This window comes from Emydura macquarii, unplaced genomic scaffold (assembly GCF_026122565.2).
Source record: "Emydura macquarii macquarii isolate MOO-44397 ecotype Brisbane River unplaced genomic scaffold, CSIRO-AGI_Emac_v2 contig_2437, whole genome shotgun sequence".
NCBI lineage: Eukaryota > Metazoa > Chordata > Testudines > Chelidae > Emydura > Emydura macquarii.
In genome coordinates, this window is record NW_027132574.1 from 1,862,388 (window position 1) to 2,006,566 (window position 144,179).

The window sequence follows — 144,179 nt, forward strand, 5'->3', positions numbered from 1 at the left end:
CCCTTAGGCAGGGTCAGCAAAGGAGGCAATGGCTTCAGGCGGGGTCAGGAGAGCAATTCTCCTGGGGTGGCTAGGGAAAAGGGGAAGGGGAGGGGGACGCAGGCCCACCCATCTCCACTGCGTCCCAGCCCAGGGCCCTAGCAGTGGCAGAAGCGGCTACCACTGTGCCAGCGGGGCTCCCGCCGCAACACACCGGCTATAAGGCGGCTTCAGCCACAGGCCGTGGCTGTCCCTGGGCTACTTCCTCCCCACTGACCCTAGTACCTGATTCCTCTGTGGCACGGGGATAGTCCACCTGGTGTAGCGCCATCAGTCCTTCCTCATCAATGGGGGGTAAGGCAGGAAGCTCCTCTTCAGGGGGCAGCTCCTCCAGGTCATTGTAGGTGGGGAGTGGCTCGGCCTCGGGCAGCTCCTCCAAGTCCTGTCCCGCTGCAGGGAGGGGCTCAGCGGCCGCAGTTCCTCCAAATCTGGCCCGGCCTCCGGGAGTGCCCGCCACTCGGGCTGCTCTGGGGTCTCGGCCCAGCCAGGCGGTTCCAGAGCACGGCCCCGGGATCGGGGTCGGGGTAACTCGGCCCAGTCGTCCTGGCCGGGTTGCCTTGTCCAGCTCCTCGAGGGCCCTATCCAATCCCCGGGCCCAGGTGGCCAGGCTTTTGTACTTCCCCTTCCTGTTGGGGCTCCGCCCCGCGGCTGCCAATTGGCCTGGCCGGGTGGCCCTATCACGACCCGGGTCCCTTGTTGCCGGGCAGACTCTGGGGCTGGGTGTGAGTTGGGCCAATCAGAGCACTCGTGTCCTTCCTCAGGCTCTGGCTCCGTGGGAGGCCACAGCGGCTTCCTACACCCATTCTTCACCTTCCACAAAATCTCTTTCAAATCCAGTCCATCAGGAAACCAGACACACTATGGAATGAGTACCTGCATTGAATACCTGCCTCAAGAAAGTTCCAGCAATTAGCTTGGCTGCCTCCACCCACCCCAAGCCAGGTTCCCAGACAGTTAATTCTAGCCCAGATCAACAAAAGGACATAAGGATTGTAAAACTGAACATTGCAATATTTAACTTTTAGATGCCTAGAAAATCACTAGAACAACAATTGACTCCACAAAGCCTGATATAGGTGCTCAGTTCCCTATACAATGAATGGAGAGATCTAGGTGGCAAGGAGCGGGATCCATAAAAGCCAGCATGCTAGATGGAAAGCTCCCTATGATAGTGAATGGGAGCTACTGACAAAAAGAATATGTCCTAAGGGCCTACTCAGAGTTAGGTACGTAACTGATGGCTGCACAGGGTGACATCTATCTCTACTGATCCATAGCCAGGAACCTCTCTTCTGGAGTAAGACAGTTGAAGCTTTCTTGCAAGAAACACTGGAGGGGGTGAAGGTGGTAGCTCCTTATAACTTCTAATCCAGTGGCTAGAGCACTCCCTGGGGATGTTGGAAACTCAATTTCAATTACCCCCTCTGACCAATTTGAGCAGGGGTCTCTCACCTTTTAGGAATGCACTGGACTATGGGATATTCTGATGTGGTGTTCACTTAATCTCTACTGGTGAAGTCGTTGAAGGGTGGATGAATAATTTAGTAGTCACTGAACCTGGTGGTTAGGGCCCACTGATGGGAGGTGGAAGACCAAAGGTCCAGTCCCCTTGTAATCTGGGCACACCTGGCTGCTTGAGAATTTCCCTGGCAGAGCAGAACGTCCATCATGAACAGTGCTTGAGGATCCATACCTGCACTAGCTTTGAGTGAACTAGTGAGCTGTGGTGGTGCGAGTGGCTGCATGGGTGAGCCACTCAAACTATGGCAGTAGTTATGTACTCAGGCAGCTAGCCCCTCTCACCACTGGTTCAGCTACATTTTTATTTTAGGGAGCTAACCTGATCAGAACCAGCATGTGTATGTTTCCTTGAGCTGGAAATTATACTTCCATCTTGAAGTGTAAACATACCCTAACTCATACCATATAATGAAGACACTTTAAATGGGACTTAGAGTCCTAAGCCACTTAGTCACTTTTGAAAATTTTACCTAAAGGGATAAACCTAACTCTAACCAGCATCTATCCATTTTAACTTTCCTACACATCATAATCCTGAAATACCCAGTGATCTCTCAAGGCGCTGCAAACATTCATTTACTAAGAACACCATCATCACTAATGCTTGTTGGCATCATTCTACATACCACAAATGTTAGGTATGTATATTTTGGACCTATAAGGATGAGAAATGTTTGTAGTTAATGGGCTGGAAAACGAGCTATATTCAATTTTTAAAAAAGAAGAAAAAAAGGACCTTGTCACAATTCCTCTGTTTGCTGGGAGATATCACATAATGAAGACACTTTAAAGATAGGAGGTGAATGAAAGGGAATCTACAAACTGTAAAACAAATACACAATCCCACACAACTAGAGATGATATACATCACTACAAAGAGCTATCACCCTAATTATAAAAGAATGAGATCAAAGTCAGACCTTGGGCAGATGTGTGAAACTATGGACTTCAGTGGAGCTAACCTTGATTTGTCTGAAGTCTGAATCTGGTCCATGGTCTCTATGCTTGGCAGATATTGAATCAGTTGAATGAGAGATATATAGACTTACATGGGTGTATGAGTAACTAGCTGAAAATATGAAGACTATTCCTGAATCACAGTGACATATTGTAATCTGGGGTTCTCTCAACCCAAAGCTTGGGGTAACTGTGATTTTTGCAAGGCGGTTTCAGGAACAAATCAAAGAGGGAGACATCCCATCCATCTGATTAAAGACTGGCACAAACACAAAGTGCTTTCATCCAAATTACTATTTTATTAGATTTCAAGCACACACAGATATGCAAAAGGTTAGAGTGCCCCCAAACAATAGTTACACAATATCTGAAGGGGTCTCAAGTGATCAAACAACAAGGTTCAAGTGGCCTGTCACTGGGGATTCCACGAGATGTAAAGAAGGTCAAATCCAAAATCCTCAGACCTGTCTACCCCTTTTATGTTAGTAACTGCTACAATTATATCAACAACATGTCAATCAAAGAAAAACCATTAAGTAAGCACATTTAAGCCGATAGTCCTGCAGCTGTATTTCCACACAAGAATCCAAAGAAATAGCTAGACTTCCTGGTTTTATTAAAGATGTTGACTTCAGCAATTTCAAAAGAGAGCTTAACAAGGAGGGCAGCAGTGTCATGCTCACTTCTCATGGACACCCCACTCCTCTCCTGGTCTGCCTAGTTATGCTAAAGCTGCTATAGGGACTGTAGCTGCTTTTGGCAATACATATGCTAATTGGTATTAATATGGCACTGGGCTGGGCATTTTGCTGTGCTGCCAATGTCTTCCCTGCAGGCTGAAAAATACTGCAGGCTGAAAAAGGACCTACATATGTTCAAATAAAGGGCCAGCTTGTGGCTGGCCCAACATGAGTGTGCAAACATAGCAAATGACACCACTGAGTAGAAGATAGTTTCAATCTCAATTTATTAATTTTCTATGTGCAAAGATTACTTCAGACTAGCACCACCGGCCACCTGAAAGGGAACAGAATATGGACTGAGACTGATGTTGGAGGAAGAAACAGAGTGGCAGAGGTGCTCTTCCATCTTGTGCTGCCTCAGAGCCAGAATTACTCCAGGGCCTCCTCTGACACCAAGGTACTATGTAAGGTAGGCTATGAAACCACAACATAGCGCATAATCTTCACATTTCTATCCCACTTCTTCTAGTTTTCCCTATGGTTTCTGCTTTTAATATTTTATTTATATTATACACAGACATATATGAGGATAAACTCTTATGTGTGGAAGTGTTAACTACTGTGTAGTACCTACCACCATTTTTTTCTGTGTGGAAAATAGACTTGGCTACTGTAAAAATAGGCAGTTAATTATTTTCAGACTTTATGCTGTGCAAGTCACACTTGATGGCCAGTGAAGATAATATCTACATTAGACACAAAAGCAAAGTGATATGAAACATATGTTTGGCCTGGAAGATCCATATATTGCATGACAATGGACCTAAAATAATCAATTAAATTCATTTACAGATACTTGTTTCAACAGGTTAGACATTTTCCTGGTAAAGTAATATACATGATTGAGGCACATAGACCTAAAATGGAAAATTAGTTAGGAATATAGTATTCTATAGTAATCCATCCATTATACCATACATGCTCCTGGACTCTGATCCTGAAAATACCTAGCACAGGAAGACCATGCACATAGCCCATTAAGAGAAGTAAGATCTGGACTCTGGAGCTTTAAAATCTCTTCTCTCCTCCTTCAAGAGATTTCCAGCCTTGCATGGTGATTGTCACTTAGCCATATTGAGTTCTTGTAAAACAGACACATAACAAAACACTAAGGCTCTAAGACTGCACAAAGGTGTCTAGGCCGGAATTATGAGTATTTTGTGTCAGCTTGTTCTAATATCAAATAGCCTGACAATATATTATGTTCAGGAACACCAGAAATATTGATGTTTTTGACAATACAGCTGGGGATTAGCCAATATGCTTTACACGGAAGGAGCTGGAGCAATATTTCTGAGTTAACGATACAGCAACTAATAAATAAATTCCCATTCTACTGAATGCAATGGTAGAAACATAGTTTACTATGCATATCAACTATCTCCCAGAAGCCAACAGTTGAAATGTTAGCATATAGGGCAAGTTTTGTAGGACTGCTTATCATCAGAACAACTTGCTATAGCAAAAAGGTTCTGATCCCATAGGAGAATCAATGTGAACAAAAATCTATTTCTTCCCATGTAACAACATTTAATCAATCAATCGATCAATCAGGACATTGTCAGTTTGGGTATGGATTGAATGATGCCTAAAGAATAGATTATTATGCAGAATAAAAGTATACATAAGAGGCTTCTGATTAGAGCAGACTTCCCATCTAAAAATGGTGTTGAAATTGCAGTGGCTATGGAAACTGTGACTTAAGATGCAGTAGAATTTATTCAGGGCCAAGACAAAGGGCAATGCCCATAAAATATGTACCATATCAAAAGCCGAACAGCAAATTGGAAACAGCAAACAGCTAAGGAGTCTGACATTTGCTACTGCTATGGAAGAAGGTCAGACATCCATTCCAATACTGTAGAAACTGTAATAGAAAAGGATGCATTTGAACTGTATGGTTCCCAGCAAAGAGCAAGGGAAAGAATAAAAATGTTCTTCCTATTGATATTGGGATAACATTATGCTAGCTAGGAGGGAGATAACTCAAAATATTTCAATGGAAAGAAAAATGTCAAAAATAATATTTTTCTAACATGCTAAGGACAGAAGTAAGGTCCTGGTGTTGGTCTAAGAGAAATGATCAAATTTGCTAAAGAGAATAAATGAATACCAGCTCTGCAATGTGAATCACATTCTTGCTCCGCAATCTGAATATCATAAACACCAAGGGCCTGATTATCTGCTGCCTTCCAGCTTTATATGAATTTACACTAGTTCAACTGAACCAGAATGCTAATGTATCATGTCACTTTGCACACGTGTGAATGACTACACAAGGGCAAGAAAATGTTGAATCATGTCCCCAGATTCTCATGTGAGTATGGGAGAGGTGTGAGCAGGTTTATACTAGAGGGAGATACTTACTTCCTGTCGTCATTCTGGTTTGCAGTCCAGACCAGTGAGTGTCACAGCCTATCCTGTAACCCTGGGTGCCTCAGGTGCCCTGCTGCTGTGGCTTACAACCTGGCTTCAAGCAGCCAGCAGACAAACAGATCACATCCTGAGTGTCTGTGTGCTATACATTCCATGATCAGCACAACAACCACAGCCTGTCTTCCACCAGCCTTGGATACTATTTGCAGGGTAATCCCAACACACCCCCAGTACTAAATTTTCCAAAAAACTGTGCACTTCAGTATCCAGCCCTCTCCTGGACTACTCAGAAAAATAATTAGATTTGTTTGCACCTTTAAAGAGGCAAAAGCACATTACAGCTTATTAACCTCACTGGAATAAATATGCTCTTCCTATCAGACACAGCGCTGAATTGGTTTATAATAAAAATAAAGCAAATGTATTAACAATAGGACATAGGTTAAGTGATGCCAAGTAAAAGGAATAAAGTCAGAAAGGGTAACAAGCAAATAGAAGTGAAAAACATGCATCTAAAAGTCTAAAACGTAATCTAGCCAGCTATGGACTTTGTTCAAGATAGTGTTTCTCATCAATCATTCTTATTCTCAGCCATGACTCACTTTCCTTCAGTCAGGACCTTCCACAGAAATACAAGGTACTGCCTTCTCTTATCTTCCTAGATGAAAGATCTTTGCCTAAGTTGGTTTCTCATCTCTATCCAGTTCCCAGAGTCTTCATCTGTGCCACTCATCTTTCTCATCTTGCAAGAGCTCTGGACCCGTGTGTCTGTTTAGCAATGGATGCAAAAAAGCTTTCTTTCTCTCTGCTTATATCTATCAAAGTTTCAAGAGGAAGGATGACTTTCATGCTGTCCTTCCCTTCCTGTGGTCTTCCCATCCCTTGCTGATTTGAATGTAAATGGGGCTCCCATTGTTTTTGGTCATATCTTGATTATTTTCACTGGAGACAGGCAGATAGTTGTGATATTCTTTCCTGTCTGAGAGAGATCTGTTTCTCCCTTTGTTTGGTCACAGATGGTAAAGCATAATATTAATGAGAATCTATAATTCATTATGTAATGGTTATACATACATTTCATAATGATATTAATCACCAATGTGTCATAGGCTTTAATAAAACAGATAGGAGAGAGAGAGCTCCTTATTAGTAGTGATTACTTTAAAAAGACTTTTGGCTGGATGCACAAAAGGAGCAAGTAGCCTAAGTCCCTCTTTCTGGCATCAAAATCCCAGTTCTGAGCTCCACTTCAATGCACAAATTTCCCACCAAACCCTGGGAGGTTGTCTAACCACACTTGGCACCTACATTTTTGTAGTAAAAGTTCCCTAGGTGCTTATGTTTCTTGCCTGTGCATGCACACTGCTGCCTCCCTCTAGGCACCCGGATGCCCAAATGACTCTTGAAGGTTATGTATACTATTAAAATGCCACAGAGGCACAGCTACCACTGAGCACTTCAGTTTAGACACTTACTACAGAGATGGGAGGGTTCTCCTGTTAATGTAGTAAAGCCACCTCCCCCAAGAGATGGTTGCTAGATCAATAGAAGAGCTCTTCCATTTACCTAGTGCTGTCTACACAGGGACTTAGGCTGGATTAACTATGTTGCTCAGGGGTGTGTATTTTTCATAACCCTAAGTGACATAACTAGGTCAATCTAATTTTCTAGTATAGACAAGTCCTAAGGAAGAGAGTGAGAGACAAAAAAGCACAAGCTTGAGAATGATTCTGTAGCTTGGTGTTTAGAGCACGCACCAGGATGCGGGAGACCAAAGAGCGCCTCTCTTTTCTCTATTGACTTTTCACAGTGCAACAGCTTCAATAAAAGAGAAAGAGGGAGCACCTACATCAGCCTATCCCTATCTAGCCCAAGAGTTAGCATACTCATCGGAGAAGTAACATCACTGTTCAAATCCCTTCTCAGGTGGAGGGGGGACTTGAAACAGGGGGCTTTCATAGCCCTGATGAGTACCCTAAACACTGTGATAAAAGTTAGAAGGGAAGTTCCCCTTCCTCCTGGCTTCTCGCAGAAATGTCTTAGGCACTTATCTCCAAGAGTGGGCTGGATCTTGCCATCCAGTCCCTGTCAGCATCTCCTATTGGCTATCGTAGGCGGCTCCTTGCCTCACATACTGTCTTTTGTTAATCTCCTAAGATGCCTAACTCTCCCCATTTGTTATATAGAAAGCCTGAGCACCTAACTCATTCTTTGGGACATACAGGGATTTTCTGGGTGTTTAAAAGTTTGGCGCTGTGATGCTCACACAGTGAGGCCAAACTTCTTTTGTACATTCTTTGAGACAGCAGTATTACCGACCCTGAATGTTTAAAAATCATTAATTAGGCCCCTAAAATCATAAGATTGATCATAAGATACAAATCATAAGATTTAAAAATAATAAATTGGGGGCTTTTTTTATCTTCCTTATATGTCACAACCTTTCGGGGTTGTTCTCAAGATTTCCTTCTCTATAGTGAGAGCTGGAAACTGACTTTAAAAAAAATGAAGCTGAGATTCTCATGTAATCAGAGGACTCCAGGGTGTCAGAACAAACCCAGAATTATGACACATGATAAAATTGTGAGGAGTTGGCAAAACTGAGAGATCTGTCTGGAGAGGGGCTGAGCTCCCTTTAAAAGTCAGAGATTAAAACTTGCAATAGGAGGTTTCCTCTCCTTTATAGGAATCAATTTGCATTCCAGAAATAAACTTCACAGTCTTGGATTTTTGTGTGCTTTGGCCTGTGACAACAACCCATATCATCCATAGAAAAAGATGTATCTGGGATTTTGTGTAGTGTGAAGTTGGTTTATTTTAGTGGATTGTGGAAATATAAATCAATTAGTAATCCAAGTAGGAAATGTGATTGTGACAGGGTACAAGGACATGCCCTAGCCCAGACTTTATAGGGTTAATGCAAAAGCCAATTAACCTAAATCCTATTAGAAGAGTGGGGGAAATATACAAGTCTGCCAGAAAGGTAGAAGCTTGGTCAAAAGTTCTCTATAGGGTGACTGTTGGTTGCAACTGCTCTCTTTATTTTGCTACTTCTGGTTTTGTTCTGGTTGGACTCTTTACATGAGTCTCATAATGGTGGCTCTGGGAATAAGGGACCACATTTGACTGAAAACTGTTTTATTTTGTGGACTGGGAAATCTGTGCACCGGCCTATGTGTGGTGGAGAAAGAGGGTATGTGATCTGAGAATGAGACTTAGACCCAGCTCTGCCTGAATGGAAAAGGGATTCCTTTTGAAATTGTTTGTGGAGCAGTAGCAGCAGCAATCTGAATTATGGCATTTTATGGAGATGCAATTGTGGTTCCTTCTTTATGTAGTGCACCAGTCTTTCCCGCTGACTCTTTTAAAAAATGGAGTAGCATTTCTGGTGATCCTGAGTGAGAGAAAGGTGCTGTCTAAGCTGGGAACAGAAAGATGATATGGAGGTATGCTTGGAGACATTTGAGCAGCTGGCCCTGGTGCACTCAGGGTCCTGAGATTAGTGGGTGCTCTGTCTGGTTCCGTGTTTGATCAGGGAGTCTCAAGGAGCACATAAGCGGTTAGACTACACCTTGACTGGGAATTATGGAGCCCTACATGCAGCGATATTTGACTGGCTGGGAGGTATAGAAGAAGGTTAATGATGATCCCAGGCTGAAACACCAGGCTCTTGCCCCTGGGCACAGGTGTAATGTCTCTGAGGCTTTTGCTGCTAGTGATTGAAGCTAGATCCCAAACTTCAGGAGAAATCATTGAGCTGGTGGTACTTGAACAGTTCTGTCAGATCTTGCAACCGGGACCCTGGGAGTGAGTTTATTGCCACCTGGTTACCAACCTTAAGACCACTGTGTTTGGTTAAGAACTTCTTAGAGCACTCTTCTGACTTGAAGTGAGTCAGGAGACAGGACAAGTGGGTCTACTGGCCCCCCACAAAAGGTGTTGGATTTATGGAAGAAGGGGTAACCTGGGGAGTTAAGAGGACCATGGGAAAGCCACTTTGTGGACTTTGGCAGCCTTCCACCTGAACCATACCCCTTCTCTAGGGTGATGGGTTCCCAAGGGGTGAAGTTGAATGGATAGTTAAGGGGCCTATGAGAGAAAATGAGCAGGTCAGAAATGCAGAAACCCTTCCCCTACTGAAAAGCAGTGGTGAGTAGGCATGGATTAGTACAGTCCTTGAGGCAGAAAGGAGCCTGATCTGTTTCACCTGTGAGCAGGGCCATAGTCACTACTCCTGCCCTAGTGTGGAATTCATGCTGTAGCCTCCTTGTCCATGGATTCAGCACTTGTTGGAGAGACTGGTGCTCGGGTTGTCCCATTATGGTCAATGGGGTAGAGTACAGGAGCTTGTCGACACTGACTATGGCAGGTGGCAAGCGGCTATTGGGCCTTTCTAAGGATTGAAGGAAGGAATATTGCTTATAGGATATTTCCATGGTGATTTCTGACCCTATCCCACTACCAAGCTTAAGTTGTCTGTAAATGGGTGGGCCATGGAGTTGGTGGTGGCTGTAGCAAAATAATTGTAATACTCTTTAGTGCTGATCCTGGATTGGGGCCAGGTAATTGGCTTACTACAAGAGGCAAACCACTTGTGTCTGGATCCTAGTCCATGTGAAGGGGGGTTTATGTACCAAGTGAGTAGATCTTCCACTTTACTGACCCTGAGTTCATTGACCCTAGTAACCTGACTAGAAAACACATAAAGGGTTTTGCTGTGCCTGGAAAGGAGTTCTATTGACATGTCAGAGGCTGGGGAGACAGACACACAGATCTTCTGCCATCTAGACATACCCCATAGGGATCAATCTCACAGGCACCACTAGCTGCAGACACTTGGAGCATCACCTTCATATCAAAGTTACTGCAAGAAGTTTGCACCCTACTTGACAGTCTGAAAAATCTTGATCTACAACCCCAAAATGATGGGATAGTGGATCATTTTATTAGGACCCAAAAGGAAAGGCTGTGCAAGTTCATTAAAGTTGCAACTGGGACAAACTGCTGCTGTATCTACTGTTTGGGGTCAGGAAGTTGCCCCTCTTTTCCAGTGTTCTCTGCTTTTGGGTTGTACTGTAGGTGGCCCTGTGGAATTCTGGACTTAGTGCAGGAAACTTGGTGGAACAAAGGCTGAGAATGGTGTACACTATGTCCTTAAATCTGCAGGAATGGCTGGACTTGATAGGGCCTTCACCAAACAGAATGTACAGGTAGCACAACACTCACACTTTGTCTCACATTCCTATTATAATATAGCTCCTGTACTAGTCCTGTTATTGCTACCTTGCTCCACGAGCAAACTGCTAGCAGAGCCCATTTGAGATAGTGTGCTGCATGGTGAAGGTAGATTATGAGATTTGTTTAGTCAGGAAACGACAGGACACTCAGGTCTACTATGTGAATGTATTAAAGCCCTGAATGAGGCACAGGGCCATGTTTATCCACGCAGTCCAGCAAGGTTTAAACTTATACCCTCAGGTATAGGATGCAGGGGTCTGTCCCTCTAACTCTGGAGGATGACCTCACTGTCTCACACTGGCCTGAAAGCTAGTTCATAACTTTATTGACATCTTCACCACCAAGACTTGGAGGACTTCCCTCACTGAGCATTGCAAATTATCCTGAGTAGCAGTGTACAAAAGGAAAGTTTCTACTTCCCTTAACAAATAAGAATGCTGGGTCAGACCAATGGTCCATCTAGCCCAGGATACTGTCTCAGACAGTGGCCAAAGCCAAGTGCTTCAGAGGGAATGAACAGAAGACACAATCATCTAGGGTAGTGATCTATTCCCTGTTGTCCACTCCCAGCTTCTGGCAGTCAGAGGCTAGGGACACCCAGAACATGGGATTGCATTTCTGACCATCCTGGATAATAGCCATTGATGGCTCTATCCGCCATTATCTTATCTAGTTCTTTTTTTTAATCCTGTTATAGTTTTGATCTTCACAACTTCCCCTGGCAATAAGTTCCACAGGTTGACTATGCGTATGTAGTAGAAAGTAAGAGCCTGAGACATGAGGCCTAGTATAACAGGCCAGATATGAGGTCTGAGGCCTACCATAGCAGGCCAGAATATGAAGCTTGAGCTAAAATAATGGTCAAGTCTGTTATAAAGCAAAGTTAGCAGAAGTCATGCTGTGAATGCTGGCAGGCTCACAGTAATTAGCAAGTATAACAAACACACATTCCAAACAAGTGCTAGGCACAAGCACATTCCAGAAAGGTATCAGGACATCCTAATACCCCAAAGATAATGAGGGCTCAATGACGTCTCCAAATGACACTATAATGGATAGAAATGTTTTGACCAAACCATCCAGTACAAGGTAATGGGTGATGTCTTACCATATCAAAGGGTGGCACCTTGCCATGTCAAGGGGTGGCAACTACACATGTCAGAAGGGAATATGCAACTTGTTTGCATCAATGTATAAAAGAAGGTCTCAGACCCTCATTGTTTACCCCCTTTTCCAGATCATTTATGAATACGTTAAGCAGTAATGGACACAATATTATGGGCCTATATGCTTCTGTATACTGCCAATCTCAAAAATATTTATATTCTAGCACATGGGAATGGCACCTCCAAGGGATGCAGGCCTAATGGCTATCTCTGCAAAGTGCAAGGTCATGTAGAACGTATGGGCATAGTCATGTAGACATCAAGTATACATTTTATTTGTATGTTTTTTAATACGTTTAAGTTAATGGATTTAAAACGTTGCTTTGAAACAGCTTCACTTTGCAACTTGATAGAGTGAAGTAACTTTTCACCTAGTTCCCCTGATGTGTTGACAGTTTCTCAAATTCTTACTTTATTAATGAGGTCTTTATGTATTGACAAAGTATAATCATGAGATGTCTTACTGGGTAAGTGTATCAGTCTATAGTATTATGCTCACCACTTTTACAAGGCCATGATATATTTGGTACAAAGTATGCCTTATGAGATATCATTTGAAAACTCATAATCTGCTGATCATTATTGTCCTTGTAAAATGTGTATCAACGTTGTATGTAAAGTTAAAAACTTTTACTGTATAACATTGCTGTAACATGTTCCAGAGTTAAAAATGCAGTTCTAAAGCAGTTTTTAGAGACAAAGACACACTGGTACCCCCAGACAGGTATCAACAATATCAAGTGGGCTATCACAGCCATTCTCCAACAACAGGAAGGTGTAAACAAGAGATTTACATTTCATTACAGTGACAGTTTAACTCTCATGTCCACAAGGGATTCCTTGTCACCTGCACTTCAGTTGGGGGTTATCCTCAAAGACAGAATAAAAGTATAATAGAGAGAGAGACAGTGGCCTCCATTTCACCTCCCATCTCTCTGTTCATGACATCAACAACTTAAAAAAAAGTGAACTAAGTGGGGAGCAGTTCGAGGCTGAAAGGAGACACAGCCTGTGAAATTTACTGCAGCGTATGATGAAGAAAACCTTTTCCTTTTAAGTTCACTTAAAAGTTAGGTATCAGCTTGCATGTAAAATTCCTGACTTTTATGCATCAATACTTGTAATCACTTCAAATCTATTTTTCCAAAGTTAATAAACTTAACTAATTGTTTTATATTAACCAGTGCATTTGGATTAAAGTGTGTGGGAAAACTCCATTTGGGATAAACAAGGCTGGTTCATATATAATTTTCCTTTGATGAAATGATGCTTGCATTGTTCAGTAGTGTACTGGACAGTATAAGATGCACATGGGGCAACAAGGCTGGGACTAAACATTTGCAGGTGTCACCTTGTATGTAATTCATGTGTAACTGATCAGAGTGCTCATGTATTTAGCTGTATTTAGCTTTAATTTACATGCTAAAGGCTGTGTGAACAGGCCAGTAGTGGATGTTCTGACAGCAAAGCAATGTAAATGGCACCCCAAGCTAGAGAATTAAGGGGACATAGCTGTTCAAGAGTCCAGTTTGTATTCTGGGGAATGCCACAGTAAGGAATAACTTTTGTATTTTGTACTTTTGTAAATTAAAGGACAATGGGTCATAAGTTATGACCAGGAAGACAATAGGTCCCACTAGTCAAGAGTGTCACGATCCTGGGTGAAGGTAGACAGGATGAGTGGCAGGAATTTGGGATTTTGGAATGGAAGCCAAGGGTCAGAACCAGTATCAATTTAAAGTATCAAGCTGAGGATGGAGCTGGAGTCAGAATCAGGAGTTAAACCAAGGGTCAGAGCTAGAGTCAAGTATCAGGGTGAGGTCAATACCAGATATAGGGGTCCATGTTGGAGTTTTTGGGGGTCAATCAGAATCCAAGTCAAACCTAAGGTCAATACTAGGAGTGCAGAATAGAGAGGCAGGGTAACCATGGCAGCTAGCTAAGGATCCACATTGCTGCCTGAACACTTCCTGGTTTGCCCTATATCCTTAAATAGGGACTGGAAGCCAATCAGTGATCCCTGAGACCACTGTCAGTCAGACCGCTTGAGACCAAGAACCTTTGTGGCAGTGAACCTTTGTGGGTCACAGGGAGTGGTTAGGTTACAACTGTTGCTAGGTGGAAGCGTGGGAATGCTGGTTTTCTGGTAGGCCTGGGTTCAAGGTCTGCCAATCTTTCTAAAGAGACCATTGAAAAATCTCAGCTGTTCACCTAAACAAGATTTGAGATCACCTTGATAGAGTCATCAACTGGTGTTATTCCCTCAATATTTCTTATTTGGGATTGTATAGCCGGGAGGGGTGGTCCCGCCCAGAGAAGGACCCAGAGGGGGAGCCAGACCCACCCTGGCTGGTAGACCCCCAAAGGAAAACCCCTGACCGGAAGCAGGTGGGCAGGTCCAGGCCTTTAGAAACCCCAGGGACACCACCTGACCGGAAGCAGGGGGCGGAGCCAGGCCTTTAAAACCCCGGCCTGCGAGCCCAGTCAGGAGAAGACGGCCGAGGGAGAAGGACGCCTCTCCCCCGAGGCTCCCAGCTAAGACCAGGCCAGAGACCCACGCTGACAGGGAGCGGCCAGTCTTACCCCCAGCCTGGGAGCCGGCGGAGGCCCCGCCGGAGTCACCCGCTGCCTGGGAGCCGGCGGAGGGCCCACCTGAGCCGTACAGAGCCTGGGACCCAGAGAACCTAACAGCCCTTCCCTCAGCCTGGGGGCCGGAGGACCTGGAAGAGCTGCCCTCCATGGAGAAACCCATGGAGTTGCCAGAGCTGCCACCCGTTGATGAGGAGGGCCTCGTAGGACTACCACTTCCCAGCAACCCGAGGAAAGCAGGTATTGGGGGTTTTGGGGAGGAAGAAGCCCAGGGACAGCCATAAGACCATGGCTGAGTCGGGGGCAACCCAGGTGGCGTGTTGCGGCAGGAGCCCCTCCGACCCCATGGCAAATGCCTTTTGCCACTGCGAGGGCCCTGGGCTGCATCCCCCTCCCCTCTTCCTTAGCAGCCCCGAGAGAGCCTCACCCTCCATACCGCTCCAGAGAGCGGGCCTGCTTATTGGCCAGCCCTGCCTGAGGGCCCAGCGCTAGACTGCTTATTGGCCAGCCCTGCCTGAGGGCCTGGCGCTAGACTGCTTGCCCGGAAAAAGGGCTTGAGACTGCTCCCAGCAGGAAATAGCTGGGAGGGGTGGTCCCCCTCTGAGAAGGACCCAGAGGGAGAACACCGGACGCTGCCCCCCTTTCATAGGGGCCCATCCACAGGGACTAACACAAACTTTTCAATAAGTTTAATGAACAGTATATAATGAACGGTAGAGAAGAAACCCCAAAAGTGGGCCAAGAGTCAGAATGGAATATCCAGTTGGGATTGGAAAATGCAATTGAGTTGTGTGACATATGATTCCCTGAGTAGATCAGAAGATCACAGGTGAGGTTCTGTGGGACAATACCACCCTGAGTTTCACCCATAAAAGACCAGATGAAAAAGGAAGAAGGGTGCTCCTCTCTAAGCCACCACAACGGTAACTTGAAGGCTGCTATTCCTATGTCCTCTTCCAAGGAAAGTAGAGACAAAGGCATCATGGACAAGCCAGCTGATTCAAGAACTGTACCTGCTAGTGTGACCTGAGCCAGAAGACATTGCCTGGTTACCCCAAGTGCAGTTCTGACTGACTCTGAAGTCCACAAGACAAGCATGCTCGAAAGCAGATACTTTTTCAGAGTAACTGTATCCTTTTTGTCTCAACAGGCCATTTGAACACCTGTGTAGGGACACCTGCTAGGAAAGGTGTGTGTGTGAGAGAGAGAGCGAGAGAGAGAGAGTCTGTTAATAGTAATTGCACATTTATATGAACCCATAGTGTAAGTTATCATTGGGTAGTAATTAACCTAGGTTATAATAAGATTTTATCATAGATATATAAAGATTTAAATCTTTCCACAAAGGAAAGTATAAGATGCTCAGTAAACTACAAAAGAATAGAAATATTAAGTCATTTGATCATTGGTGTTATGTTAACTTTGTGATTTCATTACTTATTATGCTTATGCAGTAACTTGACCTACTGCTGGTCTTACGTTGTTCTCCTTGCAGTTATCCAATTTTACATTGTATTGTTAACTTCTTGATTTGATTAATTCAGTTTATATTGTAATATCAATGTCAATTATATTTTAATACACAAGAGAAGTGTAAGAAACTATATAACTTTGAAATTAGTATTCCTAAATAAAATTGTAATTACACATCATTTATTTTCTCCCATCAACTGGCAATGAAGTAAAAACAATACCATATAAAAGGGACTTTAATTAAATTTCTTTGTGATGCTATCCACTGTAATACTTAGGATATACCCTGGTGAATGGGCAAATACAATCATTAGCCAGAAAAGTGGAAGGCCAACTAGAGTTTCTAATCCCTACCACTAAAAGGCAGGTAACATCATTCCTGGGGTTTGCAGCATAGAGGTGCGTAGTCATAAGGTCTTCCATTGTAATAGTCCACCCCACACTGGGCCTCCTGAAGAACAAGGCTCCTCTTGCACTGATGCATTTGGCACAGCTAAACATATCTTCTGATGAGCCCAAATTTCACAAAAGAATTCATATTACAAACTGATGCCTCTAAGTGGAGGTTGAGTTATTCTATCTCAGGTGGTGGAGGATGGGGAATACCCCATACTATATCTCAGTAGAAGCTTCCCCCATGGAGAAAAAGAACTCTTCTGTGATAGAAAAGAAATGTCTCACAGTTAAGTGGGCAGTGGAGTCCTTACAATACTACCTCCTGGGATCGCCCTTCATCTTGGTCATGGACCATAACACTGTTAAATGGCTGCAAACTATGAAAGAGGACAGCTGCAGACTCGTATGCTGGTATCTAGCCCTGAAGCCATTTTCTACTGTGGTGTGCTTCCCCAGGTCTCTGGGGCACATGATAATCTGTTTTTCCCCCCTGGGAAGGGGTGAGTGTAGATTCCACAGTGTGGAATTTATGGCAAATACTGGATTTATGGCTTACTACAACAATTTATAACCCACTAACCGCCTGCCCCTCCTATGACCACTTCACTTTGAATGGTCCTTTACACTATGTGCTAACTTGTTATGCTAAACTCTCTTTTCGATCATGTATTTAGCTGTGATACTATGGGTACCTTTCCCAGACCTGAGGAGGTGCTCTGTGTAGTTCAAAAGTGCAAAAAAGAATCAATAGAAGTTGGTCCAATAAAAGATATTACCGCAACCTTGTCTCTCTAGTCCCTTCTTCGGGACTGACAAAGCTACAAGAACACCACATACATCATATGAATTATGACAGTTTTAACTAGATGATCACTACAAGAGGTTGAGGTGTTTTTTGTCTTTTTTCTCGGGTGTGGGGAGGATTGTGCAGAATCTCTGCCTTATTCTGGATGGAATTCATCCCTGTATGAAGGACTGGCTCAAGTGAAATTTAATTGGTGCACACTGCTTTTTCTGGCTGTCTGCACAGAGAGAAATTTCAACCTCCTTGTGCTAGCTGGACAGAAGATCTGTAGTGAAAGAGGCAGTGGAACTGAGTAATAAGCAATTGGAAAAAAACCTATGGAATGGAAAATCTTAAGCAATGTTAATTTTAATAGTTGCCACTCTGCTCTCTAATTAAATTAATGAAACATTGCAATTGATGAGTAACCCTTGTGATTAAGGTTGCAAAAAATTACTGTTGTAAAGTTTTATTTTCAAACAGACATAGCTTTGCAAAACATTCATCTTTCGAGATGAAAATGTTCATTCTTGGTCTCAGAGTGTGTTATTTCCACCCTTGAGCAGATGTACCAAATACTCTTGCTTATCCAGAAAAAGGGACATACCAACTTTTTTTTTTTAATTTTCAGATGAAAGCATTCAGTCTGGTGATGAAGATCGTATAAAGAATCTTAAACTATTTTTTCTCTCTTCCCCCTGAAGGAAGAGACTGACCTTAGAATAACCTGGTTCCAGATTGAAGCTAAAGGAAAATACAATCTTTGCTGGCTTTTTTGTGTACTCCTCTGAAGTTTACACTGTTCAATTGGGCCTTTTAACTTAACTCTTTAACATGGGACATCAGTCATTATTTAAGACTCGCGTACCAAGAATCCTTGAGTAGAAGTCTCACCTTACCATCAAACTGTACCACAGAATCCGTATGAATAGAAATTCCACGCTTGAACAAAGTTAAGGACATACAAAGTAACAACTTTTTTTTAAAGTACATCAGAAGTAGATGAGCCAAACTGTCAGTGGGGCCACTTGATTGAGGTGCTAAAAGGAGCAGTGAAGGAATACCAGGCCATTGTGGAGAAGCTCAATAAATTTTTTGCATCACCCTTCACTTCAGAGGATGTAAGGTAGATGCCCACCCTGATCCATTCTTTGTAGGGGATAAATCTGAGGAACTGTCCCAGATTGAGGTATCAATAGGGGAAGTTTGGGAACAAATTGATAAATTAAACAGTAGAAAGTCACCAGGACCAGATGGCATTCCCCCAAGTGTTTGAACTCAGATATGAAAGTGCAGAACTACTAACTGTGGTATGTTACCTATTGCTTAAATTAGCTTCTGTATGAGATGACTGGAGGATAACTAATGTAACACCGATTTTTTAATAAGGCCCTAGAGGCAATCTTGGCAGTTATAGGCTGGTAAGCCTAGTACCAGGCAAATTAGTAGTAGTAAAGAACAGAATTATCAGACATATAGATTAACATGATTTGTTGGAGAAGACTCAACATGGCTTTTGTAAAGGGAAATCATGCCTCACCAATCTATTAGAATCCTTTGAAGGAGTCAACAAGCATACGGATCTGGTGGATACAGTGTACTTGGACTGTCGGAAAGCCTTTGACAAAGTCCCATTCCAAAGGTTCTTCAGCACACTAAGCAGTCATGGGATAAGAAGGAAGATGGTCTCATCAATCACGAACTGGTTAAAAGACAGTAAACAAAAGGTAGGAATAAATGGTCAGTTTTCACAATGGAGAGAGGCAAATAGTGGGATCTGTGATACTGGCAGAACAGGTACCAGCTCATGCCAAGGTTTCCATGCCTCAATTAAATACTGACTAATACATAATTGGAATCAGTCTGGCTCACCTGTGTTAGTATCGTTTTAAAAGAAGCATTAGAATTTAAGAATGTGTTTAGTATTTAGACTTTATTGAATGTTCGTGAGTTGCTGCATGCATTAATCTCACTTATATCTGTATCCTGTACTGTAAGGTAATATTTGACCATTTGTCTTGTAAGCCTTTGTGACTGTGAAAACCAACATAGAGGAGACAGACATTAACTATCATAAAGTACTGGGCTCCAACAGAAGCTGTGGAGTACTGGCTAATTGGGAAGTCCCATTGACACCAGATGAGCTATTGTGGAAGATTAAAGAGGAAAAAAAGACTTTACTCTGCTCTTCTCCCCCAGGACAATGAAACATGCAAGTGAATTATTCTCATCAGCTGAATTCAGAGCTCAGAGCACAGGGAGGGGGGAAAAAAACCCTAAGAAGAAGGAACTGTATCTCTATGATGCTTGGATTCTGGGGGGACAAAGTTTTCTAAGCATAAACAAGGGATTCTCAGCTGCTTATCTTTGGTTAGCCATAAGGGACATATAAAGCTTGCTTATTACAGAAGCTTCTATTCTCTTTTGAAACTTAACATTGTAACTCATTTGTGTATATGTTTACCTGCTTTAACCTTGTAAATAACTCTCTTATTTCCTTTTCCTACATAATAAATCTTTAGATAATTATGGGATTGGCTACAAGTGTTGTCTTTGGTGTGAGATCTAAGGTGTAATTGACCTGGGGTCGGTGACTGACCCTCTGGGACTGGGTATATCCTGAGTATTCTGTGATTTTTGGTGTAAAGGCTCATCTATCACATAGGTAGGTCCCACCTGGGTGGCAACAAAGATTAAATTCCCAGGGAGACTGTCTGTGACTCCAAGTTAAGGCTGTTCTAGTGCCTGAGGATTTTACACAGTAATTGGTTGGTGAAATCCAAGTACAGAACTCACAGTCCATTTGGGGTTTGTGTCCTGGTTCTTAACACTGCAGGACAGCTTGACAGGGTCCTTCAATAATTTGTACTGGGACCTCAGTTGTTCAACATATTCATAAATGATGTGGAAAAAGAAGTGAACAGTGAGATGGCAAAATTGTCACACAATACAGAATTACTCAAGATTAATTACTCAAGATATTAAATCCAAAAATGACTGTGAGGAGTTACAAAGGGATCTCACAAAACTGGGTGAGAAAATGGCAGATGAAATCAATGCTGATAAATTCAAAATAATGCACACTGGAAAAAAATAATCTCGACTATACATACATACAAAATGATGGGATCTAAATTAGCTGTCACCTCTCAAGAAAGACATCTTATACTCATTGTGGAGAGTTCCCTGAAAATATCCACTCAATATGCAGCAGCAGTCAAAAAAAGCTAACAGAATGTTAGGCGCCATTAGAAAAGTGATGCATAATAAAACAAAAGACATCATAATGCCACTATATAAATCTATGGTACAACCGCACCTTGAATATTATGTGCAGTTCTGGTCACCTCATCTCATCTCAGAAAAGATGGAATTGGAAAAGGTACAGAGAAGCACAACTAAAATTATTTGGGGTGTGGAACAGCTTCCATACAAGGAGAAATTAAAAGACTGGAACTGTTCAGTTTAGAAAGGAGATGACTAAGGGGGAAGGGGAATAAGATAGCAGTCTATAACAACATAAATGGTATGGAGAGAGTGAATAGGGAAATATATTGCATTCCTTCATATAGCACAAGAACTAGGGGTCACCATATGAAGTTAATACACAACAGTTTTAAAACAAATAGAAGAAAGTACTTCACATAATTCACAGTCGACCTATGGAACTCATTACCGTGGGATGTTTTGAAGGCCAAAATTATAATTATAACTGGGTTCAAAAAATAATTAGATAAATTCATGGAGGAGAGGTCCATAAATGACTATTAGACAAGATAGCCCGGAATACAACCACATGATGTGGATGTCCATAAACCAGGATGTCCATAAACTGCCAGAAGCTGGAACAGGACGACAAAGGAGGGTCACTTGGTAATTGCCCTGTTCTGTTTATTCCCTCTGAAACATGTGGTACTGGACATTATCAGAAACAGAACACTGGGCTAGATGGACCTTTGGTCTGACCAGGTATGTCCATTTTAATCTTAATCCGTCATCAAAGCCCCAATGTTCCCGGAAATTGTATTTGTCTCATGTTTTAAAAAAGTACATAATAGAAGTATCATCTCATGCGGTAGGTAGTAGGCACATGTTATTTACAAAATAGTTATATTTATCTATATTAATGTTGTTCCCTCTGGAGACTATTAAAAAGTGTTATATTACTGGAGATCTAGTCTCTCATTGTATTTGATTTAAAATCAATTTTATGCACACATGCCTGCATCTTAAAATAAAAAGGACTGCATTAATATGGAAGCCTTTCTATTACATATTTCAATATCTCTTTTCAAAAAAGAGGTACAACATTAATGAAAATTCAGTCAATTGGACAGAACAGTGTTTTCCAGTTTGTGTTTTCGAATTTGAAAAATAAAAAGCATGTGTTTAGACAAAGTAAAACAGATTTTGGTCAATAGTTAATCTTGCATAGCTTTGCATTGACTTCAGTACTGCTATCTTTACAATGGTGAAAATTATTAAAGTTTGTATGTTTCAAAATCAGTTATATTTTAGATTCAGATTCAATTTATAGATTATTTATAAAGGGGTTAATAAATTATTAATGAGTGTAATGAACATGCAATAGAAATGAGTACTGTGTTATATATAGATAGTTATAAGCACATCAGGAGAAGGTCTTATAAATAGTTATAAGCAACCTGTTTATCTGGTGGACTCTATAAAGAGTTAATTAATGATTAATAGATGTTTTATTAAATGGTAAATTAATTATAATAACTTGTTATATAGCTTCTGCCTATGGCATCAGCAGCATCAAGAGCCGGGTCCTTCTTTTTAGGAGATTCTTGAACCCACAGTATATCTATTCTGGGCACCATTGATAAGCAATTCTGTACTCATCTGCAAACAGGTTTAAACAAAAAAACCCTTTACCTGGGAAAGGAAAGGGACAAGACAGGGTGAACTTGAACAAACTTTGCAATTTGCCACTGTATACCACTTACTATCTCAGGGTGCATGAGTCACAGTCCCAAACAACTGGACACCCAGGGTATGTTTATGCAGCAATTCAACACCTGGGTTGACTGGCCTGGGTCAGCTGACATGGGTGTGCAGAGCAGTAAAATTGCAATATAGCTATTTGGGCTGGGGACTTCTCACTTAGAGGGAACCCAGAGCTCAGGCTTCAGCCCAAACCCAAACATCTACACAGCAATTTTACAGCCTGAACCCAAGTCTGCTTTAAGTGTTTAATTGCTGCATAACGATTATGTAAGAAACTGGGACTAGGGGGGTTCTGAGCCATTGACACTTCTGCATTGCCACTAGAAGCTTAGGCTAGGACCCTGTGAAGACAGGCTCAGCAGGAAGTACCACCCATTAACTAGTACTGTCCAGTATAACTGAGTGGCATCCTGCACAGCCCACTGATAAACTGAGGCTAGTATTTAAACCGGGACCCCATTATAGGGAGTTGCCTGAGCAGCAATGCAGACTGCTTGCCTCTGCTCCAGACCCTAGATGATGGCTTCTGACCCCAGTTTGTCCTTGACTTTGCTATCTGATTGCTATCTATTACCTGGTGTCTGACCCTGAGTTCCTGATATTCTGACCCAGCTTAACTCTGACACTGCTATCTGCCTATCACCTGCAATTTGGTGCCTGACCCTGGCTTCTGAGCTGACTCACTCCTGAACCCACTACTTGTCTCCTGACTGCAATTTAGCAGTGGACTTGTGCACATGGGCTGCCCATGGGCTGGCCCTGACACATCATCTGCATCAGCCTCTTAGGGTTTCTGCCTCCCAAACCCCCACCGTCAGTTTGTGCGTCTCCAACTTCCCCACTCTGTTTGTGGTTCCAGGAGACCCAAGAAAACCAGGGGCCCTGTTTCTTAGGCAACTCAGAAGCTCTGCCACCTTTCCAGCTAGAATACTTTAAGCATCTAGGACAGGGTGGCCTTAGAGTCTTTATGCTGGTGTAAACTGATTCTGCAAATGCCTCTGCTCCCTTCATAGTCCACACAGCTGGTTTCCTTCTGGAGGCTGTGGGTGGGTTCAGCTACTGGTTTTCCACTGCTCATTGGGGCCTACCTTCTCTCGTAGGCTTCTGGCCACAGGGCTTACATAAACTACATATCAATGGAACCTTAATATAAAATGTTACCATTTTCACAATTCCTTGATAGTTTGAATTATACATTCCCCTATGATTTCCAGAAATACCATCTTTCACTCTTCATGTTCTGTTTCATCTACACTGAAGTTCATTTCAACTGCTCAGCAGCATTGCCCGGTAAGCTAAGTGATCATTGTCAAGCACCATCATGGTTGGTAACCCCATAGCTGTTCAGTTCCTTAATAGGACTCAGTTCTCATCTAACAAGCAACCTGTAGCCCAATAGCTAATGCAGACCACTCCATGTTACCGGCAGTTGCATTATAGTGAATTCAGCAGCGCAGTTACTGACAATCAATGAACAAGGAAAAATATTAATGCTTTAGGAGCAGATTTTCTAAGGCACAAAGGGCAGTGATGTGGCCAACACTCACAGCAAGTTACTGGGAGTTAGGTACCCACCTCATATACATCCCTAAGAAAATTTCACCTTTAATGACTCCTCAAGAACCCAATGTCCTGCAGTAGCCCAAATTGTAGGAGCAAAGCAAAAATGCAAAACAAGGCCAAACTTTAAAAAAAGCTGAACTAAAACTAGATTAATAGCAAGACACAGTACTGTGATTTACCCAAAAAAGAAACTACCAAAATTAAATATAAGCATTTATTAGTACAGTGTGGTCTTATATCCAGATAGTCAGTATGCCAAATGTGTATTAAGATTGTCTCAGGCTTTGCAAGCCTAACCCATGTCCAACATGAATGAAAATGTCCAGTATGAATGAAAGTTTAATCGTATTATGCCTTTTTAAGTCACAAGCAACTGCTCAATGAAGCTCTCTGTAAAGAGATATAGCTTTCTTGAGCTGCAAATGACTGTAAATTTCAGTAACATTAACATTAAAACATTGACATTGCTGCTAATAACTTTATATAAAATGACTGTACAAAGACTGAATAATTTACTCAGCTAAGTCTGAAGAAGTGGCATTGAACAAACCATACAAACATATGAAGGCCAGACTGATATCAGGAGAAAATTATAAAGCTTAAATTTCACGTAGCCAAAGAATGAATGACTAGACAAAAAAAATGAGATTTTAGTAGTGAAATCAAATAAGTCTGTCATGCATTATAGACACTGGACTATATTGGCAATGGTGCAGTGCATCACTGCTCCAGAGATAGTTGAAAAGCAGGGGTAGCACTAGGAGAAATTGTGCGCTTCAGGGAAACACTATGCTCCTTTTGTGCTTCTAAACAGCTTGGGGTTTACAGAGAGTATAAAAAATTCTTGTGACTTCCCCTCCCCTCTTACACTCATACAGCAGCCTAATATAATTGAGTCTATAGGAAAAATACTATACAACTGTCTTGTAAATAGCGATTGATTTCAATGGAACTGCTTGTGAAATAAGATTTACCTCAATATCACAGTGAAAAAATTGTGCCTCAAGTAAGCTACCCAAAGATGGGGAGGTGAACAGGATGGCTCTTATTTCAAAATACTTTTCTATAACATCTTGGCTGCATCCTACAGTGAACCAGTGAAGCAGCAAATTCTAATCAACACAGCCAGTCTGTGTCTGAGGAAAACATGAACATATTTAAAATTAACTTCCTTCTCCCACCATGCAGGTAAGTAGCACATTTGCCTACTTGAACACAACCTACTTGCCACTGGTGGGATGGGTAAGCAGGAATATGAGTCCTGCGTTCCTGAATGTAGTTCTTGTAAAACTTAGAGTGAAATAAATAGAATTAGTCAATTTGATGACAGTTGCCTAAAGAGCTCGAGGGAGAGAAAGAGATCTTTACTCAGCACATTATTGGTGATTAGGGACTATACAAATCCTCATCCTCAATCACCCATTTCAATATTATACCCAAGGCAAAGTATCCCAAAAGCTGGCATGCAAATGTCTCATTACAGGGCCATTTACAAATGAGTTTTCCAGCAGACCTAAAATTATGTTTAGTTAAACAAGCTGCAGGATTGCAGTGGGTGTTTTAAATATGAAAGTTATTCAAGAGTAACAGTATGAACATATGCAATAATTCTAGAGAGGAAAGATATGTGATTTATTAATTCAGTTTCCATTACACAAACTACTAATGTGAATTAGTGACTGATTTCAACAAACAAAGGGGCTTGCCTTGTCTGTGTTTGGTCATTTCTTGTCTAATGAGAGGAAAATAATACACTATGCACTGTATAATTTGATCTTTATTCTAAACCACCAGAAGGCAGCTAAGCTGTTGGTTCAATTAGAAGCCCATTATGGCAGAAGTAGGCAAACCTACATAGTAACTCACACAGACCTTTCCAGAACCACAGACACTTAATCTTATATCAATTTAAGTTAGTTTTATTTTATTACTAGAACATTATCTGATATACAATAGAAATATTTGCCTTTTCTTTGTCAGATGTATAGTAGCTGGACCATCTGATTTAAAAATTGAAATCCGTTTGGTTCTCTTTAGAGTTGTTCATGAGTCCTTGTTACCCAAGGTCTATCAACCTAAAGCTCTTGTTAAGATTACTCTATATGAGATGGTGTTCGGAAATAAATCAAACGGAGACACAGCCATCAAGCCAATAGAAGCACTGATTGAAACAGTATAATATAAGAGAGCTCTCACTTAAAAGCTATACTTAGTCTTTAGCACTTACACATGTCTGCAACAGGTTAGTAAAACACACCAATGCTCAATAATTGCTGAAGTTTGGTGTGGCTCTCGAGCAGTACAATAGCAGCTTTCAGATTGGTCAGTCTTCTAGGTGCCATTGGGGGACCCCAAAACTGTGTCCAAGAAGAGATCCCTGAAGAGTCCAAACCTCTTCCCCCCATTCATCCTTATTAGTAGACAACAACATGCCAAGAAAAAAACTTGTTGGGCAAAGTTTCAAAAGCTAATTAAGATGTTTTTTCAGATCACTTATTAGTCAGATGTATTTGTGTAGAAGCCACTTGTCTTGAGGCCCTGACAAACATCTCCCAGAAGGCATGCAAAGATAAGCTTCTTGCTTTTCTCCTGAAACATATATCCCAGCATATTCACCAGAGACTTCATCAGGGAGGGTGGGAGGCTGCAGAGTAACATAAAGTTGAGAAAAAGGCTTAGTCATGGTAAGGCTGCACAGGCCTGTAGAAAGGCCTACTGATTTTGGTTGCTGTCAGCAACAAGTATGATAATCAATATTATATTATCAAGTGGTCCCTGACCCTTTTACTGGTATATCAAAATCTCCCCATACATCCTCACATTCACATTAATCCTTTGGAGTATGCACCTGTAGTATATATGTAAAGGGGCTGGTTAGTTAAATGATAGTATGCAAAAAAAGCAGATTAATAGCCAACTCAACTGTTAAAACAAAATTTAGCAAACAAATTCCAAATTCCAAATCTGTAGTCTAATTTTGCAACAGACTCTTCATAACAGTATTTTCAATAGCTCTGCATATTCTTTTTTTACATATTTGCTTTCTATGAGAGAGGATGGGTACTCATTTCTGGGTAATACATTCATTGTATATATCATTACTGTTGATATTTGGGTAGATAAAACCTTATAGAACTGAAGTATCTTATATATCCATCAAAGATACAAACTTGCCTCCACCTTTTTCTAGGACTAGCTTGAGACTGCCCCAAGATTAGCTAATGGTTGCAGTTTGTGAGAATGAATTTTTGGCATGTAGATACATGTCCACTAGAAATTGAGCCTAGACCATTGAAATAGTGCACCAGATGGGCATTAGTAAATTATTTTTTACTCATTTTATCCTCATTTTTCTCTCTTTGAAATCAATGGAAATTTTGCCTTTAACTCCTTTGGGAGCAGGTTCAGTACATTTTTTTTCTTCAAATCATCATCTTCATCATCTTTACTCTTATATATAATTTTTCATCCATAGAGCACTTTACAAAGGATATTGAAGTATCATTACCCACTTCATATGTGTATATTTGTTTGCAGGATCAGGGCCTTTGAAATGTATGTTCACCAAAATACAATTATTTATTTCAATCTTTCCATCACTGGCACAATACAAGTTATTTTTCTATATTAATAGCAAACAATATTCCAAGCACAGTTCTTTTTTGATAGACTCTGAGAGTCTGGGTAAGGATAGATGAAGACTTGTTTGTAGTGTATGTGGGGTCACTGTTTAGACATGTATGCCCAATACTGGATCACTTTCAGGTATGATGATCATAACATATTATTTAAATGACTCAGTTATTTTGCATATATATTATACAGGTTGGTGATATATTTCTATATAATATTTTCTGTAAGTTTATATGCATTTATGAATCACAGATAGCTGGCATTTCTAATGTTATTCTTCCTTTATCACAGGATGCTGTTCTGGGAAGAAGGACTAAGATGGGGTCCACCTTTTGAAGAAGGGGAAGAGCATCTTTGGATATAGACTGGCTAACTTAGTGAGGAAGGTTTTAAACTAGGTTTGATGGGGGCAGGAGACAAAAGCCCACAGGTAAGGCAAAAATATGGAGACATGGGACAAGGTTAAGAACCTGGGGGAGCATGGACCATTATAGCAGAGATAAGAGAGAGACTAGAGGGAACATAAAGGGGAAAGTAAATCGGTATCATAGATGTCTGTATACTAATGTGAGAAGTATGGCGTCTAAGCAGAAAGAACTAGAAATGTTAGTGAATAAACACAACTATGACATAGTTGGCATAACAGAGACTTGGTAAAATAATACACATGACTGGAATATTGGTATAGAAAATTACAGCATGCTGAGAAAGGACAGACAGGGGAAAAAAGGACAAAGTGTTGCCTTATATATCAAAGATATATATACACTTGGACTAAAGTTGAGATGGAAATAGAAGACAGACTATCTGAACATCTCTGTGTAAGGATAATAGGGATTAAAAAACAAGGGTGATATGATTGTGACTACAGACCATCTAACCAGGAAGAAGAGGTGTCTGCTGCTTTTTTTTTAAAACAACTAACAAAATCATCAAAAGCACAGGACTTGGTGGTGATGGAGGACTTCCACTACACAGACATCTGTTGGAAAAATAACACAGCAGGGCACAGTTTATTCAACAAATTCTTGGAATATATTGGAGACAATTTTTTATTTCAGAAGGTGAAGAAAGTTACTGGAAAGAGGCTGTTTGATTTTAACAAATAGGGAGGAGCTGGTTGAGAATTTGAAAGTGGAAGGCAGCTTGGATGAAAGTGATCATGAAATTCATGGTTCTAAGGAATGGTAGAAATAAAAATAATACAATAAAGATAATGGATTTCAAGCAGACAGACTTGAGCAAACTCAGGAAGAAAGTCTAAGGGTTAAAGCAGTTCAAGAGAGTTGGCAATTTTCAAGGAGACATTATTAAGGGCACAAGAGAAAACTATCTCACTGTGTAGGAAAGATAGGAAGCATGGTAAGAAGCCACCCTGCTTATCCAGGAGATCTTCAATAATCTGAAACTCAAAAAAGAGTCCTACAAAAAGTGGAGACTAGCTCAAATTACAAAGGATAAACATAAACAAACAACACACACATGTAGGGATAAAATTAAAAAGGCCAGGGCACAAATGAGTTTAAACTAGCTAGAGACATAAATGGTAACAAGGAAACATTATACAAATTCATTAGAAGCAAAAGGAAGACCAAGGACAGAGTAGGCCTGTTACTCAGTGAGGGGGGTAAAACAATAACAAAAAAATATGGAAATTGCAGAAGTGCCAAATTACTTTTTTGTTTCAGTTTTCATCAAAAAGTTTTGTAGCGATTGGACATCTATCATAGCGAACACCAGTGAAAATGAGGTAGGATCTCAGGCTAAAATAGGGAAAGAACAAGTTTAAAATTACTTAGACAAGTCAGATGTCTTCATGTCACCAGGGCCTGATGAAATACATCCTAGAATACTCAAGGAACTGTCTGAGGACATATCTGATGATCCTTTAGCAATTATCTTAAAAAGTCATGGAAGATGGGAAAGATTCCAGAGCACTAGAAAAGGGCAAATATAGTGCCAATCTATAAAAAGGGGGAAAAGGATAACCCGGGGAATTAAAGACCAGTCATCTTAACTTCAGTACCCCAAAAGATAATGGATCAAATAATCAAGTAATCAATTTGCAAACACCTAGAAGATAATAAGGTGATAAATAATAGTCTGCATAGATTTGTCAGAAACAAATCATGTCAAACCAACCTAATAGCTTTCTTTGAGTGAGTAACAAGCCTAGTGGATAGGAGGGAAGCAGTAGATGTCAGATATCTTGACTTTAGCAGGGCGTTTGATACTGTGTTGGGTGACGTTCTCATAAACTAGGGCAATATAACTTAGATGGAGCTACTATAAGGTGGGTGCATAACTGATTGGAAAACCATTCCCAGAGAGTAGTTATCAGTGGTTCTCAGCTAAACTGGAAGGGTATATCAAGTAGGATCCCACGGCGATCAGTTCTAAGTCTGGTTCTGTTCAATATCTTCATCAATTATTTAGATAATGGCACAGAGAGTACACTTACAAAGTTTGTGGATGATACCAAGATGGGAGGGGTTGCAAGGACTTTGGAGGAAGGATTAAAATTCAAAATGATCTGGACAAACTGGAGAAATGATCTGAAGCAAATAGGATGAAATACAATATAGACAAATGCAAAGTACTCCACTTAGGAAGGAACAGTCATTTGCACACATACAAAATGGGAAATGACTGCCTAGGAAGGAATACTGCAGAAAGGGATCTGAGTGAATCACAAACCTAATATGAGTCAACAGTGCCACACAGTTGCAAAAATAGTAAACATCATTCTGGGAGGTATTAGCAGGACTGTTATGAGCAAGACACAAGAAGTAATTCTTCCACTCTATTCCACACTGATTAGGCATCCACTGGAGTATTGTAGCCAATTCTGGGTGCCACATTTCAGTAAAGATGTGGAAAAATTGAAGAGAGTCCAGAGGAGAGCAACAAAGATGATTAAAGAGCTAGAAAAAATAACCTCTGAGGAAAGGAAGAGTGAGGGTGGACATGATAACCATTTTCAAGTACATGAAAGGTTGTTACAAGGAGGAGGGAGAAAAATTGTTCTTGTTAACCTCTGAGGATAGACAAGAAGCAATGGCTTTAAATTGCAGCAAGGACGGTTTAGGTTGAACATCAGTAAAAACCTCCTAACTGCCAGGCAAGTTAAGCACTGGAATAAATTACCTAGGGAGCTTATGGAATCTGCATCACTGGAGGTTTTTAAGAGCAGATTAGACAATCACCTGTCAGGAATGGTCTAGTTAATGCTTGGTCCTGCCTTGAGTGCATGGGAGTGAACTAGAAGACCTCTCAAGGTCCTTTCCAGTCCTATATTTCTATGAACTCATATTATTTAATGCTGTGCAATAATAGCTGTTAAAAACTTTCCAATTTTGCCATAGATATTTGGGTAATGCTTCTTAACCATCAGCAGTATATCCACCTAGTTCAGGGAATACTGCAAATAATGAGGTAATTCCTAAGCTGTGTAAGGCAACTGAAAAGTTAAGGGCACACACTGAATTTTTATTTCAGTTTCTGCAGAGATATTTGTTTTCATGTTTGCCATATAAGTCCCCCTTGTTTGCTTATCTCCTTATAACATCTGGTTCTCTAACATAATATAATGATTTTTTTCTGTGTGGAGTCATATTGGTAATCTGTTCTAGTGTTCTTGATTGGAATAGTTCAATTCCTTACTTGATTTTGAGCTGATAAGATGTTTTGCTCAGAGGAAACCATATTCAGGAAATGTCTGATATTCAGCTGAATTTTGGTATTCAAGTTTAATTCTCTGACATCAGTCATCTATACATATTCATGAGCAGAAGCAATATTGTAGGTTGGATATATTTAGGATCCCATTTTGACTAGGGTTCAAGAGACACAATACCTGCCACCAGGATTTTACAATCTAAACCGATCACCTTAATTCTTATTGCTTCTTCCTTGGGTATTGAACTATGAATTCTCTTTTTATTCTATGATTTCTTCCTTTTTCATACATCCATTGGTATTTTCCTATGCATGTGCATGCATGTAATCTTTGGCACACTTGACATCTGTTGAACTGAAAAATGATTTTATGAGCACTTTGGGCATTACCAGATATTGCAAACTATGTCAGTAATTCCTAAAAGTGTTTGGTAGTCAATGACTGGACTGTGTAATTCAACAGTGAAATGCACTGACCATGTGATGTAATTTGAAATTAGACTCTGAACAGGTGTGGGAGGGAGGGGGCAGGAGAAAGTATAAAAGGTTAAAAAAACCCAAAGTTTTATTAATTGCTGGATTAGAATATCCCATATAATCACAGTTTCTCTTAAGGCCTCTTTTCAGTGCTATTTCTGTGGCAAAATGCATATTAAGATTCTTTAGCATGTGCTATTGTAACATCTCTCTAGGAGAAAACAAGAAATGCTTCCAAAGTTGGCATGTTCTTTGCTGTTATTGGTGTGATGTATTTCACTGCTTCCTCATTTGTTAGCTGTTCTTTGTTACAATCAAATCTGGCTAAGAGTCTCACTGGTCTGTTTTCTTAGTTAAAATATTTCTGTTGTATTAAAATGAGATTATTTCTTTTTGCATGTGAAATGAGGCCAGTGCCTTACATGCAGTTTTCATTAGACACAATTTGGTTTCATGTGGAATCTAATAATAATAACTTTCTATTGTATTAATTTTTTCAGTACCATCTGTTCATTGTATACTCTTTTCCCTTTCTGTAACAATGGAAAAACTCCCACTGACTTTAATGACAAAAGGATTTCACGCAGTTTATTAAAGCATGCTAGAATATGCAAATGAAAGAAAAATAGTATGACATTATTTAAGAATTTTGTATTTTGATTTCAAAAGCATATAAATTTCCACTGCAGCTCTTCCAATAATGCTCTTCTCACAATTAGGTACACAATTTAATGCTGAATTACTTAGTTTTTATCCCTAAATGTAATAAACTATGCACAGTAGCATAATCCTAAATCCCAATAGCAAAATATTGATATCAGCACTGAGGGGTGCATATGAAAGTTTTATCTTTCTTCTTCTCCCTGAAACAGAAATGTCTCATAACTTCCATCAAGTATTCTAACTAATTGGACATCTTTCATTTAAAGATCATCCCATCTGATTTTTTTTTTTTTTTTGAGGAATTTTATCTTTTTTGTATAACTCCAATGTCATGCATTCTTTGCATCTATAGGCTTGGAAGCAAGTGAACTTCTCACAGTGGGGTTCTGAGTTCTCTAAAGGAAGTGGATCTTTGCTGTCATATGAGCTTTGTGGAAAAGCATAGCAGCTTGTAAAAGCTCACAACAGTTAATGAATAAAACATGAAGCCTATTCAGGATAGTGCATTGCCCTTTAGACTAGGGGCATCCAAACTGCTGTTAATAAGAGAAATAGTCATTTTTTCTTAACTCTTCATGAGACCTTGGAGTGCAAATTACCTCTGTACAATGGCCTTTTGCTTAGTTTTGTTTGAATTATTGATACTTTCATTGCATACATCGAGTAATTCAAAAAATCCTTCTACAAATATTCATGCAACTCAACAACACCAATCATGGTTATAGAAGTTCTAGAATATTGAAAGCCACAAAATACAAAACTATTTAGCAAATGTTTGCCCCAGTAGTTGTAATATTAAATTGTGTGTTTTCTTTGGCAGTGCCTGAAGGCATAAATGTCCAAGCTAGACAATTTTCTTAGAGACAAAATCCATGTGTTACTGCACATACTTAAATCTTAAAGGGGATTTTTAAAAAAGCATACTTTTCACATAATTAGAAAGAATGTCTATAATTCAAGATACTGATTAAACTGCCAAAATGAGATAAGGACCCTAACTTTAATGTGTGTTCTTGCTCAAAGTCTCACTGGGCTCATCAACCCTGACAGCTTTACTAGGCTCCATTAACCATTAGTTAAATTAGCCATAACTTTTTAACATTATTGGTTAATTGCTTTGTGAATCTGAGATAACTCCAGAGTATACTAAAGCTCCATATCAATACAATAAGTTTTTACTTCACAGTATGATATCACGCTATTTAAATCTTGATTGATAGATGATCTTCAGAAGCTAAAATGAACTTTATTGCATTTCTAAATATCAAGAACTGAATGAAAGAGTGAGGATTTCATTGTCAGATTCAAATATAGTTTTCACTGTGCTAAAAATATTTGTGAAGATGACCAGTTGAAGTTTGCAGAGACAATTAATAAAGACTATTCCAGCTCAGAAACATCATCCTTACTTAGGGATGATAACTCCTTATCTGCTTATTGACTTTTGGAGATTGTGCTCTTCTTCCAAACTAATGTTGTGCTGCATTAATTCCAAGCTGACAGTTCTAGCAATGTAACTTTCTAATTCTTTCTAAAAGCTTGACCAGAAGTTATAGGCTTGAAGCAAGAATTTCTGTGTGAAATCCTTTGGCCTGTGTCAGGCATAAGGTCTGAATAAGTGACCATAAGAGTCGCTGAAATTATTTTTAAAACTTCAGGTTTGATTTCCCCTCTCATGTAGTCCTTGAATCAGCAGTCCATCCCTAGTAGAAAAGTACTTAACTATATTCTTCACTTTAGGCACAAGCTTATGTCTCCTTGGCTTCAAGGGTTAAAGTTAAACATTTGGATAGACTGAGACCTTGTCTACAGAGAAATGTTTGTTTTGGTACTCATAAGGTCTGAGTATAAACTGAAATATTTACACCAGAATAACCCTCTATGTTACCACTCTTATTCCTGTATATGAGTGCCTTTTTTTCCAGTTTTGTTTACCTTACGTGGGAAGGAGTCTGGCTTTTTTTATTTAGTTTAATCTTACAAGAGTATCCATCTGAGGGGGATTTATACCGTTATAACTATACTGGTTTAAATTCACACCTTAGCTTATACTGAAAAAACTTTCCCATGCAGATAAGGCCTTAAGTATGTGCCTACTTGCTTTGCTGACCTGAGGCCTTATACTGGTTTAACAATGGAGTTATTTCTATTGGATAGGAGGGAAGCAGTAGATGTGATATGTGGTGATTTTAGCATTGCTTTTGACATAGTCCCACACATTTCCATAAAGAAACTAGGGAAAGTGGTCTAGATTAAATTACTATAAAGAGGGTAAACTTCTAGTTGAAAGATGGTAGGTACTCAAAGAGCAATTATCAATTATTTCCATCAGACCTGGAGGGCATATCTAGTGAGGTCCCACAGGTCAGTGCTGAGTCTGGTATTGTTCAATATTTTCATTGGTGATTTAGATAATGGAGTGGAGAGTTTGCTTACAAAATTTTTGGATGACATCAAGATGGGAGGTGTTGCAAGCACTTTGGAGAACAAGATTAGAATTCAAATTGACCTTGACAAATTGGAGAATTGGTATGAAATTAAGAAGATGAAATTCAGTAAAGACAAGTGCCATGTACTACAATTAGAAAGGAAAAATAAAATGCACAACTACAAAATGGGGATGAACCAGCTTGGTGGAAGTACTGCTGAAAAGAATCTGGGAGTTATACAGAATCACAAAGTGATGCAGTTGCAGAAAAGGCTAATATCATTCTGGGGTATATTAACAGGAGTGCTTTATGTAAGACACAGGAGATAAATATCCTTCTTTACTCAGCACTGGGAAGGGCTCAGTTGGATTACTGTATCCAGTTCTGTGTGCCACACTTCATGAAAGATGTAAACAAACAGTCCCTGGAGACAATCTAAAGGAGAGCAACAAAAATGATAAAAGGCTTAGAAAACTGGAACTATGAGGAAAGATTTAAAAAACTAGGCACATTTAGTCTTGAGAAAAGAATGAAGGGAGACTGGATAACAGTCTTCAAATATCTTAAGGGCTGATAAAAAGAAGATAGTAATCAATTGTTCTCCATGTCCACTAAAGGTAGGACAAGAAATAATGGTCTTAATCTGCAGCAAGGAAGATTTAGTTTAGATATTAGGAAAAGCTTCCTAACTATAAGGGCTGTTAAGATCTGAAACAGGCTTCAGACGTCCTTGAATCCTCTTCATTGGACGTTTTAAAGAACAAGTTGGACAAATACCTATCAGGGATGGTCTAGGAATATTTGGTGCTGCACAGGGGGATGAACTTGATGACTTATCAAGGTCTCTTCCAGGCCTACATTTCTATGATTTTATGATTTACTCCAGATTAAGCTAGAGGTAATTCAAGCCCCTTTTGTTCATGATATTCTATGGACAAATAATCATACTCATAGTGACAACTAGATGTCTTTCTCCTTTTCTTTTTTTTTTTTTAAATGTGTAAAGGAGATAGTCATCTTGATTTTTCTGCCAAAAAAAATCTTTTTCTAAAGCTTGATTAAATCCAGTTTGAAATGTGGTCAATATTCCTGGTTTCATCACTATTATTTGTTCCTAAAAACAACAAGTACAAAGAATGCATGTGTTTTACAAAAGAAAAATGATAGACTATCAATATTCAAACGGAAGTGTTTGTTATATACACAAAGCAGTATAATGCACCTGGGTATAATCCAAATGTTTTAGTCAGTTTTGGCACTGCAGCTCAGATTCAATCAGAAAAACATAACCTTGCAGGGTGATTTTGTTTGCACATAACACCGGTGCTGACCTTTATAAGTAAAGAATTCCAATAGCAGGAAATGCTTCAAGGTGGTTTTGTAATTTAGACAAATGTTTCTGAGGGACTAAGCAGAGATTATCAAACTCATTTCTCTTTTGACCTAAAGCAGATCTCTTAACCTAATTCTTCAGAATCCAAAAACTGGTGCATTAATCCACTAATCCTCCTAGTCTCTCAAATTATTGACAGTCCATTATCTAGTAACACAATCACAAACTGAAGACTCATTGGAGAGATAGTGTGACCTCTTTGAAGTCCAGATAATGAAATATATTGTGGTATGGTACTTTTGTCATGAGTATAGCCTTTTACAGATTTCCTTACTTTTTGAGTAAGAGAAATGGTCTCTAATTTGAGATAAATTCCCACAAAATATTTACATATTTAGAATATGCTTCAGGTTTATATTATTCTTACATGCAGCCCTGTACTGGTGTTAGGGGAGACATTGGCAGTGTAGCAAAATGCCCAGGCCACTGCCAGTAACAGGAATACCAGTTATCTGACTTATTGCCCAAAGCAGCTAAACTAGTAGGTCTTTGTAGCCGCCTAAGCATAACTAAGCATTCCGGGAGGGAAGGAGGAGTGCATGAGAAGTAAGCATGAGCCTGCTGCCTTCCTTGTTAAAGCATTTTCTGAAACTGCTGACATTACGTCTTTGGAAAAAACAAGAAGTCCAGCTATTTTTTATGAAGAAATCCAGCGGCAGGAATAATGGCTTAAAAGTGCTAGCTTAATGGTTTTTCTTTGATTGACATGTTGTTGATGTAATTGTAACAGTTGCTATCATAAAAGAGGTAAATTGGTCCGAGGAATTTGTATTTGACCTGAAATACCCAGCAATAGGCAGATAGCTAGCCACTTGAGCTTGTCCTTTGACCTCTTGAGACTCCTCCAGACAATGGGTAACTATTGTTTGGGGGCACTCTAATCTTTAGCATATCTGTGAGTGCTTGTGATCTAATAAAATAGTAATTTTGGGTGAAAGCACTTTGGGTTTGTGCCAATCTTTAACCAGATGGATGTGCTCTGTTCCCCTTTGCTTTGTTCCTGACACTGCCTCACAAAAAGCACAGTTATCCCAAGCTTTGAATTGAGAGATCCCAGGAAACATTGGATGCAGGAGAAATATCTGATCCCCAAGAAACAGGAGTTGTTCCCTTCACTTTGCACAAGTGCTCACTGAAAGAATTTCGAGAGTGGCTGGGAGACAGCAGGGGTAAAATATCTTTGGGAAGGTAGCACTCCACATACACTAGTCATATAAGTGTATGGAACACTTGCTTGAATTTTCTGTATATGACATAGTTCTTTTATTTTCTTGCTATAAATTCTAATCCTTGAGGAAAAGACTTTGCTGATTGAAACTGATTACTGGGGCTGAAAAGCCTTCAGTAATAATGTTGCCAGTTGAAGTATATTAGTGGAATAGTGTCAGCTTGTAGGAGACTATATAAAGATGCTGAGCTCGTCAAATGATTTACCCAGATGTCAAGTCACAGGATACTGCACAGAGATTCAGAGCTGGCAGCCACATCAAATGGGTCCTATTAGTTCTAGCCCAGGAATATAAAATGCATGAGTGTCTCTCTGAAGTAGAGAAAACTAGGGGTAGGGATAGAAGGTTCAGTGGGAGCAATACTGGTAACAGCCAAGTTCAGGTTGAAGATTGTTTGTTGCTACTTCCCATATTATATTCAAATTTGATATCAGATTCAGATAACTTTGTATCACTGTCTTGAAATTTTCACAAACCTAACACTTGAGCCTAATTTGAGGTAACATTTACATATAAATTACCCCAGATGAGGCATTGGTGGTTTAGATTTCAGATTTTATACTCATCGTTATGTCAGGAACAAGGACCTGATCCAATGTCCATTGTAACTTAATGGAAGTCTTTCCATTGACTTTAATGGACATTGGGTCAGGATCTAAATGACATTTATATTTTTTGAGAATGCTATATTCAAATTCTGCCTCTGCCACTGGATTTTGCTGTGACATTGAACAAGTCACTTGACCTCTATATACCCTTCCATAAAATGCAGGTAATATAATACCTACTATAGGATGTTATAAGAATAAATTAATGTTTGCAAAGTATTTTTAAAGATTACAAATGTTATGAAATTGCTAAGTATCCTTTTTTGCTTCTTATGCAATCCTGAGGCGATGGACTAAAGAGTCAAAAAGAAAAGACTTTAAAGACCTTAAAGTCCAGGAATAGGAAGGGTAGACATCTAATATTTCCATTTTAATTGGATGGACATTTGTGACCTTGTCAGTCTGCAGCTAGTAAGTATGTCAGGACAAAGCCACTCACTTATTATTCTTCCAAAACTACTGTGTGCCTTTTACCAATGATGTACAGGATTTCCACCAAAGCTAGCTAGATGTGTAACTCAGATGAATTTTCTGTCTATTTCTGATGGTGGATTATGTAATTTTTGATGCCATAATGCAATACATCAAGACCTTCATTATATTCCTACTATTCCATTGCATCAGTAAAAAGTGAAACAAGACTTTAATGATATTGGAATCCCCTGTGTAATGGCAGTGATAAATTGTACTCATGCATTTGCAGTTACTACAGAGAATATGGATATATATCAGTAACAGGCAAAAAAATTAGTCAGAATAAATGTATATGAAAAGTAGTTTGTGATGATAGAATATCACAAGTAACCTACCTTCTCTATATGACTTCCTATATAATTCATATATCTGCAGTCTCTGAGGCCTGGTCCACACTTAAAACTTAAGTTGACACAAGTATGGTGCTCGGGAGTGTGAAAAATCCACACCCCTTACAATCTTAGCTATAACGACTTAACTCCCAGTGTAGACGCAGCTAGATTGATGGAAAAATGCTTCCATTGACCTAACAACAGGGAGGTGGTGTTCCTACAATGATGGAAAAAACTCCTTCCATCACTGTGAGTTGTGTCTACCACATGGGGTTATGTCCACATAGCTATGGCACTGTAGCTATGCCTTTATAGTGTAAACATGATCTGAGATAGTGCAGACTTACTTTCATCATAACCATAAGCAGGGGGATGGGTATTTGTGTCCTTCAAAATTTTTCTTCTATTTTCAAGTATAAGTATCATTCTGAACTATGAGCTAAATTCTTCAGTCCCCTTCATACCTGTGCAAACAAATGTGTGGTTACAGTTATGAAATCAAAATATACCACAGTTATCACCTCAGAGGAAATAACTGTAGTTACTCAAATGCTGCTGTGAGGTTATCTATTGATTTTTTTTTAAAATGGTGATCATTTTAAATACTCATTAATTGGCATTCTGACTTTTCTTCATCTCTCTAATTTTGTATTTACTCTTAATCGTTGTTTAAAATACTAACTTCCTATATATCACTTTGGCCAAAGAAATGTTTGTACTGCTAACAATTTAATTAATAGGAGGATATTTTTCTTTTCATTTTGCAGTTTGCAACAATATAGCAGTCTGCCAACTGTAGTAAAGAGAAGTGATTGTAATTTTAAACGTCTCGTTTGTGACATAGTGAGTACTTCCTACATCTAAAAGGCTGAATCCTGTATTATTTATTATTCTTTCTTCAGAAAAAGTCTTCAATTGACTTCAAAACTCCCATTTGCCTCAGAAAAGATTGAATAAGGACCTTTGGAATTGGGCTGTATATATGTACATTGTTCTGTTTGTTAGCTCTATTTACGATATCCTTGTTTATTGTACCAGTTACTTAGCTCTTTTTGAAATAAAAATGTCATAACTAAATGAAAAAGGAACACACTTCACCACACACAAACACACTCCTGCCAATCAGATGTATGACTTCTGGGAGCTTTGCCATTGACTTCAAAGGAGCCAGAATTTCACCCTTTATTTTTATAATATATTACCAATCTAAAAACTATTGAGTCACTGTTTCATTTGACCCTAAATAAAGTTTCCTGTATTCTCAGTTAAATGAAAAAAGTTTCAGATTTAATGAAACATTTTATTTAGTTTTTGGACACTTTAATCACTTTTTTTTTATTAAGAGCATAGGAAATTTTGGAATCGCCATTCACAAAACCACCAGAGAAGATGTACCCCTCTCCTGACCCTTTATATCCTATAGCATCATGATTAGAGTACTCACTAAGGTTGTGGAAGACCCACATCAAGTCCCCACTCTGCCTGATTCAGAGTAGGGATTTGAACTTGGGTTTCCCATTTTACAGGTGAGCACCTTAGACACTGCATTATAAGGCATTTTGGGGTGCTCTGGGTGTGTCTTGCAGTTTCTCCCATTGAAGCTGTTCCACTTTATATAATACTTAAATATTCATTGGTGTGGAGAAACCATGAGAATTACTCTAGAGAATACCCAGGCTCCAGTCCCTACTCTAAATTAACACACTGCAACCTTCAAACAAAGACCTAATTTTTCAACAGGAAATTATCAAAAATTTGTACATTCACATAACTTGTTTAGATGTAGTCAAATCAGCATTTTCAACAAAAAACTCTTCCATCAGGACTACTTGTGTGAGTAAATCCCCATCAGCATGAATAAGGTGCAGCCTCAGTGTTTTAAAAAATTATATACATTAAGATACTCAGACTTTTATTCCTTTAACACATTTCAAATCTTTAACTCTTTTCCTTCCATATGTGTATTATAGCTAATCTTGCTTCCAATTCTACAATGTGTAGACCATCTTCTATGAGGTCTTAATTTACTTAACTCACTAAGGATGTTAGAACTGACTAAAAGCAATTAAAAGAAGGCATTCTTGCACAAATGCAATAAGGAACTTAAGCAAACACTTAATTTTGAGAATGTGTTTAAATCCATTCCTATTCAGAAAAGAACTTAAGACTTGGTATTTAAGCTTGTTTTTAAAGGTAAGCATCTGCTTAAGAGTTTTGCTGCTTTGCTGGATTGGACCTTCAGCACTGTGAAGGATCAGGATCTTAAATATTTCCATCACTAATTTATGAAAGCCTGTAACCAAATTATTTTACATATTTGGTTCATCTGACCAAATATTTATGACAGAGATCTTTAACTGACTGCCATGCACCAGAATTTACAGCTCCTTAATTAGAGCTGAGAAAGCCTGAGTTTATTTATCTCAAAATCAGAAAGATATTTTGTTAAAACAATAATGATAATAGTAATCCAAGCTGAATAAGTCAGTGAGCTTCTAGTGCAAACTGGCCTTACATGGCTTCTACCAGAAAAGTAACTTAAAGGCCTATCACTATATTTTACTTTTTTTTTTTTCACACCAATACATTTGGTTTTAAATAAATCTTACAAAATAAACTTCATCCACTGTGAACTTTTGTAATAACTTAATCAGAGGGCAGCTGCTATAAAGATGATGTTGGGGTGTGCGGGTGTTTCTGCATGCATAGTGAAGTGGAGGAAGACAGAATATGGAACAGGTTACCCTAAATAATTTTCAAAAGTATTAAGTATTAATTAGATGTTTCTGGATGCACAACAAGTCTAGAGAGACATACACTAATTTTAGCTCTTTAGAGCTGAAAGCATACATATAATTTGCTGGAATAATAAAGCACTGTGAATTTAAACATAATTTAAAATGAAGGGATTTTAAGCTTTATCATTAAAGATGATATTCCGCCTTTGCAGACTAGCCTACAGAAGAAGGGTGGGGTAGAGCTGAACTGTCCTAGGATTGTTACAATTTCTTCTTTAGTTCAAGACTAGCTCCAGGTGGAGCAATCGGGTATCTGTACTAGCTTTTTTACTAAAAACAGAAAACTGAGCTCGCTGGAGAAGATAGATATACATAAGCAGAGAAATGTATTCCATTCTTAGGGGATTTTATTATTTGGAAACTTTGTTGCATTCCAATTCAGAAGGAAAACCAAAACTTTAAAAAATTTCAATCAAAGCGAACGGATAACCGAGTCTCCCTTGTGGGCTGTCCTGGAGTCACAGACACTGGAAGCTCTGAGGTCACCAGCCATAGGAAAGTCCACCTTGCAGACCGTACTGGAGCTATGGACACTGGATACCTATACTCCCCAGCAGCCTTCTAGGTATATGCCGAGGGAGTTGGCTGATGGGATTTCAGAGCCATAGGCTATTATCTTTGAAAGCTCGTAGCAATTGGGGGGAGGTCCCTGATGATTGGAAACAGGCAAATATAGTGCCCGTCTTCAAGAAAGGGAAGAAAGAGGATCCAGGGAACTACAGACTGGTCAGCCTCACCTCAATCCATGGAAAAATCATGGAGCAGGTCCTCAAGGAATCTATTTTAAGGTGCTTGGAAGAGAGGAAGTTGATCAGGAATTGTCAACATGGATTCATCAAGGGAAAATCACGCCTGACCAACCTGATAGCCTTCTGTGAAAAGATGACTGGCTCTGTGGATGTGGGGAAAGCGCTGGACATAATATACCTTCACTTTAGCAAAGCTTTTGATACAGTCTCCCACAGTATTCTTATCAGCAAGTTAAAGAAGAATGGGTTGGATGAATGGACTATAAAATGGATAAAGAACTGGCTAGAGCATAGAGCTCAACGGGTAGTGATCAATGGCTCCATGTCTAGATGGCAGCCGATCACAAGAGGAGTGCCCCAGGGGTCGGTCTTGGGGCCAGTTTTGTTCAACATCTTCATTAATGATCTGGAGGATGGGGTAGATTACACCCTCAGCAAGTTTGCAGATGACACTGAATTAGGGTGAGTTGTAGATATCCTGGAAGGTAGGGATAAGATACAGAATGATCTAGACAAATTGGAGGATTGGGCCAAAATAAATCTAATGAGGTTCAACAAGGACAAGTGCAGAGTCCTACACTTAGGACAGAAGAATCCCATGCACTGCTACAGACTGGGGACCGATGGGCTAGGCAGCAGTTCTGCAGAAAAGGACCTGGAGGTTATATTGGATAAGAAGCTGGATATCAGTCAGCAGTGTACCCTGGTTGCCAAGAAGGCTAATAGCATATTGGGCTGCATTATTAGGCACATTGCCAGCAGATCAAGGGAAGTGATTATTCCCCTCTATTCAGCATTGGTGAGGCCACATTTGGAGTATTGTGTTCAGTTTTGGGCACCCCACTACAAAAAGGATGTGGACAAGTTGGAGAGAGTCCAGCAGAGGGCAACAAAAATGATTAGGGGGGCTGGAGCACAAGACTTATGAGGAGAGACTCAGGGTTGTTTAGTCTGCAAAAGAGAAGAATGAGGTGGGATTTAATAGCAGCCTTTAAGTACCTGAAAGGTGGTTCTAGGGAGGATGGAGCTAGGCTGTTCTCAATGGTAGCAGATGACAACAAGGAGCAATGGTCTCAAGTTGCAGTTGGGGAGGTCTAGGTTGGATATTAGGAAAAAGTTTTCACTAGGAGGGTGGTGAATCACTGGAATGGGTTACCTAGGGAGGTGGTGGAATCTCCATCTTTAGAGATTTTTAAGCTGCAGTTTAAAGCCCTGGATTGGATAATTTAGCTGAGGTTAGTCCTGCTTTGAGCAAGGGGTTGGACTAGATGACCTCCTGAGGTCCCTTCCAACTGTAATATTATATAATTCTATGATTTTAACCCTGGCATGCAAGCTGGCAGGAAATGAAGCATTTTTAAATCATCTGGCAGGCAGGGAATCCTGTCCCCCATCCTGTCAAGGAACATCGTCAAAATCAAACCGTCACCGCAAAGCTTTTTGATTTAGACAAATTCGCAAATTCTGATGAAGAATTGTTTTGCTGGAATTTTTCCAACCATCTCTACAAGTGCAGACAACACACATTTATTTTTAAAATAGAAAGCAGAATTTCATTTTCTAACTGAAATGAGTAAGATTTGATAAAAAAAATCACTAAGAAAAAAATCTTCCTCCTAACTCCTTTATATCAAGAACTTGCAGTATTTATTATATATATGACACCATGGAAAACCATGGTGATCCAAAACTAAATAAGACTTAGTAGGTATGAAAAATGTGAGCGATATCTATTATTATTTTTATACATATTCTGTATCCTCTGTCTATATCATTATGTTGGGGGTTAAACCTGCCCTATCCACCTTTGGGGGTCTTATTGCTCAGGGAAAGCAAGCAGTAGGGCCCAGTGGCCAGAGTCACTGCCCTTTTGGGTCAAGGTAACATGGCTTAGCGGCCTGAGTCACCAGTGTCACCCAATTCTGTGAGATTGTGGGGCCTGTTGGCCCACAGGGGGAGTGGAGCACTACATAGGAGCATGTGGCACCTGGGGCAGGAGGGCTCAGGCCCTCCATGCTTTTCTGAGCCCCAGCCAGGGCCTTAATGGTGACAGGAGTACTTGCCACTTAGTCAGCAGGGATCCTTCCACAACATGCTGACTCTTCTTGTGGGTCAGGGTTACCTCCCTTCCCTGGGCTACTTCCTACCCAGTCTACTCTGAGGTTCATTGGGCCTCTGGGTCCTTAAATGTGTCCAGCCTTTTGGCAGGTGGTCACAGATTCTAGGGTTCCTTCTGGGTCCACCCAGTCTCTAATCCACCCAGTCCCCTCCAGTGCTGGTTCTATGGCAGGAGCCTTCAGCAGGACTCCTTCCTCCTCACCAGTCAGCCCTGAATGAACGGGGCTGCTTCCTTTTATACTGAGACAGAAGTTGGAGCATGACAGCATGGTCTAAGGGGCGGGACTTCCTCTGCCCATAATGCAGGGTCAACTCCCTTGTCTCTAGTGTGGGGCAGGCACATCCCATCACACATTATTATCATGTTGTCTGCTACATGGCAGCAACGCTTTAATTCACTCTTGTATGGTTTCACACATCTCCAGGAGGCAGCCAATGACTCTAACTCAGTTGCTGGTGCTTAATAGACAATACAGTGAATCCGCTGCAGGAAATTTACCTCCAACCATCCTGGTGAAGAGCATAAATTGGAGTGACCAGAATCAGGGGTTCCAGCTCAAACAAGGAGCTTTGAGATGAATAAAAAGACTTCTTGTGAACCTAAGAGCAGGGTCAGACTGAGACAGAGGCTGCAAGGCTGCAGAGCCTGAGACAAGAGGAACTTACCAAACTTCCCAGAAAAGACTAAATTTCAGTGAAATAGGCATATCTTAAGCCTATTGTACTAACTCTTTTCCTGTCTGATTACATTGTTCCTGTAGATAAATAAATAAGTTATTTAATGTATTTAATTTATTGTGAAGAGGCTGTTCTGTCACTGCATTTTCATACTAATCACATTCTCCCAAAAGGAAATCCATAGCACCGTCCAAAACCCGGTTGGACCTGCTAAAAGTGGGGTGAACTATGGGATTCCACGCTGAGAGTAATACCAGTGAATGGCCTGTCACTTTGAAGGTGTTCCCACGGAGAGACAGAGGGGGGTTAAAGGTACAGCTAACCCTGAACCATAACAGAAGATCATATGAGGACATATAGCCATATCCCAGCACATAGGTTCTGCTAACCATGGGAGTATGTACTATAAAGCATAACTTTGTTGGCAGGGGAATGATACACTTCATAGCTTTTTTTTTTTTTTTTTTGTAAGCCAAGTGTACTGCATCCACGAGCCTCCCTACATTCCCCACTCCACACACAAAATTCCCTGTGCACCACATTCTCATGCTTCTCTATTTTAAATCTCTCACCCACATTATCTTGCTAGGGGCTGTGTCTCCAGTGGTCCCCTTCATCATATGACAGGGACTTTGTCTATTCCCCTGTCCCTGTGTTGGGACAGATATGCCCCAGACTGGAAATGAGGTGGTTAATGAGGTAGATAAGCCCCACACTGAAAATGGGAGGGTTAAGGAGAACCTATTGGCCCAACTGGCCCTTTCCTGCTATACCTGTAGCAAATGTCAGCCATGGAGAGGGAGTTAAAAGGAAGAGACCTAGTCCAGTTTAGATTTGACAAGTAAGTAAGCTCTGCTTCTCTTGATGGGAGAGAAACCTGGTTGCAGCCCAGACACTGAGCTAGCTATTCGACTGGATAATCCCTGCTAGAAAGGATGACTAGACATTGCAGGATCAGTGGAAGCACTGAATGTTTGGATCTGAGCCCTTCACAGAAGGGTGGGGTCCCACTGAAGGTTCATTAGCTAACCCCTTCATAGAACCCACCCTTTTATGCAAGGCTTGGAGTTGGTCTTAAAATCAGCCACCAGGCTCAGGAAATTTGCTTGTTTGCTTTTTGTGTGGCCATCTGGGATGCAGGGACCAGGACTGCCCATTCATGCAATGTAGTTATGAGAAAGTCTGGATTGCACAGACCCAAGTATGATGGCTGGGGCCAGCTAAACTGAGCACCTCTGTTGATGTCCATGTGATGGAAATAATGGGCCTAGTGGGCTCAGGGTATGGCTCAGGGTGGGCTCAGGGTATCCCTCAGACTCTCGTGAGGGAATCAATGATACCAACTCCAGGGCCTCCCTGGGTCACCATCTACCTGCTGCGTGTGCATGGGGACATAAAGCCATATCCCAGCACAAAGATTCAGCCAACCATGGGACAGGCATACAAGAGCCCTAATGGTAGGCCTACCTGTATTTCTCACCTACCCAGTCATTGGAGGCTGAGCGTAGTAATAATTTGGAGACCTCTTAGAGAAGTTTTTGAGATCTCCTGAGAACAAGGAGGGTCTCACCATCAGGTTCCCTATGACTGATGGATCAGGGATCAGTAGACCTTGCCAGTGCAGAGAAGTTAGCCAGGCCAGATGAAGGGAATCCCAGGCAACCAGAGATTTCTTTAGTACCCCAGTCCCACCCAGAGCCATGGGTTGCCCCCTTATCTGAATCTGATATCCTGACCACGTTCTCTAACTCTGTTGAAAAGCAAAAGGAGATGAGACATTAAGCCAGCCCTATGCACTAGTGCTCATTATTGATGGAGACATGGTGGACCGCCCAGCAAGCTAAGACTTCCCCCATTTTGATATCCAGGGTGAGCAATTGTACCACCTGGAGAAGGACTGCCAATCCGGAGAGGTTCAAACCCAGTTCCTGGTTCCTTGACTCTACCACAGGGATATCTTGCACTTTTCTGTACCATTTGCTGGGTATATCGGAAAGGGAAAACCAAAAAACCTAGCTTGCATCCTGGCCCAGTTTTTCTGGCCAGGTATGTATAAGGGGGTCCGGGACTTCTGTGCCTCGTGCTCGCATGCCAACAATATACTTGCTAGTGATTGTGGATTATGCCATTAAATATCCTGAGGCCATACTGTTATGCTTTTGAATGCAAACAGAGCTGTAAGTAAGCATTTTAGTGCCTGGGGCAAGCAAACATATTTGCACCCCCTAGAGGCAACTTCTCATTTGAAATGTTGTATTGGAGGCAATCTCAGGAGATTCTGGACTTGGTATGGAAAATGTCAGAAGAACAGGGGCCCTGAGCTGAAAATGTTGTTCAGTATGTCCTCATCCATACAAGGGACGAGAAGCCTCAGACATCTTTAGAAGAGAGAATCTCCTGAGTGCCCAAGAGACCGACTAAAACAAAGAGGCCCACCTCTGAATATTCAAACCCAGAGATCAAGTGCTCTTTTTTCTCCCTACTTCACAGTCAAAACTTTTGGCCTATTGGCAGGGCCTTTACAAAATTATCCACCAGGTAGGGACAGTAAACTATGAAATTACAAAACCTGACAAAAATAAAACAAAACAAATTTATCATGTCAATCTCTTAAATCTGTGGAAATCCTGGGAGGGGCTATTGATAGCTCCCTACCCTCAGAATCAAAGTTAGGGCCACAGATACACACCATCCCGGGGTGCTGGTTATTGAGAACAATCTCACACCATAACAGAAGATACAGACCCAACAACTGGTAGCAACCTTTTCTACCTCATTTTTTGTTTGTGCAGCTGAGTCAAACCCATCTCATCTCACACCACATTCAAAAAAAGCCTGGACAGCATGTCTTTGACATCCTGGGGTCTCTTCCACAGAAAAGAAGAGAGATCGTGAAGGAGGAACTCCAAGTTGTGATGACCCTTGGGGTGACTGAAGAGTCTCATAGTGACTAGAGGAGTCCAGTCATGTTGGTTCTAAAGCTGCATGGGATCTCCGAATTTTGAACTGACTTTAGAAAAATCAATACCATTACAAAGATTGATGCATATCCCATGCTGCACATCAATAGGATACTGGACAATGACAAATCTCGCTCACTCTGTAATCCTGATTAAAGACAGCTTTTGTAAATCCCTAGGCTTCTTTCAGTTCTAGACCATGTCATTTAGCCTACATAGCAGTCTCTGGAAATGTTCCAACAGCTAATGGACCCAACAGCAATTATGTGGTTCTCCAGTTCTCCACCATTACTACCATAGGAGAGTGTCTCATTTGCCCCATCCACCACATGCCAGGGACTCTGTGTTCACCCTATTTCTCCTCTCCCTATTTATATGTCCCCTGGGTTCCTTCCCCACAACTTATCCGCTCCCCCCCCCCCCCCCCGGCTCTGCTTTCCACTATCTATCTCTGAGTCCCTGCTTTCATGCCCACCTACTCAGATGCCCCCTCTGTGTCCCTGCTTTCCCCACTGCCACTGCTTCATCTCTCCAGTCCATGTTGCTTCTCCAGCCACCACAATTCAAACCTTCAGTCCCTGTTGACTCCCCCAACTCATCTCTCCGCACATGCTTCTTTACAGACCTTCCCTATAAAGCTTTTTTTCTGTTAGAGTCCAAGCTATGCATAACTTTACGAGGTAACCAGTTAAGCTGCTATCTTTGGTATACGTATGCAACAACAGGGGGTGGCACAGAGATTCTTTTTCTGCAGCACCAGACACTCTGGGGTCCCTGATTTTCCTCTGAATCAGGATTTTCTGGTGTTCCAAAATCAATAGGTTGTGCCTATTGATAACTAGAACATTCCCTGAAATTATGGAATTGATAGGATGTGGCTTCAACAGTTATCACATTACAGAGAAACAGCTACTGAGTTGACTGTAGGATCTCATTTAGCATGGCCAATCACAGTTTAGTCTTGAAGTTAAGAATGCCTATGCTTTCTAGTAAGATTTTATACTGTTTAAATAGAAGGCTACGACATTAATGACTAGAAAGTTTTAACAAGATTTTACGTATTAGAAAAAATCATTTATCTAATTAGCTTTTTTTATGATTTTAGCTAGATACCTTTTTATTTATGAAAATAGGGGGCAAGAGTCCTGAGACCACTGGAAACACACTTTGGGATTTTTCTTTGATAATCCCATTCCTTTGGTAAAATAAATCCATTAGTCATCGAAAAGTAGGGCTTGTCTGCACTTGGAAATGTACTTAAATAGCAATTGCATAATTATTCCAGAATAATTACTAAACCCCCATGTAGATGCTTATTGTGGAATGGTTTAAGAGTGCTTTTTTCAAAGTTAAATCAGAAAAAAAGCACTCTTATTTCAGAATAAAAGTACATTTCCAAGTGTAGTCCAGCCCTAGTTTGCACTGCTGTTCAAAATGGCATCAGTCCCAGTGCCCTCATCTCTCTAATTCTCAGTGCAGTAAAAAAGGAACCGTATTTGTATTTGACATGAAAAGACTGGTCAGAACTGAGGCTGCTGTTGCTGCTGTTATTTTGACTTTGCACTGTCTACTTCTAACTGTGATAATGAAAGAAGGAAACGGAAGATATAGGCCCTAATCCAGAGCCTGTTGAAGACCATGGATGTCTTTCTTTTGGCTTCAGTAGCCATTAAGGAACAAATGATACTTTGAGTACTACTGCTAATTCTTATAAATAGTGGCTTGGAATAGCCCAAGTAGCAGCAGGAAAGTAGCTTGATATAGATGATAAGGGATAGAATACCAGGTAGCATGCTATCACTGTAATAACCTAGGGATGATGATGATTCATACTATCTACTGGCATGGGGCATACTGGGTGGGATAGTAATCTAAGGATGCACAAGCCAATTCTGTTGATGCACTAAATTATTCTTGCTGCACAATAATTTCCCAAACCTCAGAAGTGCTAAGCAGTGCTATTAAAAGCAGCAGGGCTTTTTGGGATGAAGTGCAATAATGTTTTCTTTATATATTCAAAAGAAATTCAGCTTTGCCCTGAGCCTGTTTTGGTGGTGCTGTAAATCAGATAGTTGCAACCAGGGCACCAAAATATATATTATGATCGACTGTAGCAGCAGAAGTGCATGCACAGGCTATAGCTACATTGCAGCTGAAGGTGTGATTTGCAGTTCATCTAGACATACTAGAGCTAGGCAGCAGTTTGGCATAAAAGGACCTGGGGATTACAGTGGACAAGAAGCTGGATATGAGTCAACAATATTCCCCTATTGTCAAGAAGGTTAACGGCATATTGGGATGCATTAATTGGAGCATCGCCAGCAGATTGAGGGAAGTGATTTTCCCCATCTATTCGGCACTGGTGAAGCCTCATTTGAAGTACTGTGTCCAGTTTTGGGCCTCCCAGTACAGAAAGGATGTGGAGAAATTGGAAAGCATCGTGGGGAGGGCAACAAAAATTATTAGGGGCTGGAGCACATGACTTATGAGAAGAGGCTTGCTGATAAGAATTACTGTGGGAGACCATATCAAAAGCTTTGTTAAGTCAAGGTATATCACGTCCACCACTTTCCCCACATCCACAGAGCCAGTCATCTCATCATAGAAGGCAATCAGGTTGGTCAGACATGACATATTCATGGCTATTTTTAGTGGGCTAGACAGATTAAAGTTAGCACAAGTAAGTCTACATAAATTGCTCTTCATACCTTGGATTATATTATAGACATAGCTGGAGGTTCAGAAAGCTGGCAGATCCCTGTTCAAATCCCTTCTCCCCCTTAGGTAGAGAAAGGACTTAAACTGAGGTCTCTTACATCCCAGGTGAATACCCTAATCACTGGGCTGAAAGTTATGAGGAAGGTTCTCCCGTGTTGTTTTGTGTGAACTCCACTGAGAAGCGTGATCTAGTAAGTTTGCTCAGAGACTGTCTACTGGATCAGGCCATTCATGCAACTTAGGCAGCAGAAAGCCTATTTTCACGTAGTTTATGAATCACTATGGAGGTTCAGGTACATCCACATTTGAGTTGGGAGGAATGATTCTCAGCTTACATAGATATACCCATGCTAGCTTTGCTTGAGTTTTTCCTTAAAAATAGCATGTGTCCTTAGTGGCACAGATGGCCACTTGGGATAGCCCATGTAAGAATGTGTGTGTTTTTGTGGGAAGTAATAGTTTGGGAGATGCGGCTGATAGCTGCCATCTGAAGCCCACACAGGAAGTGTGAGCTTAATATGCAAAATGCCCACTCTAAGCAAGGATCTGGATGGCAAAAGCTGGCCTTTCATGGCTAATTGAAGGGGGAAAAAAAGATAGGTTTTGGAATGTAGCAGTTGGTTTCAGTTGGTAAAATTAACCACTGAAACTTTGTAAAATTAAGCTTAATGTAGTTGCTATGCCTTTTATTTTGAGATCAGGAAACTACAGCTGATTTACAATACAGCTGCACAGCAATCAGCCAGATGTCCAAGCCACTGCTAATTTGGGATGGACTACCAATTATTCTACTTGTTGCTTTTAGCCATTTGTAGGCCTCTACAGGGACAACTAAACAAGCTGGAAAAATGTAAGTCAGGCGGTGAGCATATGAAGTGGACTGGACTCTACATTCTCTCTCTCTGAATATGCTGGGGTGAACCTCTGAAAAAACAGGAAGTCTGGATATATTTTAGGACTGCATTTATGGGGAAATATACTGCTAGACTTAGAGCTTGAGACTGCTTGCATAAAATGTTTTTTTAGTGACATTTTTTTGTAACTCCTGCCTCTGCCCAGTAATTGATTCGTTTGGTCAGCTATGTAACATTTTTTGATTGATAAGTTTCTGTGACTTTCTGGGTCTAAGAGGGAGGTATAAAGGCTGAGTCAGGTGGATTGCTTCGTGAACACATTAGAAAGATCTTCAGGTGCAGATGGAAGGATCGACCATCTGGAAATCTGTAACTGAATCACCCGAAGACTGCCTCAGACTTGTGGGATAACAATTAGTTTGGGGTACTCTAATAACCTATTGTATCTGTATATGCTTGAGACTAATAAGGCAGAGACTCTAAGCAAAGGTATTCCACTGGAGGTGCTGGAGGCTAAATAAAGTGAAAGCTCTGAAGTAAAAGCACTTGATTCTGACTTCTCTGTGCTAGCCATATAGCAGACAGAAGTGTGCTGCATCTCCCTTGGTTTGTGTCCTGATACTGACTCACAGAGACTAAAAGTTAACAGGGATGAACAATCATGGGTTGAAATAGTTGAAACAGGGGCAGAGCACTCAATAGAGTCTGCCCCCAGGCAGTCCTCACCAGTTAGCACCTCACCAGCACCTGAGAAGACAAAAGACTCTGTTTGACTCTGGCAGAAGAGTCCTCACCTGAAAAGGTTGGTCAGTACTGACGTTGGAAGCATGCAGTGAGTAATTTTGCTTTAAATCTAATATAGTTTGTTAAGTTAAGCAGTAAAAAGCCTTTTATCTTTATTTTTCTTGTAACCATTTCTGACTCTTTTGCCTCACTGCTTGTACTCACTTAAAATCTCTCTCTTTGTAGTTAATAAACTTGTTTTATTGTTTTGTCTAATCCAGTGTGTTTAAGTTAAAGTGGCTGGGGAACTCCATTTAAGGTGGTAAACTAGTGTACATTATTCCCTTAAAGGAATAATAGATTTACTATATCTGAACTATATTGAAATACTATATTTGTCCAGAAGAGGGCTCAGCACTACAAGACATATGTTTCTGGGGAAAATTTGGAAATGGGAGTATATTGGGGTCACCCTGCAGTACAACCAATGCTGTTGAGAGTCAGAATGTAATCCAAGTGTGGCAGGCTGGCTGCATTACACATGCTTTCAGGGTGTGTCTTGCATGTTAGAAGGATGTTTGTGAGCGACCCAGGTGGGAGCTACTACCAGCAAGGTACTGTAAGACACCTAGGGTTGCAGGGCATGGGTGACACAGACCCTCACTAGTCTGGATTGCACCCTGGTTGTCATAACAGTGTATCTATGCCAATAGTTATTTGGGGGGATCCCACAAACATGCTCCTGCCATGGCTCATGAAACCACACCCCCACGTCAAAGTCAGTGGAAAAAAAGAATACAATTCAAGTTCAGTAGCTAGAGGTAGTGGAGTGCATATTTGGTAGGCTCGAGAATTGTTGGCACCGCTACAAACCTGTCTGGATGCCACTGTGGAAAATGCCGTTAATATGATCATGGCCTGCTATGCACAGCACAACATTTGTGAGTGTAGAGGAAAATATTTCCACATGAACTGGTCTCAGGAAGCTTCTGGATTGCAAACTCTTTACATGCAGCTGGATCCTAAACGTGTATATTGGTGCTGCGTCCAGGCATGCAAGAGAAATTAGGGTTATCCTATATGTACATACTTTGGCAGCGCGGGGAAGCAAAGAATGACATCTGGCTTTTGTGATGCTGTTGGGGGCCATCTTTACAGTTTTTTATATGAAGCTGCTTAACTGTACTTGAGGCCCCATTTGACAGTGTTGTGGGACAAAAGTGCTTTTTCAGATTTTTATCTGATTTTCACATACTGAAGTTAATTTATTTGTACTTGTCGGATTGCACACCTCTCAACAACCTTTCTGCAGTCTGATTAAATCTTGGGGTGAGTCTTTCGATGATGACAATTACAGCAATTATTTGATTGCATTGCTTTTCCCATTGTATGTCTTTATCCCAGTTTGCAACTGTCTGGGGAGTCCCATATACCAGAATTTCTCCATTGTTTAATGGTTCAATTTGTGGCTGCTGCATGGAATAGTTGATTTTCTTTCTGTGAACTACTGTGTTTTGAATGCCTATACTGAATATCTCAATTCATAGCTCAATAGAACCCTCTTCTCAGATTTTCTGGAAGGTGTTTATGATTTGGGGGTGATGTGGACAAATCCAGATATTGTTTGGCTGGATTCCTTTTCATTATCTTAAATTCCTCCCACAATTCACACCTGTCTGGAACCCCTTCTAACAGGTTTCCTTGAAACTTGTTTAATCTGTGGGAAGGGATTTTTGTGGTGGGGAAATGCAACCATTATATCACTGTTTTAACTGTTCATTGTCCCCAGTGCCTACCACAATTCACAATTGTTAAAGATCCCTCTTTACTGGTATCCTGGAGGGTGTCAATAGTGTGGGGAGGGGGAAGGAAGGGGAATAACAGTTGCTATATGATTCCTTGTATGTTCAGTGTGTGGTTTTAATTTACTTATTTTAATTTAATTATTATTCCAACACGTGCAGTAAAGAAATTAAAAAATACAGAAATCTGCTCTTTGTTTACTATATTGAGGATCTGAACTATGTGGAAAATGAATAAATGTGTTCAAGAACAGAAAACACATCCATGACTTTCTACTTTCCTTATGTGTAAGCCTAACACGTCAGATACTTCAGAACTGTGGGAAAGATTTCAAAATACTTTCACAGTCATCCCTGAACATTTTCTATAACATTCAATGATATGAAGTACTACAACATTTAGATCTCATTCCAGTACCAACAAAAACCTTCAGCGTTTACAGAGAGGGTTTTTGTAATGTACATACTGAGGATACCCAGAGCACATGATGCATGACAACAGCACAAGTGTGTTTCTTTCCATAACAGTTTTCCATCCTTCAGACAAAGCAGGATAGCAGTGTTCTGAAAGTACAACACTAAAATATGCCTACTGGAACCATTAAGTAATGCAGTCATGGGCTTTACTGCACATATTCAAAATGTGTATTGTATTAATATATTTTAATATGCAGTCGTGTATCATAATATATGATTTGACCTGTCCCTACACTAAAGCGCACAGAACAGAAATTAATCCTGAAAGGTACAAGACAACATGTAGCTTTGCACTCGTTCATCTCTCACATATAGAATGACATAAATGAATGATTGGCAAGTTATCTGAGCAGTAGTTGCAGAAATCTGTTTTGCATCAATCATGTCATTTTTCAATGTGCACAAGGGAACTAGGTGATTGTGTGTTGAATTCAGGTTAGGTGATTGTGTTCTGTTCTTCTCCATGCAGAACAGTGCATTGAAAAATGAATGAACACATTACAGAACATGGCAACTTTACAAACCATTTACAATTAACAATCCATACAAAGGTGAACAATAAGGTTAGCGAGTGCATTAGTTAATTTCCTCATTAAGCTTACTGAATTGATGTCTCTTTCTTACAGTGTTGTGTATTCAGGGAAAGAATTAGGCACAAGGTGAAATGTTATGATTCTCTTTGAGGGACATGGTTTCTGAAATGTGTACATTAAGGAAATGTTTTCTTCTACCTAAATTCACACCTGTGCAATATTGATAGGGAAAAAGAGACATAGTGAAATAAAATCTAAATTTGAACGACACTGCGAGTTAGGTGATCAAATTGTAAAACTATAAATGGAACAAGTACAAGTAATTCAGTGTCTAACTGAATTTCAACTTGCATGAGACATCACAGTACCACATATACTCACAATTCTACTGATGTCCCACTGGTAGCAACACAGTTCTCACGGCAACATAAGGAAAAAACACACTACAGTTTCTCAGATACAACTTCCTGTAAAATATGTAAGAAGGGAAGATATTAAAAACCAAAAACAAAATGCTTTTCAAACTACAAAAATAGCAACTCTAAAGTGTGCCCCCAGTTTAATGTCTTTGAATAGCCATCCTCTTCTTCTACTGGGAGGAATGCTGCGGCAAGATGGCTCGTGGAGCCACATCGGGATTTCTCTACGAGGATTACAGGGGCTGGTAACTATATATTTCCACTCACTCCCACATTATCATACTGGCTGGGTGGAGGGGTATTGGGCCATGGAGCTGCTGGTGCAGTAGCACTGTGGCTGAAGATGGAGGAGGTGGCTGGTGAGCTGGTGCTAGAGCTTCAGCAGCAGGCAGATACTGCATTCTTTCTGACATGAGCCCAGCTAAGTACTCCATGAGGATATATTCCCGTTCACAATGGTGCCTCTTCTCCTCTAGGAACTGGTTCACCAGCCTCCCTTTCTACTGCAGAGACCACTCCTTTTTTTGCCTTCAGGAACTCAGATTGCTCCTGATTTCTCCACTCCATCCAAGCAAACAAATCTTTGATGGCCCTTTTGTTTCTTCTCCTCCCTCTCTGGGGCTCTTGTTCAGCCCTCTTCGTGGAAGGCTTTCAGTCTCAGGATCCCAAGGTCCTGCCAGTTCAAAGGGGAAAAAAGCATTTTAATTTGGGCCCTAGGAAAGAATAACATGACTTTGCTGTAGAAGGCCACAATTTTATCCTTTTAAACAGGTAAAGAATGTAACTGTTTCCACATTTTGGTGCCCTGGTTCACAAAAGTCTATTGCTGCCCTCGAGGAAGGGCCAGAGACACATAATGGTGAGATACAGACAACTGTATTTTTTTCACAAATTAAAGTGTTCACCATTTCATAAGAGGTTGGGGGTGGGGGTAAAATTTCTTCCCTGGCTTATGTTACCAGTTTTACTTTTCTTTCTTTAAGGCTGGTCAACATATCAAGGGTATAGTGGTATTTCAAGTATCTGAATGGAAAAAAAGGGGGTTTTCAATTCTGTGGTGGGGATACCTCAATCTATGACAAGCATTATCACCCCACTACCTATTAATGAATGGAGAGGTTTGGGGAGCTATGAAGCTGTCCCTAAGAGATTTGCACTCCCGTTGAATCTCAGGGACTAGCTGGAATTCATGTTGCGTGACAATTTTGCTAGGATAAGCTTCTAGGAGTGGGAGAAAATTAGAATAGAAATCAATAAAATTCTTACTTAGGATAGAGAGCTTTGATCCAAAAGGAAATGTCAACCCCATTCACCCTTGCCTGTTCCCGAGAGTTTTTCCTGTGTGCCTGCCTGATGGCCATCAAATAAAGGTAGAAGAAATCCTTTTCTCAGACATCTTTAAAGGCATGGTGGACTCCACTCTGTTTCCTTGTGAGATCAGATCAACTCCACCACCACCACCAAACACACGCACCTGCTCCACATGGCCCCTGAAGGATGCCTGTTTCCCAGAAAAAAAAGACAAATACAGGGAGAGACACTTACCTTAGTCCCAGTACTGAACTAGAAACCTAGCAGCTGTAAAGGTATACTGGTCTGTACTGTGTTCCTCACTGAATCCAGAACACATGCCCAGGACACTCCCTGAGTGCCAGGTGGCCATGAAATGGACAGATAGAGAGGCAGACTGATTTTTGTGTTCCAAAGTATCTGCAAAATGTAATCTGCAAGCAAGCGACATACACTGTAATCGTGTTTCTTCAGTAAAGTTAATATTTAATAATTTTTTTTTTTTTGTGGAGGCCCATATTGAGGTCAGGCTTAGCAGGCGCTGGTTGGCTGGGGAAAAGTTGAAGGAGGTTCATATGGAGATGAGGTGTGACAATGGTGTAGCTTTAGCACTTTACCTCCAGGCACAGACACAAAGCAATGCATGGCACATTATTCAGGGAGGAAAAATATGGGCACATAACTTCAGATGCCCTTTATTTTAAAAGTTGAAATTTAGCACTACAACAAGGGGGGATTTGTAGGAGGAGGGGGCCATTCTAATCTATCAGCCTGGGGGTCTGGTCCCTGCCAAGGCATCAGTCGTGCTTCAGTGTCTTCCTCAATGGCTTCTACAATCTGCTCCTCCGGGTGTAGATGCAGAATGTTTTATTCCTCATCTTCTGCGTCTTCAGGGCAGTCCTCGATGTTCCTAGCTACATCATAGCCTCATCACTCTTGGACAATGAGCTCAGGTGATTTAGAAACACATTGTGAGTCACAGCATGCTCAATACGGGGGGCCCCTTGAGAGCACATGGTCAAGTTCCTCATAGAATGGGCAGGTGGCAGAAGCCCTCCCAGAATGACTGCTGGAGTCATGGGCCTTCCTCTGCCTGCACTCCAGGTGCTTCATTCTTTCCCTGAACTGAATAGGAGTATGGTGAATGCCCGATTACACCAATTTGTTTTCAATATGACTCTACAGGTAGACATTCATACTACTCTGGCCAAAATTGTGGAGGATGCTGTGTTCCACCCAGATATTTATTAAACTCTTGTATGCTCTGTGGGATAGCTAACTGCTCTTGAAGCTCTAGTCATTGTCATCTGTAGAAGTGAATTTTACACATGGCTGTAGAATTCAGGTGAGATGCAGTCAGTGCAGCATACTATGACCCCTGCAAAGAGGGGGAAGGGACCTTTATAGAATGTGTCAGAGACAGGAAGAAATGGGTACAGTGCATTGTGGGAATGGAGGACTACTGAAACTCCAGACCTGCTAACTGACCTTTGTCCCATCCTCATGGTAAAATAGGCTGCGTAGGGGGCCATGACACAGCTAATTCATACACCCCTCAGGCAAGCTAACTAGCTTGGTATCTATTCACCTTGAAACACATTCCAGGTGTTTCAGTGTTGACAATAGGGCAGTTATGGCGCAAGAGTATGCCTGGTCATGTGTAGAATTCCCAATGTAGACACACTATTAGCCTGCTCTAGTTTACACTGGGGATTAGCCTGGTGCTGTATGGCCCCAGGTTTGGGGGAGCACAAGAAGGTTTAAATCAACCTTTGCTCATTCCTTTTCTGAGCTGTGCCAAATACAACTCATATGATCTATGTAATTCTGTATGATTTAATAATTCCTATGCACAAATGAAGTTGTCCTTTTAAGAAAAAAAGTTGATATATGTTCCTTCTTATGCTATTTATTGCCCAAACTGTTTAGAACTAAATCATGGCAGTAAATACAGTGTAGAAAGTAGCACATACTTGCATATGTTATCAGGTGTAACCAGTGCACAAGAAATATTGCTGTCGCAGGCCAGGATAACGCATACTGGGATGATTCTTTCACTGTGATGTGCTTGGTATTGTACATTCACAGATTTGCAAGCATCTTGCACTTGATTCCTCTGACTTAAAAATACTAACTATTTTTCAAGGCAAACTTTTTCACAGAGATGCTTTTTCATAGTGGCTTCCTACCTTTCTAATCATATATTCTGTGACAGATGGTGTGTGGTTGATGTCCCAGCCTATATGTATGTATTGAAACACTATTGTATGCAGTAGTAGCATATTAGAGCTGGTCAAATTCCCATTGAAAAATACAGTTTCATGCAAACTAATTTACAGAAAAATGTCAGTTCAGATTAAAAATTTTAAGTTTTCACATGGAAAATATTGAAAAAAATGTTTTCATTTCAAATCAGATTAGAATAATCAATGTAAGGTTATTTCAATTTAGTATTTTAGTTAAAAAAACATCCTAACTGAAATGTGGTTTTGGGGTGAAAATCATTTAAAATTAGTTTGAAACTTCAAGAAAGAAAAGAGAACCTGAAAAATGTTAAACCAATATTTTTGGTTTGAATATTTTGATGGGAAAAATATTGTTTTTTCTGAGCAATTCTATAAAATATATTTAAACTGACAATGCAATGCTATTTGCACTCTGAGCCACATCCTCAAATGGAGTAAATTAGAATTAATGGATTTAAGCCAATTTACTCAAGCTGTGGATCTGGCCATATATTTGAATAATATGCATTTTTTCTCTCGTCATCTATCTACAAAGACACAAAAAGATTTAGACCTTAATAAATGTATTAGGACATAATATATGTGCGTGTTTTTTTCTGTGTGGTAACTAACAAAAATATGAAACTATAAAATATAAAACTAAGTTAATGTCACATTAAAATTGGATATTGTAAACAGAGGAAATTACAGATATGATTCTCAGAGCAATTCAATTTGTCACTACTGCAGATAAAATTGCACCTACTTTACACGGGAGAAAATGTTTATACAAGATGAAAGCAATGGAGAATTAGGTCCACAGTATTTTGCTTCTGACTTCAGTAGGATCAAGATTTAACTCAGAATCCATGCCCCTGTTTCTACAGCATAATAGAACAGATACTGTAGAGCTGAATAATAACTTATCAACTGTATAACCTTAATTTACAAGTGATTGCACATAACAAAATCTGGCCCTATATTTGATAATATGTTCTTATCGTAACATATTAATTTAACCAATGATTGTAATGCACATCAACGATAAATATATCATTTTAAGCTAGGGTGACCACAGCACTTGATTTTATATGGACAGTCCCAATATTCGGTGTTTTTTCTTATATGAGCACCTATTATCTCCCACCCGCTGTCCCGATTTTTCACACTTGCTATCTGGTTCTGCTGTTTTAGGCACATATAATCAACCACCAAATTTGCTTAAGAAAAAGAGCAAGAACCAGGATATTTAATTGTAACAGTAATTATGTTAAAATATTTTAAGTACTGTAGCAGAAGGGATGACAATGTGGCACAAGCATGTTAATCTTGTACAAACAAACAAAAAATCTAAATGTAAAACAGTGTTTTAGCTACTTTTTTACTTGACATAAACTCTAGTCTAAACTATTCTATGAGAATAGCAAAACAAACAAACAAGCAAACAGCAGTTTTAGAAGCACTGATTGAATGGACTAGTAAAGTAAAATTTCCTCTTTAAATTACTCCATTTGGAAATGAAGTAGATAACCTGTAAAACAGGGATTTGTTATTCACACTTCCCAAAAGATACTATGCTAGCGCAAAAGAAAACCAGTACCAAATACTAATTATTTCATTTCCATGGCAAAGAACCATTATTTAGAGCTAAGCCTATAAAGGATAATTGAAAAGGCTTTATGAAAAGACACTTTCTTTACTAGCTTCAGATATTTTTCCTCAGCATTGAAAGATAACAATTGATAGACAATGTCACATTTACAGAAAAATGGTGTTCCAACGTTACATATAATCTTCATTGTTTCATTATGGAGAAGAGTCAGCTCTAATGTTGCACAGGTGCACATTAGGGGAGGATGCAAGAAGCAAAACCAGGCCCCAATTCTCCACTATGTCTTAGCTGAACTTGGATATACTGCAAGGTGGTGGCTGCAAAAAATCAATTCTAGCCCTCTGGTCTTCAGCCCTCAGTCCCAGCAGAAGTTAGAGCAGATGGTCTAACTTTAACTTCTGGTCTGCTGGCATAATGGTCTGCTCCTTCTTGATGCACAATGTTTGCAAGTGCTCCTCCTAGAGCCTGGTGGCTTTGTGCTGGAAATAACAGGAACAATTATAATCAATATCTGGCTACAGATTATCATAATTATCATAATTAAAATCTTTATAATTTTCATTTGCAAATAGTTAACATTACCCCAGTATTCACAGTGATCGCTACAGTGAATACCCATTATATACAATTATGCAAAAGATAGACTGTATTGGGTTTTAATTATTTTCATGAAGCTTCCTGTGTGAGAGTAGTCAGCACTAGAAATTGGAGCAGGGCAGTAACCAGATTTTCCATTCTGTCGGAATTGCTGCAATTTGGAATTTCCCATGAAATGAAATTCTGGGGTGGAGAAGGGAAAGGAAATTTCAGGTCAGTTGAAATGTTTTATTTCCAGGTTGAAACCTTTCATTCTGATTTTGCCTTTTTAAGCTTTATATTCTCTTACATAATATAAAATTCTTAAAAATGGAAACAAAATGTAATTTCAATATGGAAAATCAAAACACTCCATTCTTAAAACATCAAAATGGGACATTTCAACATTATCACACTGCTCCATTATCTCTTTAAATGAAATTTTGTCAGCATTGACATGTTTCTGCAGAACATTTAGTTTCCGACAAATTGACATTTTCTGATGAAAAAAACTTTCTGTTGGAAAATTTCTGACCAACTAACTCTACTAGAAATATATTTTCCTTTGCTATGGTCTTTGGCTACAAATCTGGAAAAATAATATTGTTCCTATGAGGTTGATAAGAAGATTGAAATATAATGAGTTGGAATTCCTAAGGTCAGATACGATATAGTTGCAATTTCTTGGGCCATGTCAGCCTTCTAAGTGGCAGCTGAATTAATATTTATTTAAAAAATATAACTTTTCTATATACAATGGAACTTTTCTAAATATACACAGTGAAAGGGATTTTCACCTTCAGCTTCTTCAGTGAGACAAACAATACTTTTTTAGCCTATACTTTAACTTTCCACTTTGCATTTCAATTAGAATTCAATTAGAATTTGAGTTAGTTTCATGTGGGGCAAAAAGGTGGCAGAACAGGTCATCTGGGGGGTAGGGAGATTTCTTCAGTGATCCTTGGCTTGTGTAATGGTCCCATTGAAAGCAAGTGCTATGGGATGCATTGGGCATTTGTTAGAAAAGCATTCTTTTGGATCAGAAGCTATTCTTTTATTAATGTAGAAAGATTATTTTATTAATGTAGAAAGTTAGCAAGTGATTATTGCATTTGGAAGTGCTGTCAAGGATAAAATATGCATGCTGTTCATAAACTGGTAATACATCAATTTCAAGTTTTTGAATTACTTTCAATACTTTAAATTAGCACAGCTACTCACTTCCATAATATATATCCCCTCCCCAAGAGAAAAACAAACTAAACTAAATGAAAAAACAATTCGCCTTACGTTATTCTATCCAAAAGAGTTGCTCTGGAGTACTTTGGAGGTAACTCAACATATGCTGTGGCAATGGAGCAGAGTTATCAAATCTATATTACTGTGTTAGATCAAAATGCTTCTAAAAACTTGATACCAGTAATGGATACCACAGAGGAGAGTAGAATAATGTCTCTACTGTAGAATAGAATGAAATAGAAAACAATTAAAAGAAAATCCAAGGGGTAAATGATTTCCCTGTCACATCATCACAAACACTTAAAAATAAGGAAATGAATATTTAAATCTTAAACTGCCCCCTAATAAATATAAACATATTGGACCCAATGGTATGGCTAAACTGTGCTCATTAGATAGGACCTCAGGCAGAGTTTGTGGCAAAAGTGGCTTTTTATCATTTAGTCTCACAATTCTGGGACCAGTTCAGACCACTGCATAAATTAGAGCAGCTCCTCCCCTCAAATTTCATGTCCTTCTCAATACCTGGATTAGGATTAATTTTTTAAAAGTGATTTCCTGTCTCCCCTCCAACATGAGGAGAATGTCTACTGAACAATGCAACTTCTCAGGGGATGTGTTTTGGCCTCGATTTTAGTCTTACCTAGCTCACACCACTGTGTCAGGTGGTCTGCAGAGTTAGGAGGACAACAGTGCTTTGACATACCTTCAGGGCTAGAACCTTTTTAATGAAAAGGTGGATTCTGCAGAATCTGATTGATATGATGTCCTGCTCCATTAGCTATTGGACAAGCATATTTTTCATACCCTGCTTAAATCTGTGGTAATATTATATGATCTGACCAAGCAAAGTTAAGAAAATAAGATAATTACAAACATTCTTTCTAACCCTTGTCACCAATACTGTCTGAAAATTTCTATTTTTGGATAATTGAGGAACAGATACCTATGAGGGAGATATGTACTTTCATTGACATAATATCATTTGAAATGGTGAATCGTAAGAATATCTTTTTTTCTTTTAGCAATTGCTATCTACATACACACACATTATTTGAGTTTGTGATGTACATCAATAAGTGATTGATCTTTGATACATCAAGCTCAGTTATTCACACTACATTGCACTTTACCTGAAGCACTGCCAGCATAACATAATACACAATAACTATTATGAGCAACACATCACAGTTATGCTTTAAATGCTCTTTTTAAATATATACTACCAAGTACCATTTTGGGTAGCATACATTGAGCACGGATGGTGAGTTAACTATGTGCACAAACAAGATTTGTAACACCAGTATATAGCTTGCTGTCAGTACATTTCTCACAAAATATTGATCCAAGTATAGATAATAAAATGTTATAAATAGCACATATTTGAGAGAGATTCAGAGTGTGAGGAACATGTAGAAACTTGGATTATTATCAGACTGAATATTATTTTTCATTTAAAAAAGTGATTATGGATTATTAAACTTTCCAGGTACATTTTAGCCTAATAGTCCTCTATGTAGATAAAAAATAATCATCCATAAGTAAGGCATCATATGACTAGTACTATATGACTATTGCAATGTTAAAAATACATACATAACATATAGCTAATATTTCAAAATTAATTAGATTACATACTTCTCTATATGGAGCATATATTTATATATGGATTGTGCTAGCATAAGTGCCTTCATTGCTTTTTTCTCACTTTTATAATTAGATAGTGGTTGACTGTGTCTCATCCACTTTTATACAAAACTAATTATATAATCCAATTAAAAATAATTATCAGAAAACCACAACACACTATATATTTCATATTGGATCAACAAATGGTTTAAGTTTGCCATGATGTCAATATGACTTCTTTAACTAACATTAAATCACATGGTATGTATTTTTTTTTTCAAGTGTCAAATATCCTTTGAAATAATTGATTTATTAGTTATTAGTTATTATTATTATTATTATTTATTACTGGTGATTATTGTTCCCCTATAACCATGTGCTACTGTTCACCTTCCTTAGAATCATCGTCTTAAAATTTGATAAGAAAAAAGTACTTGTATGCTTATTATAGGTGAATAAAAACAAAGATTGTGAAAAGGTGAAAAATCCCTTAGGTAAACTCTAAGGGTGAAATCCTGCCCTTAGTTATATTTTTGAGATTTAGCTGATTTCTTACTCTTAAAATAAAGTTGATAAAGCTATATCAGCTGACACATACTTCTGACCACACTATGAATGTTTTTTACTATTGCTATTAGATATAATATAGTGTTTTCTTACCAAGTTTTTGCAGCAAAGATTCAAAGGAGTTCAAATAGCATATTAATACAGGGAACAGTCATTCTCAATACTGCAAAAACACATCAGGGACAAATCCTTTATAAGAGTGCCATCGGTAGGGTACATTCTACACGGAATATACAATTTTAGCTACTACCATCCTGAGCTCAATTAGAATCAGTGACTTTATTCCTAGTTAAGCTTTCAAGCCATGCTTCCCTAGAGAGTAAGTATGATTTGGGATGCAAGGCATTGAGCCAGTGCCCAGGAGCTCTGGATTCAGTTCTTGGGCCTGTTGTAGACTTCTTGAAGTCACTTAGTGTCTCTGGGCCTTAGTTCTCCATCTGTAACATTAGTGTAATTTTTTTTTCTGTTTGTCTAAGTAGACTAAGTAGCTCTTTAGAGTAAGAACTGTCTCTTACTATATTTAAAGTGCTTAACACAATGGGTCTCCAATATCAGGTGGGGTCTCACAATGCTCCTATAGTACAAATAGTAAGTAATAAATAAATTAGCTCTCTAGTTCTATTGTTTTATGCATGGATTACATACATAAATACACACAAGAAATAATAGAAGTTCCCAAATGTTGTATATGGAGATCCAAAACAGACTAGAGCTCAAAATAGGAGATATTTTATTCTGGTACAGGTTCACACAGACAAATAATCAGCCTCCATCTTGGAAAAACTTCCTCTCCTTTTTCCCCCAGCCCACTGCAGCATGCTCAGTACAGTCTGAGGGCTTCTAACCATAAATAGCTATTCTCATATTGGCTACCAAATGACAATAAGCATAACTAAAATACCTACAACTTTGCACTCATCCTCTTTTAAATTATTAGTAGTAATAAGCCTAAGACGTTAACATTATAGCAACAAAACAAAATATCCTAAGTAAGAGGTTGGGGGTATACTACCCTAATCCCCAAATTACTCTAAGGGATTATTTTGCCCTCTCTTTCATAATTGCGTTACTATGACAAGTTCAGTCTGTCTCTAGATTTGGGAGATCTTTGGAAAGGTGCAGTGGAAACACTGTGGTCTTTGATCAGTAGCAGGTGCAAAACGGCTTTCTGATAATACAACCATCTGTGCAGACATAACTTCCAAGTGTGATGTAGTGGCTGGAATGAAGTCCTCAGTATTTCTGGACATAGCAACTGAGTAGTGTAATGACTGTGTAACACCTGATAGCTGAATGTCCAAATGAGAATCTTCCACTGGTAATCCTCATGGTACTGCAGAAAAACCTGACTGTGCTATCTACAAATGTGCCTCTCATTTGGTAACTCAATCAGCCGATAAAGTGGTCCTGCCTGTGGTACAACGCAACCTCATAACCAGAGAAGCCATTATGAAAATTTAAAGCAAATACTGCATTATTTACACCTAGTGTTCTTGGTAATGCTCATACATCATTTACATCATTATATAACTTTTGTGTTGTCTACTTTGCTTTCCCCGAAGAAACTTCATCAGGGTGTAGAGAATCCAGATGAGTTTTTATTTTTCTTCCTATTAATTGTTCTGCAGGTGACTTTCCTGTCGTGGCTTATAGTGTCACACAATACTGGAAAAGAAGCCTGGCTAGCTTGGCTTCTCTGCCAACACATGACATCTTCTTCATTCCCTCTTTCATGATTTTCACAGCCTGCTCTGCTAGGCCATTAGAAGAAGGGTGATATTGCATATTCTAATGTGTTTGATGCTTTTTTAACAATACATTCCTGAAATACAACACCAGTGAACTCGGTACCATTGTCACTCATCACTATCTCAGGCAATCCAAAAATAGAAAATGTAAATTGAGTTTATCAATTGTAGCCTCGGCTTTAAAAGAGGGCTTTGTGTGTGTCTCAATCCATTCATGAGCATCAAGTATTATTAAAATATATTCCCCATAAATGGATCAGCATAGCACACATAGCCTTGCCCAGGGTTGTTGAGGCCCCTCTCATGAGTGCAAAGTAATTTGGTGGAGCATGCTAGCTGGATTGGCAAATCACACATTATTGCTCAACAGTCTTAATTTCCCAATCCATTCCCAGCCACCGCACATACTTGCATGTGATCCTTTTCTTGCGTATAATACTAATATGTGCAGCATGTAACAACGTCAGCACCACAGGTCTACTTACTGGATGCATGGTCACCTGGGACCTGAATAATAAATACTCAATCCTGGACACTTAAAGACTCCTTTCAGGAGTAATAAGGTTGGATCTCTGTCCTTACCCTCTCTGTCCAGGTATCTATAACTATTCTTGGCACTTGAGAAAATGAGTCTCTCTCTCTCTCTCTCTCTCTCTCTTTTTGTGCTGTGTCAATTAGAGAAGTGGACAGTAGTTCAATAAGGAGGATGGTTCCTGTAGGATGAAGTAGTGTGGGTGATCTATCTGCCAACGGGAGTTTACTCAGAGCAACTGTATTACTCAGTGCTTTTCCAAGTTTATAATCAAACTCATAGTTATAAAAACATAAGGTGAAAGGCCATCTCTGAATTCTGGCAGATGCCATCTATTCTCACCAAACAGACATTTCAGAGGTTTATGGTCTGAATGAATAACAAAATGCTTGCCATGTAGGTAAGAGGGGAATTTTACTCCTCAAACCACTGCTAGCCCTTTTCATTCTGGTTAGGAATATACTTTTTTCTGCTGGAGGTAGTGACTTTGATGTATAACTGAAGGGACGCTCAGGTCTATCTGACATTTGGTGTGCTAGTACCGCTTCCACACATATGTTGAGGCATCACAAGACAACATATTGCTGGCTATCATAATGAACTAAAAAGGTTAATGACTTTAGCAATTTCTTTGCTTCACAAAAGCTATTTTTTGTTTTTGATCCCACTGGAATTTTATCTCCTTCTATAACAGTTTGTGTAATGGAGACAATATGGATATCAAGTTGAACAAAAATTTACCATTATAAATTAGAAGACCTAGAAAGGATTTCAGTTTGGACACTTACTTCCTCAACAATGACCCCTATCTTCTCTACTGGATGTAAATCAGTTGCATCAATTTTCTGTCTGAGGTAAATTACATCAGCAGCCTGAAAAATACACTTCTCCCTCTTAAGATGCATACCTGAATCAGCCAATTTTTGTAGAACCAACTCCAAGGTTTGCAAGGTTCTCACTCAGATTCCCCTGTAATTAGAATATCCTCAAGGTATACACAGACATGTGGCATGCCTTGTAATAATATTGCCAATCACTTCTGGAAATGTACCCAGAGATGATGACACTCTAAATGGGAGGCAGTTGTAACAAAATAACGCTTTGGGATTATTGATCATTTCATAGGGTTTAGATGTATTATGCAGAGGGTTTTGGTAGTACTCATTGCTTAAATCATTATTTGTGAATGTTTTTTCTCCAAATAAGGTAGTGTACAGGTCTTCAGTCCTCAGGAGCGGATACATATCTAACTTAGCCACATGGTTGACCATGACCTTTTAGCCTCCACATACCCTCACTCTCCCATCTGATGTCAGCACTGGGACAATAGAAACAGCCCTATCTGAGAATCAGAGAGGCTCAATAACACCAGCTCCCTGTAATTGGTCCAGTTCTTGGTCTATCTTATGGAACATAGCATAGGGCAGTAGTCTGGGCTTGAAAAATACATAATTTAGCATCTGGATCCACATAAATTCTGTTAGTGACCTGTTCAGAGTAACAAGAGTCTCCTTGAACAACCCTGTGTTTTCTTCAAAAAGGTCTTCTACGCTTAATCAAATAATCATAGAAGTGTAGGACTGGAAGCGACTTAGAGAGGTCTTCTAGTCCAGTCCCCTGCATTTAAGGCTGGACTAAGTATTATCAAGACCATCCTTGACAGGTGTTTGTCTAACCTGCTCTTAAAAATCTTCAGTGACAGAGATTCCACAGCCTCCCTAGGCAATTTATTCCAGTGCTTAACTACTCTGACAGTTAGGAATTTTTTCCTAATGTCCAACCTAAACTGCCCTTCCTACAATTTAAGCCCATTCCTTTTTGTCTTATCCTCAGAAGTTAATGAGAACAATTTTTCTCCCTCCTCCTTGTAACACCTTTTATGTACTTGAAAACTGTTATCATGTCCCCCTTTGGTGTTCTCTTCTCCAGACTAAACAAACTCAATTTTTTCAATCTTCCTCATTGGTCAAGTTTTCTAGACCTTTAATCACTGTTGTTGTTGTTCTTTGGACTTTATCCAATTTGTCCACGTCTTTCCTGAAATGTGGACACAATACTCTGGTTCATGCCTAATTCGCGCAGAGTAGAGTGGAAGAATTACATCTTGAGTCTTGTTTCCAACATTCCTGTTAATACGTCCCAGACCAATGTTTGCTTTTTTTGCAACAGTTTTACACTGTTAACTCATATTTAGCTTGTGATCCACTATGACCCCACAGACTCCTTTCTGCAGTACCCAATTCCTAGGCAGTCATTTCCCATTTTGTTTTGGTTGGGGGGGAAGGGGGCTGGTAATAGCTTTTCCATCTTCTGAAATAAACAAATTTCTCCAATAAATCCTAAGAACTTGTTGGATAATCTGTGCCCTACTCTTATTTTCCCAACATATGTCTGGGTAGTTGACTGTATGCACATACTTGGTGCCTGTGCAGTTATGTGTTAATATCTTTTACCAGTCTCATCTCATAAGGCTGACACCTTGCCTCTTCACTACTACTAAATGTAAGCCTAGCTTCTGGTCTTGGTATCCCAATTCCACTTGTTCTCCTGTATATATAATCCTTTATATCTCCTTTGCTATTCCCACTTGTGGTGTATTGTCATTTGCACAAAACTCGTAATAAATAAGCTCACTAATTACAAAGCTCCTGTATTAATCTCCATAGTTATTCTTTGTACATTAATTGTAACATTCACTTGCCAGGGCTTCTCCTTTTGGCTTTTGCTGCTAATATTAAACATAGTATACACTGAGTCCTTGGCTTCTGGCTCCATTTCTCCTTTGCAATATGATGAACCTCTTTCTTGTGACCTCCATTGTCCCGTCTATGTATCCATTTTTTATGGCACAATTTTGCAAGATAACCTTGCTTCCATAAACCTACTACTCCCTATCCTTGTATTGGCAGGAGATTTGGTCTTCTTTCTTCTCACATCTACAGAACCTTTGTGTGTGTTTTAAGGAGGTATCTCTGTTTACTTAAATTTTAATTTTCTTTGTGTAGAATGCTGCACAATTTGTGCCTGGTGCCCATGACCATTTGGCTATCTATGTGCTGCCTGATGTTTCTGTGTAATTCCAAAGCATGCTTTGTAGCTACTTCCATGCCATGTGCTATTTCCATAGTTTTTTTTTAAATCTGAGGAGGACTCTGCCAACAGATGTGTCTGGATTCTTTCATCATTGGTACTACAGATGAGTTTATCCCACAGCATGGCATTCGATGTATTTCCATCACCACAGTGCTCTGACAAATGACCCAGTTCTGCTACAAAAACTGCCTCAGACCTTCCAGTTTGTCAAGATAAACTGTTAAATTTAAAATGTTGCACGATCTCTGATGACATGGGATTATGCTAGTGTGTGACAACTTTCACCAGCTCATCAAAGGATTTGGCACTGGGCTTTTCCAATGTCACTAAACTTCTAATTAAACTATCCATGGCTGCTCAATAAAATGGTGCATTTCTTGTTATCATCGTCTATATCATTTGCAAAGAAGTTCAGGGAGAGTTTGTCTAAGTACTGAATCCAGTCCTCCTACTCTTCACTATACTATCTCACTTTTCCATATGCAACCCTTTTTCTTTGCAATAAAAGAAGGTTGTCATTTACTCACACAGTTTGTAGAACTTGCTGGTTGTTGTTTTCAGTTTATCCTCATCACCAATGTAGTATAAGGAGACCCCAAACAGATTGGAACTAAAAAAGGTGATCTTTTAGTCTGGTACAGGATCACATAGACAACTACTCAGCCTCCATCTTGGAAAAACTCCCTCACACACATCTCCTCCCAACCCTCAGGAGCATTCTCATTGCAGCCATAGGGCTAATAACAGAAAAGAGCTGTTCTCACAGCAGCTAGTAGGTGGTAATAAGAATAACAAAAATACCAAAAACATTATATCTAGTTATGGTAAGATGTGTTGAATATTCAAAATTGCATGGCACTTTTAACTATCTACATTAAAGAGTCTCCTTATATAATTCACCAAGAAATTTGCTACTACATATCCAATTCCAGAAAAATTTGAAATGGAAAATTGTAACTCATATGTATTTACAGATTTTAGATTGCACACTAGTAAGCAGTAAACTAAGAATAATCAGGTTGTTCTTGATGAGTACTAGATGCAGGAATATCTGACTTGAACTTGTTTTGCATTGGTACTGCAATATGAGATGTGAAAGATAACTGGCCCAATATCTGTCATAGAGTATTCATGGCTAGAAAAAATATTTCACTGCTATATTACACTTCCATACTGTGTAATATTTTATAACAATATAATTTGTAATCAGTCCAGTTATAAGGCTAGATTCATTTAAATATACTCAACTTTCAGGACCTGACAAATCTGAGTTGTAGAGCTGCACAGTATTCCATGCTGCTGGCACTAGAAATATTCTTATTTAATTTTTCACTCAGCTAGCATGGCGTGGAAGCATGGCTGCGCATAGGACTGAAAAGATATAACATCTGTCCAATTATGATTTTCCCTGACCGTTACCTCAAATCACAGACTCAGGCACAACTTTCTAGAACATTGTCCTGTATTACTATTCTGTCCGATCAGTATGAATAACCAGACCTATCAAACATAAGCTGGCATTTTGGATTTAAACTCAAAATTAAACATTAATTGTTCAAGATTTTTTTCAAGTTGTGCCACACAGGTGTATTTTCTTCTTTTTAACATTCTGCACATGAAAGAGTAAAGTACCAAGTAGCTATAAAAAACATGCCTCCTCTTACATTTTTGAGGTGACATACTTCAAACCTTACAATTTTGCAATCCTGAAACTATAGCAAATGTCTGTCATAATTACTCCTCTTTGCAGAAGTTCACCCTTTCTACTGAAGAATGAAAAAAGGTCAGTCAGAGTATAATATGGGTCTCCTATACAAAAGTCTTGGATTTTAAAGATTTAAAATCAACATGCCTGAGATATTGAAACTCGGTTAGAATTAAATACTAAAATGAATAATGACTTGGCTCTCCAAGGTGTCCTTGCTGTCTTTTTATTTTTGTAGAATTTCTAATGTGTGACATTTCTCTATATGTATATAACTTTACACACGCATGCACACACATGTTTAACTTGGCCCTTAGTGGGTGGGGAGAACTTAGTAGGAGGTTTAGAAACCTCTTGTTCTTGATGCATGGTCTGCATTTTTATTTGGATCCAAATCCCTCTGGAGTCAATAAAAAGTCATCCTTTGATTTCAATAGGCTTTGGATCATTTCCATTGCTTTTCCTTTACCAGAACAATGGATAAATCAATGAGAAGGGAAAACACAAAAAACAGGGAAGGCTTTCTACACAAGTGTAGTCCAGCAGTCTGAACACCTAAGAGAGAGCTGGGGACTCTTAAGTTATTATCCCCTAGGACTGTGGCTTAACCTTCAGCAAGTGGCTTAACCTCTCTCCATCAGGTATCCCATCTGTAAAACAGGGAAAAGACTTAAATGAATGTACATGGAGCTTACTTAATTAACTAGTTAGTTTGTAAAGTGAGTTGAAAAGGCTCTAAATGTAAATATCAACAAATACTATATATACCATCTCTTGGGCAGAGACCATGTTGTCTTTTTTGTTTATACAGCGTCTAACACTTTGTGGACACTCTTAGAAACAAATAGTAATAAAATAACCGGGACCACAAAAACTTGTGCTAAATTTACAGACTGGGGTAGTTCCACTGAAGTCAAAGTCAAGACACGAGCATTAGATAATATTTTTCCATAAATTGATTCCTATAGCTCCCTTTCACCCTTTGGGAGATAAAATGTGTTTGTTTTTTCTTATTTTTCCTTATGTCATATGAGTAGGCTTTTCTAACTTCTATTCAGACTGGTGGTTGGGCTTTGGGCTAAATCAAAAAGTTTATCAGGCTACATCATTTTGGGAGATCAATACATTTCCTCTTTCTAAATCTGCTTTTATCTCCGAAAACAGTAGAATTCCAGCAACAGCATGCAGATCACTAAGGTATACAGTCAATTGTACACAAGAGTAACTAACTCAGAGACACTTCCCTTCATCTGAAACCCACTGGTTCAATAATTTCACAGGAAAGAGGTGGAGCAGCGGATAGGAATGAGTTTAGAGAAAATGGGGCATGCAATAAAGACAGAGATGCTAGTGGGGAGAGGAAAGTATGAATATGCTTGGGGGGGCCAGATTAGAGCAGATGTGAACAGCAGCCAGGAGGAGTAGAGAGAAGGTGCAGGGAAAGTTCAGTAACTCCCATTTCTTAAGTCTGAGTGAGCTATTTAAACATATCAGATGAGTGTATAAGAAGCAACTCCCCCTCTTCCATTACATTTACCTAATGTCCAACTGTGCCTAGGTGCAAGAAATGCTAGTGAAATGGACTGTTTCATTTATTCACAAACTTAGCCTAGCAAAATTGTCATGAGAGTTTACAAAATTACAAAATCTGCTCAACCATCTTCAGATGACGCTGAACAATCTAACAATGTCTTTTGAAAACCTTGCAAGGGGGTAAGGAGAATTGTACACCTGTAGTTCTGGAATTATTTTTCTCTTTACTGGCTACAGCTGACAGATCAGTCTTAGATCAATCTTGAGAGCATCACAACTGGTTCAATGGTTGTAAATGGTGACAGAGATGCAGTCCTAAAATGTTATGTATCTTGAGAAACTTCAGTTACAGACTTCTGAGCACAGATAAGACAGTTTGACACCAGTGGTCTGCTAAAGGAGACAAACAGAAAAAAGATACCTCTGTTCTGAGACCCCTTTTGCATGATCTCCTCACTTCCACCTTCAATAACTTAATTAATTCATTAATATAGGATAATTACTTAGGGCAGATCTAACTTACATCGCTCAGGGGTGTGAAAAAGACACCCCCCGAGCGATGAAAGTTTCAATGACCTAAGCGCTGTCCACACTGGCACTATATCGGTGGAAGAGACTCTCCCGATGATATAGCTTCCACCTTCTGGGGATGTGGACAAATTATGCCGACAGGAGAGCACTGTCCCATTGGCATACAGTGTCTTCACCAGACATGCTACAGTGGTGCAGCTGCTTCAGCATAGCTGCACCAATGTCGCACTTCTAGTGTAGATCTGCCCTAAGTGGTAAGATAAAGAATTTATTCTGAAGAATACAATACCAGTACCAAAACTGTGTCACACTCATGGGTGAAAGATGCTCTATAGATTAGATTGTCATAGTGATACTATGTTTCAGATTTTCTTGCAATATATCACATGTACAGCTGAAGAAATGCAGAGTCCAGCACTGGGAACAATTAGTACACAAATATACAAACATAAAAATCAGCAAAGTGAGAGATTGTGGTTGCTTTCTTTTCCATTTTTCCCTACAGCATAAATCAAGTTCCCATGGAAAGCAAGTGCATCAGGCAGAGTTAATTACTTGCTCTCTGTTGTTCCGTAAATTTAAAAGTAAAATTCCTACAATTGCCCTTGAACAAGAAAGGAGACATGCATGAACACGTATAATATTTTGATGCTCTACTTTGCAAGCCAATGTAAGTGCGCAATTTCTAATAAATCATTTGAGTTGGTTTACTCTGTCACTTCTTTCATTACCAAACATGAAAAGTGTGGGTTACGGGACGTTTGGGGTGAAATAAAGGAGTGATAGAAGCCTGTCTTCTATGCTTCAAAGTTTTGGGATTAAGATATTCTCTCAGACCAACAATGTGTCTTGTAGGAGGCTACTACTTGCCTGAGTGGCAGCAAATTGTATAGGAAATGTTGAGGGCTTTAGCAACATAAACCTTAATTACAAAAAAAATATTATTGCTGGCTATTAAAGCCATATTGGGAAATGGAAGGACTTGGAGGAAAAATCCCAAAAGTAAAGATCCCTACGCACAAATTTAATTGACTTATTTTACCTGAAGACACCAAATGATTTGGAAATCCTGTGTCAGATAATTGCAGAGTGGTTTGAATATTATGAAGTAGCCATGCAAGAGACACAGATTAAAAAAAATAAACTAAATGTCTGTAAAATTAACAGACCAAAATTTTGATTAACCCCTGTAAACTGACATATGGAACTCCTTTTTATTTCACCAATTTTCTGTTTTGTTTGCTAAGGGGTGGATTATAACTCGTGTAAATCTAAGAGCAATTTCAAGGCTTGCTCCTGTGAAATTCATAGTCCCAATGCCATACAAAATTCTAATACAGAAAAATAAGCAATAATCAGTGGAAAGGTCACAAATTTTTGGTTATAAAAACAATTGGAAGGTGTAATATGGAACTGACTGCTCCTGCCCCTTGGAAATCCTCTCTTTGTAATCAAGACAGACATTTCTATTAGAGCAAGCCTTTATATTGCTCTAAGATTTACACGAGTTATAATCCACCCCCTAGCAAACAAAACAGAAAATTTGTGAAATAAAAAGGAGTTTCATATGCCAATTTACAGGGGTTAATCAAAGTTTTGGTCTGTTAATTTTACAGCCATTGCAATTTTATTAAATTTCATTGTCACTATGGATCAGGCATAAATCAAAGAGTAGCTGATAAAAACATGGAGCCTTTTCCTTTAGTCCTAAGAACATAATAATGGCCATAGTGGGTAAGCCAAAGGACCATCTATCCCAGTATCCTGTCTTCCAACAGTGGCTAGTGCCAGTTGCTTCAGGAATGAAGAGAACAGGGCAAATATCAAGTGATCCATCACTTGTTCTCCATTTCCAGTTTCTTGCAGTTAGAGATTTAGGACACCCAGAGCACCTTGGCTAATAGCCATTGATGGACCTGTCCTCCATGAATGTACCTACTTCTCTTTTGAACCCAGTTATAGCTTTGGCCTTCACCACATCCCGTGGCAATGAGTTCTACGGGGTGACTATGCGCTGTGTGAAGTAGTACTTACTTTTGTTTGTTTAAAAGCAGCTGGCTATTAATTTAATTGGGTGACCCCTGGTTCTTGTGTTATGGGAAGAGGTAAATAATACTTCCTTATTAGCTTTCTCCACACCATTCATGATTTTATAGATCTCTATGATATTCCCCCTTAGTCATCTCTTTTCCAAGATGAACAGTCCCAGTCTTTTTAATCTCTCCTCATATGGAAGCTGTTCAATCCCCCTAATCATTTTTGTTGTCCTTCTATATACCTTTTTGAATTCTAATTTATCTTTTTTGAGATGGGGCGGGCAGAAATGCAATCAGTATTCAAGGTGTAGGTGTACCATGGATTTATATAGTGGCATTATGATACTTACAATCTTATTATCTATCTCTTTCCTAATGATTCCTAACATTCTGTTAGCTTTTTTGACTGCTGTTGCACATTGAGTGGATGTTTTCAGAGAACAATCCATGATGACTTCAAGATCTTTTCTGAGGGGTAACCATTAATTTAGATCCCATTACTTTGTATGTATAGTTGGGATTATGTATTCCAATGCACATTACTTCTGATTAAACAAAATTGAATTCACCTGCCATTTGCCTAATCACCCAGTTTGTGAGATCTCTTTATAACTCTTTGCTTTGGTCTTAACTATCTTCAGTAATTTTGCATCATCTGCAGATATTGTCAACTCACAGTTTACCCCTTTTCCACACCATTTATGAATATGTTGAACAGCACTGGTCCCAGTACAGATCCCTGGGATACACGGCTATTCAACTCTCTCTATTCTGAAAACTGGAAATTTATTCTTACCCTTTGTTTACTGTCTTTTAGTCAGTTACTGATCCATGAGAGGACTTTCCCTCTTATTCCATGACTGCTCACTTTGATTAAGAGCCTTGTCAAAGACTTTTTGAAGTATACTCTATCTAATGGATTACCCTTGTCCACATGTTTGTTGACCCCTTCAAAGAATTCTAATAGACTGGTGAGTCATGATTTCCCTTTACAAAATCTATATTGATTTTTCCCCAACAAATCATGTTCATCTATGTGTCTGATAATTCTGTTCTTTACAATCATTTCAACCAATATATCTGGTACTGAGGTTAGGCTTACTGACCTGTAATTGCCAGGATTGCCTCTGGAGCCTTTTTAAAAGGTTGGTGTCCTATTAGCTATCCTCCAGTCATCTGGACAGAGGCTGATTTAAGCAATAGATTATATATCACTGTTAGTAGCTCTGCAGTTTCATATTTGAGATCCTTCTGAACTCTTCTGTGAACACTATCTGATCCTGGTGACTTATTACTGTTTAACATATCAATTTGCTACAAAACCTCCTCTACCGACATCTCAGTCTGGACAGTTTCTCATATTTGTCACCTACAAAGAATGAATCAGGTATGGGAATCTCCCTTACATCCTCTGTAGTGAAGATTGATTAAAATAATTAATTTACCTTCTCTGCAATGACCTTGTCTTCCTTATGTGCTCCTTTAGTATCTTGATTGTCCAGAGGCCCCACTGACGGTTTAGCAGGCTTCGTTCTGCTGATGTACTTAACATTTTTTTTGCTGTCTTTTGCTAGTTATCCTTTTACACTTGACTTACCAGAGTTCATGCTCCTTTCAATTTTCCTCACTAGGCTTTGGTTTCCAATTTTTAAAGGATACCTTTTTGTCTCTAACCACTTCTTTTGTTTTGTTGGTCAGCCATAGCGGCACTATTTTGGTCCTAAACCCTTTTTTTTTTTTTTTTTTAAATTACATTTAATTTTAGTCTCTATTATGGTATTTTTAAAAAGTTTCCATGCAGCTTGAATTGTGACTCTTTCTTTTAATTTCTATATAATTAGCTTAGTCATTTTTGTGTAGTTCCCCTTTTTATAGTTAAATGCTACTATGGTTGGCTGCTATGGCATTTTCCTTCCCACAGAGATATTAAAGTCCTTTCTCGAGCACATCTCCCAGTGACTTTAAGGATCCCAGCATGCACTTGTGTTCATGACAGCAGCAATTGTCTCAATGTTGTTGATAGTCTTTCAGTAGCACTAATAGTCAGAACAAAAATTAAATTAAGTAACAAAACTATCAAGATATACATGCCTTACTAAGATCTATGTTTGCCACAATGGTCTTCTTTTCACCTCCATAACTGTTTATGAACATCACTAGTTGTGTCATGCTGAATATAAGGATATATCTTCACTGTAATCATGGAGTATGATTGCATCTCAAGTAGACATCTGTAATCTACCAACCTCAGGTCCTGGAGCAGTGAAACCATGAAGGTTCATGCTTCAGTGAGGGCTGGCTGCTTACATAATTACCCAGGGCCCACCCTGAAATGCAGAATTCTGCCACATCATTTCCCCATTACCTGAATAGTTAGATTAATGCTAGCTCAGGTATGGCTACTTAAGCAGCAATCACACCCCATGATTGCAGTATAGACATACTGTATGCTTTATTCTCTTTAGGGCCAGAACAGACTCTGTGCTTGCTTCTGAGGTGCCAAGCACATTTTAAGAAGCACTCAAACAAAAATAACAAATATCTGTGAATAAGAACAAAATAGCCCAGTCTCTGAATACTCACAGGATTCCTTCAGTCTCACAAGATTTCCAAGGATTTAGCTATATTACCAGCCCTCTCTGCCTCCTTTGATCTATGAAACATTTTCAACTGAATGGCTCTCAGTTCAATGATAGGAACTGTTTCAGAAGCTCAGAATCCTCCCTCTCCTGCTGGTATAAGTGCCACCTTTGCCAGTCTCCTAGGGAAATAAGCTTCTGAGCGTCTGAGTCTTGCAGTCAAATCTCCTGCACAGTGTCATGAAGAACTACTGCTGTACCACTAAAGTAACCTGAAGCACAGGTTTAAGCTGCAGTACTTTAGAGATAATGGACTAAAATTTGGTATTGTATAGCACGTTTTATATTCTTGGTATCAAAACTGCTTTACAGATAGGGCAATGTGAATAGGTAAGGTAGATATCTGAACTAAAATGAAAATGGGTTTCCGGCTCAACCCAGACATGTAAATATAACCATAGGTATGCTAATCATATATTCTGCACAAACCCAAATCTCCATGAGAAGTAGGGGTTGGACTCATGTCTAATCATTTGTACAAAACACTGTAGACTGGGATTTTGTGACACATATTCACCAAGTCCTGCAAGCTTTGTGCAACTACATTTATAATGAAATTATTAACTTTGCCACTGTACTACAGCAAGTCCATGCTTTGCAATGGAGAATTTAATCCACTTTGCTACAAAGGGAAAACAACACTTTTAAGCAGGCTTAGGGGTATGTAGATCCAGATTCATATAAGCTGGTATAGGGAGCTGTAAATAATATAACTTGGACTACAACATCCTAGATGCTGAAGATGGAGCCAGGTTCTCTATGATGGAGTAAAGAATTCAGTGTCAGCCATAATTAAATTTTTTAATTATGTAGGTTATTTATTTATATTCATATAGTTTATATACTTTATACATACAAACTAACTTATTATATTATAAATATTATATAAATATTATGTATTATAAAAGACTCCTGCTCACAAAAAAAACCATAGTTTATATACTTTATACATACAAACTAACTTATTATATTATAAATATTATATAAATATTATGTATTATAAAAGACTCCTGCTCACAAAAAAAACCAAAAAAGACTTCTCTTTTGACACTCTCCTTTTATTTGGACCTAACCTGCTAACCTGTAACTGCAATTTTCTGCTATCCTGCAATTGCAGCTCTGGTCTACTGTGGACTATTTTTAATGATGTATGTATGTGGTGGGGGTAGGCGTTTGTGTATTCTGGTAATATCTCTCTCTTTATAGGAGCACCTCTAAATATAATTATCCAGGATGAAATCCTAACCCTACTGAAGTCAATGGAGTTTTTTCATTGACTTATGTGGGGCCAGAGCTTCATCCCCCATTTTTAGGGGAAGAAGCATGGGGAGCTGTAATGCTCTTCCATCCAGATGGAGAGCTAGTGTTCCTTAGATATTCCTTGAATCAGTGTGTGCTAGTCAAAATTAGATATGGATTTCCTTCTGTTTTTTCTTTGTCTTGGAATGAGGTAAATATGAATTTGTGTTCAAGTATCAGGAAGGATATTAGTGTTTATCTCTCTGCTTAATCCTAGAAGAAGTGCAAGAAGATACAGGTGTGTAGACTGATTTGAAGTCCTTAGATTCATAAATTCCAAGGCCGGAAGGAACTCTGTGGTAGTCTAGACTGACTTCCTGAAAACCTTCCCCAAAATAATTTGTTTTCAAGTAGAACATATCTTTTTAAAAAATCCAATCAATTTAAAAATTGCCACTGATGAAGAATCCACCATAATCCTTGGTAAATTTTTCAAGTAATTAATTACCCGCACTGTTAAAACAAATATGCCTTATTTACAGTCTGAATTGAACTAGTTTCAGCTTCAGCCTTTGGATCATGTTAAACCTTTTCTGTTAGATTGAACAGCCCATTATTAAATATAGGTATGTATACAGCACATATGGGTACCTATGAACTATAATCAAGTCACCCCTCAACTTTCTCTTTATTACGTTAAATAAATTGAGCAACTTAAGTATATCATTATAAGGCATGGTTTTCTAGTCTTTAATAATTGTGTGCCTCTTCTCGGAACCCTCTCTGTGATGGGGTGTATATGCCTCTCCCACCAGTGGGGAAACCCTCAGCTCCCTCAGGGGCCAGAAAGGTCCGTCCCCATCACACACGCTGCACACTCCTTGGCAGGAATGGGGGTGGGGGGTTAAAATCCCAGCAGAGGCCCCAGAGTGCGGTGGGACAATAGAGGGGAGAGACTCACTCCTGGAGCTCGCCAAAAGGAGTGTCGTGTTGAGTCCTGCCATGCCTAGAGGGGCTTCAGGACTACTAACTGCTCAGCCTTATTGCTTTGCTGAGTCCTCCCACACCCAGGGGGCCTTCAAGATTTCTGACTGTTAAGCCTCAGTGTTTGCTGAGATGGCTGACTACTCAGCACTACAGTTTAGCAGAGCTCTGCCATGTCTGGTGAGACTCCAGGACTGCCCCCCCGACCCCATCCTAGTTGGGTTGTTGGGCCCCATACACCAAGAAGCCCTCAACCAGTGGCGTAGGAGGCAGCCAGAGGCAACGCATGACATCTCGGAGCCTGCATGAGATGGGAGTTGCAACAACATCCTACCCCTTTTGGGGGATCCCCAGCCACTGTCTGTCATGCTCTCCAATTTATCAACATCCTTCTTGAATTGTAGTCAGTACTGGACACAGCAATCCAGCAGTAGTTGCACTAGTGCCGTATATAGAGGTAAAATAACCTCTCTATTCCTGTTGGAGATTCTCTGTTTATTCTTCCCAGGATCATATTAGCCTTTTTGGCCATGGTGTCATTTTGGGAGTTTTTGGTCACCTGCGTATCCACCACCCATCCCAAATTGTTTTCACAGTCACTGATTCCCAGAATAGAGTCACCCAACCTGTACACATTTAGACATATTAAAATATGTATCATTTGCATGATCCAGTTTACCAAGTTTTCCAGATCACCCTTGTATCAGTGACCTGTCCTCTTCATTACTTAACACTCCTCTAACTGTTGTGTTAACTTCAAACTTTATTAGTGATGATTTTATGTTTTCTTCCAGGTCTTTGTTTTCATTTGTTTCCAATATTCTCACTCACTACCATTTGAATCTCTTTTCTTTGGCAATAAACCATCTTGTTTTCACTACACGTATATCTAAGCGATGAGTGTTAAGTAAAGGGATGATACTGAGTTGAATCTTACAAGCTGGTGTGTATTATTCCTTTGGGAATAGTAAATCTGAGAGTTGTGTAAGCAGTCAATGGAACAGGGGGCAATCACTCCAGGGACATGCTCGGAGGTTGGTGTGTGCCTATTACTAACCTGGAAAGCAGTGCTTCTGTTGATAGCATCCAGGGATTTCCGGGAGCTGATCCACAGCAGGCACAGACAAGCCTCCCTCATGTTAAAAGGAGGAGGTGGGGAAGTTCCTCACAACCCTTCGTACCCCTGGGATGTGTCACAGGTACCAAGTCAAATGCCTTACAGAAGTCTAAGTAAATCATACCAACACTATTACCTTTATCAACCAAAATTGTAAATGAAACAAAGTATCAAATTAGTCTGATGAACAATACAGGTGCAAGATATTCTTAATTATTGCTGAGTCAAAGAATCTCTCTCACCAGGATAGATTTGAGGCACATTGACTGGGCCAGCATAGCGAAACATGCATGGCTACTGTCCAGATATCTATCAGATACCATGTACTAGGAACCCACATTAGAAGCAACTGAGAGAGATAACTATTTCTGTGAATAAACAAAGGACTTCAGTCTTCAGTCTCCAGAACTCTCAGTTTAGCACTATATTCAGTTCAGCGGAAAAAAAAGAAAAAAAAAAAGAAAGATCTGTGTCTACTGGCCTCTTAAGTCACAGCTGCTACTACATCACGTTTCAGCATAGATGTATTTTTTAGCAGCACTTTTGTGGTTTGGGCTAATTTGATAATACTGCACAAATAGCTTCTCTCATACTCTTTCCATTTCAGTTTTCACCAAAACCATGAGGTGCATAAGGACATGAGAAATTAAACAAACTTTTTGAAATGAAAAAAAAATGTGGGGTTTGCATGAGAGGTCAAGCGAAGAGTTAGTCCTTGCTTTATCCAAATGAATTTCAACAGAAGAATTTTTGTACTGAATAGACTGAAGTGTCGGTGGGCAGAACTAATAAGCAATGGAGTGACTGAAAAGTAAAATCCCATTTCATTAGAAACATGACTTTGATTCCAATAGTTTCAGAATCAAATCCTGGTGAGTCGATTTTAACATATCCATATTCAAGTATTACTTCTCATGATATCAAAAAGACTGCAAGTTATGCAAAACAAATCCTAGAACAAATTTGTTTATATTTCTTTGTAGCTTAGAATCCAAGAAAAGATTAAAAAAATTTAAACCCACTATCTAATCATATGCCTGTGGGAGATTAGCAGACTTGCACTAGTTGGGGTAGGACGATCAATTCTTTATTATTGAGCACATCAGATAATCTACTTCAATACTTCTAGCCAGGGAAAACAACATTGCAACCTAGAAGGATAAGCTTATTGTCCAGCTATGCAGGAATAAAGGCAAGATGCAATTAATGTGGTTTAATTAAGCCTCAATTGTATTCACTTAACATATCTGGAAATACCTGAAAATAAATTGTACAGTTTATGTCATAGATCATATAATATTAGGATTGAAAGGGACATCAGGAGGTCATCTAGTTCAATCCCATGCTCAAAACAGGACCAACCTCAACTGAATCACTCAGCTAGGGTGATTAAAAACCTCTAAGTATGGAGATCCCACCACCTCTCAAGGTAACCCATTCCAGTGCTTCACCACCCTGCTAGTGAAAATGTTTTTCCTAATATCTAACCTAGATATCCCACACTGCAACTTGAGACCATTGCTCCTCGTTCTGACATCTGCCACCACTGAGAACAGCCTAGCTCCATCCTCCATGGAACCCCTCTTCAGGTAGTTGAAGGCTGCTATCAAATCCCCCCTCACTCTTCCCTTCTGCAGACTAAATAAGCCTAGTTCCCTCAGCCTCTACTCATAAGTCATCGTTCATTCCTTGATTGTTTCTACCTATTAGGGAGGCAGCAATTAGCCCTTACCCTTCCCAAAGGTGGTCCCAGCCAGCCTATTGTTGGGACCCCCCTTCCCTCCCCCCATATGAGGGTTAAGGGGAACTGGAAAAGGAGGATGGGTAATGGGAGTGTCTCCTCACTGTTCCAGTCTTTAGGAGCCACAACTCTCCTTTTTCTAGCTTCCTTCAGGGATCCTTTCTCCTAAACTCACATCCAACTCCAGTTTATCAGGGAACTGTAACACTGGACACTTGCCATAAAGAAGCACCGGCAATTAGTTTCACTGCATCCCCACCCAACCCCCACCCAGGTCCCCAGATACTTAACAGTCCCCTCCTAACTTTTGTCAAAATATATCCACTCCTCAGATGGAGAGACAAACCCCATCATCCCAGGACAACTCAGATAGTGATTATGATTTATTATTTATATAGATTGATTATCATCACACACACACACAAGCACACAATCTTCCTCCTTCCAGATGCTTCACACATTTCACAAACAGGGAAGAATAGGTAGGGGAAGTAAAAGTGTATGGCAACCAGGGCATCAGTGACCATGAGATGAGTTCAGGATCCCGGCAAAAGGAAGAAACATGTACCCTGGACTTCAGAAAAGCAGATTTTGCCTCCCTCAGGAAACTGCTGGGCAGGATCCACTGGGAGGCTAATATGAGGGGGAAAGGAGTCCAAGAGAGCTGGCTGTATTTAAAAGTAACCTTATGGATATCACAAGAACAAAGTATCCCAAAGGGCAGAAAGAATAGCAAATATGGCAGGCGACCAGCTTGGCTTAACAGAGAAATCTTCAGTGAGCTTAAACACAAAAGGGAAGCTTACAAGAAGTGGAAACTTGGACAGATCACTAAGGAGGCATAAAAAATACTACTTGAGCATGCAGGAGTGAAATCAGGAAGGCCAAATCACAACTGGACTTGCCGCTAGCAAGGGACATGAAGAGTAACAAGAAAGGTTTCTACAGGCATGTTAGCAACAAGAAGAATGTCAGGGAAAGTGTGGGCCCCTTACAGAATGGGGGTGGTAACCTAGTGACAGATGATATGGAGAAAGCTGAGGTACTCAATGCTTTTTTTGCCTATGTCTTCACAGACAAGGTCAACTCCCAGACTACTGCACTAGACAGCACAGAATGGGAAGGAGGTGAACATCCCTCAGTGCTGAAGGAACAGATTCAGGACTATTTAGAAAGATTGGACGTACACAAGTCCATAGGGCTCGATGCAATGCATCCAGGGGTGCTGAGGGAGTGTGATGATGTGATTTCAGAGCCATTAGCTATTATCTTTGACAGCTTGTGGCAACTGGGTGAGATCCCTGATGATGGGTAACAGGCAAACATGGTGCCCATATTCAAGAAAGGGAAGAAAGAGGATCCATGGACCTACAGGCTGGGCAGCCTCACCTCAATCCATGGAAATATCATGGAGCAGGTCCTCAAGGAATCCATTTTAAGGCACTTGGAAGAGAGAAAGGTGATCAGGGACTGTCAACATGGATTCACCAAGGGCAATTCATGCCTGACCAACCTGATAGCCTTCTATGAAGAGATGACTGGCTCTGTGGATGTGGGGAAAGCTATGGACGTGATATACCTTCACTTTAGCAAAGCTTTTGATATAGTCTCCCACAGTATTCTTATCAGCAAGTTGAAGAAATATGGATTGGATGAATGGACTATAAAATGGATAGAGAGCTGGCTAGATCATCAGGCTCAATTGGTAGTGATCAATGGCTCCACGTCTAGCTGGCAGCCGATCACAAGAGGAGTGCCCAGGGGTCGGTCCTGGGGCCGGTTTTGTTCAACATCTTCATTAATGATCTGGAGGATGGGGTAGATTACACCCTCAGCAAATTTGAAGAGGACACTAAGCTAGGGGGAGTGGTAGATACTCTGGAAGGTAGGGATAGGATACAGAGGGACCTAGACAAACTGGAGGATTGGGCCAAAAGAAATCTGATGAGGTTCAACAAGTAGAAGTGCAGAGTCCTACACCTAGGACGGAAGAATCCCATGCACAGCTACAGACTGGGGACCAATGGGCTAGGTAGCAGTTCTGCAGAAAAGGACCTGTAGGTTAAAGTGGATAAGAAGCTGGATATGAGTCAGCAGTGTGCCCTTGTTGCCAAGAAGGCTAATAGCATATTGGGCTGCATTAGTAGGCGCATTACCAGTAGATCAAGAGAAGTGATTATTCCCCTCTGTTCGGCGTTGGTGAGGCCGTATTTGGGGTATTGTGTCCAGTTTTGGGCCCCCCATAACAAAAAGGATGTGGACAAGTTGGAGAGAGTCCAGCGGAGGGCAACAAAAATGATTAGGGGGCTGAAGCACAAGACTTATGAGGAGAGACAGAGGGTTATTTAGTCTGCAAAAGAGAAGAATGAGGTGGGATTTGATAGCAGCCTTTAACTGCCTAAAAGGGGGTTCCAGGGAGGATGAAGCTAGGCTGTTCTCAATGGTAGTAGATGACAGAACAAGGAGCAATGGTCTCAAGTTGCAGTTGGGGAGGTCTAGGTTAGATATTAGGAAAAGGTTTTTCACTAGGAGCGTGGTGAATCACTGGAATGGGTTACCTAGGGAGGTGGTGGAATCTCCATTTTTAGAGGTTATTAAGCTGCAGCTTGACAAAGCCCTGGCTGGGATGACTTAGCTGAGGTTAGTCCTGCTTTGAGCAGGGGCTTGGACTAAATGACCTCCTGAGGTCCCTTCCAAGTCTAATATTCTATGATTCTATTCCAAGTTGAGCTGTGGATGTAACCAATGCAATCTTGAATGAATTCACCAGTCAAACGTCAAGAATATTCATTCATGAATATTGCCAAGAACTGAAATTACCTTCTCCACTCTTATGAATAAAGAGTGTCACCTATACTAACCAAGTCTGTACTGCATTGGCTGGGAAAATCCCAGCTTCCCCACACTCTTGTAATACTATGATTCTCCTTGCTGTCCTTAATTGGTTTGTTTACCCTTACAGTCAGATCTCACTCACCACTGCAGATCCATAAATTCCAAAGTCCTGCCTAAATCCTTCTTTGCTGAAGCCCTAATAGAGACCATCCCAGCAAGCAACCCTAACCTACCTAGTCTCTCTGCACATTATGATCAGTATTTCCATCCCTTAATTGTTTTTGACACTCAGTCAAGGTATCAGTTCTTTTCTGCCAATCCCCAAATTCCAAAGCCCTGTCTAAATCCTTCCTTGCCAAACCCCTTATTAACCCTAAATAGAAAAGTATACTAAATTCCTTTGCATGCCCAATATATACTTAAATTTTCAAGGTGATATTTGCATTGCATTAAGGCAAAATTGGTCAATAAAGAACCAGGTTTCTCAAGGTCTTGTTGCACCCAAATGGGATCTGTGGTGGTTCCTTACACCAACCCTCAAATTCCACCCACCTCATACTCTGTGTAACTTGAAGAACGGACCTTTTCCAATGCAGGTCCCTGGCTGAATCGCCTCTCTAGTCCCTGGCTTCATTCTTACAGATAGTCACTGACATTAGTACAGGAAAGAGCTCCCATAAGGTATGCTCCTATCCCTTCCTAGATCCAATAAGCCACACAACTTTCAGGTCCAATCCTCACTGCAAGGAAACCCCATTGCATTGACTAAAGTGTTGTCCAACACTCAGTAAAAACTCCAACTCTTAATTTTTCCTCAATAAATTGAGTCTGGCCATGACTGAGATGGCAGCGAACCACTAAGTGTAAAACACCCATCCCCATGGCACCACCTGGAGTGTGTAATTGAAGATGGCCAAGCTTGTAGTTCTTGCAAAGTAATCTTCTTGGATGCCCTTCAAGCCAAATCCCACAATCCTGCCAGACTATTAACAATGAATAGAAATAATTGCATGTCTCTGACTTGTCTCCAGAAAAGCAAGCCTTTGAGGAGCAGATATGATAATGGATGGGCATCTCTTTTGTTTGCCAACAATAGTCCTAACATACCAGCCATCATGCAATCAACAGGCTTGTATCTTCTCTTGAGTCCACCCTTGATGCAAATAAAAGTGTATCTAGGTGGCCCACCACATATAAAGCTAGTCTTAGCCAAAGCTGTAACACTTCGGCTTCAGTTGCTCACTGTCAGGTAGGTAAGAGATGCATGGCCCCCTCACCTCCTGTTATGATATCTGGGGGTCTTTCTCCAGCCTCTGTGTGTAAGAGGAAACCATCAGTAAAGGACAGCTCCCTTCTTTGTGTGCTGTCAGTCAGGCTCCCTTGACTGATATGTCCCCCAATATCCAGGGCCACCATCTGTAAAGGGTCTTTTAATATAGGCCACAGCCTCATGGTTGCTGCACAAGTATCACAGAATCCATGCCTCAGTTTCCCCAATTATGGCTTGTGTCTTAGATGCAGAAATACAGGGCTGCCCCCGTTTTCCCAATTTCCATTGGAGTTTTGGCCACAGTCACATTAGGCTGTGCCTCTGTTTTCCCAATTTTGGTCCCCAATTTCTCCTGGAATCTTGCTCATAATTAGCCTAACTGGTGCCTCAATTTCCCTAGTTTTGGTCCCTACTATCTGCAGGGATCTTCGCTACAGCTATCTTGAGCCATGTCTCAGTTCCCCCAATTTTTGGTTCTCAGTAGTGTCTGGGTTCTTGGCCACCTATTCTTTGCCAGTTTTCCCTATTCCTGTTACCTGTGGAGGTGCTCACCATCCCATCTGCATCCTGATCCCTCACATATACATAGCCTGCAGGGTGGTAATGGGTTTTTTTGCCTATTCCTCAATGTCCAGACACTAGGAGCTGCGGAATCCCAGATCAGAAATTCCATACTCTGCGAATGTCCCTGACTATCCGCTGTTCTCCTTCCTGCCCCTCACAGCTCTGTGTTGGTGGAGAAAGCCTAACCAGCCATCCTGCCCCTCTCCACGCCCACCGCATCCCTCCCCTGGGGGCCGATTCTCACAACTCCATGGCAAGAAAAGCACAGCCAACCATCTTGGCTCACTCACCGAGGTGGTTCCTTTCTATCTGCTACACTGGACTGGCCCACACCCATTCACACCTGCTCTCTCACTCTGTGGTGTTGGGAAGGAGATCCCAGCCATTCTGCTCCACAACAAGCCCCCTCACTATTCTGAGGTATGGGAAACCCAGACAGTCCCCTCCCTGAGGGAATACCCAATCTCTACTCTGTGGTATAGGGAGACCAGTCAACCATCCTGACCTTGCAAGGATCCACTAGCCCTTTGTCTTCTGGGTCTTGTTGCAGCTGCAGTAGGCAGCCTCTGGACTTCTCCTAACCCCTGTACATGCTCCTCTGGCTGTCCTCTCTGACCACAGATGGTCTTGCATGTGTAATTGGGGGGTGGGAAGAAAGAGCTCAGGCAGGTTCTCCCCCAGTTCCATAAGGGTGCCACCACCCCCTCCCCCGGCCAAGGGAAAAAAAAACTGTAGTGGGGGGGAAAACAACCATACTTTTTTGGATCCTGCTGCCCAGAGAGTCACTGCATTCTGCTGTGGTGAATAAGTCTATCAAAAAAACTATCACCACATGATGCTAAGGTAAAGTGTTTTTGAATTCAATCACACAGGCCAGAAAATGAATGCTTAAAAGGCTTTTGTTCTTTCTTTTGTTTGAAAACTGCATGTATAATCTGCTGCTAATAAAGGGCCATTTGCTAATTTCATTTCACCTTACAGTTCAATGTTCAGCGCTAATGTTTTGTGTTGCTCTTTGTTTCTGTTCATATGAATGCATGTATGGTCCTCACAGGTGTGTTTTTAATATAATCAATATTATGAAGCCATCAGATCAAAGAGGCTTAGATAAAGCCACAGACTTAACTGCTACCTAATCAAGCAAATGCAGATGCTCAGAAAAGTGCATGTCATCCTTTGTGTAAAAAAATAAATAACCAGAAATGAAATTTCCTTTCTTCACTTGCTTGTTTCCAGACTGGTAATCTTTACAACAGCACAGAATGAGGAGGATTTGTGGTAGGCCCCAGAGAGCCAAATTAAACAATGCCTGCTGCATCAGGGCCCAGCTTTTTCTTGCCTGGTTTGTTTCTTCCCACTGAATATTATCCTTCAATCAAACGGAAGCAGTGCCAGCCTAGCAAGCCCTGACAATTAGTGAGCTGAAATATAGAAGGAATTCTTGGTAAATAAAGAAGAAATTCAAGATATTTAATCAAACAAGCCAAGATGAAAGTGTGTTCAGAATCTTAATGACCATTTGCTGAAGTCTTTAGTCATTCCAAAGAAGGGTACGTGTCTTGATAGACAGGCTTTCAGAATGAATGGAAATAAATAATGAAGACGCTAGTAGCCAATAATAGGAAAAAGGCAACATAGACTAGTCTGAAACCATTCTTTCTATAAAAAAATATCATAAGTAAGTAGCCAGAAGACATATTTGTTTTAAAATCTGTGTGTCAGGAAGCTTTTGACACGTGGTACCAAAAGGACTAAGGAAAGAAAAGGTGTCAAAACAAAGGGAATTGTAGATTTAGTTTGGTGTGTGCTTAATGTACAGCATATGGTCTACACACTGAGCACAGTCTTTTCAGTTAAACATCAAAAAGGTGTTCTTTCCCTCGCTGTCTTGATTTTTACTTCAGATCTTAATTAACAATAATGTTTTTTGCATTTTCTATTTATTAACAAAAGATCTGTAAAGATCAAGGGAATGCACCAGGGCCCCAAGTCTATTATATCAGCGACCCTGCAATTCCCCTGACAGATGAGTTTGCATATTCTAATGGGACTCATATGATCATAGACACATCCACAGTTCTCACATAACACTTTCATCATACATTGATTGTGGGCCTATTCTATTTTACCCTATCATGTAAAATATTCTGAGTATTTAGAGATAAAGCTCTGCAGCATAAGTGTATTGAAGTGCAGTCTTTTTGTGGATACATTTAAATAAAACCAGTGGTATGCATTTATGTGTTACACCTGCCCTGTTACTATGATTTGTATTCTGCTTTATAAGAAAATTGAATATTCCTAATGTATCCTAGCAGAGCAAGGCATGCACTTACATACTATTTCTTCCATAATGCATTAGCACAGTGCTTTGTTTCCATATATAGATTATTGAATTATTTCCGCTGCACAAGGAAAAAGCACAGCATCTTCTCTGAAATGGGCTCATGTGTAAATAGTCAAAGGAAGTTTACTTACTATGCATCTTATAAAATGTGAAATATCCACGAAGCAAATGAAATATTGCATTTTTTAAACCAAAGCCTGCTTAATAATAATTAAATAACCATTTAATCAATCTCTAAATGAATATGAATGGCTTCTTGTTAACTACTTTTTCAGTAATGCCAAGTTTAATTAAACCATTTATAGGACATAAATAACAATGAACTATGTGAACAAAAGGAAAAGTAGGGATGCTGAGGTATCAGTGTATATACTGCAAATGTTATACAAGGATGCTCTTAAATGAACAGTGAAAACAGGAAAAAAATAGAACAATTTTTTAACTGTTACTTCTGTTCCTCTGCAGATGATTTCTCCTTTTTTCAATGAACGTGTATTATGTATAGTGCTAGAGTGAGAATCCTGGAGTCCAAACTCTTTGATTTAGCCACAGAAACAGTATGGGCATGTGGCTGCCCTGCACAGTCATACAACGCATCTCAATTCTGCCCTAGCAGGAACTTGCCTTTACACTCAATAATTTGTACCAATATAAAGTTATTTATCTCAGATCCACCAAGTACTTTGCAAACATTAATTATGTTCACAACAACCACTCCTACATAGCAGGGTTGTAAAAGCAGACACAGAGGCATTAAGTGACTTAATGGGAGGGATATGGGACTTGATGTCCACGGGCCAACTGGGTACATAGGATTACAGGGGTCCCATGGGTTCACCAAAAGAGGTCTTTTAAGGTATCTACTGAAAGTTTGTGTCACACTGGTCATCATAATCATTTTGAAATATATGTGCAGATAATGTGTAAGAAGTTATGTATGATAGTGAAAATTATGTTCATGAGGCCTTATCGTTAAAGGCAGGTCGCTCAGAGGTGGGACTGACTTCTCCAGACAGAGGTAGGAGACACTTATTTCCTTCTTTGACTACTGAGTATTGTGTAGCTTACAGTGGAAGACTATTTAAACATTGAGTCAAATGTTCATTAATAGATTGAGAGTGCTGCAGGAAAAACAAAAGCAGCGCGAGTTATCCTTTTCACGAGTAAAGACAATCAACTCTGCAGGATACAAATGGCAAACTGAGAAGAGAAACTGCAAGCAGGCTTGATCTGATGAAAGGAGGATCTCAGCTATTCTGGTTGAAAATGCAGAGAAAAGGACTTGGGGGTAAACTATACTGAAGCAAACAGGGGAATGCCTTGAGAGTTAAGTTTAGGCTCTAGAAAACATGTTGTGATTTTGTTATATATATAGCTATTTGTTTTCCAATATTCTTACTCACTATAAATTAAATCTGTTATTTGATAATAACCGTATTCTTATTTTCTCTATAAATATATCTCTGTAAATATATGTGTGTTTAAACTGTGATTCTGAGTTGAATCTAGTAACCTGGTGTGTACTATTCCTTTGGGAGTGGAGAATCTGAGAGTCCTGGGAGTTTTCAGTGGAGTAGGGGCTGAGCACTCCAGAGGGATGGCTGGCAGACTTGGGGAGTTGGTGTGTGTCTATTGCTAACCTGTTCAGAGACAGTGAGACCTGGAAAGCAATGCTTGTGTTGCTAGGGGCTGGTAGAGTCAGGAAGCTAATCCACGGCAGGCACACACTACCTCATTCTAAGGGCAGATGATAGCAAGGTGCCTCACAACCTTAAGTACCCCGGGAAGTGTCAAACAGAGACATTAAGTGACTTTTCCAAGGCTACAAAGATGCAAAGCTGGGAATAGAATCCCAGAGTTTTGAAAACTGTATTCAAGACCTGTATTTTAGGTTGGGAGGGTGGCTTATTCCCCTCCCTCATTCAATCCTGGCCTCTTTGTGAAGAAGACTTGAAAATGAAGTGAACTGAGACACAGAAGACACTTCAGAAGAGGTTTTTTTTTTTTACAATTACAACTCCACTGTATATTATTATGGTACTGTGCCAATCACTTTCTGAAGACCATGCAACTATATATATTGCTTGCAGTTTGGTCCAATCAGTGAAGACCCATAATCATAAGGATCCATTCCTCAGATTCTTGCTCATTTCTCCCTCAGTCCTTACTTAGTCAAATGCCCACTGAAATGGGCAATCAATCTGAGTTTGCCAAAGTAATGACGAATTAAAACCTGAGTAAAGACTATGGGATTTGGTCCAGTCTCTTAAGACATTTTCAGAGTGTGATATGAGGACTTTGCCATCAATAGAAAACATCTGTAGTTCGGCCAATATGATGATGAGTCCGTTTCCATGGAAATTGATTCATTATTGAATTGGACTGAATTTCAGAGAGATTAAAATAAATGCTAATCAAAATTCAATAAATTCATGAAATTCAATAAGTTCAATAAATTCAAGAAATACACTTGGACAGGTATCAGTAAATAATTACTCCCTTTCTTAATTTAGCCCTATGGCTGGAAACAGTGAGTGTTGTCAATATGGATCATGTATGAAGACATATATTAGGGGGCCAAAATAATCTTTACTTTTGGAAGTTTTACTGACAAAGTAGTCACTTCTAGCCACCATTAGGAAGGAGGGAATCTCCCAGTTGAGATTTACCTATGGTTGTCACAGGCTAAATGACCTTAGATAACAAAGTTTGCAGCTCTCTCACACAGTTAGAGATCCTACATTTCTAAATACTTTAAGTTAATCCTATTTATCTGTGACAAGTAATTGAGGAGTTTGATGGTCCAGAAGTAAGAATGGAATGATTTCACTGAAGGAGATTTGTGAAGGGCCAGATTCTCTCCTGATCCTGTGATCTGTTCAGTGCAGCAGATAAGGAGGGTGGTGACGAATTATAGAACCAGATATGGATCCCTTATCTTGAGAGTTGGTCTCTTCCAGCCCCAGTGAGCATAGAAGATTAGGGTTGGAAGGGACCTCAGGAGGTCACCTAGTCCAACGCCCTTCTCAAAGCAGGACCAATCCCAACTAAATTATCCCAGCCAAGGCTTTGTAAAGCAGGGCCTTAAAAACCTCTAAGGATGGAGATTCCAGCACCTTGGTAAGTAACCCTTTCCAGTGATTTACACTGTCCTAGTGAAAAAGTTTTTCCTAATATCCAACTTAGACCTCCCCCATTGCAACTTGAGACCATTGCTCCTAGTTTTGCCATCTACTACCACTGAAAACAGCCTAGTTCCATCCTTCCAACCTCCTTTCCAGTAGTTAAAGGCTGCTATCAGATCCCCCCTGCAATATAAATCTGTGCTGTTCAGGTGTCTCATTCACACACACTAGCATACAGGGTGGGTATATGGCATGGTCAGTGAAATTACATGGATCCATCAGCCAGCCACTTACCCAAACTCTCAGAAGTTACTGGAGCTATAAGGTTGCAGGAGAGTATTTAATATGGTTCCATTACAGTTCTGCAGCCCTGGGTATTGGGGAAGATTTGGTTTACTTAGACTGGACCCAGTGACCAGGAACTGACCAATAGTGTGTTTTTGCTTTTTTGTTTTTGATGGAGGAAAATATCCCACATCACTATATGTAAGTTCAACTCTTTTTCAGACACTTCACAACACAATGTTCTTGCTTTTGTAGCTTTAACTTAATATCCTATGATTCTATGATGCTAATTATCATTTTACCTTTCATTTTCATTAAGCAATATGGGTGGACATGTCTTCTAAGATATTAGGTTTCCTGGAGCCAAATCACCCTGATGAGGGTCTGACTCACTGTTATACAGTTTACAAATGATCCTATAATAAGTGTATTGGGAAATTAAAGTTGAAATCATAGCGCAAGCTAGAGATTGACTGGAAGAAGTACAGGAAGGGTCATCTCATCTAACCCCCTGCCAAGATGCAGGATTTGTTGTGTCTCAACTATCCCAAAAAGGCTTGGCTCCTGTCTGCAGGTGCCATATTGTTAAATAAATAATTATGCACACCCTTCCAAACATAACTACTATACTATAAAATGTCTGCATTGTGTGGTCACCTGTTGCACTCTGTCTGTCTGCTTCCCCTACCCCGTTACTAAATATTGAAGAAAATCAGAATGTCTAGTTTTCATCTTGCTGCAGAATGGGAAAAGCTCTCTCTCAAAAAAAACCCCAACAACAACAAAAAACATGGGATGCGAAAACTGTTTCCCATCCAGATCCCTAATATCCTGTGTAGTACTAACTTGTAATAAACTTAAATCAGAGGTCAGGGGTTAGAGTGAAATACTCAAACCCTAAGAATATGTACATTTCCTTTTAGGGAAAGGTGAACCAAACAGCCAAGTAGTAGAGGGTTTTATGGTGGAAACATCAAGTCAATATTAACTGCAGCTTATAAATCAGAACAAGTGAACAGAGAATAGAATTCTTTAAGCTTCCATCCTGAGTACTGCTCTATTCTGATTTGTGTAGCTATGCATGCTCATCTCTTTTTTATTGCAGATATTTTACAGTGTGTTGATTGCACCTTACTTTGAGCTTGAAGAATACAAATTATGCAGTTGAATATGAACAGCTAGGTGGGGTTTACTTTATCCTGCATTTAACACTGAAAATGAATTGTATATAGTTACAGGGACACATGAGACAATTTATGGTCTCTGTGTTCAAGTACACTTTCATAATCAAATAGAGTGAAGTCCTGTCCCAACTGAAATCAATGGCAAGAGGCTCATTGTCTTCGGTAAAGATTCCCGTTGACTCCATTAGGGCCTGGATTTAATTAATTAACTTTAGACAATATGTGACAGATTCAAAGCCCCACGAAGTCAATAGAAACACTCGTTATTTTCAGTGAGGGTTGGATCAGACCTTATGTCTGTATTTTTCAGTTCAGCAATTTTGAGTATTTAATAAAGTAGTTTAATAGCTGACACATCCTGTAATGAAGGCTCAAAAAATTCATTTAAATCTGTTTAGTCATCTTGCACTTGTACATGATAATGTAACTGCTCAAGTAATCAGATAGATATGCTAATTATTTTGTCTTAATTTGTGTGCTGCAAGTATTTTGATCATTGATAACTACTTTCTGTCAGACAAGATGAGTAAACTTCAGATCAGCCAGGCAGATACAAGCTCAGTACTTCTTCCAGTCAAGATCTAGCTTGCACTATGATTTCAATTTAAATCTCCAATACACTTATTATAGGATCATTTGTAAACTGCATAACAGCAGGTCAGATCCTGAAGTCCTTATTCAATACTTTTAATCCAGAAGATCTAAAATTCTTATTGAAAATAAACTCAAACTTCTGCCTGAGTAAGGACTGGGTAAAATCTTAAGGCCAGATCATACCTCTATGAAATAATATCTACACAAGGATCTGATAACTCTGTGAAGCTCCCTTAGGAGGTTCCCTGTGAAGTCTTTCATCGATGGCCAGGATTTGCCCCCCTCCACTCACCTGCAAATGTAAACAAGGTTCTGACTCAAACATCTCCAAGCTTTGTTGGGGACACAAGGTTATCTGCTTGGACCCTCCAGTGGTTCTGTTCCCACTCCTGAAATCTCATCGCCAGGGATTCCCTGAGCCATAGCTGCCTCCAGGTTACCCCTTCATGGACATTGTCCACTGTGGAAGTGGACCTACAACAGAGTTACTATTATTAAAACTTATAGCCATTTTATTTTTCCTATGAAATATCTGGGGTGGGGTGGATATGCATCCTCCTAGTCTGCCACCTGCTTCTCCAGCCTACCTACGAATCACCTTAAATAATAATCTATAAACACTCTTTCTTTCAAAATATTAAGGTGCAATGTGGTCCAGTGGAAAGGACACTGGATTGCACCTTGAAATCTGACCTGGGTTCTATTTTTGGTTTTGCTAATGACCAGTTCTGTGACCTTGCATAAATCAGTTCTCCTCTCTGTGTCTGTTTCCACTTCCACTCTCCATCTGTCTTGTCAATTTAGATAGTAAGCTCTTTGGGCCAGTTAGTCTCCCTTACTATGTATTTGTACAATGCTTAGCCAGATCTTGGTCGGGGTCTGTAGGGACTACTGTAATACAAATAAATAATAATACAATGCAAGACTCCTTCAAAAATAGTACATTCTCCTCTTACCAAGCAACATTACATGTAAGACTTCACTTCCCAGTATCCATCAAGATATCAGATCCTAGCACTAAACTGGAATCTTCTTGGTTAGTGAAGAAGCCTTTGTTTTAGAGGATGGTAGTTTGGGACTCTTATCCCCATTATTGATGAGTTTCTTAAATTTTCTCAAAGGATGTTCTTCCCTCTGTCTCTCTCTCTCTCTCTCACACACACACACACAAACAAGTCAGTCTGATACTGACTTTTATTTCCTCTCCAATAGTTTCTTGGGTAGCTGTCTGGCTAGCACTCCTGTGACTCCTGGTAGAGGTTATTCCATTGCTGTTTTGAAGACCTTTTAAGTGTTGTCTACTTGAACACAAAGTTGCATCCCTGAAATGGTTTGCATTAACTGACTCAGTCCTTTCCAGATTTAAAGACTCAGATTCTGCCCTGACATCCTGTGCAATAGTAATTGTGTGTGTGTGTGTGTCTTTCTCTCCCCTTTACCTTGCAGTCATTAGTATATTGGTGGGTGTGTATGTATATAGCATATATATGGGATCTATATCAGAATAATTTTCCTCAAGGATTTCTTGCTCACTGCTTTTAGAGTGTTTTTTCTTTTGTAGAGATGTTTCTCTCATTGTGTATAAGTTGATCTCAGGAGTAATCACAAACATGTTAATCTCCTAAACTGGCAAAACTGTGTCAGTCTACATTTTTGTAACATTGCAGCCAGGAACCTTTTATCTTTTCCACAGTTTATCTTTCTTTTTTCCACTGTTTTCTCCACTTGTCATTTAGTTATGTCTGGATATATTTCTTTCTTTAGTTTAGATAACTGCCTATTTTAAGGCATTTCAGTGTTTCATGGATACTTGTAGCTTTGCTTCTTCTTCGATGTTACTATCATCAATTCAAGCTTCTATGCTACGTAGGTGTTAGTTTATTCATGAGAGTTTTATTTGCTATTTCAAGACAGAAAAATATAATAAATAAAAATCAGTCCAGTCTGATCTCGTGGATGCAGCTGTATGTACCACTCCAGTTTGTTAGCAGAAAAATTAAAAATATATAGTGAATTTTTACAAGCATGAGCCATAAACAAGATATCCAAATGATTAAGTGATTTTGTATACCCCCCAGTCTTTGATGGATAACTGAGATACTTGAAAGGAACCCGATATTCAGAAAGTACTAAATACATACTCTCTAAAAAATCAGGATCTTTCAATGTGTTTTAATTTGGCTACCAAAAATGGAGGAACCTAAAATCACTAGTTACTTTTGAAAATGTAGGACCATATCTTTTGTAATAATTTTCAAATCCATATACAGCCTTTAGGAAATATCTTACAATGGAGTCAATGATTTGTTAGGACTTTCCTATTTCTAACTCCTAGTATCTTAAATACACATAAGATCAAAGGGTAGGGAGGTAACTACAAACACAGTCTCAAGATGTTAGTGAATCATCTTGAACAACAATACAATGAGTGTCCATCTTTAATCACCTCCTCTACTGTTGGGTCACTGGAATATGTTCACTTTCATACTTTGTGTTTGTGTTTCTGCTCTCCTAATATAGGGCAATTTACAAGCACATGTTCTTGCTCATTATGGTAATGTTTTCAGGGTCCCAAGTCACTAAGATGTGCTCAAAAAAGGAACAAACTCAGTGTCTGAAAACTTGTGGCCCTTAATTTTAAATCACCCTTTACTCAAGTAGACTTTGCCACTGTAGTGTCTGAGGTCCTTATTGAGGTTTTTACTGAAGTCTAGAGGATGCAGGAAGGTCCTGAGGTAACAAGGTACATATGTACTTTCCTAATTTTAAGCACATGCGTCATCCCAATGGATTTAAGTACCTTGCTTAACCAGGGCATCAAAACTGAGCAAAGAGCTTAAGATATGGACGTGTGTGTTATTTCCTCCACATTGTGCTGACTTCTGCTCTGTCAAGAAAGGTTTATATTGGAAGTTTGCCTGAGTAAGGAGTTCAGGATTTGGCCCTTTGAAAGGTAGGAAATACACTGTAGCTATTGACCTGTCATTGTAATTAGTGTCTCTATCCTTTTAAAATGAGCTTATTCTTACCTTTTACATTTGACTTGCTTGTTTTTATTTGCTCTAGCATCTTAAGTCTCATTAACTGCTAAATAACTCATATACCCCCCCATTTATCAATTACAATCTAATTGTATTTTGCTACAGGGTGCATTGTTATTAGCTCAGCATTCCTTATATGAATGAATAGCTTTCTTTTAGTCCACTGAGACATTAACCTCATTTTGACTAAAGCTGAGCTGAGCAGAAGCTGGGAAAGATTGGAATAAATCCAAAAATAGTAGTGGATTTAGCACTCTTGGATGGAGCAATCCATACTTACGAGGACATTGTTAAACACACACATCTGCAAAACCTTCAGTCTCTTGTAAACTATCTAAAGTCCAAAAATCTGGTTGGCTTTAAAAAAACAAATTTTGTTGTTGTTCCTTAAACACTTGTTATTTAGAAACAAATGTCCCCCTCCCTGTAACAAAACAATTTATTTGAACAATTGACCCCATTAGACTTCTCAGTTGATCACTTTTAAATATCCCTGTGGATCTATGAGAAATGCCAATGAAGCTGTAGAAAAATACTATTAGTCCTTTAGAAAACATAACAGGCATTACATCCTACTATGAAATAATTTGTTTCTGAGTGCTAACTTCTGTCCCTAACAACTCAGAAATCCTCAGGTGCAGCAAAACACAGTTCTATAGAATTGTTGTTCAAACAGGATTTGTGAAATCTGATTTGGGTAAGTCACTGCTCATGCACCCACTCAGGTTCCCTGTGGTGTAACCCTAGGCCATTTCTCAGATTCTCCACTTGAACTGTTCAATAAACTCAAAAAAAAAACACTTTTGTCCCTTCCTATCCCTGCTTTCTTAAATTAAGCAAAGTTCAAAATAAAGTATTCAAGTTCACCTGAACATCCACACAAAATAAAGGGTTTTTCTTCTTCCTCCCAGGCCTATTCTGCTTTGGCAGGCCACTACCCAGCTGTACCTAGCACAGCCTCAGTCCTGACTCTGTGTTAGAGCTTATTCGCTCTAAACATACCAGCGCACAAGCCAAGCACTCACCCCCAATTGCAGGCACCTGCTGCTATTTATAGGGCAATCACCCTGATCTCCTTCAGGTGTGGCTTAATCTGTAATCAGGGTTGGCTAGCCCCAGCCCTCCAGCCCATATACATTCTACATTCTTGGAGTTTACACAGTAGGGATAGAATCTAGGTAAATTGCCCTGATACACTCTGCATAAGAGCCACCCTGGTAAAATTCCATCCAAGAGGTATTTCCCTCCTGAACAGATTGTGAAGGACACATTCATATATAACATATTTATCAGCTCTTGGGAAGTCCCCTTACGTTATGCACAGTGAAGCATAGAGTGCAGGACAGGGGTGAAAAAATCCACTAGACACGCCCATCACAGATTGGGGGAGGCTACCGCAGCCTCAGGGATTTACTCAAACTCTAGGTACTTGGGATTCATGAAGGCTTTTGGTTGTCTGAGGGCAATTTACCTATATTCTATCCCTGCTGTGAAACACCAATAGTGTAGCATGATATGGGCAAAAGAAGAAAGAAAGCCAGCATAAAAGTTAAAGTTGCCAAAAGCTAATTGGTCCATCCAATCCTTCTCCCTGCTAGTATAGATCTTTCCTATGACTGTGACAGCCATCTTGCTACTTGCCTTTTTACACTTCTTCATTTCAGGAGGCAGAGGAAGCTAAAAGCATATTATATTTTGTTTTTCACATGAGTGATTCAGTTAGAGGCAGCCTTTGGGGACAGTAGAAAATAAGTAATACCAAACAAGCCCTCAAACTAGGAGTTTTATTTCTAAACACAGACCTGCAGAATTAGCTTACTTAGACCAGAGGCAATTTCACAGAAATCCTGGCCTTATCTACACTAGGAACATTAAAAAAAATCCCAATGTTGCTAACATTGGTTTGGCTGAACTTACTTTAAGGCCTAAAAGACATCGCTGGAGTGTTTGCAGTCTGGGGACTTAGCTATTTATGAAAACAGTGTGTTTTCGACAGAGTTAGGGGCTCAGAGAACTCAAAAAGTTAGCAATTAATTTTTCAACATTTAAGGAATTATAAATTATTAGGAAAATGTAATGCTGTGCTTTCCATATTCTGTTGAGAGGTATATTTGCTTGTGTGCATATTTAGAAAATGAGTCAAATGCTGTGCTGATATAAATGGATGCAGCTTCATTGACTTCAATGGAACAGCATCCATTCATGTCAGCAGAAAAATTTGGCCCTGTGTTTATATTTAAAAAAAAAAAAACATTTGCATTAAAGGGTTGTAAAATCAAACACATATGCACACAGAAATGCTATCAGATAAGTGAACTCCATGAAGCAATATCAAAGAAATCACGCCTAAGAAACAGAGTTACAGTAGAAATACCTTAGTACTAAGAACAGCTGAAGTTTATTCCTGAAGAGAAACATATGCAGGAGATATCTCAAAGCCCTTGCACATTAAATTCTCAAAAGTGACTAGTGATTTTGGGTTTCCAACTAGACTCAATTTTCATAACGTGGGATCAGTTCTTTATGAAAATCAGGCCACTTAAAAATGCCCCTAGTTGAGAAATGACAAACTGAGGAAGGAATCATTTCTGAAAATTTAGGTCATGAAAATGCTGCTGTATCTGCAAATATAAGTCTCAGCAATATCACTTTTTCAGAATATGTACTTATACTCATTTGGCAAGGATACTCTTTATTTATTTGTCTTTAAAATTCCATGAACTTTTCTGCAACCATATAAATAATAATATGTATTGAAAGAAACATGAGGGAAGAATGAAAGCATTTTTACCAAGTTAATAGAGTATTCAGATAAAGGATTAGTTGTAAGAAGGGCAAGTATTTCAGACATATTAATTAGATACTCTAGAATTAATATCTGTGGGAAATTAAGGAGGATTAGAGAAATAATATTCACATTTTAATAACAATTTGGTCCCAAGATTATTAAAAACTAGCTTCCTCCTACTGCATATATTTCTCTTGGTGGCAAAGGCTATTGTTTGTTTGAATAAAGAGGACAAAACAGCTGATAAAAGTTGTTTACCTTGTGCAAACTGCAGAGGACATGTACATTGATGAGTCAGGGAATATTGATCAATGTGCAATTGCAGGCAAAAAATCCTGACCCTAGATCCCTGGATTTTGTTAAATTCTTATCAGAGATTGTGTACAATAGTGGTTGTGCAAAATATGATGTTTGTGGAAATGTAATTATTTTCAGCTGTATTGAGCATGTTTGTTGAAATGATTCATTTTCAATGTGTGCGATTATTCACAATGCTATGATTGCATTGTTTAAAATGCTCTTCTTGGAAATGTAAGCTAGATTGTATAGAACAAACACCCCCCTACACACACACACACTGTATTCCTCTAATATTTAAGTGCACGTTGTAGACTATGCAACTATGTCATGTCAGTACCAATAATAGGACTTGCTATGATTGAGTCCTGAAAGTGTCAAAAGACCTTAATGGCTAAAGGGTACAAGATGTTGAATGGGTAGTACATTAAAAGAGGAAGAAATTAAAATGTCTGAGCTAATCAGCTCACCTGGACTTGCAGAAGATAAGAAAGAAGAAACAATAATAAATCTGAGGGGATAATGGAAATACAATTATCCGTGGCCAAGAAGAAGTGCTTCCTCATCATTGATACCTAATTAGTTCCATGTACTCACATACATTGTTTAAATTATGTACTAAAATGTAGATATAGTCAGAGCTATCTATTAGCCAAACCATGAAAAAAAATTCTATTCAAACAATTGGTGGATTCAGTCTTCAAATTACTTGTGATCAATATGTTTTCAGTGCTGTTGTGCTTCTTTGGTAATGAACTACAAAAGAATACAGGCCAAAGTGAACTAAGAGCACTGCAACTTCAGTTAGTCATTCATCTCAGTTTGCATAAATAAACACTAAATTACTTTGGGACAATCTGAGGAATGTATTCGGTCCCCATGTCTCTATCTAAGGAGCTGAACTAGCTGAAATTAGCCTTCCCAGCTGCTGGCCTACAGACTCCTCTATCGCTGTGGATGCGAAATTCACTATTCTGAAGTGGAAATGTAATTTCCTTTCCCTTGCTGTATTAGACTGGCTAATTAAGAATTTCTCATTGCCTTTTATTACATGTAAACTAACTGCCTATTCTGACACCCTATTTTGTACTCCTCAGAGGAAGCTCAGAGTACTTGATTCTGGGTGGCACATGTACAGTGAGTGCTGCAGCAGCATTTCTGCAGGAAATTCTATTATTGACTGACTAAATTACAGCACTCTGCCTCTGCAATAGGTTTTGTGCTCAAAATGAGCTCTTTTGGCTAATTGGAGAAGCCAAATTTGTAGGCCATGCACTACAGCCACTCCCATTCTCTTGTGTCTGCAGCAATAGCAGCTCATGGGGATATTGTAATCCTCTCACTTCTACCGAGGAAATTTGGAGATTTCTATAAGGGCAGTAAAGACATCAGTTGGCTCTAAGTAAAAATAGATATATGCATTTCATGAGCAAATATACTGCTGTTTAAAACCATAGAGGAAAAAAGACCTCTTTGAAAAGCTCTCACTCCCATATCACTATCATTGTAAAGTTCCCCCACATTGCTTTTGTACACTATTTAGATATTATCCTGCAAAATAACTCTTGCCCACTCCTGACAATGCTGGCCGGATATTGAAGGTCCCACACTTCAGTGGATTTTCTGCTCTTTTTCCACCCCTCCACCTTGCCACTTATATTGTACTGCTTCTCAGCAAAGTTCACTTGCTGCATCCAAGAACATGTGTTCTAAGGGATAAGAGGGGACATCCTCCATTTTACGCATGGTCTCTATGCCAGTCAACATGCTCTTCACACTTTGGTATAAAAAGAAAAGGGAGCATATAAAGGGCCATGTCTCAGCCACGGGACATTGGCAGAAGGGCTGTCAGAGAGCATGATATTGTTAGATGCTGTTTCTGAGAGGGCAGTGTTTTATGGCAGCTTTGCATTTGTGGTTAGAGCAGTCTCATGGCTGCTCCAGTTTATAACCGTCACTTACACCTACCTTACCCATACACATAGTTTAGAATATTTGTAGTGTAGGCATTTGCTAGCCATGCCCCTTTTGAATCTTACAGCTTCACTCCCATTGCCAGTCAGCTCAGCAGCAGCCACACTTACTTTTCACAGGACTGTACATAAACAAGACATTTTTTCTTAAAATACACTATTTCCACCATCAGTGCATTTCCCTAGAGATAGCAATAGTGGAAGAGGTAGTGGCAACAGGATGATGGTGTTTTAGTCTCTACACCATCTACCCTGGTCTCAGAGATGGCTAAAATACTAATGACCACAAATGGTGCGTCTATATTGGAAATTCCATAGTGATTATAACTCTGTAGAGTTAATATAGTGATTGCAACAGTGGGAATTTAAGACAAAATAGATTAGGGAAGATACAGTTAAGGGGGAAATGACCTGAATGGTATGGAATAGGTGCAGTACACTAGGAGTAAGGTTTAATGGCCACTTTACAGAGGTGCAGCTGCTTGCACATAACACAGCCATTGGGTAGTTGAGAGCCCAGGAAGCCCAGTTAAAACCTAACACAGGGGAAATTTACATCATTTAGCTATAGAAGAGGTTTACAGGATAGCAGTGCAATCAGTTGAACTGGGTAGAGGGTAGAAACTAATTCCACAGATTATAAGCATTCAGAAGGGAACTCCTCATATTCTGTGTTTGCTTTAGTTAATTGAATTACTGCTTGACATTAAAATTAGAGGACATAGTTAATTTCTATCTGACCTGCACTATCTAAAAAGAAAATTGGAAGTACAATTAGAGAAAGAAAAATGTTAATTTGGCAGTTGATTTTGCTGTAAATCTATGGTTTGTCCTAAAAGGAAAGTTTAGGAAGTTAATAGGGTCCATCATGTTCTTAATGTTACATTGAAATTTTACTGGAAAGTCCCTTGCCAGAGCACTCCATCAACCAGCCAAGGAAATCCTCCAGTACTCAGGTAAAACGTGGTAGTGAAAGAAGCCCATCTTCAATATTCTGCACTAAGATTTATGAGTTGGGTGACCAAGCTTCTCACTTCCACCACTTGGGGCTCATAGGAGAGTTACTTTATTCTTGATCAGGATGAACTCCTTGCTGCACGGCTAAGAATGGCACTGTTGTGGGGTGTTGCCCATCTAGTTTGTCACTGTCTTAAATGTTTCTGTGTTCTGTCTGTCAATCCTCCACTGGGCTTCCTTGTGGGAAATAGAGTCTTGGCTCTCAGGCCTATGCAGTCGTTGTGCTAGGCTACTATCTAGTCCCTGGGAGGTATTGTGATGGCTTAACATTGACAGGTAGGATATCCTTCCTGTCAGTTCTGCCTCTGCCATCAATGTCTTGGCTGTCTTTACAGACAACTTTGTCTCTCTGTTGCTTTCTGGTTATCCAGGGAAGATATCTTGTGCTCAGATTCCCATTTGGTGCTGAATCGTTTGAATTCTACTGCAATGTATGGTGGCTCATTGTCTGATTTTAGTGCTTCAGGTATCCCATATCTTGCAAAACGTGTCTCCAGTTTCCAGATCACAATTCTTGCCCGTGTCCTCTAGATAGTCCGACTCCCAGAAATTGGAGCAGTCATCCAATGTGATCATGTAGTTTCTGTCATTAAAAGTGAACAGGTCTGTTCTGACCTTTTCACAGGGTCAGAATGGCATTTCATGAGCTTGTAGAGTCTCCTATTGTCAATCGCTATAGTCTTAGCATATCTCTCTCTCTGTTTCATGTACACTCTCAGATGATCATTCCTGACTAGCCAGTAGATGCCTGGCTTGTCTTAAGCATGCCTTTATCCCCAGGTGTGAAACGTGCATCTAGGTCATGATGTCAGTTCTTAAACCTGCTGGAATTATTGCCCAGTCTCCTTTAAACAAAATCTTATCTTGGATCCACAGCTCATCCCTTACCTCGCAGTAGATGGTAATCTCCTGTGGCACCCCTCTTTGCAGTCAAGTGAGGTATGTAGGAACAACCTTCCGGCTGCACACAGAGCAGAGATCATCATCACCAGGTAGTTGTCAGTGACTCCATAGGCCTGGGCCCTCTCAGAACTCCATCTGTCCTCTCTTCTTAAACTCTTTCATCTCCATGGTAATTTTTTGGAACAGTGGGGGACCTCAGTTTCAGACTGTGCCCCAGACCCCCAAAAACCTCTGTAAGGCCCTGCTCAGCAGTGGCTTCTTCATGATGCCTAAAGGTGAACTGATGGAATCATTACATTCCAAAGAGCACAGCCAGGATGCTTATCTGAGCACAGCTCCTTTTGTGTCTGTCAAGGCTCTACTAGCAAACACTATGGGTTGCTGGGCTTTGCTATTGTGCAGCTTGTAGGCCTCCTGAGGCTGTAGTTCTATCTGCTCCACAGGGTTTTAGTTCTTTAGGACTGGTGCCTTGTTTATGATTTTCTTTATTATTTAAAATGCTTGTTCTGGGATGTCTGACCATTCCCCATTCACATCTGCATTATGATGTGCTGTGTTCAATTTACACTGGAACACCTCTGGGACTGGGTTGATGCCCTTAGGCATTCATCTGCAGCGGAACCTGCCAAAAGGTGTAGCAAAGACTGTCAGCTGGCTGGATGGTTCACCTAATATGTGAATATGCTCAATTTAACATAACAAACAGGGAACTCTTTTTCCCTGAGTAAATCAGGTATTATTTCCTCAATCATTGATTATGGGTAATGATTTCTTTTCAATGCTCTGTTGAGTAGTTTTGAATCACTGCGGACCTTCAGTTTACCTTAAGGTTTTTTTTCCCACCACTAGTAGGCCACTAATCCAGTCTGTGCTAGCTTCAATGGGTGTAATGATACCTCTTCTTTGCAGGCTTACCGGTACCTTCTGCAATGAATTCACCAGAGCTAATGGAACTCTGCATTTTTCTAGTGTCACCCTGTACATAGGGTTCTGTTTCTAACTTCATCTCTTGTTCTTTGGGTTTACATCTCCTTCAAATATGTCCTTATCTTCTATATGAATGCTTGACTGGGCCCACAGTGACTGTTCTCCATCCTTTCTGACATTGCAGATATACTGGTGTTGTCTACAATTAAATTCATGACCTGCACTGCCCTGCTAACAGGCAGTGGATGGTACTTCTGTGTTTCAACTACTCTAAATGCCAAGGGATAAAGTCTCTTCTTTAATGTGTTTCTTATTGATGGCCTGCATTTGCTCACTGGCTTCAGAATGGTTTTACTGTACATCACCCACACCTGCACACATTTATCTAGCCTAACATCACTGCTTATCAGCATTGCTGGGATTATACTGCAGCAGACTCCTCAGTCCAGCTAGAATCTAATTGCTCATTGATCTAACACCATAGTTGCAAATATGGGAGTTGAATGGCTGCCTCCATAGTTGCAAATATGGGAGCCTTCTTCTGCAGTCCATTTATACTGAGAGTCTCTGGAACTCCTAACATCACACTGCAGATATCCTCCTCTACACTGGAAGTCTCTACAGCCTCAATCACTGCATGCACTGCTTCTTTTTATCTTCCTGCAGCATTTGGACATAAAGTGGTTCTGTCTCCCACATATCCTGTACTGTTGCCCATAGTCTGAACATTTTTCTTTCTTCCTGTTGCATTGCCTTGCACAGTACTTACAGTAGACCATGATGCTTGCATTCTCGGGCCATATGTCTCTGTTCCTTTAGTTTCAGCCTGTATATTTTTTCTGCAAGAGTGATTGTTAATGTTTTGATCTTTTCCCTGGACAGTTCAGCTGCCCTTGTTATTTGAAAGTATTTCTCTAGGGTTAGATTTGTTTCTCTCAACAATCGCTCCTGTAATGTGGATTCACGTGTTCCACAAATGATTCTGTGTAAGCAAGTTCTGAGTGGCACTCTCCCTGCTCAGCAGCTGAAAGGGGGGCATGTTATCTGCATGGACTTTGTATTTGTATGAGTACAATTAAGTACTCAGCATATTGCATAAGCACACTAGGTGTTGAGCATGATGGGAAATGGTCAATGTGCCTGGTACTGTGTTACAAGTCACTTTTGTGTTAACTGCAGGGGTAATGAAATGTTGTCCTTCAATTGTATGAACAAATGGCATCAGATCTGTGTTTAGCTTGTTCTGATAAAAAATTCACTCTCACCTAAACAGAGCCCAAAAAGGGTGGCGAATGGATGTTTCAGCAGTACAAGGGCAGAGTGAGGGGTGAGACGTCTCCTGATGAGATAGCACTAGCCCTGGCAAAGGGCTACTCTTAGGCATGGATTGATGATCATCTCCCACTGTTAAAAGGTAGAATTAATGATTCCTCTTGGAGTCTTTTGTTTGTTAAAAGGACATTGTTCCTGTGTCATCAGAAGGTTTTCCCATGAGCTGAAATTCACTAAATTTCAATCACTTGGGAAATCATGACTGACAACCAGCAGTGGGTGGCACCTGCAGATGGTGGGATTGGTCAGCGCCAGTAGATGGCAGGAGCAACAGCGGTCAATGCCAGCAGATGGTTGGTGCCAGCAGACAGCGGGAGCCAGGAGCGGTCAGTGCCTGCAGATGCCAGAATTGGTTAGCGTCTCAAGACAGCGGGGGGGCAGCAGATGGCGGAAGCCAGGAGTGGTTGGTGCCAGCAGAGAGTCAGAGTCAGCAGCAGGGACTCAGCGAGGCCCGGAGATGGCAGTAGGCAGCAGTGGAGGAGGCCTGGTCAAGCCTGCATCTGGCAGGAGCCTGCAGAGGGGGACTGGCTGAGTCCCAACCAAAAAGTGGACATTGCAACTACGACAGTCAGTACAGGGGAAAGCAAGAAGGGAGAGGAGAAGGACATTTCCTGTACTCTGGGGTGGATTTGGTTCATTGAGTTAATGAATTCTGTTTGCACTGTTTCCCAAACCAGTGCTGTGTTACTATTTCTGTTATTAAAAGGTTTGCTTTCTACACTCACACTCTGTGCTTGCGAGAGGGGAAATATTGTCTTTTGGGGTGCCCAGGGGATAGTGTGGGATTTCCCAGGTGATTGGGTGGGGTCTCAAGCCAGTTTGATGTGGTATCATTGACAGGTACCCCTAGATATAGATCCCTGCCCTTGCTGCTGCTGACTCTGTCTGGCAGAAGGGTTACACTGTCTTTAACTAGGGAATCTTTAATATCTCTACTGTTACATGTGAATGCAAGCATTCTCAGCTATGTGAAATAAATATCTCTTCAGTGTTCTGCTTCTTAGTTTCAGGTAAAAAAAAACGTATCTCTTTACAATCTCATTCTCTCTGGGATCACAGTACTCATCAAACATTTTTGTTAGCTTTCCAGCTGTTGTTTATTCTGATTCTAGGTGCTGCTTTGTTTGCCAGTTAATTAAATTCTCTTCTTTTCTGTGGATCTCACTAGACTGACCATTGACACTATATTTCATGTACCACATGCTGACTAAAAACATAAGAGGACTCCATGTTTCTAAAAACTAAAGTGGCTCTTTATTAAGAGCACAATTTACAGAGATGCTGCCACTGCAGTTAGCATTCATGCATCCACAAACACACTGACTTCCTGGTGCCTCCTCCAAAATCTTCCGTCCAGCAACCCAAACTCCTCCTTACAAGTTCCATGCAGGTTTCTATAGGTGAGACCCCTCAGTATAATTTAGGCAGCCCTAGGGATTGCAGTGTGATCCAGAATCAGTGCACCACTATTCATTGTGGTCTGGCCACTCACATCTTTGGCTTGCTTGTCCCATATCCAGATCTCTCCCAGTATATTCCCTCTGCCACATCCTGAAGTGAGAATGGGGTGCATGTAGGGCAATGAAAACTGCCTTGTGCACAGTCTGCATGAGAGGGAATTCTCCCCTGGCCAGTTCTGGGTTAGCAGTGTGAAAGGACCATAACAGAGGGGAAATCACTCACATAAATTAATGATACACTAGGCCTGAGTCACTTCCTGTTTTTACAGAGGCCTGGAATGGGAATACTGTAAAGATTGCAATGATGCAAACATGATGCAGTTTCCCTTCTACCTTGAAAACCTGTTAAGTCCTAGCTTCTCTATTGTCCTTTGAAATACAGATCTGTCCTAACTGGTGATTACAAAATCCCTCTATATAGTATCATTTACAAATTTCATTAATATGCTACCTCTTCCAGATCATTAAAAAAATATTAAATAAGATCGGTTTTAACAATGATACCTATGTAATTGCAATATGCACCTTCCTGTGGAATTTACTGCCTTTCCCTTTATCATTAACCTATGTTTATCATCCTTTAGACAGGTTTCAAGCCATGTGTCCAATTTATTTCTAACTAACATAGGACTGGGATTGGCACCTTGCAATCCAGCCTGAGTAAGGTGCTTACCTGCACAGCAAGAACCTAATTGTTACCCCTGGCTCTGGTAATTTGGGCAAGCCCTTTTCCTGTCTTAATTTACTCTTCCTTCCTGGTTGGCTCAGCTGCTGCAGTGGGTGGAGCCAAGATTCCTCCTACTTGCTATCCCTGCCCATCCACTCTCTGTGCAGCTGCACAGGAAAGGGAATAGCAGCTTTTCAATGCTAGTTCTCCCCCCTCCAGAAGTAATGGTGATGAGAGTAGCTCAAACAGATGAGCAATAGGACTTCTTACTCTGTTCTGTGAGTAGCTCACACAAATCATTGCTCAAGATTTTATGAGACACTGTCTCAAATCCCAATACGCTAGATCAATTTTTATCCACTAATTTTGTATTTCTCTCAAAAACAGAAGTCAAGTTTGTACAGAAATTCTTTCTACTTATTGCTTATGGTTTCATTATGTAGTAAAATGATCATCAGGGGTTTTACTGGGCTATTCAGAGTTTTATGGGTTGTAGCTATGCTTCACCCTTCCTTCCTCCATTCTATTTGTATATAGCTGAATAAAACGGCATGTTACTGTAAGTAAAATGTTTTTCTTTTGACCTCAGCAGTCTCTTTATAAAACTGTTGATGAGGAAAAACATAAAAATGGCAATTTATGGGAAAATGGAAGCATTTAATGAAGAAAATAAGGATTGGCAGCAATATATTAAAAGATTGGCCCACTATTTTCTTGCTTTCTGTTTGTCCTTATCTATAATCTCATTTGCATTTTTTCCTCAGTGCTTGTGGCATTAAAATATATTCCCTTTTTAAGGAGTTCATTATAACCTCAGAAAACAGAAGATAAAAATTTAGAAGACCTGCAAAATATTTTAAGAGAGCACTACAAAACAAAGCCGAACATTATTGTAGAACATTTCAAGTTTCAAACTAGAATGAGTAGGCCAGGTGAAAGTATACCTGTGTATGTGGCAGAGTTAAAAAGATTAATAAATTATTGCTCATTCAGAAATGTCCTACAGCATATGCTGAGGGACAGATTTGTCTGTGGTAAAGGTAATAGTGTTGATGTAGTACAATTAGACTTCTGTCAGACATTTGACTTGGTACTGCATGACATTTTGATTAAAAATCTAGAACAATATAAAATTAACATGGCATACATTAAATGGATTAAAAGCTGGCTGGCTGATAGGTCTCAAAATATAATTGTAAATGGGAATCATGATTGATCAGAAGTGTTTCTAGTAAGGTCCTGCAGGGATCCTTCTCTGGCCCTATGCTATTTCACATTTTTATCAATGACCTGGAAGAAAACATAAAATCATCACTGATAAAGTGACAGAAATTGAGGGAGTAGTAAATAGCAAAGAGCTAATACTCTTTGCTAATACAGAGCAATCCAGATCACTTAGTAAACTGGGTAAAAGCTAACTGTAAGAGTTTTAATATGGCTCAATATAAATGCATACATCTAGGAACAAAGAATGCAGGCCATATTTACAGGACCAAACTTTATCCTGGAAAGCAGTGACTCTGAAAAAAGATTTGGGGGTCACGGTGGATAATCAGCTGAACTTGCATTCTCAGTGTGACACTGTGATCAAAAGGGCTAATGCAATCCTTGCATGTATAAACAGGAGAATTTTGATTAAGGAAAGAGAAGAGATTTTTTTACCTCTGTATATGGCATCAGCGTGGAGGAGATATACAACTTTTGTTAACTGCATGGGGATTTTTCCAAACACTTCACAGAAACACACTGTTTTAGTTAAGAATATAAGACAAGTTTATTAAGCACAGAAAAGTGGACTTTAAGTGAGTATAAGGGATAGGTATAAGAAATCATAGAGAGGTACCAAAGAAAATAAAGATAAACACACAATCTAAATCTTAACCTTTAACACTAGGCAATATCTTGAGTAAGCAGTTTTCTCACTCCACTTGGATGTTCCAGTTCTCCATATACAGGCTTCTCTCAAGCCTGGGTCCAGTCTCTTAGTCTTCCAGTGTTCCTGTTGTTTTCAGCATATGTGGGGGAGGAGAAGGAACAGAGGCTGCATGCCTGGTCGTTTCTTTTATATCTTTTGACCATGTGGCCAGTAGACATTAGTCCAGGCATGTCCAGGTGAGCCCTGCTGAGTCACAATGTTGCTCAGTCCCTCCCATGTGAGTGAGGCAATCTCTATTGTATAGTCTTGTGCAACTGTCATTGTATTGTAAATCCTTTGTTTACAACTCTTGTGATGACTGATGGCTGCTAAGCCTCTCCTGGGTGGGGGTGCCTCCTCTGCTGTTACTAGCAAGCTTATAATATATTGTAATAACAGCAAAATCTTATAACTTGATGCATACTAGCGATATACATATTTTGACAACACAGTGGGTATTAGCAGATTATGACCTTTCATTAGATATCTTACATAGCATGCTTAATATGCATTATTAGAACCGTACAGAAATTATGAATAAGGCAGTTACAGTATGCTTCTTGGGAGGTACAGTATCTAATAGGAGGTCATACTGGCCTTGGACTCTATGGATCTGTGTGGTATTAATAATACAGGAATTCAAAGATAATTGCTAGCAAAGGGGAACTTAACCTGGAGCAAAGGATAATGTAGGGCTAATCAAACTGAATAGAATAACCAAAATGCAAAGGAAGCTGAAAGATACTCAGTCTCCTGAAGGGTGTTTCAGCTGTAGAGGAGCTTCTTTTGTGCCAGCTTGTAAGTTAAAAATGGCACAGTGTCCTTAATGCCTTAATATTGGACACATCCAAAAAATGCAAAGATGACTATCAAACAGCACCTCAAACCCATGAAGGTAAAGCCCAAAAGACAAGAGAAGAAGGAAAAAAGAAGAATGCTCTTTACCTTATGGGGGAAGAAAGACACAGAGGAGGAGGTACACGCTATGTACTCTCAAAAAAAGAAGAAAGTAGGAAGAAATAATGGGTAGAGTTAAACAACGTAAATAGATGGAGGGGCTTCAGCCACTATGATCAATGAATCAGTACAAAGCAGGACTGAGACCACTAATGAATTTATGAATGATCCTGTTCATCTACCCTGGAGAAACTGTTGAGGTGATAGGTTCTGTGCTTGCCCTGTAAAATATAATAGCCAAAATTAAACACAACCAGTCCTAGTGATCTGGGGACAAAGGCAACATCTGTTAGGCAGAAACTGGTTTTAAGAACTAAAACTGAATTGGGAGGAAATTTATAAATCAGACTTGCAAAGCACTCTAAGAAGTCTTGGATCTTCATGCAGCCATTTTTAAGGAAGGGTTAGGGATCTTAACAGATGTGATGGCCAGGATTTCTTTCTAGGATGGGGTCAACTCAAAATATTTTAAGCAAGACCTTTTTTCCTCAGAGAAAAGATTGAGATTGAGCTAGATAGGCTGGTAAAGGAGAGCATGATTTCATCAGTGCAGTTTTCTAAATCAACCACATCTACAGTGTCCATTGTTAAACCAGACAAGAGGATCCACATCTCTGGGAATTATGAAGTTAGAAAATTATTCCATGTCAAAATTGGAAGACTTGATTGCAGTATTAAGTGGGGGTAAAACATTTAGTAAGCTGGCCATGTTCTAGATGCATCAGCAGATGAAGCTGGAAGACTGTAAGAAATTCAACACTATAAATACTCTCATGAGCTTATACCAGTATGTGCAATTCAATATAGTGTATCAGCAGAACATGGAATTTTCCAAAAGGCCATTGAAAATTAATTGAACAGTATCTCATGTATTGTAATGAGGACTGATGATGTCCTCATCACAGGCATAAGAGTCTCCAAAAGTCTGTCAACCTTAGAGAAAGTACTTCAAAAATTGGAGGCAGCAGGGCTTTGCTTCAAACAAATTAAATGCTTTTATTTTTTTTAATGAGACCAGAAGTGGTGAATCTGGGCTAAAGGATAGAAAAGAAGCCTTTACCCTGTAGCAGACAACGTCATGGCAACTGAACAGGTCTCAAGCCCTCAAAACATAACTGAGCTATTAGCATAGTTAGGTATGTAAATAATTATCACAGGTTTCTCCTAAATGTTTCAGCCCTTTCAGAGCCCTTGCATAAGCTCCTGGGGAAAGAGACCGCCTGCTATTGGGAAAGGAGATGAGAGTTTTCCAGGAGTCTAAAAAAGCTACACAAATCCTCAGAGTTCCTTGTTCATTTTAACTGAGGCAAAGAATTTATCATGTCATGTGACATTTCATCATATGGGTAGGGGGAATTTTGTCATATAAAATGAGGGATGTTGGAGCACAGCCAATTGGATATGTCTTTAGGTCACCGACTAAAGCTGAGCAGGGCTATTTTCAATTAGAGAAACACAGTGTAGCTGTTATATTTGGAATTTAAAAAATGCCATCAGTACCCGTATGGGAAAACTTTTACTATGCTAACATATCACCTGAGGGATTCCTCACGGAAATCAAGGGTGTGCCACTCATGGTAGCAGCCTGACAATAGCATTGGGCTGTGACCTTAGCTGTTTGTAAGTATAGGATAGTCTATAATCAGAGATCTGTGAAATTCTTATATTTCATAATTTATCATTTTATTTTTTGGAAAATTTGTTGCTATATCATTTTATGCACCTTATCAAAGCATGCATGTGTATATGGGAGGGGGAGCTGTTGAGTCATTCCCTAGAGGATGGAAGGTCCTGCGGGGGTTAGGTCCAAAAACTTTAGGGTCAGAGGACTGAAAAGTGAACCCGCACTGCACTCACCCTGCAGTGTCATGATGACAGACAAGTGGCTGGGCCATATCTGAGAAGCGCTGTCACCCCGGACTCAGGTTTCAACGCCACTTTCTCAAATTAAGCTTAACTCCCCTCCAAGTCATAATGGAGGGCCAGCTTGGCCAAAGCTGAGTGGTACTGTCATCCTATAAACCAAGTTGCAATGCCTGGAGTGGGAGGCCAGACCCACCCCTGCAGGACTGTAGCAGTCGAAGCCATCACTGTGGGGTGAGGTTTTGGTTTTATTTTGTTGTATGCATTGTTTTTCATTTTATTTCGTATTTGTGAAAAACACGAGTCTCTATCTGTAAGGCAGGGCATCGGTATGCCGATGGAATTGCCCTGAGTCCATTGCCATAACAGATGTGGTTCTACAGAGCTTCCAGAAGAGACTGTGTTACTCATGAAACACCTCACCCAGAAACCAGTAAAGACTTCCCAGATAAGAAAATTACTAGAGAGGATCTTATCCTGTCTGAGGGGCAGCAGCATTTACTGCAGTGCTGTCCAAGGGCCAGTATAAGGAAGAATGTTGCCCATTTAGGGCTAGGAGTACAGAACTGAACATAGAGGATGGATGTATATTGTGGGGTACAAAAGCTGTTATTCCCTCACAAAGACAGATACATTTCTAACAGATTTACATGAAGCACTCCCCAGCTTTTCACACATGAAATCTGTGGCTTAGAGCTATGTGTGCTAGCCAAACAGGGATGAGAACCTGGGAAAAGTAGTAAAAGGATGTCACCAATGTCAGGTGCACCAGTAGGCCCCTGCTACCATGAAAAGGTGCTACCTTATGAGAGAGAGAAGAGCCCCTGCTTAGCTAAAAGACTACATCCTGGCCATGAACTAAGAGAGGAGGGATGTAGTAAAGTGGTCACTAAGGGGTATTCAGAGTATTATAAGTTGTAGTTATACAGCATCCCTCCCTGACTTTCTGCTTAGTGAGTATGTGTTTTTCCCTACTCTGTATAGTGTAGGAATAAAGCAGCACATTCCCAGTCTGCAGCACTGTAAGTAAAATGTGTTTCATGTGCATTGGGAGATACTTTTAAAAATCATATCTTATAAAAGCTTAGACTTTTGTTTCTCATTTGAATATTTGTTCCATTATTTTATTATGAACAGAAGTTAGATTTAGTGAGCTCTATTCACTGTGGTCATTTGGTTCCTTCCTACTTTTCCAGGCTTTTTTTTTTTAATTGTCAGTTTATTAGATAATTTCCTTGACACTAGGATTTATACCATCAAGATTGATGAATTTGCATGTCCTGAAATTATTCACTTAAACCATTACCTGTTTTTTGTCAACAGCTATTTTTACAGTGTATTTCTTGTCCTATTTTTTGTCCAAGTTTTATTTCCTTATTTTCTTGTTGAGTAAAGGAGCTCAGTGTCTCAATCATTTTAAGAGTCATCATTACTTTCATCTCCGAGTCATTTACTGCTTTACCATTGATTTAAATGGAAGTGGGAATAGGCCTTATTACTGAGCCTGCTATCTTTCTCGTACTTTTTATCTTAAATAAATTTGTACCAGCATTTTTATATATTTATATATAATTAGTGTCATACAAAATCAATATCACACACTTTAAATGGACCAGAAACTACTGAACTAACTGATCTCAAAATGGTATTGCTGATGGGGAATCATCCTCAAATGGGTATATTTCTGCTGGGGTGCTCCTGGGGTCAGAGTTCTTGGACCACTGGCTATCTTTTTAATTAGTGACCTGAAACAAAGTATAAAAACATCAATGATAAAGTATACAGACAACACAAAGATCAATAGGGCAGTAACTAATGATGAGGACTGGTAACTGTTTCAGTGTCCTGCATGACTTGGTTTGGGGGATATATGGAAACAATTCTTCACTATTGTATTTTTGTGCATCAGTCCATTACTAGTTTCAGATAGAACAAATACAGCAAACAGTCTCTTTTTCATAAGGGAGAGCAGTCTCTGTAGATACAACAATGTAATATTGGTATTTCAGAGCATTTTGAGGAAAATAAACACCACTTATATAATATTGTCCTATTATTATGACCTTCATACAGTGAAATTAACTTTATCAGAACAGTGATTTATACCACCTCTAGTATTTGTGCCACTGTTAGCAGCTGGGAAGCACTTCCATCCTAATCTCTTATTTCTACTACATATCTTTATTTTACTGGGTTTAGAACTTGGCTGAAAGGATTTGACAAGAATAAATCAATCAATAATAATAATAATTAATAATAAAATACTTATCTTTGGCAGAATATGCAACTTTGTACCCAGGGAATACATTCTTTTTTTTTATATATATATTTTTAAAAATGGCGTGTGTTTCAGTTCTGCAAGCACAAATTATGACATTGAAATTTAAATCTTCACACTTTTTTGTAATCTTGTACAGTTGAAATATTTTTACTTTGATAGTGGTGAATCTTAAGACTTGGTTATGCAGCTGTAAAAGGCTCATATGTCCCAAGTGGCTACATGACCAGGATCTTCACTGAGCTAACTGATCATGGAGAGAAGTGAGCCCAGTAGAGGAGGGAATGATGGAGCTACATGTCTACTTGCAGAGTAGTGGTACTGAAGTGTTCAGGGGAGGGGCGAGAGTCCTCATTGAAAGGAACTTGTTTCACCTGAGTGCTATTCTGCGAATTCTCATACCCCTCTCTTCCTCTTTTGTTCCCATGAAGGTTACTGTTTCAGATTTCCCTCCTAAAGGCACTTAATAGAGCTTGTCAAAACTTTTCCATCAAACCTATTTTCTTTTGGTTTTTTTTTTGTATGTAAAATGTATTTTTGGTGAAACAGAAACTTTCACCAAAAATAAATAAATGAATGAAAAAATAAACAAATCTATTTTTATCCAAAAATTGACCTGTCCAAAAACTTACAATTGTTCTGTTTTCATTTTTTTGATGAAAAACCAAAAAACTTCTGAAGAAAAAGTTTAACAACCTCTCTCTCTCTCTCTCTCTCTCTCTCTCTCTCTCTCTATATATATATATGTATATATAATCAACATTATTATCAGGAAAAAATAATTTCCTAACCAGATCTGTTATTTATGCAGATTCTCTTTCTGATAGTCCTCATCACCCTCTCAGATGAGATAAGCTAAAGAATCTGAGATTTGTTTTAAGCCAAATCGGGAAAAAGCTGAAGTTCAGGATTTGGACCCTAAACCAGACTTCACCAGGTCTTTGAACCTCAGTGGGAGGAATGTTATGATGTTTCATGTTCTACCAGACATGAGGATAATAATTGGCTTTTGAAGACACCAATCCTAGATAACACTATCCATCTGAGTTGTCTTGTTTTACACTTCCATTGTAAATTCTTTCAGGCAGAGACCGTCTTTTTGTTCTGTGTTTATGCAGCACCTGGCACAGCAGGGTCCTGGTTCATGACTGGGGATCTTAGGCGCTATGATAATAAAAATAATAAATAATACTAAAGAAAGTACAAGCCATTATGGAGACGAGGTCTCAGCAAGGACAGACGCTGATTTTTGCTATGCAGAGTTACAGAAACCAATATGGTGCAGGTGTAAAAAAGGACAAATATACACAATTCTGCATACATTCTTCGTTTTAACATCATATGTTCAGAAAAGGAGCCAATCACAGACCATGGGAAAAACTGACAAAGGTCTACAGGTTCCGTGAGAAATTAAATGTAGATGTCAGATTAATACATTTTACACATAGAAAACATGGTGTCTTGCTTTCCATCCAGCACATAGTTGGCATGGTAACCCTAGCATAATACAGCACAAGGGCATATACTTACGGTGACAGAGAATATGTAGCAATAGGCAATACTACAACAAATACTCTTTTATTCCTCCTTATTGTTCATCTACTTATTTATTCTATAGGAAAAGCAATTTGATGGTAACAATTAGTTATCATGACATCCATGTAATTTGAAAAGTAGAAAAATTAATAGAAAGCAATGTAAAGGCACCTACTTCAGACAAATAAATATACTACAGTATCCTCACTTTCCTAGCATCCTCTAAGACAGATGTGGACAGATGCGCCAACATTCTTATATCCAAGTCTTCAGTTATTATATATATATATATATATATATATATATATTTTTTTTTTTTGCATTTTACTCTTGCCATTCTTTGACTCAACCTCTGTATTAGTGACATGACTGTGCTTCACTCATGATACGTATTTCTTCCTCCACAGATTTCAGTATTTCATGCTTTCCACCGCTGCTGTCTGACTCACATCCTTTTTCACTCCTGATTGTGTACTGTGTAGCTCAAAGAGTCTTTCACAAAAGTAAAAGGTAAAGTTCCATCTTGTTGAACCCTCCTATTTGAGTATCTGAATAGCAGCCCACATTTCTCATCCTTCTTTTCAATTTTGACAGGTTACTGTAGATTGTCTGCAATGGCTGCAGATTTTGCATGTCATAGCTAACACCTTGTTAAGACAATCTGTGCTACAGAGAAATTCAAAGAACTACAATGAAGAATGATTCAGACACTATGTGTGGGTGGTAATAAATAGCTGACACATTCTCTGTAGATATTTTCTCCACATTATTGGGTGTATATTTTTCAGCAAATTGAATGTTCTTGGTGTATATTCTCTTTCACTGTGAAAATAAACTTTTTGTTTAGAAACAGAAAATTAAGTGGATATAGTTCCTGCTGAATCACATCTTGTCCAAGACCATGCTTCCTTGAGCTGGTAACTAGACAACCTCATTATCATCTTCTGTGCCAAGTGTTTTCAATTTTTCTTTGTTATGAAAGACATGGATTTTTCGTCTTAGGTTCATGTGGTTACAAGTTCACTGAACAGTATTTCAAGAATAGCAAGAAAAGAAACAGAAGAATGGTTGGGTTAAATCATTGATCTGGGACAGTGGCATGATGGGGTCTATTCCTGACTTTGCCACAGGCTTCTCATGTGATCTTGGGCAAGTCACTTAATCTCATGTTGCTTTAGGTTCTCCAGCCTTTAAATTGGGATAATACTCTGTTTTTCCCACCATTTGTCTTCTCTCTTTAGATTATAAATTCTTTGGGGTAGGGACTGTGTCTTACCACGTGCATGCACATTACCTAAGACACTGGGGCTCCAAATTCTGTTATGGCTTCTAAAGTACAATTATGCTACCTCTACTATACTATACTATAATACTCCTCCTAACAAACATTTGAACAGAGAGATGACACTGATCCCAGTGGGGGACTTGGAGGAAGGTGCTTTCTTACAGTCTTTTCATTTGATTCCTTTCTTTGTTTTTAATATAATAGGTGAATGGATTAGAGGGATAACATTTTTATGTTTTTTTACTTTAAGTGGAATTTGAAGAGGGATTTGAAAGAAAAGAGGGTAGGTGCCTGGGATTCTGAGATAGATAGGGGACAATAATCATTATTTATAATGAAGGGGGGAATGAAGTAAACCGGTTTTATCTATGTGAAGTAGATTCAGATGGAATGAGGAAAAAAGAAAAAGCACTCTTTTTTTGGTTAAGTGTTTACTGTTCAAACTCTAGACTCCTCTACAGTTGGAAGCCTTAGTCTGCAAAAACAGTAACATTACAATCACATGAGTATCTCTATGACATGAGCAGACCTGTTGCACTCATTGACCCTATTTGCAATCATAAGTATTTGCAAAATCAGGTCCTAACTATATGAACTTGATTGAATTTCCTTTAAATTGGCTGAAACAAAATATTTTATCAGTTACTATTTACTCTGGCAGTTCCATGTCTGTCACATAGCCTGTCCAGGAGCAGGTCTGGTTTGATAAGTCAAAGCCATCACTGGTAAACTACTCAAATAACTTTCATGTGCAAATCCCTAATTCTATCATTCTCTAGGCTAAGGTGAAATGAGGCAACACTTCAGCCACACTTTTGTGTCCATTTCCTAACGGCAAACACAGAATTGTCTGCTAAGACATCTACAGAATCTGAGCCTACAGATTTCTTTTCTAATTTACTCTGTTCAGGCAGCAGATAGATGAAATGAGATTTTGCATTGGATATGGTTTCTAATACATAACAATACTGTTTTTCTATTTTTTACGTTGTCCAGAGCCTGCAGTTTTGTACTGATGAGTCCTTGAATCCTCACAGCAATGTTTTTTTATTTTTGTATGCAAATCTAGTTTCATTAGAAGGAAAAGCCTCTTATTTTTTGTCATTTAATAAAGTGGACCAGATTCTGGACCTTACTCTAACTGCTTTGCAACACTCCACTGCAAAAATGCCCCAAAATAGCCGGAAAGACTATTTGCTTCTGGGGTACTTCTCCTTGTATTGGTTTAATTTGCTATATGGATATTTCCCTGTGTATTGTCTTAATGATCTGTTATGCTAAATATTCACCTTTAAAGAGGATTCAGTGTATAAGAGTTGTGGATCCAAAAGAGTACATTATTTATAGTATGGAAACATCATATCAATCCACAGTTTCAAACTCAACAAAAACTTCATCAGCTCTATTTATAACAGTAACTGTTCAGGTGGTTGAAACTGGCCTAGACTGTGTGACTAATCCCACTCAAATCATCAACCAATGCTGCCAGATACTAAGGTGTGAATATTTATTAATGTTATTAAGCATCTAGTGCCATGCCAGTGAATTGTGTGTGAGAGACAGTTAGCAGCTCTTTAGTAAATAATACAGGCATATAGGCACTAAACTGAGCTATACAGTCTGGGATCAAATTCACCCTTTCTGTAGAAGTCCATGAAGTTCCACTAAAGATGGATTTGGACTCGTGTCTATTTCTCTCCAAAGTGTGTTGTCTCCTTTTCAAACTCATCAAGATCCTAACCATTTTTAAATCAATAACATGTAAAACAGTAACTTCTGACTATGTGCGACAGTGATGTAAACAGTGTTGTAAGTTACACAGTGGAGGTAGATTGGTCAGGAAATGGTTGTGTGGGGGTGTGTGTGTATATATATATATATATATATATATATATATATATATATATAACTTATACCAATTGGACATTCAAGTGGTTGTGCATAATAAAGGTATCTTTCATGATGAGGGGTCAGAAAAGGAAATAAAGCAGAATAAGCATCTAACATGAGGGAGGAAGAAAAGTTGGATACAAAGCTTATGTGTCATGTAAAGTGTCATGAATGTCATGTTGATGTATAAAAATTGCACACAAAAAACAATATTAAAAAAATGCTAAAGGTGCAAGTTTAAGCACTCAAAAATTAAGAATATGGCAGAATTAAAGATGCCTTTCCAACTTCAGTTTAGCCTCTTTGTATGTATGCATTACATGACAGTCTTTAATTACATGATCATGTACTATATTTTTCCCCAGAATCCCTGCCTTATTCAGTGAACAGGATGGATGGTGCTCACAATAGTTAGTTTCATCCTCATTGTTCATTTGTACTGTCCCAGGTCTTATTTTCTGTATATTATCTAAATCCTGCTCTGAAGACAGATCATTAATTTCCTTATTCTATTCTATGATTTTCATGCCATGCTCTTCATCGGTAGTGCATTAAGTAACGTGGCTACACATTTATCACATGGTATTTGTTGTCTTATCCTCTATCCAGGAGGAGAAGTATGTGTAGTAGGGTCCCTTGTTTTGACAGAGTGTCAAGTTTGTTTTTATTTTCAATATATCTGTTGTATTTTTGTTAGAGAAAGCAAGGTCAAGGAAATGTGCCTTGTACTTGGAGTGGAAGGTGGTGAAGTTTGTGGTGGGCCTTAGCTTTTGGGAAGTTCATTCCACAGTTTTGGACCAGTCCCCAATCAAGTTCTGTCTCCTGCACAGATTAGGTTTACCCTTCTTGTAGAAAGTTCCATTGTGCCAGAGGAGCATAGCTGTTGACCACATTCTTCATACTGGAGCTTTATGTGATTTTTTAGATATCTGGGGCTTTTCTCATAGGCTTTTCTATGGCACTCATCATTATAAAATAGAGTGCTGGACAAACATTAATGAATTTATCTTCACAGTTTTCCTGTGAGGTGAGGGGATATTATTTTCCATATTTTACAAATGGAGAATTGAAGCACAGACATATTAAAGTCAAAAGTATCCACTAATTTTTGGCTACTCAATTTGAGAAGCCTAGGACCTGATTTTTCAGAGTACTTAGCAACCAATTTATAACACTTTATATGTTTAAATCATGTATTTCATTGACTTCAGCTGCAGCTGTGAATACTCAGTCCCAGGTGTCTGAAGCTAGACATACGGAAAAAGAGAAACACACAATTACTGGCTACATGTAAAGAGTTTTGTTTAAATTATGTGCCTAACATCACAAAGAAAATCTGTGGCAGGAGGAGAGATAGAATCAAACTTTCCAGGAGTGGCATTCAATTGCCTTAACCAAAAAAACATCCTTTCTCATCTGCCTCATCCATTACACACCTTCCAATTTCTGCAACAAATGAGGCTGGTGCCCTAGAGATAACTGCCTCGTTTATCATACAACCCTAATTCATTCCCTGGGCACTGACCATTCTTGGCATTGAATGGGTCAGGGATCCTGTGGAAAAATATAGTTTGTGATCATGTAAATAAATATAGTATCATAGTGCATATCCACCACCGGGCTAATGAAGTTATGCAGGTACTTAAGCAACAGAATAACAGATAGCAGTGGTAAGTTTACCTCCTCTATTGGATCAGCATCAGAGATGAGGGAGACACATATTGTCCCAGTGGATTTCATATTTGCTAACAGGACAGGAATGAGAAGACTCAAATCTTGGGTTCATTTCCAGGTTCTGAATGGGAGAGTGTTCTAGTAAGCACAGATCCTTCTGTCCTTGTTTCCGCAAGCCTAACACTTTCTGTTCATGTCTGTTTCACTCCAGTCTTTCCCTTCACCCTGTCCAGCTCTTGTCCACTCCGCATTTCACTCAGGCTACTTCTTCTTTCTTCACAATACCTGAGCATTAGCCACTAAAGCACGGAGAGTACAGAAGAGAGAGTTTCCTTGCTCTCAGTTGGGCGACACAGAACTGGGAGCGGAAATTGCAGGATAAGTCCTTCTGGGCCCCTGAAGATCTAGGATAGAGCATACCTACAACTCATGGAAACTTCAAAGAATTTAGCTGCCGAAGTCCAACAAGTCTCTTCTGGGTGGGTATGAACAGTTATTTTTCAGAGTCTGTAAAACTTAGCCAAATTTGGGATATTTCTGATGGGAAATGCAAAAGATACGTGCCTGACACCAGAATGACCTCCCTGCCAAATTTCAAATCCCTGTTCTAAAGCATGGAGGTGCTAGAGAGTCAAAATGAAATTACTGAATTAACATTTTAGCATCGGTAAAACTACAGATTTTTTTCCCCATATAGCATGCTCAGGCCTGCTCTATACTAGAAAATTAGGTCATTTTAACTATATTGACCAAGGGTGTGAAAAATCCCCATCTCTGAGCATCATTCTTAAAATGATATAACCCTGGTGTAGACAGTGGTACATCAATGGAAGAATTCTTCTGTTGATCTAGCTATTGCCCTCAGGGAGATGAATTACCTGTTCCACCAGAAGACATAGGCAGTGTCTACACTGAAGCACTTACTACAACAGCAGATCTACAATGGCAACACTGTTTAAGCATTTTATCTTCAGAAATGGCTGAACTGTTACAACTGACACTTTCCAAAACATAAAATAAAATAAAAATCAATATAAGACATATACCTGTGATGGAGAATTGAAAGCTGAGTGGTTTGGCCAACAACTTAAAATAGTCTTCTAATGTAAAGTGTTGGTCAAGCTTAAATAAAGGTGGTGCTACCTAGCTCTGCCTATATTAATATTCTCTGTGGCTTCTCATGGATTTATTTGTTCAGAAACCCTAGTTTTCATAGGTAGTCTGCATCTAACACTAAGTCTTTCAAAGTCAACAGCAGTTATTATTTTAAAAGATAAAAGCAAGAATGTAACTGCATATGACTAATGACTATATGCCTCATCTCCCCTCCCCCACTTGCTCAAAAGTAAAACTTCACAGCTGGGAAATGACAGCAAATCTTATCCTTCCCAGAGATAGAGTCTTCATCATTTCATTTCTGAAACAGAAAACTTCCTCTGCTAGTAACAGAATTCTGACAAGAAACCTGTGGGAATTCCAATCACTAGGAGAAGATTCAGAAAATACAGTGAACATTTATAAAAGGAGATTTGTAATGACAATATGCAATACTGTATAGTGCCACTATAACCTCTATTAAACAAAAAGTATAAATAAATTGTGATTCTGAGTTCTGTGTTCCAAAAAATAAAATCTCTGAAACAACAGAAATTGGAATTACCTCACTGTGAAACTCAGCAAGGACACAAACATTCCCCACAGAACTACACAACAGAGTAGTATGAATACTGGGGAAGGCCATTCTAGCACCATTTTAAGGAGCAGTTTTATTAGCAATCACAGATCCTATAGGTTCTTCTAATAAGCCTGATAAATTTGTCTCTGCTGGAGATGAGAGGTAATTCTAAGAATAGACTGATGTTGACTTCCAATTCAGAATTGGAAAAACTCATCTTTGCTTCATGGTAGGAATCTGAGCATTAAATAGCTTATATGCTTGATCTCCAATTTAAATGCACAAATGAAAGCTTTATTCTTTTACTGAGGGCAAGTTGGAAGATTATAAATAATATTTTAAATGGATCCTGGTTTTGATGATTGTTATTTATTAAAATTATGATGATGAGTATGTTTGTACTAGAATGATTTGATTGGCATTGCAACCTTTCTCCATGCCTCTGAAAATATCACATTAAATACATTCAAAGAAATGGATACAGTGATCATATAAATGTCAGAATATAAAAATATTGACTCAATGCCACTTTTTTATTGGCTATGATAAAAGGTGTTTCAGGAATATCTTTGTTTACTAGTTAGGATGGTTGAAAAATGTAAAAATGACATATAGGCCTTGTCTACACTAGAAAGGATTTTCTGCTAAATCTATATTTGTACACCTATCCCAAGAAGTCCTCCTAGCAGAAATACTGCTTATACCAGCAAACAGGATCTTTTGCCAGTATAGCCTATACAAGTTTTCTGAACAAAATAACCTATACCAACAAAAGGACTAGGGCATATAACATCAGTTAGGAGTGAGATTTTTTTCCACATTCCTCAGCAAATATAGCTATGCTGGAAAGACGGAAGTGCAGACCAGGCCAAAGAAGCAAGGACTTTTCTTCTAGGAAAATAATCCTAATGTATAATAAGGAACACATTAGCTTTGTAAAACATTCCAAGGGCTGTCATTCTCCACTCACTTTCTTTAGATTTATTCTGAAGTAATTTCATTAAATGGAAGCTATTCCTCACTAGGGACTTGATTCAATATACTCCCATGGAGTCTTAGAGGAAAAATACTGCTCTTTCAACACACGGACTATAAGTTTGAATTCTTTCCACCAGTATTTTGAAAAAGGAAGTATAGTCCACTGGTGTCATGACTGGGACATGGGAAGTCTGATCTAGTGGTCAGAGCAGGAGTCAGGAGCCAGGCCCGGCCAGATACCTGGAAATCAGAGTGCGAGATATGCCAGATAACAGATAGTGAATCACGTGTCAGGAGGTAGGCAGAGTCAGGTTACCAGGAGATCACAGTCAGGCAGTAAGAAGAGGTAACACAAGAGAAGCAGTCCAAAACAGGAAAAATCCAGTTGCATAGACAGCTTCCTGTTCCTGTGCTCAGTTTAAATAGCAGCTGGGAGCCAATCAGAACTTCCAGAGTTCTGCCAATCAGACCTCAGAACTGGAGTCCTCTGTCAGAGTTCAGCTTTCTAGTTCTGGTGACTATTGGCAGGTCAGAACATACTGACTCTTAAGAGTCATGTGGACCAGGATTTGAGATCTGAGGTCCCTGACATCACCTGCGCCCCAAGGGGTGCCTTCAGAATGATGTGGGACCAGGCTTTTGTGTGATTCCTGTAGAACGCAAGTACAGAGGTGTGTACATTTTTCACCAGCTCCCAGGCGTACACCTCAGGACCATAACCCTCCCAGTCAATAAGATAACAGAGCCTGCAATGCTTACATTTAGAATCCAGGGTCTGGTGATCCATATATTCCTCATTGCCCAGTATGTGTACTGGTGGAGGAAGTGGCTAGGTCCAATGAGGAAAAGGGTTTTCCATGTAGAGTTTCAAAAGAAATACATGAAACAGCGAGTGAATCCTCAGAGAGTAGGGTAGTTGAAGTTAAAAAGTGATTGGATTAACCTGTCACAAGATATTAAAAAGGCCAAGGAACTGAATGTTCAATTTACAAGTTGCTCTGTCTATGCAGAGATGCTCCATTGTGAGCCATACTTTGTGTCCTACTGAAACACTACTGAAAAAGGGGCTTTCACCTGTAGACACATGGTCTGAATTGTTGTATGCAAACTCCTCATGTGGGAGGAATGAGAATCAATCATCCTGGTGATTTCTGATCAGCATTTCTGATACTGTTTGAGAATTTGATTGGCCCTTTTCATTTAGCTGTTGTACTGGGAATGGTAAGCAGAGGAAAGACATGCATGAATTCTCAGCAGGTATGTGGCCTTGCACCAGAACCGGACCATGAACTGAGACCCCTAATTGGAGGTGATGAGCTCTGGAAGGCCACAGAGGGGGACTATATGGCTAACCCATAGCTGGGCTGTCTCTTAAGTGGACGGGAGGCCTGTGCAGGGGATGAAGTGGGCCATGTTGGTAAAGTGGTCAACTACCATCAAAACTGTTGTTAATTTGTTGGACTCTAGTAATTCTACAATGATGTCTACAGCAGCAGCTGCCCAGAGATGGGGTGTCCAAGGGCTGAAGGAAATCTCAGGGCTTGTGCATGATGTTTTGGCATGGGCACAAACATTGTAGGAGGCAATGAAGGTCATTTCATGTATATAATGTATCATGGTGATATCTGGAGCCACCAAAGGAGTGGGATATTAATCATTGGGTCTTAAAGTGCCCCAAGTGTCCTGTTAGGGGAAAGTCCTGACATAGTTGCAGAACTGCAACCCTTGCAGGTCCTGGGGGAACATAGATATGGTCCCTTACATACAGAATGTTCTTCTTGCAAGAATATTACATGGCTGCTTATTGATAATAGCTTGTTCATCAGGTGGAATTCCTGAGGAAGAAGCAGAGTCAATGTGAGTATATTCTGGTGATGATCTGTGCTGTGATAGTTATGGAATTTGAGAATAAGGATGGCTCCTGGCTGTGGACTGTGGGTTGACGTATCTTGAAGACAAGGCATCAGCTCTGCCAATTCTGAATCTGGGGTGATATGTGATGACAAAATCAAATTTTGAGAAGAATAGGGCCCACTCAATCTGCCACTGATTTAAGGCTTTTTCTGGAAGTAGGCATTCCATATTTTTAAAATCAGTGAATACCTGGACTGGGTGGCGAGCTCCTTCCAGGTTGTGCTGCTGTTCTGCAAAGGCACTTTTTATCACCAGACGCTCCTTATCAAGTACTTTGTCATTTAGCTTTGCAGAGTTGAGCTTCCTTAAGTAATAAGCACATGGGTGTAATACTTGTTCAGTACCAACTCATTAGTGGAGCACAGCCGTGAACACCATTCTGAAGGCATCAGTTTCTACAATGCAGGCTTGCATGACATCTGATTGATCCAATATGGGTGCAATAGTGCAGGCAAATTTCAGCTGATTGAATGCATGCTAGGCCTTGAAGACCAATGAAATAGGGCATTTTTCCAGAGAAGAGCAGTAAGGGGCTCAATTTGTTTTGAAAAAATTAGGATAAATAGTCAGTAAAAATTGGCAAATGCCAGGCAACATTCGGGGAGTTTCCAATCTTGGATGGCTTTGACCTTGCGTATGCATCTGGAGCCCAAGAACCCCTTGGACGCCTGATCGAAGGCACACTTCTTGAGCTTGGCTTAGAGGCCATGCTACCATAAGCATTTTAGGACCATCTGGACATAAGCAGTTTGCTCTTCAGGATAGTCGGAGAAGATTAACATGTCATCTAGGTAGAATACTGCATACAGGCCCAGTATATTATTTATTATGGAGTTCATTATTTATAAGATGTTGGAAGGTGCTGAGAAGCTGGTCAGCCTGAAGGGTATTGCAAGATATTCATAGTGGCCATACCGGGTCCAGAAGGCGGTCTTCCAGTCATCCTCTTCCCTGATTAGCATGAGATTGTATACTCCTTCATCCCCCATGCCTCCCCCCCCACCACTTTGAGGTCCAATTTAGTGACTATATGGTCAGCCCCCATGAAATATTGCAACTCAGGAATTATGGTCATTGGTAACAATTCCTGATATTTATTTGATTCAATGTGTGATAGTCAATGTAGAGTAGGAGACTGACATCTTTCTTCCTGATGAAAAATAACCTCAGACCAGGTTCTCCTAGAGGTATTCTTAGAGTGCCGCAAACCTGGCTTCTGACATGGCATAAATTCTTCCAAATAGTATTTTTGCTTCTGGTTGTAGCTCTTTTGGGCACTTATATTGCCAGTGCAGAGGCAAGGTTTCCTCATTCCTCTCTTAAAAAACATCAGCTTCAACACAACACAAGGTTCTGCCCCAACTCAGCCTCTCGAGGTTCAGATGCTGGGAAAGGATCTATCAGTCCCTAGCAATGCTGCTGACAAAACTCCAATGGAAAACAGATTCCTGTATTAAATGAGTGGATTGTGAAGGGTCAGCCAGGAGTTTCCAAGGATCAGAGGAAAGTGTGTCGAATGGATCACACCAAATTGTAACATAGCTCAGTCCCCCTGAATCACAACCTTTATTGTTGTTTCCTCCATTACTGAACCAGAAGACAAAGGGAAACCATCAATAGTCTCTGTGAGGTTAGGAATGGCCTTGAGTTGCAGGGGAATCTGCAGGAACTGGGCTGAAACTGTGTCAATGAAACAGTCAGCTGTACCAGAGTCAACGAGGGCCACAGGATGGAAGTTCATGGGGGTGTGCTGGGTATATGCAATTGGACTGACACCTGCAATTGGAGAGGTCTTGGGAGGTGATCAGGATATGTTTAAGTCAAGACTGAAGCATGGGGGAGCTCTTTTCACTTATTTCTTGGAGTTTGTAGAGGGCAGGCACAGATGGAGTGACCTGACTCATGGCAGTAGAAGAAGAGATGATGCTGAAAGCATCGTTCTTTTTCTATGGGGCTTTGCCATCGATGGCCCACATCCACCTACATCAGCTAGGAATGAGGCACTGATGCAGAGGTAACACTACATGGATAGGAGAGTTGGAAGACTCCACTACCACTTTTTTACTCTCTTCATTCCCATAATTGATTGTCTATACAGATGGTGAGATCCACAAGGACATCCTGACTTGTGGACAGCTCCACCTGGGCCAATTCATCTTTAATTTCTTCTCACAGGCCCCATTGGAATGGATAAAGAGGTGCCACCTTGTTCCAATCTGTATTGGCTGTGAGGTGGTGGAATTGCGATGCATAGACAGCTACAGTGCCTTGCCCCTGTCAATGCTTTCTTACGGCAGATTCTGCAGTTTGAGCTTGATGAAGATCATCAAATAGCACCTACCTGGCTTGAAGAAAGTCCTCCCAGTTCAACAGTACCGGGCTGTCACATGTCAAGAAGGGGGAGGCCCCATTTAATGCTTTGCCAGACAGTTGGCTGATAACCAGGCTCAACTTTGCATAATCAGTAGTGTAGGACTGAGGAGACATCATGAACAGGAGGTGGCACTGGTTTATAAAACCCTTGAATTGCTGGTGATTATCATCAAATCATTCTGGTAGATGCATCAAGGAACAGTGTTTTGTGAGCCATGCCGGGAGTGTGGCGTTTTTGGCATGAAACTCTCTGACTTGCTCCTGCAATATCTGGTTCTCTGAGATCAGCTGGATGACCTGGTTCTGCAGGGACTGGTTGTCCTACTGAAGGTAAAGTGGCCCACTCACTCATGTACAGTGGTCCCAAATGATTAGGGAGGTCCATTCTGCCAGCACTAGATCCACTCCTGTGACCTAAGTGGTCCATACAAACTGGACAGCGGTGTTCTGACATAGTGAGCAGGAGTTAGGAGCCAAGCCAGGTCACATACCAAGAGATCAGAGTCTAAGATATTCCAGAAGGCAGAATGAGTGTTAGGTGCAGGAGACAAGCAGGGTCTGGTTACCAGGAGGTCAGCATACAAGACAGGCCAGAAGGCTAACCAAGAGTCAGGTGCCAGGATTCAGGCTGGGTCAGGCAACCAGAAGATCAGAGTCAGGCAGTAAAGGCAGGTATTTCAGGAGAAGCAGTACTGAGCAAGGGGAGCCCAGTTGCACTGACAACTTCCTGTTCTGGTGCTCAGTATAAATACAAGAAGGGAACACCAATCAGGACATGCAGAGTTCTGCCAGTTGGATCCCATGACTGGAGTCCTCTCTCGGAGTTCTGCTTCTAGTTCTTGCAGCTGTTGGCAGGTTGGAATTTCCTGGCTCCTAAGAGTTTTGTAGCTCAGTGTGTGAGACCCGCAGTCCCTAGTAACTGGTTCGTCTGGGACTCAGGAGACCTTGGTTCAATTCGTTGCTCCACCTGGGTGACCAAAGGCATATTCGTTTCTTTGTGTTTCAGTTTCCTGGCTCTGAAATGGGGATGATACCACTCCACAGCCTCATGAAGGGATAAGTACATTAAAGATTGTGAGGTGCTCAAACACTGTGGTGTTGGGAGCCATGTAAATACCATAGATTGATTCAAAACCCTTCTGAAGCCAGTGGAAGTTTTTAAGGCTTGGAATCAGGCCTGATAATTTTAAGTGTATGAGTAGAATATTTTAAGGTGTTAGGGGAATATTAACTACAACAATTACATATATTCTTACAGTCTAGGACCCTCAAGCAGGTACATTTGGAATTAATAAATGCTGCAGGTCATTTTGCAGGTGTGAAAAGACTGTGGCTAAGCAGACACTATAAGCTTGTTTGAAGTCACATGAAAAAACTGTGGTCACTTTATCATTGTGGCATAGACTCATAGACTAAGCTAGAAAATCCATGACTGAGCTACAGAAAACCATGCTGAAACATCAGCTTATGCAGGAGTTTACAATTCATTGAAAATCTACTTATTATGTGCTTGAATGACCCTGGAAGCAAGAGAAAGCTGAATATATAGGCAAGTATAAGACAAAAAAGGCAGATATTATCCTGACCTCTACTCATTCTAATCTGATAGCCATTTTGGTTATCTTTTCCATTCATCTGAAATAGTCACTTGAGAAGTCAATTCATTCATGTATCATTATGTTAGGACTTAAAAAATATTTAACAGGTACAAGTTTTGTTGGAGAAATACAGACATAGCTTAGAAACAAATGAGACACTGAAACAGTCACACCAGCAATGAAGAAGAAAAAAAAGAAGGAAAGAAAAAGAAACAGAAACAACCCTCAGTCTATTTAGAGAGTGGGAATAAAAGAATAATTTGATCAACTAATGTGTTGGCAACATTTCTAGATTCAATTTTCAAGGGGAAAATTGAAACCATAGTTCAAAAGGATATAGATTTTGATCTGTTCTTGTTAGCTAAATAATACAGGCCATTACATCTTTCTCCAGCTCCTCCTTCAAAGGCAATCCATGTGTAGACTTCATAAAAGGAGTTTTCTGATACAGAACATGATAAAATTGTACAGAACACCAATTGTATCTGTTTAAATGCAGAAAAGGTTTATCGCTGTATTGATCTCTAATAAAAGATGGTCAAGGTAGAGCTGGTGATACCTTTTATTAGACCAACAAATAAGTGTTAATCTCCTGCTTCAAACATATGACTGTTCTCTCTCCCTTGTGAAACACTCTTATAGGAAATCTATAACTGTTCTGTGGACCTCAGTAGGAAGGGTATCATTCTTTATTAAATTCCATAGATTGTCTAGAGTAATTTCCATAGAAACCAACATGGCTCATAACATCAAGTGCAATGATCACATTTGAAAATCTAGCTACTTGTTTTGATGCCTAAATAGGAGTTAAACTCTTCTGAAAATCTAGCTCTGGTTGCAGTTGCTGAATTCTGCTAAAAATGAGTCTATGTTTTGGACTATTCTATGGACAGGAATAAATAATGTAGGATCAGACCAGTATCTTATTAAGTCAAAGAAAAGAATGTACTCTTGAGAGAGAGCCTCAGTGCAAATATTTGCAAAATGTGGGGTTAGGAAAAGTTCCCATCCATTTGTAAATCAGGATCTTTCCAGCATCCCTGCGTTCTCTATTCACATAATTCAGTTTCATTATAATACATATAATTTGTCATTTTTTACTTGAAATTTCAACTGCAGGTAGTTTAGTCTTGTCTTAGAAATCAAATTCATGATCAGTAGAGTAAAAACAGGTTTTAGAACAATGCTTTCATTATTTCCCTTAATTATTCCTTTTATGTAATTGAAATAAAATAAAATCATTCTGTCAAGGGAGTGTTTACATTTTAGTTCATAAAGCCAATATGTATGCTACTGACAGTAGTCCATTCATATGTAAAGTTTATGTACTTATACTGGAATGGCTAATATTTCACATCATGTTAAAAAACAAAACAAGCAAGCAAACAAACAAAGAAAAACATCTCTTCAAAGCCAACTGATTCAGAGACTCCTATCTGGCTTACTTTAAAGCTTTGGCAGTTTTTTTCAAACACGCCCAAGTGATTTATGAGTCCCATTTGGCAAAATGATTTAGACACTCCTAAGTTACTTAGGCGCTTTTTAAAATAGTACACCTTATCGCTTTTTATAACATAAAATAAAATCATCTAATTTTTCAGGTAGACTTGTATTTTCTGGAATTTTATTCCTGGTAGTCCTTTACAAATCTTTGTATAACTGATGGCTGCCATTGCCCTCATGGGAATACAGTTTAATGACTGTAAATCACACACATGTAGCAGTTCTCTCGCTGTATTTCCTACTGTCTGGATGCTTGACTGTCAGCATAGTCTTCCCTCAAGGCTGGCAGCTCTCATATTGCTGAGTCTACAGTAATTGATCATAAGCAAAATAATCATCAGAGCAATCAAAAGCTATGTTGTGTTTGTTCTTTTTTTAGATGAATGCTTGCATGCTTTGTGCCATATAACTGATAGCTTGCTGCAAGGTAAAGCAATAAAAAGAAAATATACCATACATATCTTATTGTATTAAAGATGTAGTATGGTTTTTAAATTAGGAATTTATTATAATTAATGTTTTGGACCATTTCTCAATACTTCCTCAGGGAGAAATAATGAACTCAACAGCTTTAAAGAGAAGTTTTTGTAACAGAATTACCATTTGATTAAATATAAACACAGGAATTCCTTAATATGGAAATAAAGCAACTAGGAGGATTGCATAACCAGATCAAGATTTGGTTCTATGCATTATGATTCAGGAATGATTACAATAAGAAAGTGTTGTGTGAATAACAAGTGTGTATGTTTATATTTAATGAAACAGAGATTCTCTTAATCTACTCCATATAATAGCTGTTGAGCTCATTATTTCTCCCTGAGGAAGGTTTGTGAAGTGGTCTGAAACATAGGTTGTAAACTATAGTGCAATTTGCACAATAAATTACAATTTAAAAACTGTAATGCAAGTTTAATGATATTGGTTTAGTTATGATTTCTCAGGTTAAGTACATCAAAGAAAGGCCAATTCTGGTTAAATCAGAAGATTTTTCTACACAGAATTGCTATGTTCCCTCCCCAGTTGTGAAGAGTTGATATGCATTCAGTTAGCCATGGAGCACTGAGGCCAACAATGAAATAATTTAGGCTTGCTGCAATTCCTGCATACTTAATGATTTAGGAATGCTTTCATTTGATTAATATTTAATTGATGAGAAAAGAACAGTAATGAATGTGAATTTTTCTGATGGGAGGCTTATTTTCTCTCCAAGCTTGAGTTGTTTCCCACTGAAATTGCTAACAGGCCAGTTGCTGGCCTATCAAACATAAAAGGCCTAATTGTCCCCTCTGCCCATGCTGATGGGGGAGCTGGTATGGGGAGGAATAGAAAACCTGCAGAACTAGTCAGCAGTTCTATGGCATGGGGCTGTGTTACCTTTCTCCTGACCCCATGGAAGATCACCCCATGAAGAATATCCAAGTATCAGGATTCAAGGCAATGAAGGTAAGACTAGAGACAAGAAAAACTGTGGTTGACCCATTCTCTGTGAAATTATCCAAATCCTTGAGAACTTTGGTGGTTAAGTTTAGTGATGACCATATCTGTCAGCAGGACATTTCTAATGAACATTAGTGAAATAAGTGAGCAGGTTTTTGCTGGTTTCAGTTCCAGCTCTTCTAATCCCTTTGGTTTTGTTCCCACCTGCCTCCTCCATATCATAGTTCTAGATGTGTTTTTCCTTGACATCCCAGAAATCTCTCACTTGCATGCAAGTGGTATGTCCAACATACCACTACATTTCACCAATGTTTCTGTCAGTATTTCCTTAAATTAAATGAGAATTGTATAATAATAACTAGCTCTAATATAGCATTTTTAATATGTAGACCTCAAAGAACTGAATGCTGGTTAAGCAAATAAGTGGAACTTTAATAAACCCTGTGGTCTGCTCTGTCTATGTGGCTGAGTTGTTTCCAGCCTATCTCCCCTGTTTCATTTGTTTCCTGTCAACAGTGCCTCCAGGAAATATGGGCCCTCTGACTTCAGTTCCACCGATCATGATACACACTGGCAGGGCTGATGAGGGTAGAAAGGGGGGACAATTGTACAAGGGTCTCAGCTCAGTGGGCTACCTAAAAGTCTGTAACTGGGGTGAAATGGGAGGGGGTGAGGACCCAGTGAGTGTGATGTACCAGGGCTCAAAATTTATTTTGATGGGCTTGCACATTGGCCTTAGGCTCCAACACTATTCTAGTTGAAATTTCTAGCAAAATACCATTTAACATGAAAGAGACCAAGGGCAGGGCCATATGATACAAAAAGGTATTCTCTTTTGCTTCTGTTTCTGTTCTTCTTTGTATCTTACTATACTTGGAGCTAAGTGACCAGATAGCAAGTGTGAAAAATCAGGACACAGGATGTGGGGTGATAAGCACCTGTATCTAAAGTATTCAAGATCCCCACCATTGTTTCATTCCAATCTCCCCAAAACCTATCTGTCTTGTGAGACCCACAAATGCTAACTCTCGCAAATATAATGCCCTCATCCAATTTATGATGATTATGTATCATGTTTATTAAGGTGCTGCCTAGGGACCAGCAAAGAATGGAGCTCTGTTGTGCTGAGCACTGTGCAAACCCAGAGTAACAGACAATCCCTAAACCAACAAGATAGGTGCAGTGTAAGGGAATGGGATGCACAACACAAGCAGACTGAAAAATGTAATGGAGACAAAATCATATTAGTTCTTTGTGGGCATGAGGTTTAGTTAAGAAGAGATTAGCTAAAGAGAAGTGAGAGGTGTGATGTGGACAGAATGAAGGAGGAGAGGAAAACCTGAGCAGCGGATGTGGAGTAAGACCGAGGTGAAGAGACTGTGAGGGAGGGGGGAAGAAGGTATTCGGGCAAATAGTCAGTCAGCACAAGGCAGAGAAAGTCTAGTCAAAACTGTAGAAAATGTTATCTAGTGTCCAGCAGTCCATGCTTAAGCTGCCTCAGGAGCTGTGGTGCCAGATAGAATCTGTCCTGGTTTCTCTCTGCAGTTTCTTTCCCAAAGGCCACATAGCTCAGGGGCAGCAAAGCATAGTTTCTAGTGACCCAGAAGAGGGATGTGCCCTATACAGTTCTGAGTCTGGGATGGAGAGGTGGCTCAGCCTGAGTCCCATTTTACTCCCTCTCTCCAGTTCAGTCATCTTATTTATAACACAGTCATCTGTCTGTCTATCTTAAAGTTTCATATTTCCACTTATCACTGTGGAATCTCAACATCTTCCACACAAAAATAAATAGGAATAACAAGGTCCCTGGTGGACTTCACGGAGGCTCTGGCACATCTTCCCTTTCAGTGGAAAAAAAACTCTGCTTGTGGTAACATATCTGGTGATGGTTGGTTTGATTTGTTTGTTTAAAGGCTTTTTTTCTTGGGGAGGGTGCTTGGAGAACATATACATAAATGGAGGTGTCAATGATATATCTTTCTTGCTTCTTGTCTTTTGAAGAGGAAGGTTCAGACTCCGGATTTGCCTAATCTCCCCTGTAAGTTCTTCCATAGCCCAGTCAGCTCAACCAAGAATGCTTTGTTCCCAAATAATCATTTGTTAAAATCTATCTCTCTATCTATCTATCTATCTATAATATCTCCATTCTCTGGGACTTTCACTTCATCATGCATCAATCTTTCTCTCTTTTAGATTGTAAACTCCTTGGGGCAGGAACCATGGAATTAGGTCCTAGGCTAGGCTGTGTCTGCTTTATACTGAACTGTTTATATCAAGTTAAGTTACAGCTGGTATAACTAGGTAGTAAAGGCTCACCAAAAGATAGGGAGTCCTCCAATGTCTACAGCCAGAGTTGTAGTTCTTACTCTGCTCCCTTTCTTAGCTTCTGGCACAGGGGCTGTAACTGGGACAAAAAGGCCACAATCAGGTTTTCCCTGAACACTTACAATCCTCAGCTATTGTATCAGCCCATTGGGGTTGTTGTCAGCCAACAGAAATTTAAGTCCTGAGATCAATCTTACATTGGGGTCAGGTCCAAAGTAGAGATGGCCCAGAATTGTGGAAAAGAGGAGGCCACAGCAGAATATAGTTGTCAGGAAGAAAAAAGTGACACCAAACTGTTTTCACTCTCAGAATCTTTGATACAAAGTCTGATTTCAGTCAAACTGCAGGATAGCTTGATGACAAGAGGATATGGATGACACTTGTCAATTGTTAATATTTGTCTCTGGTGTAGAAGTGTGCTAGCCCAGTCTACTAGTTAGCAAGGAGAGGGTTTACTTTCTCTTTATGAGTAGGGAAACAGCATAACTGTATGGCTTGAGTGTCATTGATCAATCATCCTATACAGAAAGCAACACTGGCCTCACGTGCATTGAATTTGCCATTCTCCTAGCTGCTATAAGAGGTTATTGTGGATTACAGTGGAAAAAATTTACGCAGTTCCAGTCCCACCCTCTCATCCACACAAGACATGTGCCATACTGGCATAAAATTGAAAAGAGTAGGGTGGTGAACGTGAATACAAGTTTATGATTGGAGTTCCTTTTCCTAGAGAATGCCATTAATCTCTCATGGTTCCTTCCCTTTTCCAGAGATACTTCTGTTATAGCAATTGCATGCCCCTATAAGCTGTAATTAGCTGCAGACTTATTTGATGGTGACCTACATTCTCCATGTCAAGTACTGTCTTTGGGCAGCTGTGGCATTTTATAGGGGTAGCAGCACCATAACCCATCTACTTCAGGAGGAGTGTCAGGAGCAAAACCTTGATCTGTACATAGTGTTCTTCAACTTAGTTAAAGCTTTTAACTCTGAAACTTTCCTTCATCTTTGGATGCCCTTCAATGTTTATTTCTGTCATTTGGTCCTTCCATGATGTAATGATAGCTAGGGTGGTGGAAAATAGTGAGATATCGTACCTCTCTCAGGTCACCAGTGGTACCAAACATGGGAGCATGCTGGCTCCCATGCTTTTTTCCATCCTTTTTCTTTTGTTATGCACATGGATGCATTTCATGACCTACACAGAGAAGTATTTATCCAGTTCCATATTCAGAGGAAGTTGTTCAATGGGCAGCACATCCATGCTCACATGAAAGTGGCAGATTACCCATTAAGGAGCTTTGCTAATGATTTGCAGTTGCTACTTATTCAATTGATTATATTCGGTTTCTAACTGATCTTACTCATACAGTCAATTGTTTTGGTTTCACAATCAGCCTATAGAAAATGAAACTATACTATACTATAACAACCTGTGCTAGGGGATGAGTGTGTCTATCAGATTGATAAGATCAACAATGCTCCTCTCAAATCTGTGGAGAAATTTTGGTATGTAAGGAGTATGCTTTCACAAAATGCCACAGTTAATGATGAGATTACCTATCATCTAGTCAAGGCCAGCTCTGCATTTGGAAAGCTGTTTTACTATCTATGGAACAATTAGACATTTAGCTTAGAGCTTATTTGGATGCTCCATCAGGCAACCATGGTTACAATGCTCCTAAATGGTTGTGAGACATGAACAATGATCAGTTAAATTTGTGCTGTCTTTGGTCTTTTTGCAGGGTCAAATCAAGGTACAAGGTTCCCAATATTGAAATCCTTAAACATTGTCAGATGGTTGGCATTCAAAGTATGCTCAGAAAAGCTCAGCTGCAATGGTCTCTGGGTTTCATTCATATGACCCACTCAAGAATACCCAAGGCCTTATTTTATGGATAGCTAAAGCAAGGTATCCCAAGCAACAGGAAAGCAAAAGCCCATGACAGAGCAAGGTGGCAGTAGAGTTGTGAACCACTACCCACTAATGTTGGTTACAGAGGACGCCATGTTAATTACCGCGAGGCGGGAAACGGGCAGTCATGTATCAAACGACACACTGTCTGCCATAAAGCTGATAGCAGGCTGTCATGTACATTACAGTATAATTCTCTCAAATCACTCTTCATGGGTGGAACCAGAAGGGGGAGGTAGGGGTACTCCTTGGACTTCAATAAAAACCCTGCTGAACCGTTAGACAGTACTTCAGATGACCCGGACACCAACTGTCTCTGATAGCCCACCGAAGCCAGTTAGAACCTGCTGATGCAGCTGTGTTAACTTGCGGTGATTGGGTGAGTCGTCTCTAGACACGGTTGTTGCTCCCCTGTTCCCTAATAAGGTTAGTTTTGCATAAGCCTTGCCTGTCGGATCTCATCTTTCGCACCACAAGTTGTCATTTCTCTGTTAACCACTTCGAAGCAAGGTGCATACATACTTTATGTGAAAAACGTGAACAATGTTAAGTGGGGAAACAACAGCCTGCAACAGTAATGGACAATCTTATCTGTTCCACATGTAACCGTGTTTGCAGTTCTTGCATTGGTCTGACCTCACATATATGTGTTCACCTATAATGTTTACTGAGTCCTCATAAGTTTATTTTGACACTGACATGAGATTCTATCATCATAAGATACTGCTCTGAGAACTCTGGTCTAGTATGAAATATGGGTTACAGTTGCAATATAAGAAAAGGTACATGTTAGCTATAGTAGATATTTTTTCCCAATATTGGGTGGGAGGAGGCTTTAGGGTGACAACATAATAAAAGTCTTCCCCCCCCCAATGAAGGAATGTGTAGGGCAATTTCCTTGCCTCTAATGAAGTTCACCCCTTCTTTGTCTGCTCTTAAATCATGCCTACCAAAATTGATATCTCTAAGGCTCAGAAGACAGTTCTGAAGAGAAAATACTTAGCCTTTGGAATGAATTAAAGTTATATCAGATAGCAGATATTCAAAATTCTCCAGGGTAAGGTACAAAAGATGTCCCTTTAAATTGTTTCTCCTCAGTTTCCAGTTCAAATAACATAAAGACACTTTTCTGTACTATCAATATAGTAAGTGTTTTTCCAGGACAAAGTAAACATTTCCAGCAAATGCACTTAATGTTTTTTTGTTTGCCAAGATGTATTGTCTTCCTCTTTAGTAATGGGTATGAGAACATATTTTTCTGTTTCAATGAAAAAAACAAAAGAACTGATTTCTCAGTCCCTCACCCATCCTATCTGCAAGTGCACGCAAGAGATGCAAGAGCTCTTCAAGCTCTTCAAGTGCAAGAGCAATTAAAGGGAAATTTTCATGGAAGCCCACTGTTAAATAGTGGCAGCACATCACTGTCAGTTTGGAAATTCTCTGAATATGGGCTATGCAAAACCATGTTTTGGGGTTGTTGTATATTTTATTTAGAGAACTGGGGAAATATGAAGCCCCTTTTTAAAATTCAATTTAAACACCTGGCTGTGTGATTTGATTTGATTTTGTTTCATTTTATTTTTTATTTGACAATGAAATTCTGAAAAAATCAAGTGACTAATCCAGATTCACCATTTTATTCTGTAATGTGACAGACATATATCTCTTACACTTAAATTAATGGGATATATGTTATTCAAGGAGATAATGCACTCTAAATGATTTCATATGAGCTTCAAAAAGTTGGGCTATAACTTGTCTTTTCTTCTTAATACACAAATTCCTTCCCACCTAATTTAAAGTAGAATATCATTTATTTATAGAAATCTTAGGAATTATGAAACATGGGGGAATATGTCTCACATTCAGTTTGGTAGTGGACAGTGGGTCAAATGCCCAGAAGCTAGTGTGTTGCATAATCTATAATTAAAAATAGATATAAAAGGATTTTTTTCTATAGGGAGACTTGTTTGCTACCCCAAGGTGAATATTTCACTTGACAAAACATCGGTTGCATTTTTGTCATGAAAATGGCCAACAGGCAAGTGCTTTTCCTGATTGACTGGGGATAAAATACTACAACATCATTGCAAGATGATGATGATAGATAAGCTAATGAAGAGGTAGTGATTGCAAGATTATAATTCATTGAAATGGCTTGGAGATACAGTAAACACTTGATAGAAACTTGAGAACTTAATACTATTGTCAGTTACAGATTCATAGATTTTTGAGGCCAGAAGGGAACACTATGAACATCTAACCTGACCTGCATAACACACACAGGATGGACGTATAGATTATAATTGCTGATTGCATGTTGCAGTTTCATACATGAGCCACAATATTTTTCTAAATGTATATTCACGGCCCTATCACTGAGCCAAATCTCAGTATTTTGACTGCTATGGAAATTCTCAGGCCCTCAAGACTTTTTTTAAAATCTCAGGATTTTGGAGGGTGTCACAGCCTTGAGTGCGCCAGGTGCCATGACATATAGCAGCTGTGAAAGTGACATTGACTAGAACAGAAGGGGAGCAGAGGGTCCAGGCTGATGCAAACATTTGTTGAGTTCTTGAATCCCTTATAGTTGATACAGTGTTTATTTGGCACACAAAATAATTGAAGTTTGTATGATATGGGTTGGGGTTTTTTGTTTGTTTGTTTAAACTGCAAATACATGAGATACCTGAGTGGCCTAGGAGAGCCATCAGAGAGGAAAATCTTAAGAGTTTTCAATTTCCCATTTTAGTCAGATATTAACACTACTCTATTTCACAATTTCTCTGGTTATTCATAGGTTGTCTATGTACTATTGTGCTTCCAACGCCTGGGGAAAAAAATAATGTTAAAAATAGATAGGTTCATAAAAATTCTGAAATGAACAGCTTCAGGAGTTTCACCAGGTTGTGCAGCTGACTTTCCAGCACATGAGCAAAAAGAAATCCCCTTGAAATAGAAAGGAAATATATTTAAAATGAATACAAGAAAATATTGTTTACCCAATGTATAATTAACCTGTGGAACTCCCTGCCAAAAGAGCTCAGTAGGATTTTATAAAAGAATTAGACCTTCACCTGGCTAATGAGAGTACCCACAGCTACATTTGATAGGATAATACACACACCCAACATATATTTATATGACATGAACTGTCATGCTTCCGGCCTAAACCAAACACTAACTCACTGTGGTTAGGAAAAATCTTTCCCTGTGAGTGGCTTATTCTATAATGATCAGTTATTGGATTACTCACATCTTTATCTGAATCATTTGTTGGAATCAGATGACTGAACTAGATGGACTTTAGATATGACCCTATATGGTGATTCCTCAGTTCCTGTAAGAGTGTATATTTGCTGGTTTTGCTCTGGTGCATAGTATAAGCTATTACCTGCTCAATGAGATATCTGGGATCACATCAGACCCCTCAAACAAATTGAGGTTTATCCCCCTTTTCTGTTCATTTGTCCCCACAAACACACACAATTTAACTGTAGCTGTAGTAACCAACACTCCATTCCCACCCCCCGGCCCCCACACACACCCAACACCATTTCGGAGAGCTGAAGGTAATGGGAATTAGGGTAATGTTACATGATGAGGGTAAAACCATGGATCCCTGAAGTCAATGTCTAAACTTCCATCAAATTGAACAGAGTCAGGATTTTACCCTGAATCTTTGCCATTGCAACTAAGGGACCTTATCTAATGACTTATAGGGGATCCCTGATTTTTGAAAATCAATTCTGGAAATTGATTGAAATTTGAATTGGAACTAGGATTCCAAAGTGCCTGATAAGTTTTAAGTAATACTATAAAATGTCTTGTGCTATAGAACCCAATGAAGGTCTGATTTCACAAAACTTGAATCACATTGCAGTATGTCATCCCAGTTACAAAACAAAAATTAGCTTAACTAAGTAAACTAAAATTATTAACAGCATGTTTCTTGCCTAAGGCAAAATATACACTAACTAATAGATGATGACAGAGAAATCTTCAATTCTACTTTTAATTCTAATAAATTAAATTAGTAATTTTCATCCATGTCACTAACACTAAGGGGCATATCTAGACTATGTGTCTCAGGAAACACAATGAATTTTAATCCTTTGAATTTGCTTTTCACCCCAAGTGGGAGCAGGAGTGTCATTAGTAGAACTGGTTGGGAATTTTTCAGTGAAATATTTGTTGCCAAAAAATTCTGATTCATCAAAACCAAAACTGTTTGCAAGAAAGGGTCATGTTTGATTTATTTCCCAACTCAAAAAAGACATTGGAAAAAAGATATGATATTGGTCAAAATGTTCCATTTAAAAACTTCTGAAACAAAATATTTTGGTTTGTGCTTTTTGTTTAAAAATTTAACTTAATTTATATAAAACGGGTTTTTTAAAAGGTTGACATTAAAATGAAACATTTCTAAATTATTGAAATTAAATGTTTCAATTAACCCAAATTGATTTTTCTTTTTCTTTTTTTCTTTTTCTTTTCTTTTTTCTTTTGATTTATTGGTTTGTGAAAATTTTTGAGATATTTACCCTTCCTGATCTGGGACAAGAAAAAATTATTACATATTGAAAATTCTCCCAGGGAGGGAAAACCATTTCTCATCCAGCCATAGTCATTTGCAATTCAGAGGGCGTATTCTCTCAGAGGGTGCAATTAGATGTATTGAATGCTACCAGGGGATGGTTGAAGACTTACTTAGATGCAGCCTGGAAGATTCCACATGCACCTTCCACATGAAGGGTTGTTCCACAGATACATTGAGAGTCTGGCTCCTACAAAAGCAGGAGTTCATGGGAAACTGGCCTGTTTCATAGCTTATCATCCCTTCCCTTCTTGAGA

General features: G+C 39.6%; 3 long non-coding RNA genes across 8 annotated transcripts; 1 reads left to right on the forward strand and 2 right to left on the reverse strand.

Annotated features, from left to right (window-relative positions):
- Positions 1-16,295: 16,295 nt before the first annotated feature.
- LOC137162623 (uncharacterized) lies at positions 16,296-57,265 on the reverse strand. 5 transcript variants are annotated; one of them, XR_010922435.1, is made up of 6 exons: positions 56,828-57,265; positions 55,524-56,234; positions 39,080-39,196; positions 31,340-31,482; positions 26,044-26,460; positions 16,296-18,984 (listed from the first exon to the last, which is right to left on the reverse strand). It is a non-coding gene; the product is annotated as an uncharacterized lncRNA (long non-coding RNA). The 5 variants fall into 5 exon arrangements; XR_010922431.1 differs by having other exon boundaries at positions 55,524-57,265; XR_010922433.1 differs by lacking the exon at positions 39,080-39,196 and having other exon boundaries at positions 55,524-57,265.
- Positions 57,266-60,425: 3,160 nt separating this feature from the next.
- On the reverse strand, positions 60,426-99,812 carry LOC137162618 (uncharacterized). Its single transcript, XR_010922429.1, has 2 exons — positions 99,710-99,812; positions 60,426-61,167 (listed from the first exon to the last, which is right to left on the reverse strand). It is a non-coding gene; the product is annotated as an uncharacterized lncRNA (long non-coding RNA).
- LOC137162617 (uncharacterized) lies at positions 98,632-119,603 on the forward strand. 2 transcript variants are annotated; one of them, XR_010922427.1, is made up of 3 exons: positions 98,632-98,754; positions 119,163-119,265; positions 119,350-119,603. It is a non-coding gene; the product is annotated as an uncharacterized lncRNA (long non-coding RNA). The 2 variants fall into 2 exon arrangements; XR_010922428.1 differs by lacking the exon at positions 98,632-98,754 and adding an exon at positions 108,027-108,161.
- The last annotated feature ends 24,576 nt before the right edge of the window (positions 119,604-144,179 follow it).